Genomic DNA, 144,179 nt, shown 5'->3' with positions numbered 1-144,179 from the left:
GATAAGAAAAAACGAGTAATTTACTACTTGAGCAAGAAGTTCACTGATTATAAGTCAAAGTATTCACCATTAGAGAAGATGTGTTGTGCATTAACCTGGACAGCTCGAAGGCTTAGACAATACATGCTTTATCACACTACTTGGCTCATAGCAAAGCTGGATCCTATTAAGTATATCTTCGAAAAGCCCTTATTGACAGGAAGAATAGCACGGTGGCAAGTTATGCTTTCAAAATATGATATCATTTACGTGACTCAAAAAGCTATTAAAGGGAGTGCAATAGCTGAGTTTCTTGCTGATCGTACAGTTGAAGATTATGAGCCAATGAAATTAGATTTTTCTGATGAGAATGTGATAGCCATTGAAGAAAATGAACCTGTTGAAAAATCATGGAGGATGTATTTTGATGGAGCTGCTAATGCTTTGGGTCATGGTATTAGGGTAATTTTGATATCTCCTGATGGACATTATTACCCCATCACAGCCAGATTAAATTTTAATTGCACAAACAATGTGGCTGAATATGAGGCCTGTGTTATGGGTTTACAAGCAGCAATTGAAAAGAAGATCAAAGTGTTATATGTGTTTGGAGATTCAGCTTTAGTCATCTATTAGTTACGAGGTGAAAACAAGAGACTCTAAGTTGATTCGGTATCATAAATACATCTCTGAGTTGGTTAAGCAATTTAAAGAAGTTCAGTTTGAGCATCTACCTAGAGAAGAAAACCAAATTACTGATGCACTGGCTACTCTAGCTTAATGATCAAAATAGATGCAAGTACTGAAATCTAACCCATCAAGCTGAATATGAAAGATGTACCAGCATATTGCTCAAGTGTTAAAAAAGAAGTTGATGGGAAGCCATGGTATCATGATATCATGCAATACATTAAAAGCCAGCAATACCCAGAACATGCAACTGAAAATGATAAGAGGACTATCAGAAGATTAGCTATGAGTTTTTTCATTGATGGAGATATCCTTTACAAAAGAGGTCGAGATCAAGTGCTCTTAAGATGTGTAAATGCAACTAAAGTAAAGAAGATTATTAAAAAAGTGCATGATGGAGTTTGTGGGGCACATGCAAATGATCATATGATGGTTAGACAAATTATGAGGACTGACTATTATTGGTTGACAATGGAGAGTGACTGTATTGATTATGCTAGGAGATGTCATAAATGTCAGATTTATGCTGACAAGATTCATGCTCCACCATCAACATTACACGTTCTAGCTCCTCCCTGGCCATTCTCAATGTGGGGTATGGATGTCATTGGTCCCATTACTCCAAAAGCTTCGAATGGGCATAGATTCATTTTTGTGATGATTGATTACTTCACCAAATGGGTAGAAGCTGCATCATATGCTAGTGTGACCCGATCTGTGGTATGTAAGTTCATAAAAAGAGAGATAATATGTAGATATAGGCTTTCGGAGACAATTATTTTTGATAATGCCAAAAGCTTGAACAACAAAATGATGAATGAAGTATGCACTCAGTTCAAGATTCGCCATCATAATTCGGTGCCATATCGTCCAAAAATGAATGGGGCAGTAGAGACTGCAAATAAGAATATCAAGAGAATCCTAGAGAAAATGACTGAAACTTATAAAGATTGGCATGAGAAGTTACCTTTTGCCTTGCATGCTTATAGAACATCAGTCAGAACGTCTACTGGAGCCACACCGTTCTCTTTGGTATATGGTATGGAAGCTGTGCTACTAGTCGAAATGAAAATTCCCTCACTAAGAGTCCTGATGGAGGTAGAGTTAGAGGAAGCAGAATGGGTTCGAAATCGCTACGAGCAGTTAAACCTCATAGAAGAGAAAAGACTGTCAGCACTTTGTCATGGTCAATTATATCAAAAGAAGATGATGAGAGCACATGATAAGAAAACTCGTCCCCGTTGCTTTAGGGAAGGAGACTTAGTGTTAAAAAGATTCATTCCAAATCAACATGATAATCGGGAGAAATGGACACCAAATTGGGAAGGCCCGTATATGGTGAAAAAAGTTTTTTCTGATGGGGCATTGATTTTAGCAGAAATAGACAGAGGTGATTTACCTACCCCAATAAATTCAGATATTGTGAAGAAATATTTTGCTTAAAAAGAAAAGAGAGAAAAAAATGATGACTTATCTAAGTTGAAAACCTGAAAAGGCGGCTTAGATGTGAAGCAAAAGCATCATCAAGAAAAGATCCCATAATACAGGGGCAAGTGTAGTTTGATGAACTCTGAATAATCAAGGAAGTCATCTGATTTAGTTTTAGAGAAAAAATCTAAGAATATTTTGTTCATGATTATCTTGTGATCATTCTTTTGACACCTTTATTTCAACTCAAACACTTTGACATACACTTGTTATCAGCCATAGGAAATACATTATCCTTCATTTGAAAATAATGCCTATCCTTTCCTTTATCCTTATTTGATATTTTTTATCCATCAAAGAAATGTGATTGCATTTTATTTATCTTGAACTTAAAATGATGAAAAGAAAAACAAACATGAAAGATCTCAGCATTACTTTTAAAGTTGACAAAGGCAAATGAACAAGGATAAGAAAAGCATGACAAGTCATTGATGTTGTAGACTTTTGAAGAAAAAATATTATGGTCAGATGTTGAAGACAGATTGGTCATATAAGAATTCGAATAAAAGAAGCTGAAAGCGAGAGATTTCGAAATCCTTTTTACTACAATGAATGATTTTGATTGCATTACATGCATTGCATCATGAGCACTCAGTACATGCATCCATGAGAAGTTGTAACAAAGATAGAAATTTTCCTTTTCTTAATGAAAACACAAGATTTTGGTAAAGACAATGATCAAACAAAGGAATTCAAAAGAGAGAGATTTTTAAAAAAGAAAGAGAAGAGAGATTTTTAAAATTGTGGAGCCTCTACTGAGAGGAGCTTTTCCAAGATGAGAATTTTAAAGTTGTGGAGCCTCTGTTGAGAGGAGCTTTTTCAGATGAGATTTTAAAGTTGTTCAGCCTTTGTTGAGATGAGCTTTTCCAAGATGAGAATTTTAAAGTTGTGGAGCCTCTGTTGAGAGGAGTTTTTCCAGATGAGATTTTTAAAGTTGTGGAGCCTCTGCTGAGAGGAGCTTTTTCAAATAAGATTTTAAAGTTGTGGAGCCTCTGCTGAGAGGAGCTTTTTTTCAAGAGAGAATTTTTAAAGTTGTGGAGCCTCTGCTGAGAGGAGTTTTTTCAAGATGAGATTTTAAAGTTGTGGAGCCTTTGTTGAGAGAAGCTTTTCCAGATGAGATTTTAAAGTTGTTGAGCCTCTGTTGAGAGGAGCTTTTTCAAGAAAGAATTTTAAAGTTGTGGAGCCTCTGTTGAGAGGAGCTTTTTCCAGATGAGATTTTTAAAGTTGTGGAGCCTCTGTTGAGAGGAGCTTTTCCAAGATGAGAATTTTAAAGTTGTGGAGCCTCTATTGAGATGAGCTTTTTCAGGAAAGAATTTTAAAGTTGTGGAAACTTTGCTAAGATGAGCTTTTTAAGAGAGAATTTTTAAAGTTGTGGAGCCTCTGCTGAGATGAGCTTTTTTTCAAGAGATTTTTAAAATTGTGGAGCCTTTGTTAAGAGGAGCTTTTTTCATATGAGAATTTTAAAAGTTGTTGAGCCTCTGCTAAGAGGAGCCATTTTCTGTAAAACCAAAAAATAACACAATTTATTTTCGAACAAAATCGTTGTCTTTGTCTTTGCCCTATTCTTGATTCTCAGTAATGTGCAAAGAGTGGCAGCTGTAGACACCGATTTTGTCCGGGTCTACTATTTTATTTTTTTAATAATAATAATATTTAACAAAACAAACAAAAAAAATAAAACGAAAATAAGACAGAAGTCAAGGGGTTGGTACGGCGCCGAACTGCCCCGACCAATTACCCAACCAACTCTTCGACCAATTACCTTACCAACTACCCGACCAGCCACCCTATAACCACCAACTAACAACCCTACAGCCCTAGATCCCCCTAAGTCGAAACCCTTTAAAATCCCCAGCCATTTTCGAAAATCGAGGGATCTGAGCTCTTGAAAAAAAAAAAAACCATTCTTCCCCTTCAACACCCTCAGACAAACCCCATTTTCGAAGCAAAAAAAAACCAAAACAGAAAAAAAAAATAAAAAAATACACAGTCCTCGCCTACAGCGAGGAACCTCAGCGCCGAGCCATCTGCAAAAGCCAAGAAATCGTTAGTTTCGTCAAAAAAAAAGGGAAGAAAAATCGAAAACTTCAAAACTTGATCTACGCGAATCAAAGTCGTTTTTGGTGAAAGAAACCTCAGATCCGGACTCAGGAGATCGAGGGGAACATTTTGGTGTTTTCGGAGAATTTTTCGATCACTGTCAACGGCGACCGTCGACCGACGACCGGCGGCAGCAGCGACGGAGGATCGGTCGGCCACCTGTGTTGGTCGGAGAGAGAAAAAAGGAAACGGGAGAAAAAAAAAAGAGAGAAAGCTATTTTTTTCTGAAAGATTGAAAATATGATAAAAAAAAATATTTTTGACTTTTATATAAATTATCAATAGCCAAAACGACGTCGTTTCAATAAAACCCAAAACGACGTCGTTTTAACCAAAGAAGGATCCCCGCGTTGACCCGAACCCGATCCGAGATCCGCGCAACTCGACCCAACGACCCGTTCCAGCCAGCCTTGAATTGGTTCATACGAATCGCCAGTGGACCGGATTGAACCGGTCAGATCGCCCGGACCGCCGAACAGGTCAGATCACCCGAACCGTCGATCCAACCGTTGAATCGGTCAGACCACTAGGACCAGCGTTGACCGAACCGTTGACCGGTCCGGTTTAGGTAAAAAAAAATTTTTTTTTGAATTTTCTAATTTTTTTATTATTATTATTTTTTGTTATTTTAAATATATTTTTATATTTATGCATGATAAATTTATAAATTTGTTAGAATAAATGTTTATCGTTTTAATAATAATAAAATTAAGAACAAATAATAATAAAAAATATATTAAAATGCTTTAAAAATAATAATAATAATCTTCCCTGCCTAGATGTTGGAGAGAATAAAAATATTTTTCTAAAACAATAATTTTGCCTAGATGTTGGGGAATTATTGTTAATTATTTTTCATAAATAAACATAAGAAATTTTTAATTAATCTTCAAAAATTATTAAAATCGAACTTGCTTAAAAAATCCGCCTAGATGTTGGAGATTTTTAGAGATGTTCGTATTTTCTTAAAAAACGAAACCTTAAGCACTATTTCCTAATCCTAGGATTCTAAAACCCCTAAAAATCCAAGATCCATTAAATCCAAAACCCCCTGAAATCCAAAATCCTTGAAATCCAAAGTCCTAAAAAAAAATCCTAAGGACACGTGTGAAAATTCTATTTGAAGCAATTTGTTCCCGAATGCCGCCTAGATGATGGGGTATTTAGGAAATTTTACTTCGTGAAGTCTTTTCACACGATTTCTTAATTTGTATTAATAATAAGATTAATAAAATTGGGATCTTAAATATAAACAGTCGCACCTAAGCTCTGCCTAGATGTTGAAGAGTCGGGGTGATCTCATTATATTTAAGAATCCAACTCTTAAATTGCATTTCATTTTACATGACATTCATTAGCATGATATACGTTAGCATGTTGTCATCAATAATTGATTGCATTACTCTCTCTTTAATTTACTGATAAAATATTTTTTAATAAAAAAGAATAATACTAAAAAAAAAATCTTTTTGTGATATTATAAAATAAAAAAATAACATTCCGAGAGAAATAATTCTTGGTACTCTGCCTAGATGTTGGAGAGTCACTAACAATTATTTTCTATAAAGATTGTTATTTTATTTTAATGATTATTGTATTAAATCTTAGGCGAAAAGAGTTATTTTAAATTCTGCCTAGACGATGGAGAATTTTAAGATAATTCTTTAACTTAAAGATTTTCTCAATATTTCTAAATAAATATTTTAGCAATTTTTTTTTAGTGAAGGGAATTAGTGTTAAATTTCAAAGTAAAACCATTTTTATCCGACACCGAAAATAGCGCATAGTTGAATGGTACCAATTTATGGGCGTTATGGGGGTGCTAATCCTTCCCCACGCGCAACCGACTCCTAGACCCAATCTGATTTTTCGTAGATCTAAATATATCTTTTTTATAAATTTTAAACCCGTTTTTATAGTTTTATTAAAAAGATAAACTTTTTGGTGATCAATCACATTCTAATAAAGATTGGTGGCGACTCCTCATTTTTTAAAACAAAAACTCATTTTTACGTCTGACGGTCCCAAAACCGTTACGACAATTTACATTGGTACTCATTGGCTAACCATGTTTGATAAAAAGTAAGAAAATAATTCAAAGTTAGTAATGGATTAGGTTGAAAGATGTGGTGGGTTGAATTTGTATTTGGCTACCTTTAATATTGGGAGACCTAAGATTTATGTGGTAATTCGATTGAAACACTTTCATTGTCACATCTTGCATCAGCATTATCAAAGTCAAAGTCCAAGCGTCAGCGCACGGAGTTCAGACTCTCGCTTAAACACCAGGTCGCGAGAACGAATTACCTGATGCTAAGTTTGAGATTCATTCGAAAGAAGCTTTTGAAGGTCGCACGATTGCAAAGCTTAAAGTTGGAAGCACGTGACACTCACCAAGTTAAAAGGCGCAATTTATGGCTACAGTTTTGGATCTGAAAGCCTACACATCGGGAAGAATATTGAGATAATTGAGGGAGTGGTGAATTTCATTTTCAGCTAGAAATCCTATTTCGCTTCAACTTGAGTAAACAAAACGATCAGAGTCTTGATAAAGTCATTTAATTTGACAAAATTTTCTCAAGCACTTGTTTCTTCTTTTGACATGATGGATGAAAAGAAAATCTTCTAGTGCAATTTAAGTTTATTTGGGTTGGTAAACGTGACTCGATCTAAGGGAAATAATTAATGATTGATTTGGGAAAGTAGGATTTTATGAGTGAGCATATTTATTTATATAAATTCAATAGAAAAAAAAAAGTCCAAATTATGCACTTGGAAACATTTTTGTGGGTATAAAACGTTCAATATGACAAAGAAAAGTAAATGGAGAATGTTTTCATCTATACAGTTTTTTTTTTCTCCTATTCATTTCTGGTTGGCATTGAAAAATTGATGGTGTGAGGCTGAAGGCATATGCAAAACATGTGGTTTTAAATATGGCATAATGGATTTTAAAGCATGAAATTATTTCATTTCATTATCTTTAGTGGAATTTGATTCCTATGAATGCTACTGATGCCATGAATCTTGATGTCCTCAGTTTTTTTTTTTTTTTTTTTTTCATTTTATGAAAATAATGAACGAAAGAAAAATTAAAAAAAAATGAAATTAAAAAATAGACATTTTATTCATCTTTTTTAAACGTTAAAAGAATAGTATAATCAATCTAATGAAGTTCAAAAGAAAAATGCAATGTATATACTTATCCTTTTTTCAGATTTTCTTGCAATGGTTTACTTTTCTTTTCAAAATTAATTGATCATAGGCAACCAAGAAGCAATCATATCCACACAATCGAAGATCAATGACTGTTTTTTTCTTTTTCTGGTAAAGTGATCATTGACATATTAACAACTAGTTATTTTGACATTATGCAAAAAAATCAGATCTTTGTGAATAGAACCAGAGGAAGAAGTTAAGGAATCATATTGCTAACAATTTCACCAAACTTAGGTAATATGCAGATTTTTAAAAGAATTTATATATTATATATTGTCAATATATAAATATTATATATTGTAAATGAATTAAATAATGATATTTTATAAAAAAATTAATTTTAAAATTTTAAAAAACATATATGTTTAATTTTAAAATTATATTTAAAATAATTTTAAAATGATATCATTATATAGTTTAGTACTGTATATAACATGTATACAAACTTTTCTTGAAAAATTATATTTCTGCCTCTAAATTTAGTGGAAGTTAGCAAACCCACCCATCATTTAATTAGGAATTGCTGTTGTTGGCATAAACCCTGATTTGTCCAATGACCCATTGCTTGACGTGAGCCCAAAGGTTAAACACTGTACCTTCTAAATGCTCTCTAAGCCCAAAAATCAAAGCAAGAATCCATGAATTAGCAGCAATCGTTACCTAAGTTCAAGATTGATCCACGTGATCTCCGAAGGTGCTTTTAACATCATTAAACATTTGACAGTGGGTGAGCATATGTGAAAGAACAAAGAATCTTCCTTCCTGATTAGAAAGGCACTATAGCTATTCAAAGTACCCCGCATCAAAGCAGTAACAATTTCAAATTCTCCACTATAAATTCATGTCCATTCATCTCACTCAGTTGCAGGAAACAAAAGCCTAAAAGAAACAGAAAAAAACAAAGAGAAATGAAAGCTGCAAGCACTACAGCGACAACCAAGCTATGGAAATCTCCAATTCCTTTCCTTTTTGGCAGCTTGGCTATAGTTTTTTTGCTCATAGGTGTGTCATTGCTCATGCTGGTATGTTCATACAGGAAGCGCTCTGCCAATTCTCCTGAAGATACTGAAGAAAATCCAGCAAAACACATCATCTCTGCTCTTGATGCTGAGCCGAAGATTGTTGTGGTCATGGCTGGCAACGACAAGCCTACGCACCTAGCCACCCCGGTTACTTCTTCAATTTGTTAATGTGGGCAAGTCTAGAATATATATTTTTATTAATAATCTTTGAGAATAATCCATGTCAAAAACCTGGAAAATTTTGCTGATAGTTTGATTTGATAAAGATATGCTTGCTTACAATTTTCCCTACTTTGTAGTGAACTTGCCTTCAAAATAATAATAATAATAATAATAATAATAATAATAATCATAAAGTGCTTGAGGGAAACTTTAAATTGATAATGAGTAAAACTGATTGAAACTACTTGGTTGGCCTTGTTACCTGTAATTTTTGCATGGCAATCAGCTTAATTACCTGCAAATAATTATAAAAACACTTTTTTTTAAATGCTGTAATTTGAAAATAATAAAAAAAAAAGATTACATGAGCAATTAAGTTAAATTTCATATTCATAAAAAAACTCTTTTTACTTAATGTAATTATCATTCTTCAAAAAACCAAAAAAAAAGGAATTTTTTTTTTTTACAAATTGGAAAGAAGAAAAAAAGGGCTAACATCACAAAGGTAACAGAATATTTTAGTCATTCAATTTTTGGTGGCAAGCCATTTCTATATAATGACTTCCGAAAACCATTTTTTTTTCTTTTATCCCATATTTCCCATACTACATACAATTCCCACAAGTTTACTTAGATATTTTATCAGCATTTCAATGAGATTAGAAGATCAAATATTGCAACTTTTGAACTGAACATTGCATTAAACTTTTCTTTTCTTTTTTTTTTTTTTCTCTTTCAATGTTTTATGAAGGATTGTAATTATATTATCATCAGCTGTGATAATTTAAGGGAAATTCCAATTAGATTTAATTCTTTGTTATTTGGGCAAAAATGTCATATGAAACATTAAAGTCCACGGGGCAAATCTAAGGAAGGTCTTATCTCTGTACTACCCTTCGTACAACAACAAATTTTGTACTATCCTATCCTAGATAGTTGGGGCCTCATGTTCTTAAAAGTGTCTTCTAAAAACATCATAAATTTTCTTTATATATTTTTAAAATTTTTTCAAAATCTATATAATAAATATCAGTTTTAATCTTTAATAAATAGTATAAATACCTTTAATAATTAATATATCTCAAAATTATCTCATAAATTTTTTAAATTAAAATTTAAAGAATTATATTGTATTTAAAAAATTTATTTTTGGAAAATTAATATAATTCTAAAAATTAAATTATTGAAAACAAAATATAACTCTTGAAAAATTATTTTTAAAAATTTTTTAAATTCTCCAAAATAAATTTCCAAAAATCATTTGTATCCTCAAAAACAAACTTTTAAAAATATATAAATTTTTATTTAAATATATATTAATTATAAGCTCTTTTTTTTTTTCTCATGTATTTGGGATTTTGGAATGATCAATCGTAAACCAGTTTTCTTCGATTCTTAAATGCTCTGTTTTTCTTGGTACATAAGTTACAGTGTTTACCAATAGAAAATCTAATTTTCATATTTAGGAGTTTTTAAATTTTACAAATTTGTAGATATTAAAATATTATCATATATCTTATTAATTATTTTATGATTTTATTAATCTTTTAAATATATTTTAATAAAACATGTAACAATTTTTTTAATCTCATTTGGTTACTCTTTTAACTTTCCTGATAATATATAAGAAAATTTTCCTAAAAATAAAAGTTACAGAGTTTAAACATTTACATATACCTATATCCTCAATCATTTCTAGAATTAAAATGCACAAAAAATAGGATTGACAGCCTAGCTCACCCCTTACGGTTTCGATCCGATCTCAATTTGTAAGGTCAATTTTTTTTTAAATCAAATTTCAAATCATATCGAATCGAATAATATTAAAAAAGATTAGAGTCAAGTCGGGGTCGAGTTTTAGGTAATTTCGTTCCAATCCAACCCGATAAATATATAAAAAATTTATTGTTAATTAATTATTTAGTTTTTTATTTATATATATAATTTTTATTTATATTAAAAATAATATTTTATTAATTTAAAGTTAAATTCAATTTATATAATATTTGATCGGATCGAATTCGTATATGAAAAAATAAAAAAATTTCTTGAGACAAATCGACTTCAGATTTTATGAATATAAAATCGAATCGAATTTGAGACGAACAAAAACCTATCCCAACTTAACCACTGCCTTCCTTAGCAAAAATGCTCTAATTCCAAGTATTTGATAGCCATTCTACAATTCTACTTAATAAAACTAATTTTGAATATTTAATTTTAGGGGAGTAATAGTTTGAATTTTTTATTTTATTATAATACAGTTTTGAGATAACCAAAATTCATATTCAACCCTTTTTACTTGTAATAAAATGAATAAATCGTCAAGTCAAATATTACAGTTACCATATAAATGTTATTTGAAATTAAAACTTTCTTTCTATAAAAACTTGTGGCTAGTGAGTTAGCTACTTAGCTGGAGTTGGCATTTTTAAATATATATTGAAATTTGGAAGCATAATCAAAGATGACACGCCAATGAAAATTGTACAGTTCATATATACAACGTTTACAAGAATTTATATATATGACCTTCCCTAGATGGCACCCCTAGATTTCCATGGTTTGCAATTTTGATGAGCACATATAGGTAAGAATTTTCCTTTTAGATGTCTCAAATTACCACCAACCACACAAAAACGAACCAGAAGAACAACAAGTAGAAAAAAAAAATAAAGGTAAAACAAATTAAAAAGAAAGCACTTGAGATATCTTTGAAACTAAAGGGAACAATTTGGCATGAAGTAAATGTCAATCATCTATACCAAAGGTTGTGAAGATTGCATATATAAAATGCCTAAAGTGCTATGTCATAGAACAAATTAAAAATTATTAAAAATGATTGGCAATTGGCATCCCATTAAGGTTCCAAGAATCTTCCTTTCGGCTAAGGGCATTTTAGTGATTTAAAATGTTAAATTACAAATCCCTATTTCAATTCCTTTTCCAACTATAAATTCATCATGCTCCACCAGCCTCTTTTTTCATTACACCACCTTAAAATAATAATAATAAGAGAGAAAAGAAAGGGAAAAAAATAGAGAGATGGGGCTAGCAAATACAAAATCAAGCATCAAGCCATGTACTACATATCCATTACCTTATCTCTTTAGCAGCTTGTGTTTGGTGTTAATTTTGATAGCTGTGGCATTGGTTCTGCTGGCTTGCTCCTATATAAAACGGCCTTCAAATTCATCATCTAACGAAGTTCAGCTCAAGCAAGAAATGGCTAAGGCCAGAGTTATTGATTCGGAACCAAAAATTGTTGTGATCATGGCTGGAGATGACAAGCCTACCTTCTTGGCAAAGCCTGCAGCCTCTTCTTCAAGTTGCCGCTGTGGTCAAGTTTGAAAAGGCCAAAGAGCATATCATCGAAAGAAAACAATTTTGATCTAATTTTAAGGATTATAGATGAAAGACTCATGCCCTTTCTTCTTTTTTCCTCAGTTTTGATTTTATTTTCATTTAGTTATTTTCTTTTTTTTTGTCATGAACATGTAAATGCATGAGCATTAATGTTTGAGAGGTAATAAAAATTTTGGCCTAATACTATGAAACTTCTTTTTTCCTTTTTTTTTCCCTTAATTAATTTTGTATTAATTTTATTTTAACTTTTCTTTTAATAAATTGATGTTAAATTTATATATAAAAAAGAAATTAATGAATTAAACTAAGAACTAGTTAAGGTTCCATAGTTTAGTGTATGTGGCGCATGTCAATTCTTTATTGTGCTTATGAAAGGAGAATTGAGGAATATTATTGGAATAATTGAGAGCATTTCATGTACAATTCTCTTTACTACAATAATTTATTTTGTCAATTACAATAATAAATTATATAAATATCTACCACTAAAAAATGTACACTTTACATAATATTAAATTATAATTAATTGTATTATACTAATTATGGTCGATATGCACCTATAATAATCAATAATTTGATCGATGACTTACTGGTGGTATTTATGCTTTAGAATATAAAGTAAGAATAGTTTTTTTTTTTTTTTTTTCCTTTAAAAGGCTTCAAGTTCTATAAAAAGAGCAATGCTCTAGCAGATATTTGTTTACATTAACGAAGGAAACATATACTGATTGTAGGGTTTACGGAAACTAATTTCAAAGTGCCTAAAATCCTAACCAAGAGTGATTTCCTTATAACAAAATGGGTAATGGTATTTTATGGAGAATTTTTACCATGCAACTACTCAAATGACGCGGAATAATAAGTGGAGTAAACACTTTTGTAAGTATTAATCTTTTATGAGTAATCATATATACCATTCATCAAGATTAGGTCGTAGTACGACCAAAAAAAGGTTGTAATTGAATGGCTTTGTATAAATACGAGAGGGGTCGATTTTTCTTAAGGCTATTTTTTTGACTTTGATTACATTTCGCCACCTCTATTAAAACCTCAGCCGCAAGATCCTAAATCAATAGTCTTCTTTTTTTTTTCCTAGTCATCCATTGAACAAAAAGGCATCTAAGAATGTGACTAACACCTTTAATTGTTTAATGCGAAACTTTGATTAATTGCAATTATTTTTCCCACAAAATGCTCTTTTCTTTGTTTAGTGGACGCGGCCGCAAGGAAATGCTAAAGGCATAATGATGTTTCAGTTGAACGGGGGTTTGAAAAAAAAAAAAGAACAAAAAAAGAGAAAAGAGCTTTGCTTTTGTTTTTAGCACTCTGAATAATGGGAGAGAATTGGTGATATGATTTTATTGATGGTTGAATGGTTGCTGTTGAAAGTTTCTCTTTGGTGTGGATATATGCTTTGAGGATATTCTTTGGTTATCTCATCCCTTTTTCAAATGTTAATACAGTACTAAGCACAACCTAGGGTCCATAGGGCTTCCAAAATTGTTCATGATAATTGGAAATTTGGCTTGGAAAATGTTTTTTTGCAACAAGTTAGAATAATGAGTTGAGTGTAAAACATATTAAAAGCTATTTATATTTTTTATTTACATTTTCGATTGGACCATGACTGTATTATTATTCCATTAGTGACTTGATAGTTATGACCCAGTTAATGAAATTCTGACCTTTTTTTTTAATAGAAGGTTGTAGTTTTAAAATAAAAAAAAAAATTGTAAGTATTGAAATTTAAATTTTAAATTTATTAAAATTTTTTTTAAAAAACAATTATATAAATGAACTGAATTAAACTTCAAATTTCAGTAACCGATTCTTTTAATAGGAGAATACGTGGACCTACAATTAAATATTCAAATACAAACAAACAAAGTTTAAATGTTCGTTTGGCGCAAGAATTTTAAAACAACATGGAATTTAGATGGATTAATTCTAAAACACAAACTTTATATCAGAAAAGTAAATATAATAAGAAATGGAATTCTTGAAAATGAAATTATTCATAGAAAGTGTTATAAGTACTCAAAATTTTCACCAACTGAAATTCTCAAGCATTTCATAGCATGAAGCATACATATGAAACATAGACATATATAGTGGATATAAGAGCTTCTTTCATTAAAATATACTGTCGTATTTGTTAATTCTTTAGCATAATATAGTTTAGAAACGAATGATTTCTTGATTCTATCTGATTACAAAGGCAATTAGTTTGTCTTTGAAAGAAGCAATTGGAAAATTCTTTGAAATGATGTATGTGTCGTAAGAAAGTTGATATATGTCATCTTTATAGATTTATAATTTTGTTTCGGAAAACATATATATATATATTTATATATGTACACTCTCTAATGTCACATCCGTATTTTGCTATGGAATTTTCATATTTTTTAAATCATATTGTTTAAACAATTTTGTTTGGAATTAAGCATGTATAAAAAATACTATTTGTAATTTATAAATTTATATTATAAATATTATGTTCAAATAAGTATTATAGTAAGAAAAAATTAATGGAATTATGTAGTTCAACAGAAAATGTAATATAAATAGTATTCTCTTCAATAATTAAATTAAAGTTTGTTGTCAAAAGAAGAATACTCTTTTTAGTAATTTGATATCCAAATCCGCTATTGTAAAATAGATTATGGTTACACATATTCAATCTTCTATATTTGTAAAATAGCAATGCAAAGAAGAAAAAATTATATAAGAATTTATGTTCAAGAATAAAAGGTATATTACTCTTCATTCTAAGCTAGTCGATCATAAGTTCTTTCATCTCATGTGTACGTGTATGTCCATGGGTGGAGCTCTTTAGGGTCTATTAAGGGCTTGAGCCCCCTACCGAGGGCAAAAAAATATTTTAAATTATGTGTTTTAGATAAATCTCAAAGAATCTTTATTGGTTCAATTTTATTTGTTGCTGAAATTAGCATGGATGAGTGCATGCTCGGACTTAAAGCCGTATAAGCTTGGAGATTGAGTCTCGTCCTGTGACAATTGCATCTGCCTAACTTGGCAATAAAAATCAAGCCACCAAATGTCTACTGATGATTGTGAAAATTATCACAAACTTTTGAAAATCTAGGACTGTACCTACACTATTCACTTAACCTCAGCCTCAGATATCATACCTATACTATACACCAATAGTCCATTCCACCAAAACCAAAAACAACAAAAAATAAAAAGTCCACAAGCAAAAAATCATAGTCATTTTTGAATAAAGGAACCAGCAATAAAAAAAAAATTGAAATTAGAAATCTCGATCCAATAGACTTAGGATTGTTTTTAGGAAATCTGGGTTCAAAGAAGTGTTTAGAAGCTTCTAAAGATCATCTTAAGAATTTTTTAGAATTTTTTTGTTGTCAAAAACTGGGAAATATAAAATTTCAAGTGACCAACAGAAATTTTCAATTACCGAAATCTAAGAAACAAGATGGAATATGGGAAAATTTTGTATTTTTTGACATCGATTGAATTTTTTGGCAATTGCATGATGGGTGGCTTGCTAGAAACTGGGTAGTTGCAGTTATCGAGAAGAAGGAATTTAGGTTTAAAAAGAAAGGCTCTCGGATAGAAAGAAAGAGAGGAAAAAAGAAAAAAAAATATAAAATAGCCTTTTATAAGCTTTACAAAATGATGCCATTTTAGGAGTCCCTGACCCATGGACTGATCTGCTGACCCGCGTGCTGACCTGATTCGTTTGGTGAGATTTTCTTTTTCCATTTTCATTTTCATTTTATTTTTGATTTTATTTTGATTTTGTTATTTTGTCATATTTTTTAAAATATATATATATTTATTTAAATAATAACAATAATCAATAATTATAACGAGTGATAATTTTAATATGAAATTAAGTGTAAACAATAACTTTTAATCTAAAATAAATCTTAAAAAAATAACATTTATTAAGGAAAATGAAAAGAGTTCTATATCCCTTTGATTTTTACAAATGAAAAATATATAAAAAAAATGTTTCTTAAACTTCGCTAAAGTGTTAAGATGATTCAAGAAATTACTTTATTATAAAAAATATAAAATAAAAATAACAATTATTTATTTGACTAAATCTTTTAAAAATGCAATCTTTAAAGAAAATTAGAAGAGTTTATTTTTCTTTAATTAATGCAAGTAAAAAATATTTTTAGATTTTGTCAATAAGTCAGGATAATCTAATAATTATTTTTTTAATAAACTAAAATTTTATTTCAATAAAAAAATGAATAATCAAAGTAAATAAAAATAAAAGTGTTTGTTTAAATAAATCTCTTAATTATTACCAAAAAAAATATTTCTAAATTTCACCCAAAAGTTGAGATAAATAAAAAAAATTTTATTTTTACTAAGTAAAGATTTATTTAAATAATAAAAAAAGAAGATGAAAATAATAAATAGAAAATAATAACAGAAAACAAAAAAACGAATGCAATAAAAATTAATTTAATGTTTAAATAAATCTCTTAAGTAAGAATTTTAAGAAAAATTAGAATAATCTCATTTTTTTCTTAATTATCATCACTAAAAATTAATTCTTTTTTAAGATCTTGTCTGAAAGTTGGGATGGCCCTAAAATCTATTTAAAAGTTTTTAGGATTTTTTCGAAGAATTGAGATAATTCTAAAACAGTTAATAAAATTTTAGAATATTTTTGAAGAGTCAAGATAATTTTAAAATTAATTTTAATAAATAAATAAAATATACTATGACAAAATTTTGAGAATTTTGTGAATAGTCAATTTATTTGAAAATTTTCCTAAATTATGATTTTCTATAAATTTTGCCAAAGCATTGGAGAATTTATAGAATACAAAATAATAATAATACTAATTTCACAACAAAAAATATTTTTCATAACTAGATTTTAAGAAATTAAATTTAAATATAAAAAAATCGTATCTTCTAAATTAAAGGATAATACGTGTTTAATTGGTACTATTCTTCGAACAGGCTACATGAGGGTGCTAATATCTTCTTCACTTATAACTATACTCTTGGACCTAATCCTGATTTTTTAGACCTAAGTGTCTTTTAGTAAATCTTAATTAATTTTAAGATTTTTATTAAAAAATGATATTTTTGAGTGGCCAATCACTCCCTACAAAAAAAGATTGGTGACGACTCCGAATGTTTTCATCAAGTTTAGTGATCGAGTTCCCTTGGACGAAAATTTGTTATGATAGCTTAGTGATGCCACTGGGAACACTATAGAGTCAAGTTAAAAATTAAGCATGTGTTATCCAAACTTAGATTTTATGGTCTTTTCAATATTTAATTTTAATTCGTTATCGCATTTTGAGAATAAAAATAAGATTAAAAAAAGTAATAACAAAAACAAGTAAAAACTTGATGGTTTCTTTTAGTTTTGCTATGTTATTTTACTTTCTTTTATTGTTGCTAATTATATTGTTGATTTTATTTCGATTAATAATTGCTATGTTTCCTCACACACATGCACACTTGCATTCATGCACAAGCTCTATACCCGAGCTTTCAAATTTATCTTTTTTTATAAATGAGTAAAGTACCTACACTTTTATGAGGTTATAATGCCTACATTTGGACTAACAAAATACTCCCACTTAAATTAAAGCCTTTCCGTCAGTAGCCTATTATGGATGAGGATCGAGGGCCTTATTAGTCTAAAGTGGATGATAGTGAGGATTAATTGAGAACTTTTTTAATCTTTGTTAAACACCGAACCCTGTATATAGTGAACTTTAAGATGCTAACCTTAGATAGAGCCATATCATTTTTGTATATTATATCTTAAATTATGACACATGAGGGAATGTTTATGTTAATACAATTACTAACCTTAATTGTTTTTGCTCTTTTTTTGTTTCATGATCATGCATCATCGCAAACGTGTACATATAGGGCTTATCAATATACTAATATTAGTTAGAAGATTTTCGATCTTTTTTTGGAAATACTATCATAATTTTCTTAGCTTCGAAGCCCACCTTATATGAAGAGACTAATGAGATGATAACTTTATTATAAAAAACCCAAAGCGGAATGGGAAACTATTTGAAAAAATCTAAAGAGGAAACTTTACCTGAAGAAATCAAACTAAGGCTTTAGCAAAATGACATCTCTGAGTTGGTCAAGATCTTGTGCCATGTAACAACTAGAAAGATGGCTTTCGAGGAAGAATATAGTCATATTGCTTCACTTTTTAAGGTGCTAGATGAAAAGCAGTTGATAAGAGCTCTAGTTCAATTTTGAGACCCTACTTATAGATGTTTTATGCTCAATGAGATAGATATAACTTTGATGATTGAAGATTCTACTACATTGCTTTGGTTACATCTTTTTAATTCAGATAAAATCAATTGGTGAGGTCAAAAACTTAGATCTTGAAAGAAACTTACCTACATGATGGAGGTCCTCATTCAAAATGTGAATTTATATGTCCAAACAAAATGCAAAGTGATTATATCCTATGGGAAATCTTGCTTGATTACATCATCAAACACTTAAAAGATGAACGAGGCATGAGAATGATAGCTTTGGCAATTTATGGCTTGATCATCTTTTCAAAGGTCTTGGGGCACATTGAGTTATCAATAATTGACTTTTTCAAATAGGTGGACATTAAAATCAATCATGTTCCTTTTATACTATTAGAACCTTTTAGATCATTGAATCACTATCGAAGAAAAGGATAACGTTTCATAAGGTGTGCACACTTGCTCTATATTTGGGCAAAAAGTTATCTTCATCATCTTGTGGGTAAATTTCATCCTACTTATAGTAATAAAAGTAAGCCAATTAAAGAATTTTGTAATGTTGAGTGGCCAAAATCAAAGTTCAAGGAAGAATGGGTATCGATTTTGCAAAATTTCACCAGTGCTTAAGTTATATGGAAGGCTTCATGGATGCCACAAAAAATCATATTGTACAAGTGTGGTGACAAGTTGTGGGTTCCATTTTTAAAGCCATAAAGAGGTATAAGCTATACTTTAGTAATGATTCGTCAACAATTGGGGTTAGGGCAATTCATTCTGATGACTGATACTTTCAAGAATTGAAATACTCTTTCAAGAAACCAAAATTTCTTGGAACTGTGAAAGAGATTATTAAAGAATAGAAGCAAACCCAAATAGTAAATCGTGGGGGATATACAGACAAAGCCAGACTTGAATATCTAATATGGAGAAGGCAATGCTTTAAAATCAATTTTGCTTCCAAAAAATAAAGACCATGCCACCAAGAAAATGCCCATCATAAAAAAGTCCTTAAAAACATGAAAATTATGAAGCACAAATTTAATGGAAGCTTGAAAAGAAAAGACTTCAGCATGATATTAATAAATGGAAACATAAGACTAAGGAAAGTGAAGGAAAATTTTGAAAGCTTAAAAGAAAACAAGAAGAGATATCTGAAAGCTTGCATAAGTCCGTCATTTCAATAACCACTAAGCTTAAAGAATTCAAAAAAAATAGACAATAGTTTTAGTCTAATTTGTTAACTAAGGAAGAAAAGCTTAGCCAGTTTATGAAAAAAAAAAAAGATGCTTTAAGGTCTCATGGATTACTTGAAATAGAAAATACACTATCAACATAAAGCCATTCAAGTCTTAAGAGAAAAATGAGATCAATTTGAACTTAAAGCTAAAAAAACACATTACTAGAAGGAAAAATATCTGTTGAAGGAATCTCAAGCCATTTTCCTGGTAAAATGGATAAGAAAAGTCAACTTTAAAATAAGAGATATAGTCCAATAAGCTAAAAAAGTAAAGGAAAAAGTTTACCTAGGATAGCATAACCAACATTTGACTAATTTTTTATATAGTGTTTATGAATAGTACAAGCATGTAAGGTGCTTCTTTTGAAAACTATTGTAATATAAGGAGTCTTTAAAAAACTAGTATGACAAACTCAAGGTTGTAATACTATAATTTGAGTAATGTGACATTGTGATATGGCGATTCAAGTTTAAACTTAAAATCTTTTACAAATGCCAGATACATGTTTTCATTTAATTATAAATTTAAAAAATGCATCATGACTAAAAGAAATGGGCCTCAAAATAACAAATCTCAAAGAGTTTTCCTTAACTCGATCAAGTACAATGATAGGTAGGCCATTAGGAAACATAGACTAGACTACTTCTTATTGTTACAACACTTGCTCATAAGTCAAAATCATGGAAAACGAGCAAGCATCTAGAATGGAAAGGATGAGAAAACTCAGTTTGAGATACAGGAATAGATGATTACATGTCAACAAGATTTGATAAAAAAAATAACTAGGTCTCAAGAAGAGACTAAAAAAGAAATGGCTACAATAATGGACATAATAAGAAAAATGACTAAAAAAAAAGGGGTAGCTAAAGAAGTGACTATAAAAAAAAGCCCTAATCTAAAAAAAAAAAAATAGTGACAGGGAAGATCTAATGTATCTATTAGGGTCTACTCCACCTTATGCTCAAACCTCTCATCAAGTGCATCCATAAATGACATAGCCTAAAAGGTAGCCACATGCTTAGTTTAATTTACCTCTCTTCATGATTCAACACAGAGTCAAAGACATGTTAGTTTAAACATTGGGGCAAATCAGGTTGAGCCCATTATGGTACTAAATTTAGATAATCTAAGAGAATAAGAGAAACTAAAGAAAGACACATCCGAACTATCTAAGAATATAAAGGTGTAGTAAAAATTTGATCTCTTAGAAAAAAAACTGTGACCTGTTGAAGGTGTGAATATTTTTGACATAATTGATGCAAGTGAACTCAGTTTAGTTCCAAATTTGGTAATCCCACTAAAGCTTAAGGTACCAAAATTTGAAAAATATGATAGAACCAAATGCCCAATGGCATATATCACTATATTTTACAAAAAAATGATTAGAAATATAGACAATGACAAGTTGTCCATTATTTTCAAGATAACCTTATCGGATCAGCTTTCAGATAATATATTCAATTAAATAGAAGTTGGATTCATTCATGAAAAGATCTAGCCAAAGCATTTATTACTCATTACAAACATGTCATAGACTATCTTTACAAAACATAAAAAAGAAGATTAGCAAAAGCTTTAAAGAGTATGCCTAGAGATGGCAAGATGTTGCCACCCAAGTTTAGCTTTTTCTCATTAAAAAAGAAACAACTATTATATTCATCAATACCTTTTAAGCCTCGTACTATGACATGTTCATTGGTAATGTCATAAAAAAATTTTGCTAATATAATGATTACGAGTGAGATAATAGAAAATGCCATTAAGAATGGAAAAATTGAAAGGGTGATGTTTCGGGATAAAAAAAAAAAAAAAAGAGGACCACCCAAGAAAAAAGAAGCATAATTGCAAGTTGTCACCATTGAAAAACCAAAACCAAGCCCTTTTACTCCATACCACTCCAATCATACATACCAACCTTTCTAACCAATCATTTCCAACATTTTCTAAAATTCACACCAATACCAACCAGTGCACACCTAGATACCTACCTTCCAAACCAATTTTCATCCTCAAGCGCGTCTATCATGACATTTCCCTTAATCAAGCACCACATATTTTAATCGAAGGGAACCTTGAAATAATCCAGAGTAACTACGATTTGATCCAATTCCTATGACTTACACAGAGTTGTTCCTTCAATTATTTCAGAAACACTTGGTCACTTGACTACCTATAAAACCTTTAAAACCTCCATATCCGAAGTGGTATGACCCTGAAATCTACTGTGACTATCATTATGGGATTCAAGGTCATTCTTTAAAAAATTATACAGCTTGCAAACGTAAAGTGCAAAGCCTTATTAATAATGGGATTTTGAATTTCACAACAAAACCCAGACCAAGTGTTGAGGTTAATTTGTTATCCAATCATGGTGGGGGATTAGTAAATGCTTTAAGTAACGAGATAACTCGAAACATCAAAAGAAAAGTAAACGAGATCAAAACCTCTATGGATCAAATATTTGTTGCCTTAGTGAAAGCCAATATGATTTGCCTAATACTTGTAAACATAGAAAATGGGAATTTGACATATAATCATTATCAAACTTGTGAATTCCATATGGGGGCGATTGGTCATTTGCTTTAGGATTTGAAAAACTTTATACTAGAATTGTAGAGAATGATGGATTCTTTCTTAATCTAATTTTATTAGAAACATGTAAAGAATTCAGTTAATGTTGTGATTAGATATTCATCCAAAAGTAAGTTTTATCGAATAAATTTTAAATCTGTTACCATTTTTTATGAATAGAAGCTAAGCATTAAGCCAATTCGTATAAATTTTAAACTTGTCACTATCTTTTATGATAAGAAATCGAGTGTCAAAATCGATGAACCAATTTTTATGACTATGCCAAAGGTGACAATTGAGGTCTCTTTCCCACTTTTGTATAAAACTAATAAGGCAGTCCCTTAAAAATATGATTGTAATATCACATTATAAGGTTTGGATAATGGATCCCTTTAACATGACTCATGTGATACAAGTGCAGCAAACATAACTGGTATAGGGGGCATAACATGAAGTGAGCAGTACTATACCTTAAAAGTTCTTGAAAGAACATGAAAATGAAAAGCAAAATAATGGGAGACAAGCTTAAAAAAAGAAGATAGACCACGAAACAATTAAAAGACTTATCTAATCCTTACCTTAGACTGAAAACATAAGAATCCAATTACAAAAAAAGAAGCTTGTGAATTTTTAAAACTTATCAAACACATAAGTATAGTGTGGTGGACCAACTGAATCACTTACCAGCTTGAATTTTCATGTTCTCATTATTAATGAATTTTAAACCTCATAGAAATGTCTTGTTCAAAATACTCAATGAAGCTTATATAACATACAATATATTTGTAAAGAAACTTGACACATAGTAACAAATATCACAATGGAAAATTTCATATCATTTAGCGATGATGAAATTTCACTTGATGGTAAGGGCAATGTTAAGGCCTTACATATCTGTACAAGGTACGAGGATCATACATTGGCCAATAAGCTTATTGATCATGGATCTTCTTTGAATGGCATGCCTATGGCTACACTATCACGATTACCAATCGACATGTTTTACATGAATGAGTCATATGAAAGTAAAAGCTTTTGATAGGATTTACTGTGAAGTGATAGGCAATATCAAGCTACCAATTTAAATCGGCTCATGTATTTTTGATATAGTCTTTCAAGTCATGGATATCGCTTCTTCCTATAGTTATCTTTTAGGATGACCATAGATGTATATGGCAAGAGTTGTCCCTTCCATTCTACATTAGAAAATAAAATTTATAATTGATGAAAAAGCGATCATTCTTGTCGGTGAAAAAGATCTACTTGTGACTAAACCACCAATTGCATTATATGTTGAAACAGCTAAAAAAGCCTCAAAATGTTCTTTTAGATCCTCTGAATTCGTTAATGCAACTTACATAGGTGAAGGATCAAAGATGCTTACTCCATGTTTATCCAAAACTTCCAATATGGCCCTTAAAGAAGTGATAGGAAAAAGACAACAAATGTGGGCTGACTTATAAGGGATAAAATGACCATAGATGACACCTAAAAAAGATGATCAATTTGGTCTAGGGTACAAGCCCACTAGAAAAGAAAAGATAAAGTTTATGGAGGAGAAAAAAGAGTTGGCTCATTTTTTGAGGTAAAAGGTAGAAACTGAAGGCCTATCTTTTTTTTCCTTTTATGAGACTTTCACCTCAACTGGCTATATCTATGTAGATATAATAGAAAACATAGAGAAAGGGCTTATACCATCATTAGAGGATATTTTCACTAAATTTTCAATATAGATAATGGGTGAAGAGATGAACAAAGATCCAAGAAGTCTGTGGGTGTATCTTATTCCTTTGGGTGTAAAGCTAAAAAATTGGCATGTTGATGAGTTTCCTATTGATTTTAAGTTTTCTTCAAAGTAATGTGTTGAACCTAATCTAAATGTTTTTGTTGAAAGCATTAAGTCTTTTGTATCTGTTTTTATTTTTTTATTTTCATTTGAATAAATGACAAGCATAGCGTATTTGTCACATTCTTTTTGCCTCTTTCATTACAATTCCTTACATTACTATACATTTGGCTATATTTCATCTATTTCACTCATTTTCAAGTATTCAAATAATGAATATAAAGAGCATTGTGATAATATTAGGGGATTTAATTTTAAAAATGTTGTTTATATTGGTAAACTTGATAATGAAAAGAATGTGGAAGACCACACAATATCCTCAAAACTATTGGGATTAATGAAACAAAAAGAGAAAGAAATCATGCAACATCAAGATGTCATTGAAGTTATGAATTTAGGGGATAAAAAAATTAAAAAAAAAGGTTAAGATTGGTACTTCAATGCCATCACAACAAAGTAAGAGCCGATAAAGTTCCTATATGAATATATAGATGTATAAGCTTGGTCATACCAAGATATGTCAGGGTTAGATATTGAAATTGCAGTGTATAAGCCACCTTTAAAGCCATAGTGCAAATTAATTAAGAAAAAACTAAGAAGAATGAAACTTAAAATATTGTTAAAAATAAAAAAAATAAAAAAAGTAATTTGATATGAGATTCTTAGAAGTGGCCAAATATCTTAAATAGGTGACGAATATAGTTATGACATCCAAGAAATAAGGCAAAATGAGGATGTGTATTGATTATCAAGATTTGAATAGAGCAAGTCTAAAAGATAATTTTCCATTGCACCACGTTGACTATAAACACCCCAATTTGTCTGAGGGTCTACTAGGTTTAGATTTTGTTAATAAAAAATGAAAAAACAAAAAATTAGGAAATTTTTAGGGTGGTTTAATTTGTTTAGGTTTGTTTCTTTGTGATTATCAATTTAGGTTAAAATCAGAATTAAAGTTTGAATTTGAAAAGGATTCAAATTCCTTTCTAGTTTAAGGTTTTCAAATTTGAAACCCTATAAATACATGGTTATGGCAAGCAACAACAAACACAAAAATCAAAGACAAATTGCATAGAAAAGCAAAAAATGATCAACATTTTTTCTTAAAGATTTCTTAGGTTTTTTTTTATAAAAAAAAAGATTTTTTTGTGGGAATTTTCTGGAAAATTCTCTTATTCTAGTGTCGGTTGAATTTTTTAGTGAGTTTTCCAGCATCGGTTGAATTTTTTTTATAGGTTTTTCAAATTTTGGTTAAAGATTTCTACGAAGGTTAAATTTTTCAATGAACTTCTGATGAACCAACCTAGATTCCGAAGAGATTTTTCAGAATCTAGCGAAGATTTAACCAAAGTTCATCTAGTTCTAGAGAGAAAAAAAAAAAAGGAAAAAGAGATTTAAAGTAGAAAGCTGGAACTTAGCCTTTTATACTACCCTGAAACAACATCATTTTGGTGTTAAGCAACTTTCTAGGGTTCGCATGTTTCTATTCGGGTCAATCCGTCCAGAGCATTGACTCGTGTTTAACTCATGATCAACCTTTGTCTCAAGCCTAGTCAAGCAGTCGTCTCGAGCCGTTCCTGGTTTTCTTCCTCAAGTTGAGCCTAGCCTTTTCATTTTTTGGTATTTATTTATTTATTTATGTGTTTGATTATTTTATGGGTATTTTTGCATGATTAAGTTTAGAAAAAATAATAAAAGATAAAATATTTTTTTGGGAATAAATATTAATTATCCAATAATGGATTTTTTTTTAGAAATTTCAAATCGTAAATTTCTATAAAATTCTTAAGTAAGAAATTTCTCTAAATTTGTCCCAAATGATGGAATAATTTAGATAAAATTTCAATAAAAGTAATGGTATTCTTTTCCAAAAAAAAATTGAGTTGAAAATATTCGACAATTATCTAAGGATGAGAATCTTAGGAATTTCAAATGGATAAAAATCTTAGAAATTTCAAATGATAAATTCCTAAGAAATCTCTATGTGAGAAATTTCTTTAAATTTGTGTCCCAAATAGTGGAAGAATTTAAATGAAATTTTAAGAAAATAATTGTTATATTATTTTCTTTCCAAAGATTAAAAAAAAAGAAAAAAAAATTTATAAATTGACCCAAGTGGTGAAAAATTTAGAAATTAAGATAAAAAATTAAGAAAAATAAAATTTCTAAATATGTCCAAATAGTGAAGAATTTAAAAATTTTAAAAAAGAAGATATTTTTAATTTGACTCAAATGGTGGAATAATTAGATATATTTTCAATAAATAAAAATGATTAAACTTTTTTTTGACGATGAAATCTTTTTAAGGAAATAAATGAAATCCTTGAATACTCTTGAGGTGAGAAAATATTTTTAGAAATTCTACCAGATTGATGGAAAGTCTTAAGAATTGTCTCTAATATTTCAACATAAAATTTAAAACCATTAGAATCAAGACCTAAGGATAAATTTAAAAAAAAATGGTACCACCCTTTGGATGGGCATGTAGGAGTGCTATAACCTTTTTCATATGTAACTGAACTCTCGAACCTTGTTCTGGTTAGTAAACCCGATCCTATTCTTTTAGGGACCTTTAGTCAAGCTTAGGAGCCCCTTAAAATGGTAGATTTCTTAGGTGGCCAATTGTACATAGTTAAAAAAGATTGATGACGACTCTATTTATTAAGTCTAGCTATAAATTTTTTTATCTATATGTTATGATATTGACACCTTAATGGACAATATCACTAGCTATTTTCATTCATGGATGGATTTTCAGGCTATAATCAAATTATGATGGGACAAGAAGATATAGATAAGACTCATTTTATGACATTATGGGAAACCTTTTGTTCTAAAGTCATACCCTTCGGTTTGAAAAATGCTAAGGTAACTTATCAAATAGCTATAGTAACTCATTTTTATGACATGATGCACAAAGAAATAGAGATATATGTGGATGACATGATTGTCAAATCCCGTAAAGAAGAAAATCATGTGGTTAATCTTAGAAAGTTATTTAAGAGATTAAAAAAGTTTCAATTCAAGTTCAATCTATCTAAATGCACTTTTGGTGCAATGTTAAGAAAATTACTTAGATTTATCATCAGTAAAAGAGGAATTAAGGTGGATCCAGATAAGATACGTGCCATTCAAGAACCCATACATTTACACATAAAAAAAAAAGTTAAAGGATTTCTAGGGAGATTGAATTATATTACTCATTTCATTTCCTAACTTATGGCTAAATGTGACCCTGTATTCAAGATTCTTCAAAAACATGAGTTAGGGGAATGCGATAAAGATTATCAAATATCGTTTGAAAAAGTAAAAGAGTACTTATCAAAACCACCAGTATTAATATCATCTATCTCTAAAAGATTCATCGTTTTATATTTAACGATGCATGAAAAATCAATAGGATACGTTTTAAGGTAACATGATGAAACAAGAAGAAAAGAACAAGCCATTTACTACCTGAGCAAAAAGTTCACTGATTATGAGTGAAATATTCACCGTAGCTTGGACAACTTATTGATTCAGATAGTGCATATTGTACCATACTACTTGTCTCATTATGAAGATGGATCTAATCAAGTACATTTTTAAAAAGCCTTTATTATCGGGAAGAATAGTAATATGGCAAGTACTACTTTTTAAATATGACAATATATATGTGTCCTAGAAGATAATGAAAAGAAGTGCTATTATCCAATTTCTCATAGAATGTGCTCAGAAAGATTATGTGCCTATGACATTCAATTTTTCAAACAAAAACTTAATGTCTGTACTGCACATAGATGAAGAATAGCATAATAAAGATGCATGGAAAATGTATTTTGATAACGCATCAAACTTTTTGAGGCATGGTATAAAGGTAATTTTGATATCTCCAAAAGGAGATTACTACCTAATCACTGCAAACTAAGTTTTAATTGTAGCAATAATGGTAGAATATGATGCATGTGTCATGATTCTTCAAGTTGCTCTTGAAAGAAAAGCCCATACATTGAAAGTTTATGAAGACTCTACCTTGGTCATTTATCAATTGCAAAGAGAATGCGAAACTAGAGATTCAAAGTTGGTTTTATACTAAAAGTACATATCAACTAAAAATACATATCAAAGTTGATCAAAATTTTGAGAATATTTAGTTTCATCATTTACCTTGAAAAGAGAATTAGATGGCTAATGCTTTTGTTATATTGGCAGCAATGTTTAAACTAAATGAAAATGCTAAAGTCCAACCCATCAAGTTAAGCTTGCGAGAGAAACCGGTATATTATTTAGATGTTGAGGAAGAAGTTAATGAAAAACCATGGTATTTTGATATATTACAATATATCAAGAATCAGTAATACCCAGAGTACATATCAAAGAATAATAAAAGAACTTTGGGAAGATTGGCTTTATGTTTCTTTCTTGATGGGAAAGTTTTATATAAAAGAAGTTGAGACCAAACACTATTGAAATGTGTAAATACTACTAAAGCCAAAAAATTACTAGAAGAAATCCAAAGAGGTATTTGTGAAACTCATGCAAATGGCCACATGATGACTAAGCAAATCATGAGAATAGGATATTATTGGTTGACAATGGAAAAAAATTGCATCGACTATGCTAAAAAATGTCACAAATGTCGAATTTATATAGACAAAATGTAAGTTCCTCTAACATCCTTATATGTTATGTAGACACCTTGGCCTTTTTCTATATAGGGAATGGATGTGATAAAGCCCATTAAGCCGAAAGCTTCAAATGGACATCAATTCATTTTAGTGATAATTGACTACTTCATAAAGTGGGTAAAGGTAGCTTTATATGCTAATGTGATAAGAATGGTGGTTTGCACATTTATCAAGAAAGAGATCATATGTTAATATGGACTTTTAGAAAGGATGATTTCATATAATGCTCTTAATTTGAATAACAAAATGATGAATGAAGTTTATGATTAGATCAAAATCAAACACCACAAATCAGTGCCTTATCATTCGAAAATGAATGAGGTAGTCAAAGCAACCAATAAGAATATAAAGAGAATTATTGAAAAGTTGATAGATGTGTATAAAGATTGGCATGAAAAGCTATCATTTGCATTACATACTTGTTAAACTTTGATTTGTACATCTACAAGAACTACACTATTTTAACTATTTTGATTGGTTTATATGATGGAGGTAGTGTTACCCATTGAAGTTAAAATTATTTTCTTGTGTGTTTTTATAAAAATTGAATAGGAAAAAGCTGAGTGAGTTCGCACTCATTATAAACAATTGAATCTCATTGAAGAAAGGAGACTAACTACACTTTGTCAAGGTCAACTGTATCAAAAAAGAATGATATGAGCTCATGAAAAAAAAAGTTTATCCTTGACAATTTCGAGAAAGAGAATTAGTTTTAAAGAAGATTCTTCCTAACCAGCAAGATCTTTGGAAAAAATGAACTCCAAATTGGGAAGGTCCATATATGGTAAAAAAAATATTCTCTGATGGGGCACTAATCTTGCCAAAAATGGATTGGGATAATTTACCAAATCCAGTTAATGCTGATGCAGTAAAAAAATACTACGCTTAAAAAAATTTTAAAAAAAGATGAAAAGGCAATACAAATAAAAAAGATATCTTATTTGGAAACTTAAAAAGGGAGATTTAGGTAAAAAAACATTGAATGAAGTGGGCCAATTCTTAATATGTGTAAGAAGATCTCATTGATTTTGAGCTAGCTTGGTTTACTACATTTTTAAAAAAGTCAAAAGGCATCAATCAAGTGTTTTTAGAAAAAAAAAATCTATGATGAATTAGTTCATGATGATATGAATATTTGTTATGTGATTACTTGTTTTTCTTGTCATATTTTTTTTGGATAATGCTTGAAATGTTTCTCTTTTTAATGAAATAAAATACACCATTGTTTATTCTTTCTTTATCCTTCTCATAAAAAATAAAAAAGTGCAATGTGTTATAATTGTCATGAAATTCAAAAGATGATGAATGAGTAACTATGAACATGAAAGACAATCATACTATTTTAAAGAAAATTTAAAATGATAAGCAAAATAGTAAGGAACAAAAGTCAATGAGAAATTAGGCTTATAAGTCGTAAAAGTAGTAAACATTGAATATGGAAAATCATAGAGAAAACCCTTATTATCCGAACTTAATTAGCTACTGGAATGTGCAAGATTCAAAAAGAAAAAGGGAGACAGACAATGAAAAATTTTAAAGATTAAAAGAAAATGACATAAAATGGAAAAGAAAAAAAATGGTCTCTTCAGTTGCATCATGATTCTCATTCATTGCATGACATTTCAAAAGAATGAAAATGTCATTCATGCATGCATGTGACACAACAGATATATGGGTTTAGGATAATCCGAGACCAACAAAAGGAAAAGTCAAAATTAGAAAAGATGTAAACCCTCTATTTAGAAAAATCATTCAAATTTCATGTCCTATATTTAGAGAAATCATTCAAACTGCATGACTTTTATTTAGAGGAATCATTCATATACCATAGCCTTTATTTAAAGAAATCATTCAAGTTTCATGCCCTCTACTTAAAGGAATCTTTCAAATAACATTGCCCCTCAAATATTTAATTTAAAGTCATATAGCATCTGGTTAGATAAACTATTTAAATTTCATTACCTCCGGTTAGAGAAGCTTTCTTTAAAGTGTTATTGTCTTTGGTTAGATGAGCTTTTTTCAAAGTTTTATAACATTTAGTTAGAAGAGTTTTTAATTCTAGAAGCCTCTAGTTATAGGATTCTTTCAAAATTAGGCATGATATTTAAAACCAAAAGGCATAATCTATAAGATCTCTCAGATTTTTAATTTTAAGTTTCATTACCTCTAGTTAGAAGAACTATTTAAAGTTTCATTACCTCTAGTTAGATGAGCTTTCTTTAAAGTCTCATAGCCTCTGGTTGGGGGAGCTTTTAAATTTAAGAACCTCTGGTTAGAGGACTTTTTCAAAATTAGGCATGATTTGTAATATCAAAGGGCGTAATCTATAAGGCCTTTCAGATTTTTAATTTTAAGTTTCATTGCCTTTAGTTAGAGAAGCTATTTAAAGTTTTATTGTCTTTGGTTAGATGAGCCTTTTTTGAAAGTTATTGAGCTTTTGCTTAAATGAGCTTTTTAAATTTTTAAAATTTATTGAACCTCTACTTAAAAAAGCTTTTCAAAACTTTCAAAAGTTATCAAGCCTCTACTTAAAGGAGTCTTTCAAAATTTCAAAAGTTGTTGAACCTCTGTTTAGAGGAGCTTTTCATATTTTCGAAAGTTGTCGAGGCTTTATTTAAAAGAGCCTTTCAAATTAAAAAAAAAAACACAAAAAAAAGATAAGGGTGTTCATGTTTGTAACATTATGTTTAGCCGAACAAAATCATTATCTTTTCATCTTGTGCCTAGTCCTGATTCACAACAATATGCGAAAAAGGGTAACTGTAGACACCTATTTTGTCTAGAGAATTTGATGATGTATCAAAACAAGTATGAACTAATTTTTGATTTATTTGAATGTGTTCAAGTCCCTAATTGGATGCATATGATATCTTTGTATTGGATCGCTTTAAATTTTATTAAACTTTTAAATTTTATCTATTAATTTTTACCATCATTTTATTATTAATTAATTAATTAATTAATTAATCTTACAAAAAAAAGTAAAAAATTGTTTTAACTATAGTAGTTGAAATCAAGTTGCTAGAATGTTTTTTTTCTTCCCCAAAATCAATGCATTTAATGCACCAAAAGCTCATTGCATCTGTCTAACTTGATAGTAAAAATTAGGCCTACTGGTAACTATGAAAATTATTACAGACTTTTAAAAATCTGATAAAGCTCTATAAATATTACACATTTCCTGGAAGCAAAGGGGGAGAGCATTTTCTTTAAGAAATTTTCATAGAAAATTCTTTTTCATAAGGGTGATTCTACCAAATTGAAAATTAAAAAAAAGAAAAATCACTCTCGTCTTGCACCCAGCCTTTGCCCAAAAGCATTATTTTTACACCACCACTTACATAGCCCAACACCTAGCCCCAACCTCAAATGCTACATTTGTATTATACACCAGCCCTAACAATCCATTCCACTAAAACCAAAAACAACTAAAAAAAAAAAAAACCACAAACAAAAAATCATAGTCCTCTTTAAATAGAGGAACCAATAGTAAAAAAAATGAAACTGAAAATCTCAATCTAGTAGACCTAGGATTTTTTTTTTTTTTTTGGAAATCTGGGTTGAAAAAAGTGTTTAAGAGCTTTTAAGGATTGTTTTAAGAATTTTTTAAAATTTTTTTGAAATTTTTGGTTGCCAAAATCTGAAAAGTATGAATTTTTTAGTCACCAGAATAAGGGAAACAGGACTAAATCTAAGAAAATTTATGTTTTTTTGTGCCAGTTGAATATTCAACAAAGGCACTGCAATGGCCGGTCGAAAATTGGGTAGCTACAGCTGCTAAGGGGAGGAAATTTGGGTTTAGAAAAAGAAGCTTAAGGATAAATAAATATAAGAGAAAGGGAACAAAAAAAAACAAAAAAGAGCTTTTTATAGGCTTCACAAAACAACGTCATTTTGGGAGTTTTTGACCCATAGAGCATCACATAGACTTGTACACTAACCCGCATGCTGACCCAACTCATTTGGTAAGATTTTCTTTTTCTATTTTATTTTTATTTTTTGATTTCATTTTGATTTTATTTTATTTTTGTTATTTTTTGTTATATTTTTTAAAATATATATTTTTATTTAAACAAAAAATAACAATAATTAATAATTATCACAAGTGATAATTTTAATATAAAATTAAGTGTAAACAATAACTTTTAATCTAAAATAAATCCTAAAAAAATAACATCTATTAAGAAAAATGGAAAAAGTTCTATTTCCCTTTGATTTTTACAAATGCAAAATATATAAAAAAAAATTTTTCTTGCATTTCACTAAAGTAGCAGGATGATTTAAGAAATTATTTTTATTATAAAAAATATAAAATAAAATAACAATTATTTATTTGAATAAATCTTTCAAAAATGCAATCTTTAAAGAAAATTGAAAGAGTTTAATTTTCTTTAATTAATACAAGTAAAAAATATTTTTATATTTAGCCGATAAGTCAAAATAATCTAAAAATTATTTTTTTTACTAAAATAAACTTTTGTTTCAATAAAAAAACAATGAATAATAAAAATAAATAAAAATAAATGTGTTTGTTTAAATAAATCTTTTAATTATTACCAAAAAAACATATTTCTAGATTTTACCAAAGAATTAGGATAAATTAAAAAATTATTTTTACTAAATAAAGATTTTTTTAAATAATAAAACAAAGAAGATGAAAATAATAAATAAAAAGTAATAACAAAAAAAAAAACAAATGCAATAAAAATTAATTAAATCTCTTAAGTAAGAATTTTAAGAAAATTTGGGAGAATCTCATTTTTCTTAATTATCATCAATAAAAATGTTTTTTTTTTAGAGTCTCATCAAAAAGTTAGGATGATTCTAAAATTTGTTTAAAATTTTTTAGGATTTTATCAGAAAGTCAAAATAATTCTAAAATCAGTTAATAAAATTTTGGGATTTCATCAAAAAGTCAGAATAGTTCTAAAATCAGTTTTAATAAATAAATAAAATATCCTATAACGAAATTTCAAGAATTTTGTCAATGATCAATTTTTTTGAATTTTTCTAAATAAAAATTTTCTATAAATTATGCTAAAGTGTTGAAGAATTTATAGAATACAAAAATAAGAATAATACTAATTTTACAACAAAAAATGTTTTTCATAAATAGATTTTGAGAAATTAAATTTAAATATAAAGAACACTATATTGTCAAAATTAAAGAATAAAACGTGTTTAATTGGTACCGTTCTTCAAATGGGTAATGTGAGGGTACGAATATATTTCTCACTTATAACCATACTTATATACCCAACCCTGATTTTACAGAACTAAGCATCTTTTAGTCAATTTTAATTAATTTTAAGATTTTTATTAAAAGATAATATTTTTGGTTGGCTAATCACATCCTACAAAAAAAAAATTGATAGTGACTTCGAATATTTTCATCAAGTCTAGCAATCAAGTTCCTCCAAACAAAAATTGTTATGACAAAGGGAAATTATAAATTTTTAACAATTATAATTAGATATGAAAATTTTAATTTTAAATAATATTATTGTTGTTAATATTATTTTTTTATCATTTAACACATTTAAACTAAACCACCACTAAACAAAATCAAAGACTGAATTGATTAATTTGTGCAAAAAACAATTTGTTGATAAATTCAAAACTAGTTTTTCTAAAGAAGAAACTTAGAATTATCTTGAAACGTAGAGTAGTCTACCTATATATTACACACGCACACACACACACACATATATATATATAATAAATTATTACTATAATCAAACAAATATTAATATATATATATATATATATATTCATTCGATAAAAACTCAATAAATAAAATAAAATATATTCAAATATTTGGTTTGATAATTAATACATATATTAAAAATTTTAAAGTATTATACATAATTGACTTTTGATAGCATTTTTTTGCCGTATTTTCATTACAAATTGTCACAAACTTCCATGTTAATAAAATATTAGTTGCACTAGCTTGCTATCTGTCCAATGCACAAATTATTTTTATTTATTTAAATTTAAATAAAAATAAAAATTAATATTATTGAATTATTTACATATTCAAACTATATGTAACATATAAATAATATAATTAAAATATCAAATCATAATAAAAATAAAGTTTTCTTTTTAAATTTGGTTGAATGCTATAAGGAATCTTCTGTTCCATAATTGTAAAGTTACCATAGGATTCATATCTTTTTTTTCAAGAATCTTAGTGAAATTTTTTATGGTTCTAAGTTTTTTTTTTTTTAAGCTAAGATATAAATGGACTTGAAATTAATACTACTGATAAGACTATCCCTGAATTATTTTTTAATTTTATTTTTTATAAAAAATAATCTCCTGATTTGAAATTATATTACATATTTCACAATGAGAATATAAGTTGAGAAATTATTCACTCTTTGAATGTACAACTAGCACACAAGTTTTTATTTAGGGCACATAACTCTATTATATTAATTAATCAGAACATCATTTTTATTTTATAGGAATGAGGAATATTGAATAAGTAATCAATTAAAAGACAAAATATATTATCTAATGAATGAAGAATCCATGAAAAAATAAAAAGTCTACAGACAACACAGGTAAAAATATAAGAATATATATATGTTTTTGTAGTTTTGTTAAAAAAAATATTACAATTGATTTGAAAGAAAAATCCTACCTAATGGAGTTAATAGAATGTTTAGTGAAATAATACCTATAATCAAAAAAAGCATGTTAGTTCCTATAACAAGAATAGACTAATAAAAAGAGAGACTAAATTAATAGTAGCAAAAAATACCTTTAGTTCATTGAAAAAACTATCTAGCTAAGAACTACCAACAATGAGGGCTTTCCTGAAGTTGTTCTCGTATTTATATTTTTTTTTACATTTCTTTTGTGAAATATATTTAAAAGCCAAAAATAATGCAATGATTATTTATAAAAAAAAATATTAAAGATATTAAATAATATTTTTTAAAGTTGTGATAAATTTAAATACTCATGTTTACTGCAGATAAATTGAAAAAGATAAATTACTTTAAAATTGATTTTAAATTGAGATGAGAAGATGTATAAGAGAAACTTAATATACAAAAAAAACTTTTCTGAAATTGTTTTGGTATTTATATATATATTTTTTTCACATTTCTTTTGTGAAATATATTTAAAAGCTGAAGATACTGTAAAGATTATTTATAAAAAAATATTAAAGATATTAAATAATATTTTTAAAAGATATGATAAATTTAAATACTCATATTAACTGTAAATAAATTGAAAAAGATAAATTACTTTAAAATTGATTTTAAATTGAGATGAGGTAATATATAAGAAAAACTTTTCTGAAGATGTTTTGGTATTTATATATTTTTTTCACATTTCCTTTGTGAAATATATTTAAAAGTTAAAGATAATACAAGTATTATTTATCAAAAATATTAAAGATATTAAATAATATTTTTAAAAGTTGAGATAAATTTAAATACTCATATGAACTTTACATAAATTGAAAAAGATAAATTATTTTAAAATTAATTTTAAATTAAGATGAAATAATTTATGGGAGAAAAAATTTTCATTAAAATTTAAATTGATTTTTAATTAAAATTTAAAATTTTAGATAATTAAATAATTTTTAAAATATATATTTTTTATAAATAATTTAAAATTAATAAATATCTTATGTATTATCATAATGAAAAATTTTAAAAATTATCTTACATGTAAAAAAAAAAAAATTATTTATATAAGCATTTACATTAGCAATTGTTATCTAAAAACTACATATGTTGTAATAATATATATATATATATGTATATATATGATTTCCAGCATAAACATGGTTAAATTGAAAAATTAGCCGCGTCTATATTAAACGTTGCTATTACTTAATATATAAAAGTTTGGACCATCAGAGAAAAAAATAAAGCGTGTTTTCATATTTTGTAGCAGTATTTTTATTTACAAACGTCATTAATTTTCAATTATTTTAATGACGTCCATGTGTTTTTTTTTTGTGAAATATGACTTCTGTGTTTTAAAACGCTGTTATATTGAAAAATAAAATGTTGGTGTTTGAGATTGACTTCCTATTACAAATCCTTTTGCAAAGAGCACCTGGCAATGACTGGCGCATAAAGGATCCTTAGTTCTCTTAAATGAAAGGGCTCTAAGATTTTATCTTTCGTGGCCCAAACTGAATGTGATTAAAGAAAAACATCCCCCTTATGGGGCAAAATAGCAACTTGAACCCAATCCATTTACCCGCACCAATGCCTACACTGTTGTGGTTTATAAAATTGTAAGGTCTATAACAATTTTTTTAATTTTATAAATTAAAAAATTATCATATAAAAACTAAAATATTCATTTATCATTTAAAAAATTACAAGGAACACTAAGCTTATAATGCTTTTTTATTTTTAGTTTTTTAAAATGTTTTTATTTTTATTTTAATCTCTTTTAAGAAAAATAATTTTTAGTGAAAATAATGCAAAAATCAATAAATAATATGAAACGATAATAAATATTGAGACAAATAATTAAATTTTAAAATTTGGATACAAACCACTTAAGTTTGAGCTTTCATTATTTTTGGTTGGCAAATGATCTTCGAAAAAATTGAAAAGAATTTATAAATCTTTTAATGGCTTGATGGTTTGTCTTGATTTTAAAGATAAGGTAATCTCCTCTATTTTTAATTTTTTAAAATTTTAAAAAATAATTAATATGAAACAATTAAATTAAGTATGATTTTAAAATCATTTTGAAAATCATATTTAATTGATACGAGTCAATAAAAAATCCAACTGATAACAGGTTTTTTCATAAACCTGTGAATCAATCTTTGGTTTTGTCAAGCCAACCGTATAAAACGGTTCGAATATTAAACCGACTCGAGTCGGGAGGTGCGCCATCGGCTTAACTGAGGATTAATGGTTATAGAAACCCACGTATCCTCAACTTGTAGGATTCGAAAATTAAATTTAGCCCAATTTCAATTCTATTTAATTGGACATTGAACAAGATCCAATGTACGAAACTTTTGAATTTTTATAGCATTTTATCTATATCTATATTAAAAAGAACGAATTCCAAAAGTATAAATAATAAACATATAGCCTTAATAATTTATTAATTAACTATTTCATTCTTAACTAATGATATTTTTATTAAATTAAATTATTAATTAGTTTTTATTTATTTCCTTATTAACATTAACATTGAATTCCTTATTAAAGTAAATTTTCCTTAATTGATAATTTTCTTCTTAAATTGACTTGTTTTATCTATTTATTTCCAAATTTATTTAATAATTGAGAATCCCTCTAAGTCATTAGAATTTTTATTTTTGCTGCTTCTTCTTAAGGCCGACTTGTGATTAGTTTATTTAGATGTATTTACACGGTGCAATATGTATGCATTACAATGGTTTATATGTTTGTAATGAATGTTAGTTACTTACCATTATTTTGTCTAATTCTATGGACTTCGGATCTCGTATTGGATCAAACAATCCTAATCATGAATCATTTTCAATTTGAAATGAAAAAAAAAAGAAAAAATCTATCCCATCAAAATGCAGGAGTCAATTGAAAAGAAATAAAATAAATTGTATCTAGAAACAAAATTCTTGTGTTATAAGATGATCTACTTCCTTATTAGAAAATAATTTAAAACTATAATTAATTTCTATAAGTCCTCACTAATCCTGATTAATTTAAAATTCTAAATGAATTTATTTTTAAAAAATTTTAAATGAATTCATCTAAAATAAAAGAAAAATGACTCATCATTTCATCTTAATTTATATTTTCATTCAATAAATCAAGTCAATTTATGTTTCAAATAAAACATTTAAATGTTAATATTGATTCTACGAATCAAGTGAATGTATTTTTTCAATAATTTAAGCACGGACTTGGAACACCTGCAAAATATTTTCTCATGGAAAATATATTTCATATTCATCATCTTTCAAATGTTGCACTCAATTGCAGATATATTTCTTTTTGACCGATTTCGAAATACAAAATGTTCAGCATAGAATATGCAAGTCAAATCTTCACCGTCCAATGCTAATTTGTTCCCCACTTAAGTAGGATATGATTTTCATACGAGTTTATGAATAATTTAATTGGTCAGCTGATCTACAGCAAAGGCCACTATGCTTGTGATTCATGTCAAAATTACTTCCAGGCCACAACTTTTTTGAATAGAGATTACATGTGATTTTACAGTGAAGATTTGATTTGCATATTCTATATTAAACATTTTGTATTTCGGCCTCAGTCAAAAAGAACTGCCTCTGCGGTAGAGTGAAACATTTGGTAGATGAAAAATATGAAAGATTTTCTCAGTGAATTATAACATTTTGAGCGTTCGTACCTAAATTATTGAAAACATAGATTCACGTGATAAGCGGAATAAGAAAATATATAAAAAAAAAAAATAATTATAACAAACGATTATATTCTTTATCAAAAACATAAATCGACTTAATTTATTGAACAAAAATATAAAAATAATATGATAAGTCAATTCTTTTTGTTTTATTTTGGATATATTAGTTTGGAATTCTAAATTAATTATGATTAGCAAGGACTTATAGAAATTAATTATAGTTTTAAGTTATTTTTTAATAAGTAAACCATCTTGTAGACTTATAATACAAGAATTTGGCTTCTAGATACAAGTTATTTTCTTTTTGCAATTGAGTCCATTTTGATGGGATGGATTTTTTTTTTTTTTTCAAAATGGCAAATGATCCATGATTAGGGTTGTGTAATCCAATACAAGCATTAATCTTATTTATCCAAAACGGATCCTTTGATCTATGTCCAAATGTGAAAACAATTTTTTATTCTTTCACGGTAGGTTCCAAAATGCATAGGATCAGGTCGAATAATGGTAATTAACTAATATTCGTACCAAAAAAAAAAAAAAGTAAATTTTTGCAGTGAAATCTGGTGTTTCTTGTAGTTGAGATGATTCCTGCATATAGGAGACCAAACATTAGGTTATCCACAAATAGAACTCAGAAAACCTAAAAGAGTTTCTGGAGCAGGAAATTCAGATTGGCTAAAAATATAACCAAAACTCAAATATGAGGCCGCCATGTCATATTTTATTTCAATAGCAACAAGACACAGGCCAGCTTTCTTAGGAGACAAATAACAGCAAACAAAGACAGAACAAAAGCATAAAGATCTCAGGTAAACCTCACTTAAACTATACCCTGACACCAGGAAAGCTGAGTTATGATGATGAGAAGACTGAATAGAAGGCATGCAAGAAAAGAAAGATTACATGGAAGTGGGGAGGCTGTGGCCTAACATGCTCGAGAACATGGGCCTCATATTTCATCCAGTTCGAGGATTGAGGTTCATCTGCACCATTGTGACAGGACAGAGAAGTTTTTGTGTAAAGATACATTCTTTCATTTTTCTGAACTGAAATGGTTTTATCTGTAAAACTGTACTAAAAAAGCTGATGTTCTAACTAGGATGATTATGACAGAAGAGATCTTGTTTCGTCTAAGTTTTTGCCAAAATTTATATACATTTTTTATTTTGGCATATGCGATCATGGACAAGCTATATAATAAGAGGTAATTCTCTCTTATCTCATAAATCTCATCTTGTTCATCTCAGGATTTGAACCCGAGACCTCGAAACTGAACAAATTCAAAGGGACAAAACTTGAAGTTGCGATAAGCTGTCTCCTAGTCATCAACTATTATATGAGTCCAAGTTAAAGCTTGTATTAAACAAGAGTTTTATGAGATTTGAAAACTCTCTCAAAATAGAGATCATACTTTTTGCCTCAATAATCTCCCCAGCTTCATTCTTCCTCAATAACATCCTTCTTTTGGCATTGATTTCTTAACCTCTACATTCTCTTTTCGGTGGCCACCTTTAACCTCTTTTGATGGATCCCTTCAAACACTTTCTGAGCACAGAAGGATGCAGCAGCAGTGAATCAGGTTGGACAAGGTACTTAGCCTCTCCTATGCAAGATGATTCTGAATGCAGTGAAGACAATTATAGCAACAATCACAATATCAAAGACGATGTCGATGATGGTGAAGGAAATAGTGATGATTCAATGGTATCTGATGCCTCTTCTGCCCCAAGTCATCATCAGTACAAACACATGGATGGTCCAGGTAGTCATAGCAATACTCATGTAAAGCCTGACAAGAGTGATTATACTAGCAAGCATTATTCGTCACGCAAGGAGGTGAAGAAAGAAGTGAAAAAGAGTGGTGAAAACAGTGGAAAATCCAAAAAGAGACTCGATGGTCAAGCGAAGAATCGCAAGTAGCCAGGTTGAGAGCCTGAAAACATGGTAGAATTCAATGGAGCTTATAGACAATAAGCAAAACATATTTTCTTTCCAAGGTTTCTTCCAAGAATATATGATCACAATATGTTGCTTATTTCTTTCAGTACTTAGATGCAATCGTTTTGCAAAGTTTTTATGATTCAAACCACAAATGTTATATCTTTGATATCAATTCACAAAGAAGATTACAAAATTGTCTCCATTTAACATGTTTCGCTAATGAATTGATTCATTGCATTTTGACTTCAGTTATTAGATCATCGTCATGGGGTCAAAGCAGCGAGCTTAACTGAATCAGAAAAGAAAAAAAAAAAAAGAACAATTTTTAGCAGGGGAGAAATAAACTTCTTAACAATAGTGTGTTGATGTCTATTCAAGTGTTTGTATATGCAAAGCCATGAACAAAAAAGAGTATGATAAGCTGGAAAGAAGAAAGATCTAGTCAGACAGACAAATGACAACTATGAGGAGAAAAGAAGCCATTTTTAATGACAGAACATTGGCCATTTATATATAATTGATCCTATAAGATGAAATGCAAGTGCAATAGCTAGGAAACAAAGTCAAAAAGAAAAAGGAATAGCAAATATAAACATATTCCATTGTTACTGATTGAAAGCCATGCTCAGCAAAAGCTATATTCTGTTCTAATAAGACAAATACAAGATGAATGAGCAAGCACAATGGAAGACCACAACGAAAAGCAAATTGACACACATGGCAAGAGCTTTGTATTTCACCCCTAGATGCTGACAATGGAATTATAGATTCAGATTTGGTTTGTCGACAGCAAAGGTCAAAAGGAGCTATATCAGATAAGGACAAGAAAATATTTTATATATTTTCACTGTCTTCTAAGTTTGTGTGGAAATATCATGATATTGTTATATAATCTAAACTGTTAAATATTAATAGATTTGAATTTATGTGATGAGATTGTTAGGTAGATATAAAGTTTAAATTTTAAAATTTAAATTTTAGTCTATTTAAATCCTTGTAATTCTCATGTTAATCAAGAAGAAGTTATCTTCTTTTTCTCTTCTGTTCTGTTTTATTATGTTTAGATGGTATCAGAGTATTGATATTTTACTTGAAAACCGTGATGGTCAAAATAGCTATGATCGGAGAAAAAAGCACAGTACCCACAAGTGCTGCTAACGGTGGTGTTTTTGCTGTAAATATTATTGGATTTGAAAATCCATTTATCTAATTGACCATTCACAAACCAAATGGTAAAAATTATTTAGAATGGGTGCAATCAATTAAGCCTATGATTAATGATAAAGGAAAGCTCTACCACTTAACAAGTGAGGCAAAGAAACCAACTAGCAATGACCCAACATTGAAGACACGAAGATCTAAGAATTCTTCAGTGATTGCGTAGCTTTTAAATTCCATGGAGCTAGCAATTGGAAAAGCCTATTTGTTTTTACCAACTGTGAGAGAAATATGGGAAGTGGTTTAAAAGACATACTTTGATCTGGAAAACTCTTCTTAAAATTTTGAGTTGAAGACTAAACTATGGCATTCTAAACAAGGTGATCAAGAGGTGACAGAATATTGCAATGAGATGAAAGCATTGTGGTGAGAGCTGAACTTGTGTTATGAAGAAGATTGGGAGTTTGCAGTTGATAATGTAAGATACATGAAGATGATGGAAAAATGACAGTATATTTTTTTTAGCAAGGCTGAACAAGAACCTAGATAAGGTTAAAGGCCAAATTCTTGGCAAGAAACCATTGCCAACTCTTCGTGAAGTGTTTGCTGAAGTAAGAAGAGAAAAAGGCCGACGAAAAGTGATGTTGGGAAAGAATAACCAACTTGCTACCGAAGCTTTTGATCTCGCCACTAAAACCCAATCTTATAATCAATTTGGACAAACACAGTAGAATAAAAAAAAAGTGAGAAAGTGTGGTGTGATCATTACCACAAGCCTTGACACATAAGATATACATGTTAGGAATTACAAGGGAAATCACAGAATTGAAAGCCAAGATCATCCAACTGTGAATCAAGAGCATTTCAAATAGATATTAAGGAGTAAGCAGGAGCCAAATAAACATCTCCTTTCAGTAAGGAATAGGTAGACCAACTATATAAACTATTTCAATCCACACAATTCTTAAACAATATGTTTTTTTCTTGTTCTTTAGCCCAGAAAGGTAATCATCTTCACACTATTGCTTTTAACGTGTCCTCCATTACTAGTTGTCCATGGATCATCAATTCTGGTGTAACAGACCATATGACAAGTTGTTCTAAGTTGTTTTCTTCTTATAGCCTGTGTGCAGGAAATCAAAAAATTAAAATTACCAACGGTTCCCTTTCAGCAATTGCTGGAAAAGGATCAATAGTTATTTCAAAATCTCTTATTCTTCATAATGTCCTCTATGTTTCAAACCTCTTTTATAATTTGCTATCTATTAGCAAATTAACTTGTGATTTAAAATGATGTGTTAAATTATTCTCAATTCATTGTGAATTTCAGGGATTGGACTCGAAAAGAATGATTGGCAGTGCTAAAGAAAATGGTAGACTATTATTTTGAAGATGGAAGTACCATGTGTGGACAAGTTCAAATGACTCATCTTGGGTCAATCTCTATCCCTAATAACAATGACATAATGTTGTGGCATCTTAAGTTAGGCCATCCTAACTTTCATTATTTGAAGTCCTTGTTTCCATATTTATTTAAGAATAAAAATCCATATTTTTTTCAATGTGATATTTGTCAAATTGCTAAGTATCAATTCCTATTCAACCTTATAAGTCCTCTAAGCTATTTGCTCTTGCTCATAATGATGTGTGGAGTCCTTGTAGAACACCAACAATTTCTAGAAAAAGATGGTTTTCTAACATTAATTGATGATCATAAAAGGATTTGTTAGGTTTATCTACTCAAAGAAAAATCAGATGTTGATGTTTTCAAAAATTTTTATAATATGGTTGAAACGGAATTTCAAGAAAAAATTCAAGTGTTTCGAAGTGATAATGGTAAAGAATACTTTAATCAAATTCTTAGAACATATTTTTTGAAAAAAAAGGATTCTTCATCACAGATCTTGTATTGACACTTCAAAATAGAATGAAATAACAAAGAAGAAGAAAATAAACATCTCTTTGAAGTAGCTAGGTCTTTGATATTTACAACTAAAATATCTAAATACTTATAGGGGGAAGCTATTTTTACTGCTACTTACCTGGTTAATAGAATGCCATAAAGAGTATTGAACTTTCAAATACCATTAAATATGTTTAAAAAATACTTTTCAATGTCACGTTTAGTATTTGATTTATCTCTTAAAGTATTTAGATGTGTTGCTTTCATGCATGTGCATAACCATAACCATAGTAAACTTGACCCACAAGCTATAAAATGTGTTTTTTTTGGATACTCTTCAACACAAAAAGGGTATCGCTATTTTCATCCTTAAATAAAAAAGTTTTTATAACTATAGATGTTATTTTTTTTTTTAATTTCAAAGTCTTTTTTACACTCCTCTTTAGGGGGAATAGTTGTGAAGACTCATTGTTTGAATTTGAAGGTAAAAACACAAATTTTTTACTACAACCAAATATTTTAATGAGTTTAGATTTTGGAGTTTCAAATTTAGAAGTGGAGTAACCTACTTCATTGCTTATAAATGAAATAAAAACTAGAACAAAGAATAGCTCAAGAAATAAAGAGGAAGGTTCTAAGGTTATTGTCTACTCAAGGAAAAAAAGATTAAAAAAAAAGATGATATCACAACCTTACGAAGCCAAAAATCTAATAAGAGGCCAAATCCAAATAACACGATTTCTTTAAATTTAGGTACCTCTTACGAATCTGATCTTTTATAAATTAATATTTTTAAATTTATAGATATTTCGATTGCTCTTAGAAAGGGTATTAGAACATGTACAAAGTATCCAATTTCTAAATGTGTCATATAAAAATCTACACCCTATTTTTATGTTTTTAACTGACAATTGTCTAGTGTGGATATTTCTAAGAATATACAGGAGACTTTAATTATTCTTGACTGGAGAGATGAAAGCTTTAGAAAAGAATGGCACATAGGAAAAGGTTAGTTTGCCAGAAAGGAAGATGCTTATGGAATGTAAGAGGATGTTCACTATAAAATTTAAATCAGACGCGACTTTGGAGCGTTATAAGGCAAAGCTACCAATTAAAGGTTTTACACAGACATATGGGATTGACTACCAAGAGACATTTGCTTCAATTGCAAAATTAAATACAATGTGTGTACTTTTGTTTGTGGCTATAAACTTGAAATGGTCATTACATCAATTGGATGTTAAAAATGCATTTCTTAATAGCAACTCAGAAGAAAAGGTCTTTATGGATGCTCTACCAAGATTTCAAGACAATTTTGGGTCTAAAGCATGTAGGTTAAATAAGTCTTTATATGGTTTAAAACAATCTCTAAAGTTATAGTTCTAAGTGATTGACAAGGTCAATCAAGAATCAAAGCTTTAGTGAAGGACAAATAGATCGTACGATGTTCATGAAGCATACTAATGGTGGGAGGATTGCAATTTTGATTGTCTATGTAGATGACATAATCCTTACAGAAAGTGATGATGTTGAGATAACTAGATTAAAAAGATGCCTTGTAGCAGAATTTGAGATCAAAGATTTAGGACCATTACGGTATTTTTTAGGAAAGGAAGTTGCTAGATCAAAAAAGGGAATTGTTGTATCACAAAGGAAGTATATCTTAGACTTGCTAAAAGAGACCAGAATGAGTGGTTGTAGGCCAAGTAATACATCAACAAACCTAAACCAAGAGATTGAAAGAAAAACTCAAGGAGTGCAAATTAAAAAAAGAAGGCCTTGTAGTAATACTAATCTATTTTTCTCACACAAGGCTGAACATTGCAATTGCAGTTAGTGTTGTAAGCCAGCTTAAGCACTCACCATATGAATAACATATTAAGTCAGTGTACAGGATTTTGAGATATTTTAAGAATACACTTGGGAAAAGATTATTGTTTAAGAAAAATCATTTGAGAGGTGTGGAAGTTTTCACATATGTAGATTGGACAAGCCTAATCACTGATAAAATATCAACTTTTGGTTATTATGCATTTATTTGGGGTAATCTTGTTGCTTTAAGGAGTAAGAAGCAGAACTTAGTTGCATAAAGTAATGCAGAGGCAGAATTTCAAGTAATGGCTAATGGAGTATGTGACATGATGTGGCTGAAGAGAGTTCTTGAAGAACTGTAGCTAGAATCAAAACCTCATATGAAATTATTTTGTATAATAAAGTAGCAATTAGCATACTTAATAATCCAGCTCAGCATGATCGTACGAAACATATTGAGATTGATAGGTGTTTCATTAAAGAGAAGTTAGAAAATAGAGTAATCTGCATGCCATTTGTCACCTCAAAGCATCAAACAGCAGACATTCTAACCGAGAGTTTAGACCCGGTTTTGAAGCATTAGTCATCAAGTTGGGCATGATTAACATCTATGCACCAACTTGAAAGGGAATATAGAAATATCAGGATCTTGTTATAAAATTTAAATTGTTAAATATTAATAGATTTGGATTTATCGGTGATTAGGTTGTTAGATAAATATGAAGTTTAAATTTTAAATTTTAAATTGTAGTCTATTTAAATCCTTGTAATTCTCATATTAATCAAGAATAAGTTATCTTCTCTTTCTCCTCTGTTCTTTTCTGTTCTATTTACAGTTTGTATTATAAGCTTACCTGCACTTGCACAAACAAAAAACCTCAAGCCAAATGCAGTCCTGGGAGGATAATATGATAAAAGAACCTGTAAACCCAGAATGTGCATATTTCTATTCATCTTATATAAAGATGAGCCAGAATTCAGATGAGAAAAACACAATTATTGAACCCAAAAGGTTTAATTTTTATGTTCATCCTGAGTGACATTATCTGCAGCCAACAAAGAGTGAATAGTTTCTCAACAGGCTGTTTCCCTCTCTCTCTCTCTCTCTCTCTCTCTCTCTCTCTCCCCCCTCTTTCAATAAGATGGTATGGCATATTCTTTCCCTCCCTCACTTTGGATTGCATGGCATTCTTTCACATCTTTTAGAGGAAAGATCAATTTCAAGGTTTCTAACGACATTAAAAGACCATAATATTGATAGAACTATAGAAACTATATGGAAAATAAGAAGTAAGCAGACTGGCCAACATAGCAGTGTATAATCATGGTTTACCTGTATCATCGACTGTACTGAAATTCATTTTCAGTGCAGTTGACAACCAAAGCACATTATGCAGCATAGACAATTAAGAACGTATGAGGCCAGTGAACTTTACACTAGATTAGAGGAGGCAAAAGGCACATTTGACCATAATGATAATTTAATATGAAACCTTTGATTTTTATTTTTAAGTTTCTGAAGTAATTTGACAGTTCTAGAGTCCAAGAATGAAACAATGCAATTACACAATTTAATATCATGCAGAAGTAATGACCAGTTTGCCTTAACCTAAGAGTGATGTAGAACAAAGCATTCACACTGGTCCGAATATAGAATGAATTAACAAAATCAAAGCACAGATTTTGTACAAGAACTCTGAGGACCAATGACCCGTCTAAAAGATGTTGATATCTAACAGTGCAAGAAAACAACTTAATAAATAAAACAGAATAAAAGTTTATAAAGCAAAACCAAAAAAGAAAAAAAGTTAACTTTCTCTTATAACAGTGAACCACATTGGTAAATATCAAATTTAAATAAAAAATGGGCCACAGACTTGACTAGTACTCAAATCTAGAAACAACATAAAATGCAGCACCACATCCAACACATTGAGACGGTCTAAATTTGCAACTGGATTTGAAAAAGGAAGAGATAAATTTTAAAGAAATAACAATGGTGTAGCTCTGTCCAGCATAAAGTCCAGAGCAGATGTTGTTACACTTATTGGTAGCTCTGAACAGTAGTGCCTCAAGTAAACTTAATTCTTTAGCTGTTTGGCCATCTTGAACCATTCAGTGTGGAAAGATCCCTCCATATCAACCCTTTCATAAGTATGAGCACCAAAATAATCTCGTTGAGCTTGAACCAAATTAGCTGGTACTCGATCCCTCCTATACGTGTCAAAATAAGCAAGACTGGATGACATGCCAGGAGTGCTAATACCTGAGTTAATAGCAAGACAAACAACTCTTCTCCAAGCAGATTGCCTGTCAATGATTTCCTTTGCAAACTCTGGATCAACAAGAAGATTTGCAAGGTTAGGATTTCTATCATAAGCCTTCTTGATTCTGTCCAGAAAAATAGCTCGGATGATGCAGCCTCCCTTCCATATCCGAGCCAGTTCCCCTAACTTCAAGTCCCAACCCTTCTCGGTGCTTTTTGCACGAATGAGATTCATGCCCTGAGCATAACTACAAATCTTGGATGCATAAAGAGCTTGCCTCACATCATCAATTAATTTTGCCTTGTCCACAGTTTGGTCAGTCAAGACATCAGCAAATCCTCCTGATTTGAAGACTTTAGCAGCTTCAACTCTTTCCTGCTTCAACCCACTAAGGAACCTTGAATCCAAAGAAGCTGCAATTGTTGGAGCCGCAACAGACAAATCAGCAGCTTGTTGAACAGTCCATTTACCAGTACCCTTCATGCCCGTTTTATCCAAAACCTTATCAACTAAATAACCATCTCCCTTGTCATCCTTAATTCCAAATATATCAGCAGTGATTTCAATCAAGAAGCTCAAAAGCTCCCCCTTGTTCCATTCTGAGAAAGCACTTTGCAGTTCTTCATTTGATAATTTTCCAACAGATTTCAGCACATCATAAGCCTCTGCAATCAGCTGCATATCACCATATTCAATTCCATTATGAACCATCTTGACAAAATTACCAGATCCACCTTTGCCAATGTAAGTCACACAGGGGCCACTATCCGGAACTTGAGCTGCAACCTTAAGAAGAATGTCTTCAATATATTTGTAAGCTTCAAAGGACCCTCCAGGCATCAAAGAGGGACCGTGTCGTGCACCTTCTTCACCACCTGAAACTCCCATCCCAAGGTATAACAAACCCAGTCCAGACATTGCTTTCTCTCGTCTTTCAGTGTTTTCATACCACTCATTGCCACCATCAATAATACAATCACCTTTCTCCATGTACGCAGAAAGAGTCTGAATGGTTTGGTCAACAGGGGCCCCTGCCTTAACAAGCATGATTATCACTCGAGGTTTCTGGATTGACTGAACAAAAGATTCAGGATCATGGAAACCAAATACAGGCAGATCTCCTTCCTTTTTAGCTCTTTCAACAGTCTCATCGACTTTGGAGGTAGTTCTGTTATAAACAGAAATGGGAAAACCTTTCTCAGCAATGTTTAGCGCAAGATTTTGGCCCATAACAGCCAAACCAGCAAGTCCTATTCTTGTAGGTGCAGCCATATTTCTCCCTGCTAAATTTTGAAATCAATAGTTTGAGATGCCAAACAAAAAAAAAAAAGATTTGACAACAAAGAAAGAAAAATCTAAAATGAGAAAATATCTTTTAAGATTTTTCTTTTTTTGTATAAACCACCAATAACTAGTGATGATGATCTTGAAAACATAAAAAACAGATCATGTCTGCACAGAATCTTTAGAACTTCTAGATAAGGTTAAACGATTAAAGGTGAGCCTCACATTGTCAAAGGACCTTTTTTTATGTTTTTGGGCCCAATGGATAAGCTATATATCACAGGTAACCCTCCCATTCTCATAAACCACCATCCCTTCTGAAGGAAGAAATCAATTCCAGGTCCATGATCCAACCACCAAAGTCCCTAACCAATTAAGTTAACTGGCACCTTCTATGAACTCTACCATGCAAAATTTACCAATTTGGTTCACATTTTAAGATCTCTTAGATACAAAAATTCGACTATTCAATAAAAAATCAATTGAACAACAAAAAATTAAGTGTCGTGGTTACCTCTAAAGTTAACATACTAAAAAACTAATAATGATACATTGAAAGATAGGTGCCAGCAGTTTGTGAGAGTCAAATAATAAACCTAAAAGACTTCAACAAGAAAAAAAAATCTCTTATAACAGATCCAAAACATGAATGAATTAATCTCTATAACTTCTTTAAGACTACCAAATTATTTGCATTCAGATGCAGTCAAATAAAAAGAATCGAAGAAAATAGTTCATTCAGAATAAGATCTCCATGTTTTACAAACTCATCCACTAACCCAGTAAAGGATCAAAGAAATGAAACTGAGACTTCCCAGATCACACATAACATAAAATTTCGATTCATTAAAATCCCAAGCACAAACTAATAAAAACTACAACTAGCAATAAAAATGAAAATCAATTAAACATCACAAATCCACCAAAGTCAGATAAGCAATTCTCTAGTAAAAACCAGAAAAATAATTACTTCGCTTAATTAACAAAAAAAAAAAAAAGGAAAAACTTTGAAACTAACTACATGCTGGATCAAACTAACAGATAAAATTTTTCAAACTTTATTGAAATTCAACATAAGAAAAAGAACCCGAACCTCAAAAAGTCACTTCTTTTCTCTGTTTTTTAGGAAAAAGAACAAAATAGAACCCAGGAAATGGAAACAAAAATCTGGGTTTTTGGAGAAAATAGAGAAAATAGAGAAGGAAAAAGTCCCAAAATTCAGTGCATCTGTCTCCCCGCCGGTCAAATTTGGTCACTCTCTTGATGTTGTGGTAGGTGGAAGAGCCTGCATAGAGACAGTTTACCCTTCTGCATTTTACCGTGTCAGATGAACCACACTTTTTGCTTACGTGACAACATCAGATGGTGAGTCATTTTCTTTTAATGTGTTCAGGAATTCAGGATATTATGCTGATCATAATTGTATGAAAATTATTGTTTGGGTCTAATTTCCAATTTTTTAGTCAAAATGGATGAAATTTGTGCTTAACAAATTGGTAAGTCCGGGTTTTAAAATGCTACAACCAATTATACCCAATATTAAGTTTATTTTTAAAAAAATTAATGGTTGTATTAAAACTTAAAAATGAATTACATTTTTAAGATGATTGAGGATTTTTAAGAAAACTAAAAAAAAAATTACATAATCCAATCATTAATAATTAATAACTGAAAGTAATTAGTATATAATAACAATTTTTAGATTTAATGATTCTAGATATGATAAAAAAATACAAAAAATATGAAAACAATAAAATTTAAAGAAACATCATATATAAATTTCCTTAAAATTAAAAAAATATATTTATTATTTGACATATCAAAAAAATTGACACAATAATTTTATATTTTATATAAATTTAATATAAAATGGTAATAATACGGATATAATAATAATTATCTAACTTGTAACAGTTTTCAAGATCACTTAAAATAGTAATTTGAAGTATCAACTAACTTCTAACCCAATACCTCATTTTGTTAGGTAAGCAACCACCTTTTTACCCTCTCTCCTTTCATTCCCCTTTTTCCTTTTTCTTTTTGTAATTTTTGAGAATATTCCTTTTTATTTTGCTTACTTAATTTGGATCATTTATGGATATTCGTTTTTAGATTCGGTATATATATATATATATATATATATATATATATAGCTTTTGAAAGAAGTTGATGTGACCTCTTTCATCCCAAAACCTCAATGATTTTTTTTTATTATTTAAAATGATATTATTAATATATTCGAATATTTAACTTAAATGTGCATGTATACTTTATTTAAAAATTTGACAAATTTTTTATTATTAAAAATGTTAAGAACAGAAGAAAATTATTGCGAATTGTTACGCTATCTTTGTTTTTTTTTTTTTTTTTTTTTTGCATGCACCATGAAACCCATGGATGAAAGGAAATTTTAAATCTTGAATTTTATAATATTTTAAGAACGATATATTAACGATTTGGCTGTGGCTAGACTAAAATTCAAAAGGTTTCCTCACGTTATTACGGTTGTCGGTTTTAGTCTTTAATTTATCAAATTTTGAGTATGAATTTATATGTCTTTTTTTTTAATATAAATTTTAAATTTTGTTCTCCAAAAAAAAAAAATCAAACTTCAGTAATGAACTAAATAAGAAAAAAAAATCTCATTTGTAAATTTACTAAGAAAAAAAAATGACAATGAAAGGAATGGCAACAATAAATAGTAAATGGTTAAATTATTGACGGCACATATAATTGTGATTTTTCCGGCCACCGGTGGTGGTAGAGTACTTTTCACCGTTCACAGTCTCCAATTTCGTGTTTAGGTCTATTTAAAAAAAATTAGTAAAATACTAGGGGTAAAATGGGGTTAAAAAATATGTTTTGGTTTCTTGGCCTTACAGACCATTACAGGGGTTTGATCCCATAATTGATCATTTCATCCAAATCTGGGCTCTTTTCCGTTGTTGAACCAAACAAATGAAAAAATTGGGGAATTGCGAGTGCACCTGGAATGGAATCAGATTCAGCCAAATCAAATGAGTTGTAAAAAAGTCTTTGAATTATTTCACTTTGTTATAAAATTATTTACACTTTTATTTTATTTAAATAAATCTTTTATTTTTTTATTTATATCCAAATAAGTTATTATTTTAAATAAAAAATTGATTTGATATTAAATATTTATTTATATATAAATTAAAGATTAAAATTTTATTTAAATACAAATTAAAAGTTAAAAGATTATTTGGATATAAATTAAAATGTAAGGGTTCATTTGGATAAAATATTTAAGCAAAATAATAAAGTTTAAATTTTTTTATTATTTTAGCCATAGTAAATTGATTGTGTAATTCACAAAAAGAAAAAAGAGTAAGGGGAAAAGACTAATAGCATGTCCCGTTCGCGGAATAGAATAGAAGAGAAATTGGTAATTTGTGAGAATTAAAAATAGAAAGAATAAAATATAATATATATTATAAAATTTAGCTCATTGGAATGGAATAGAGTAAGAATTAATATTAATATGCTTGATTAGTTCCAAGAATATCAATAGAACAAGTTTAAAAGAGCATTTTTTTTTGTAATTTATTATCAAAATGATTAATTAATAAAATACTAATAATAATTTAACATATTCAGTATTAATTTAATATTATTAATATTAATTTAAGAATATTAACTACTATTTAATAATATTAAATATTATTGAACAATATTAAATATTAATTTAATCATAGTAAATATTCAATTTAATAATATTTTAGTATTCAATATTATATATTAATTTTAATAATATTTTAATATTAAATATTAATTTAATAGTATTTCATATAAAATATTATTTTAAAAAAATTTATATTAAATATTAATTTAAAAATTCCTTAATATTATTTAATTAATTTTATAATATTTTAATTTTATTTTCTTATTAAATATTAAATTATTAACTTTTAAAAATTTAATATGTTAGTCTTGAATTGATCTTTATTTTGAAATGACAAAATATTAAACTGAATAAGCTTGATCAAAATTTTTAAAAACGATTTATTTAGTACATATTTTTAAGTTTTTTCTTTACTAAATAAATAATATGTTTTTTATAGTGTAAATAAACCTTTCTTTGTTTTCATATTTCTTAAACCAAATTTATCTTTAAAGATTATTTATTTGAGCTTAAATGAAAGATCAATTGTTGTTTTTAAAGTGAACTTATTCATTTAAGACTTAATATAATTTTGATAATATTGGTTTTGAGAAATAAATTAATTTAAAAAGTTATTTTACAAGAATAAAGTTTTTTAACATTGAACTTATTTTATTTTTCTCTATTAATTCACAAAGTTTTAATATTTAAATTTTATATGGTTAGAAAGCTCTTCAAGTCTACTTTCTAATGGATCAAACAAAATCAAAATTCAAATTTTTTAAGAAAAGATTTTGAATTTTTACTTGATACTTTGTAATTATCTAAAAACTGCACAAGTAGTAGATTTAAAAATTCATAATAATTTGCATACAATGAATTAGATAATGAATTTTATATGAATAAAAAGCCTTTTAAGTCTAGTTTCTAAATTTTCAAATGATTTTTTATTTGGATCTGTATAACTCAATATATGATCAAATTAGTAAGTTGAGTACAAAACATGAAACAATCATCTAACTTTGATAAGATTGATCTTCTCAAGAAAGAGATCGATTGATTTTTCTTGTAAAAATAATTTTTGTGTTAAAAAGGCAAGAAATGATTGATCACCCCCTTGAACCAATCGAACCCTTCAAGCAAGGGATTGATCGGGTCTTATTTTTCAAGCGTGAAATGACTAACAAAATGTGAACCAATCGATCCTCTCGTGGAAGGAATTGATCGGATATGCCCTAAAACAACTGTAACAATTAGTTTCTCAAGCTTTCAACGACTATTTTCTTCTCCCAAGCATCCCTAACAACTAGCTATTTAATTTCTTTATATATTGACCATTCTAACATACTAAGGAAATTAAATGAAATAAGAGAGTAAAAGTCAACAAGTTATATTTTCATTCTCTCAAAGAATCAAGAGTTGTTAGAGCTTAAAATTCATATATTTAGTATTTATTGTATCCAAGTTATATTGTTGTTCATTCATCAAATTTTTTGTATTTTATTTGACAAATACTTAGCCTTTGAGATGTATTTTAAGTTTACATTTTTATTAAGTGATTTTGTAATTAAAGAGTGAGGTATCCTCTTAAATTTGTGAAATTGAGAAGTTACTACTTAACTTAGAAAGTAGAGAGTGTAAGGTTTCTATCTTAAGCCTTAGAAAGAAAAAGATAAAGTTGTATTTTAAATTCAAGATTAATGAATTAAAGTCATGGTGTGAACAATCAAAAGAGAAGACGTAGATATCTTGTGAAGAAGAATCGAACTTTTATAATTCTTTGTGTTTAATTTCTCTATTTCTATTTTTTTATTTTGATTATAGTTTATATTTACTTATAGTTTATCAATTTATTGTTATTTGCATCATATTTTGATATTAATTTAATTTTTATTCAATTATATTAAAATCAATTTTTGAAAAAGAATTTAAAAAAATCTAACTCACCTCTTATTGGATCACTATCTCATCTAAAAAGCTAACTTAATATTATTTAAATAATATTTTAATATAAAATATTATTCAATATTAATTTAATAATATTCACTATTAATTTAATATTATTAACTATTATTTAATAATATTAAATATTATTGAACAATATTAAATATTAATTTAATCATGATAAATATTAAATTTTATAATACTAAATATTAATAAAATAATATTAAATATGTTGTAATATTTTATACTAAATATTATTTTAATAATATTTTAATATATAATATTATTTACTAATATTTTAATATTAATTATTAAGCATTAAATTAATAAATATTTTAATAGTATTTAATTTATTTTAATAATATTTTAATAAAAATATTAACTTTTTTAATTTTTGAATTATTTGAAAATTATTTAATATAAAATATGATGTTCATAATTTTTTTAATAATTATTATTATTGTAATAATATTTTAATGTTATTTTATGCTAACGATTAATTTAGCAATATTTAATATTTAATATTATTGTATGATTATTTTAATATTTAATATTTTTTAATATTTTTTAATATTGCATATTATTTTAATAGTGTTTTATTATTTAATATTAATTTAATAATATTTAACATTATTTAACTAATGCTATAATATTTTATTATTATTTCAATATTTAAAATTAATTTAAAAATTTTAAAAATTTTAATATTACATTAATAATATTTGATTATTAAATATTATTTTAAATAAATTTATAATATTATAATATTAGTTTTATAATATTTAATATGAAATATTAATTTAATAATATTTTAATGTTTGAATAATTAATTAATTAATTATTATAATTATATTTAATTTAATTAATATTAATTAATTATCTAATTAAATATGCAAGGAGAAAATTCAAATTAATTAAATATATAAAGATAAAATCATTCATAAATATTATTCCCTTGTGGATAAAGAATTGCAATTCGTAAGAGAATAAAGAATTGATATTCCTCGTTTTTAAGAAATTAATACTCTATGGAATAGCTATTATTTGTTAAAAAAACAAAAAACCAAACAATGGAATCAAAAGACTGCAAGGAAAATGGGGAGAACGGAATTGCAATTTCCCCCAACCACAAATGCTATAAGATCAAGGATATTAACGTAATTGCTTTTATAATTTTTTTATGCTATGTTTATATAGACATTAGTAAAGGAAAAAAAAATAAAGTAAATGAAAGAATAAAGGGTATAAAAAGCCCCTGAAATATAGTTAAAAAAAAAATTTAAATCCTTTTTTTTTTGTTGCAATCAATCAATCTCTTCAATATTTATTTGCATCTAATTTAATAATTATTTAAATAAAAAGTTAACATAATTAATTTTTTTTAACTAAGATAAAATCTCATGTTATATTAATAAAATAGATAAAAGTTTACAACATGAGGTAATTAATATATGTGAAAATTAAATAAAATAAATTTTTATTTTATTTTTATTCTTTTTCTTTCTTTTCTCTATTTTCTTTCCCCATTTCTAAGATCTTTCTAAGGGTTCAAATGACTATAGTTGGGAAATTAATTGATCCAATGTTAGCACGTAACTAAATTTTGTTTAATTAAGAGTTCAATTGAGTTGAAATAAAAAATTAAGAGCTAGATTGATTGCAATTAAATGTTAAGAGCTTAAATAATTTTTTAATTATAATTTAAGAAATTTTTTACCTCCTAACCCAAATGAAAAGTAGGTTTTCTAGAGAAAACTAAAAATTACATATACTTTTTATTTGAATAGCTAAAATTAATAAAAAAAAATATGATATTGAATCCTGCATGTTTGATTAAAAAGTGAAAAAAATTCATTATAATATACTTTTTAATTATAACTTTTTTTTTTTTATAAAATAACATGTAATATCAAAATAAGACCGAAATTATTCATAAAAAAATATAATAAACTATTAATAATAAGTCATTTAATATTAAGATTAGCGCATAAAAATATTTTATTTAGAATAATATTTGCTTCTAAAAACTAACCAAAAATAATAAATTGATAAATTATATGTGTTATTTGAAAAGTAAAGATGACACGTAAAATGAAAAGTCAAATTTATCTTGAGGTTAGAGAATGACAGAAGAGAGAAACAAATTGTGCAGTAAAAAAAGTTTATACGGCTGGTTTGTCTCTAACAAGTCTAACTATGTTGTATACAAATATAGGGATGATATAATTTGATAAAAGTAAATATTTTTTAGTTTCCCTTTGTTTTCCTTCAAATTAGAGTGTTGAAAAAATTGAGATTTTAAAAGAAAGCAAGGGCTGTTGGGGTACCTTTCCTCACTCAACTAAAAATTTAACCAGAGAAAAGAAAGATTTTTCTCTTTTTCCTTTCATTTCCTTTCCTTTTCTTCGCTTTGTTACAGGCTTATTCTAGAAGTCGTTATTACTATAGGTGGCATTGTTTAATTTCTTTTATTTATTATCATAGACCGATGTGTTTTTTTTTTTTTTTTTTAGACTTATGTTATTGTATTGGTTGAGGCCCAGGTCTTGGTCCGTGGCCTAGGAGTAGCTGTTGCTATTGTGAGCAGCTAGTTTGTTATAGAATGGTTCAAAAACAATGCGAAATGCATGAAAAAGATTATACACAAAGTCTATTGATTCCTAGATTCTATTCTTTCTTTCTCTTCTCTCACTCCGTATCTTCTTCTTCAATTCTCAGCTAGTGTATTAGTTAACGCCATACTAGTTTCTGGATCAGTTTGTTTTTTTCCATTTAACAATCATCAGTGGTATCAGAGCTTTATTCCTTGCAAGTCGTCATTCATGGGTGACGGTGTTACGACTAGATGGCAAAAGGACCTCAACCAAACGCAACAAATTGTTGCTGAAATCCATAATAATTTGCAGCAGCTGGAGAAAGTAATGAAAGAAGGGTTTGAAGGTGTCCACCTAGAAGTGAGGACTAAAGTCGAAAAAGCTCTCTTTGAATTCTTGAATGAACGTGAGGTTAAAAAACCTGGAGCGGAGACACCTCACATTCAAGAATACACGCCTTCCATGTCTGGGAATACCAGCAATCAATCGCAAGGACAACAACTAGAGTCTGCAAGAATTAAAGCTGAACGAGCATCCAACTTTGATTTTTCAAGATCATTTAAGCTGAAATGCCCCAAATTTAACGGAGAGGATTTTAAAGGGTGGTATATGAAGTTAGAGCAATATTTTGAAGCTAAAAAAGTGCCTTCAGAGTTAAAGCTGAGAATGACCATGCTGAGCTTGGAAGGCAGGGCGTTGCAATGGCATCAATATTATTCAAAGTCATAAGGGGGTACTGACAGACCGAATTGGGAGGCTTACTTGATGAATATGAAGGAAAGATTTACTTCTGAGGAATTTATTGATCCCATGTCAGAATTGGTTGAGCTAAAACGATCAGGCACCTTTGATCAATACTATGAAGATTTTACAGATATACTCAATCTTCTGCAGCTATCAGATGATTATGCGTTGAGTATTTTTATAAGCAATATGAAACAGGATATATCCAGATCTGTTAAGCTTTTTTTACCCTCTTGTATGAAGCAAGCATTACATTTAGCCAGTCAGATTGAATCAATCTTATATCCTTTAAAGAAACATGCTCCTTACAATAAGTCTATTCCACCAACCTCAAACCCTACCACAAACACTTTCTATAACAGAACTCAAACACTTCCTCCATTATTACCAACCCCCAAAGCACCTCCTAATCTAAACCTTCTTACCAATAACAACACTAAACCTCATTTCTATAATCATTCCACCAACTCTAGCTTAACTTCTCAAAACTGTCAACCCAAAATCACTTCAAAGAAACCTACCCCTACTGAAATGGAAGAAAGGAGAAAGAAAGGACTCTGTTATTGGTGTGGTGTTAAATATAGCCCTGGACATAAATGTATAAAGTCTCAATTATATCAGCTTCTAACTAAGAATGTGGAGGATGAAACTGAAGATGAAGTATTTTCTGATTGCTTGGACAGTCTTAAGATGTTAGTTACTGATACTGTAGCAAATGATGTTTCGGTGATCACTTTACATGCAATTTGTGGTACCTCTGGTTATCAAACTATGAGGATACTTGGAAACATTAATGGCCACGAATTGATTATGTTGATAGATTCTGGAAGCACCCATAATTTTATAGACAGTTCCATGGTGAAAATTCTGGGATTGCCTGTAAGACCCTTTGGTAGAAGCAAGTTGACAGTGGCCAATGGTGAGAGCCGATATATTCAAGGACTCTGTAAGGATGTTAATTGGTCAGTGCAAGAAAATGTATTTAGGACCAATCTGACGATGTTACCTCTCAAGGGGTGTGATGTAGTCTTAGGAGTTCAATGATTGGTGACACTTGGATAGATTTTTTGGGACTTCAATCTCTTAACCATATAGTTCTAGTATGAAGGCCAATGGAAAACTTTACTAAGAATTCGACTTGGGAAAGTGCACATAGTGAGTGAGAAGCAACCCTAAAACTACTATAGTCTTTTTTTGTACGTAATAGCTACAATCCTTGTGCCTTGCTGGTTTAGAAGAAAACAGAAATACAGTTGAACAAGATGACACAACATGTTCAAAGACCAATCAAGTTCAGTTTGGAGTTGTCACAGCTTTTGTAGGTCTATAGAGACTTGTTTGAGTTGCCTAACGGATTATCTCCTAACAGACCTTAGAACCACAAGATTCCTTTAAAGGATGAGAACATGACTGTAAGGATCCGACCTTATAGGTACCTTTCGATTTAGAGTGATGAAATAGAAAAGATGACAAAGGAGATGTTGGAAATTGGAGTGATCAGAAACAACTATAGTTTTTAGCCTCTCTTATAGTCATGGTGAAAAAGAAAGACGGCTCTTGGAGATTATGTGTTGATTATAGGCAACTGAATCGGCTAACAATCAAAGATAAGTTCCTTATTCCTTTGATTGAAGAATTATTAGATAAGTTGACTGGTGTATGTGTTTTTTCAAAGCTGGATCTTAGATCAGGTTACCACCAGATCAGAATGCACAAGGTAGACGTGCATAAGACAGCTTTTAGGACCCATGAAGGTTACTATGAATTCTTGGTTATGCCATTTGGGCTAACTAATGATCTTTCAACCTTTCAAAGCTTAATGAACAATATTTTTAAGCTTCACTTGAGAAGATTTATGCTTGTCTTTTTTTATGATATTTTAATATACTCAGTGGATTGGGAATCCCATTTGAAATACTTGAGAATGGTTTTTGATATTCTCAGAAGCAATCAACTCCTTTTAAAGAATGAGTAAGTGTGATTTTGGGGCTCATGAGATAGAATGCTTGGGACATGTTATCTATGGTAATGGGGTCTGTATAGATAAGGAAAAAATACAGTGTGTACTGGAATGGCCTTCACCTAAGTCTATCAAGGAGCTTCGGGGATTTCTTGGGTTAACTAGATACTAACGAAGGTTCATTAGGAGCTATGAGACAATTGCTAAACCCATGACCGATCTGTTAAAGAAGGATGCGTTCAGGTGGAATGAACAAGCTCAGGCAGCCTTTGACCAACCCAAAACAGCTATCACTTCAGCAACAGTATTGGCTCTTCCAAACTTTTCACAAGATTTTATCATTGAGGCTGATGCTTCGGGGACACGAGTAGGAGCCGTGTTAATCCAAGGGGGTCGACCACTAGCATACTTCAGTAAAGCTCTATCTCCCAAGCATCAAGAAATGTTTGTTTACGATAAAGAAATGCTAGTTGTTCTCATGGCTGTTAAAAAATGGAGCGCATACTTGGTAGGCAGACATTTTAAAATAAGGACAGATCACCAGAGCTTTAGATTTCTATTGGATCAACAGGCCTCCACTCTAGCACAACAAGTTTGGGTAGCCAAGATGATGGGCTACGACTTTGAAGTGTGCTACAAAAAAAGGGTTGCAAATAAAGTAGCTAATGTACTCTTTAGAAAGCCAAGAGCTTCAGATTTGAGTTCAATGGCTATCTCCACTATTATAAGTACAAATTTAATGGAGAGAGTTAGAGAATCTTAGAAGCAAGACAACCAGTTACAGAAGCGAGTTTTAGAACTTCAAAATTCTTCCAATAGCAACTCAAAGTATACTTTTGTTGCTAACCAGCTGAGGAGAAAGGGTAAGTTGGTGGTAGGCGACATGCCTGGTTTGAGGAAGGAGTTTATTCAATACTTCCATAATAGTCCCACAGATGGACATTAAGGAGTGCAGGCTATAATGAGTAGAATCTCTAGTATTTTATATTGGAAGGGCCAAAAAAGGAAGTAAGGAGACATGTGAGGGAATGGTCAATCTGCCAGCAACATAAATATGATAATTCTGCCAGTCCAGGGTTGCTCCAGCCCTTGCCTATTCCTGACAGAGCTTGGATTGACATTTCTATGGACTTTGTAAAGGGATTTTGAAGATCCCATGGTAAGGATGTGATAATGGTAGTTGTGGACATATTGAGTAAGCGTGCTCATTTTATTTCCTTAGCACATTCTTTCACTGCCTTAACAGTAGCTCAAGCCTTCATGGACCAAGTTTACAAGTTTCATGGGATGCCAAATAGTATCGTGTCGAATAGGGATAAAATCTTTTTGAGCAGGTTTTGGCAGGAGCTGCTTAAAAGGCATGGCACAGCACTTAATCTTTTGACAGCTTACCATCCACAATCAGATGGCCAAACTGAAGTGGTCAATCGATGTCTGAAAACTTACCTGCGATGCATGACCAGTGAGAAGCCCAAAGAATGGAACCAACGGCTTGACCTGGCTGAATGGCGGTACAACACAACTATCATTCTGCCATTCACACCACCCTTCGTGAGGTTGTATATGGCCAACCTGCACCAATGAACTTACCCTATTTAGTTGGAGACTCGTTGATTCTGTGGATAAAGGCCTTCGAGCAAGAGAAGCAGCCAAAATGCTTAAGTTTTATTTGCAGAGAGCACAAGTCAGAATGAATAATATGGCCAATAAAAAAAAGGAGTGATAGGGAGTTTAATGTTGGAGATTGGGTGTATGTCAAGTTGCAGCCATATAGGCAAAAATCTGTTGTTAAACGAAGCTGTTTAAAGCTGTTCGCTAAGTATTTTGGTCCTTTCCAGTTGATTGAAAAGGTGGGAAAGGTAGCTTACAAGCTTTAACTACCAGCATGATCCAAAATACACCCCACTTTCCATGTTTCCCAGCTTAAGAAACATATTGGGAATATTCCTGCATAGTCACAATTACCACTGCTTGCTGATGATGGCAATTCAAGTATAAAACCATAGCAAATCATTGAAAGAAGGCTTGGAAAAAGGGGGAACAGAGTTGTAACTGAGGTTTTGGTTGAATGGACAAACATATTTCCTGTAGACTCAACTTGGGAAGTCCTCTTTGATGTCCAAAAGAAATATCCAACTTTAATCCTTGAGGACAAGATTTTTTGCAACAAAGGAATATTTGTTATAGGCTTATTCTAGAAGCAGTTATTAGTTTGGTGGCATTATTTAATTTCTTTTATTTGTTATAATGGACTGCATTTTTTTTTTTTGGACTTATGTTATTGTGTTGGTTGAGAGCCCATGAGTAGTTGTTGCTTTACAGAATGCTGCAAAAACAATGAGGAATGCATGAAAGAGATTATACACAAATTCTGTGGATTCCTGAATTCTTCTCTCTCTCTCTCTCTCTCCCTATCTTCGTCTTCAATTCTCTCTGGATCACTCTGTTTTTTTTTTTCATTTAACAATCATCACTCTTCGATCCAAACTCCACAATCCAAGCATAATGGGAGGTACTCTCTCTCTCTCTCTCTCTATATATATATATATATATATATTCCCATGTGAATGTGTTTGGCTTTATTTACGTGTACATCGAAAATTATCTTGAAGTTGAATAGCAACGAAAGAAACACCAAACAAACATTATAACTTTTCTTTGCGCCCTAATTTCTACCATTTTTGTTTTTACAACAATATGCTCCAACCCTGTATTTATATTAGGATTTTTACATGCATTAACCTTCTTGCAATAAATTAGAAATTTTGCCCCCGCCTTGCTGCCAAATAAAAAAATCTTATTTAAATGCATTTTAATTTTTAAGAATATATATTACATATTTTAATTGAATTAAACCTCTCCATAATTAAAAAAGTGACACTGGGTGTTTGAATTGGCAAGAATTATAATAAATGTATGTTTGAATTGGCAATAACCAGATTCAAATGGTGAATTTTGTGGTCACCAAATCTGTTAATGGACAATCAAAAGATTCATTTCCGTGTGTACATAAACAATCGGGTTCAGTACAATTCGTGCTCCCCATATTGAAGAAACAAAACAGCAAAATTGAGAATCAACAAATAGCAATTCTACAAGGTTAAAAAAAATAATAAAAAAAAAAAACAAAACAAAACTGATATTAAACAATGGGGCAATGTCACAATTAGTTCTTGAATTATAATAAAATATTCAATTTGATATCTAGACTTTAAAAATCTCTAATATGATATTTGAAATATTATTTGTTTATCACGCATATCGTTTGGAGCATCTTATGTTAGAGGAGTAAATATCATATTAATTAATATATCCACAGTTCAATATCACATTAGAGATTTTTAAGGTTCAAATACTACATTAAACATTTCACTATAATTCAAAAACCATTCGTAACATTAATCAATCAATCTTTGCTCAGACAGTTAAACTAAAGAATAATGTAACCCAAAACATTGGTGGAATATAGCAAGCCGCTAGGAACAATCACTAAAACTTATATTCTTTTTACCTGAATTCTGAGAGAGCAGCACCAGCACTTGCCTAGACTCCAAAATTGCACATCTAAAATAACTCCATATCATTATCCACATATTTAGTCCATAGATTCTTGGATTGGTTCATTGCCATGTCTAGCCAAAGTTTCATGTTTCCATTATAATTAATGACTGCAGCATTATTGATCTCATCCATGCTAATGCTTGGATTGTATCCAAGCCCGACCACATGCCAGGATTTGTCCAGTGATTTTGTCAATGAGTAGAAAGTGATCAGGCCAGGTGGAAGAGTTCCCGATTTCCACAGAGTCCGGTCCACATTCTGATCAAATGAAAGTTAATTACACATCCATTTTTAAACTTCAACCCATAATTCTCACCATTAGTATAACTGAGGTGTTGCATTTGAAATTTGAAGTTGGTTAATCAGTTTTGCTCCTAAAGTTTTATTTATTTGATCATCGTCTCTTTCATTTCTAATTTTCAATCCAAAAACCACCCTAATACATGGGACTAAGTAATCATTTTGATTTCTGGAGTGTTGTTAAATTTTACAGGTAAAAGCATTATTATCTTTTTCTCCATCAAAATTAAGAAATGATTTCTAGGAATATTACCCCTATTAGTATCAAACTCACTAAGTTCACTTAAAAGCAAATAATACACTTACCAAGTTCTGCCAGTTGTGATACGTATCTGTGCATTTCTCGTGCCACCAAGCGTCAAGATCAAAAATATTCATCCCATAAGCCCAAGCGCAAGCCTTAGGATTAAACCACTCCTTATTGAGAGGATGTGAAAAGTTCAAATACTGAAAGAAATGGTGAAACGACCCAAAGCAGGTCTTAACAGCCCCATTCACCTTTCCAGCCAAATCTATCTTCCAGAACCCTGTCAATTCCTTCTGGACCACAACATCATCATCCAATAACAAAATCTTATGCAATTTGGGGTACATTTCAGGTAAATAAAACCTAAGGTGATTCAACATTGATATATCCTCAGGGTTCCTAAACTTCATATCATTTCCATCTTTGGTTGCATTCTCCATCTTATTCTCAAAGTAGACCCTCTGCATCTTAGCAGACTCAATCTGCCTCAACACTGGCACATAGGAGGAATTCAAGAAATTATAATCTTCCACTGCCTTCACCTCCACATGAGAAACCCCTTCCACAGGTTTCATTCTGAACCAAACTTTCATTGCAGCCACATTCATTCTATCAGTCACCACATGGAACACACCTCGGTGTTCTTCACCACAGACCTCACCACCACAGAAACCGCAATAACATTATTGGGAAATATAGCATAATGACACAAACTAGGATCCTCAAACTCAGCCTTAGGCAACTCTTCCTTGTACTTTTCCGTATGTGAAATTCTCTCCTCCACAAGCCCCATTGCTAAGCAACGCAAACTCTTAGGAATGAATTTAGCAACAATTGAGCTTGCAAAAGCTCCATTCTTTTTTGCTTTACCTAACAATTCATTAACAGCAAAAATAGTATCTTTCAACTTCTGAAATTTCAGCTGATTATCATAATTCTCTTTAGAATCAGCTATCAACAACCTAGCAAATTTCACTCTATATTTCACTTCTTTCTCAAACTGCCTTAAAACATCCTCATCTAAATTCCCATCAGTTTCAAACAAAGAGGATTTATGACTCGGTTTTGAGGTAAGGTCAGAGAAATTCTTACCCAAATCATCAAACATTTTCAATTGCCTTGAAATTTCCAGCTTTCGCTTCCTTGCATAAGCTGCATATGTTGTCACTAATGTGATGTGATTATTGGCTTGCTTGTATATCAAATCTAACCTTGTTTCGTAAGGGTCTGAGTTCAAAGCCAGAAATGTTCTATGCATGTAAGCGTTTCCGCCACTTGGAAGCCCCTACTAAAAAAATGAAACAGTTAGAATATCTGAAAGAGTATTGAAAGCTCTGCTCCAAGGCTATGGGAAAAAAACCATAAAAAAGATTAGATTTTGAAGCATTGAAAGCTCAGATCAAAAAAGAAAAACCCAATTAGAAAACGCCAAAAGGTATCTAAAAAAGACAGAAAGATTTGGATTTTGAAGCATTGAAAGTGCAGAATTCAATTAGACAAACAAAAGGAATTTTACTGAGTCCACAAAGTAGGGGGAAAACCCAAGCTAGAAAATCGAAAAGGGTATCTGAAAAAGCCAAAACGATATTGGATTTTGAAGAAATGAAAGATAAAGAAATTGAATTAAGAGCAATGAAGAAAGTATATTTACAGAGTGATGATGAGTTGTAGAAGGATGAGTAAGTGAGGAGAACGGTGACAGTGGCAATGAAGAGAAACGAAAACATGGCAGAGACAAAGATCCTGTAAGAGAACAAGCCACGGAAACCAGCTCCAACACCGCCTGATACGCCACCTCGAGTTCCCCTTACAGCCACAACCATTGAATTGGGCTATCTCCACTGCTCTGTTTCTGTCAGTCTCTTGAATGATTAGTGAAACTGAAATGAGTTTTAAGTGGAAGTAAAACAAATACTAATGAGATCTGAGATTTGACAATGAAAGGGTTTGAAGATCTGATTTTTGTGTCGGTGTTATTGATTTATTGAGTTTTTTTTTTTTTTTTAATTGAGCGAGTGAACTGAAGAAAGGAATAAAGAATTCGAGGAAAGTTTATAGTGGTGTGGTCTACAGGTATTGGGGATGATTTGTTGAGATGGTTAGATCTTGTTCAGGCTCAGTGTCCGTGAACAAGAAAAAACCACGACGGCAGATGTCCACTTTACCCTTTTAGTGCCACAGATTTGTTAGAAATGAATTTTTATCCCTTTAAGGAGTAAAAAAGTTTTTAAAAAATAAAAATTAATTAAAAATTTTGTTGTTTGATTGATTCAAATTGTTTATTTAATTTAAATTAAATTCAAATATTAAATATATCTGAAAGTAAAAGGTAAAAAAAATATAATCTAATTGAATTATATATTTTTATTAATTTTTATATTTATTTTAAATTTTTATAAAATAAAATAATTATTTTATACCTAAATCTATTTCAATAAATTAAAAATTATATTAAAATAATACATAAAAACAAAAATAATTAAATTTAAAAAACTAATAGACTAAATTGAATCGGTAGAATTTGATGATTGATAACATTGTATGAAAGTTTGGTTTAGATTCGTATCATACTTTTAAAATTCATAATTTTGTAGATTATCCGAAAAAATGAGATCAAATCTAATCTCATCCAAACCGTTATTACTCTTAATCATTTTCATAAAACAATTTTTATCTATATCAAAATTGTTAATATACTATCGGATGACGTTTTAGTTTTTTTTAAAAATATGGTATATGCCAACACTAATTGTTTTAGTATATTATTTTAGATATTTCAAATTTATACAAATATATTTATAAATATACGTAAACTTATATATTATAATACTATTAATAACCTACAAAATAAACATGTAATATTTTCAAAAATCAAATAAAAGATTAAAAGTATAATTAAAAATATCATAAAATTTTCATAATATTTTTAAACACTTAATCTGATCATATGATATTTAAATAAATATTTTTTATATAAATATTAAAATAAAAACAAAGAGATGAAAAAAATTAACATTAACTTCATGATTGTTAAACTTTAAAAAAGGAATAATATTGTTGTCTTGAAAGAGATTGAAATACTTATAAATTTTGATTTGAAAAAATAAAGTATAAAAAAATAAATTACAAAAAAAAGAGAAACTTAACTTTTAAAGCTATTTTGTTAATTAATTTTATTTTTATTAGATTAAAAATAGTTAAATAACAAAAAATAAGTTAAAAATTACAAAACATATTTCACATATACATATCAACCAAAATAAATTAATTCACTGAAATCAATAAAAATAATTGATATTACCTAGTACCAAATTTGATGTGAAAAATTCTCATTAGGTATATTATTTTTTTGATATAATTGAAGCGTACGATTGATCTAATTGATACTAAATGAATTAACAACTATGATCTACATATTACGTTTGATAAAATAAAATAAATAAAATAAATAAAAAAGTAAACTTTGTTTTTTTGTTCTTAGTAGGAAAAATAAAGAATAAAAAAGTAGGTAAAATTATAAATAAAAATGATTAGCATAAGTAGAAGTGTTTTTTTTTAAACAAAAGTCATAATCTTGAAAATAGAAAAAGAAATTGTAAGTTTTAAAAGTTGAACTTAAATTTAAATGTCTCTCTTAAAAATAATTGATAAATTAATCACATTAAACTTTAGATTCGAAGTGTTTTCCATTCTATTTAAGAAGATTAAACTTTGAAAGAAAGAAAAAAAAATGCAAATACAACAAATTCCTCCATTCTCATTTTTTTTTAATTTTTTTCTTTCCAAAGAAAAAAATACTATTTTCTTTGGTTCCCTTCTTTACATCTTCCATCTATACTACCAAAACATAAGGTAAATATCATAGATTTTAAGATTGAATTACTTATATGATACTTTTGTTATCATGAAGAAGTTGCTTTTTATTAATATCTTTTATTTTTATATATATGAAGGAGTCCATAGATTGAGAATAAAAAAAAGTGTTACAAGTACTAAAATTTAAATTTTAAATTTACTAGTTATCACCTTTAAAGTGGTTATATAAACCAATTGAATTAAAATTCAAATTCTAATCAATATCTTATATAACCTTTAAATTTCTTTTTATCGAAGCAATATGCATTGAATTAAAAGTTTGAATAAAAAATAATTTTACTATTTGTTTTTGTATTCAAATTTGCACTTCCATCTATAGCATTGTTGTTGAAAGTAGTTTTTACATTCAAAAGTTGTTTTTAATCTAAATGTAATGTTAAACAACAAAATTTTAGCTTTTTAGTTTAAAAGCTTGATTTTTCAACCTAAATCAAAAAGTACCTTAAGAAGTATTTTTATAGTAAAAAAAAATGTATTTGGGATAAAAAATTACTATTATCCCTACATTTTTAATATTTTAATATTTTTTATTTTATGAATTTTTTTTAGACATTTCAAGTACTTACGACAATATCAAATACTTATAATTTTTAAGCACACTTTTCAAATGCATATTTTTTAACCTAAACTTTTTTCAACCACAAAAGCAATAGCAAACTAGCCTTAGACTTGGTCAAGAGTTAGGTTACTAACACTTTAAGGCCCTCCTAAGTTTTGAAAAAATTTGAATAAAAAATTAAGGTGAACAAAATTTTTATACCCGTTTAAATTATAGGTTAGGCTTTGACACAAGAACTAAATCCGAATAATATATATATAATTAAATTATTATAAGTATATAAATATATATGTAAAATTTTATTTTAAAAAAATATTTTAATTTTTTTATTATATAAATTAAGTTTAATTAATGAGCTTAGGTTTTATTTATTTTATATGAACGAGCTTGTAAAAATTTAAAATCTAAAAATATGATTGGATCAAATAAAAATAAAAATAAAAATTATTAATATTAAATATGAACTTGATGAAACTCAATCTATAAACATCTTTAACTAACCCTAAGTTTTGTTTTTTAATAATAAATATTGTATTTCTTTCATTTTAAGTCTTTTACTTTTTGATTTGACTTTCTATTTAAAATGACATGCATACACGATACTATATATACGATGCTTCTAAAGAAAATAATAGAAGTTCGAAACTTCAAATTACATGCACTTCTCTTAAAATGACAATATTGATTTTTGTTAAATGTAACAACAAAAACTAAATTATCTTCAAAAGTTTTGAGCAAATAGCAACTGGATCCTTAAACTTTGAAACACATATTATTTTGGTCCTCATATTTTTAGAAGTTACTTATTAATCTCAATACTTCTAAAATCATAATATTTTAGTCATAATATATTAAGCTCCATATTTGTTTTTTTTTTTTTTCGATTCTTGGTTTTTTTCGGAGTGGTTATTTTCTTGATTTCTTTTTAGCCATTATTTTGGATTTTTTTATAAATAAAAGGGAATTTTTGTTGATGACAGTAATTTTTAGATAGTATTGTGGTGGATACAATGGCAAACTTTTGATGAGTTGGTGGTGGTTCTTGGGTGAATGAGTTCCTTAGCTTAGAAAGTTAGCCTTCTGACTTTGTTTGGAATAAGGAAATTCAATTTCTTTCCAATTCTCTTCTCCCAAATCTAGCTTTATAAGGATTATTGTGTTGGATTGATCAGTCAATAATCTCTTTATGACTTTAGAAAGAGGAAAAAAAGGTATTTCCAAATGAGTTGATTCTCCTACAAATTCAACTAAAATGCCTTTTTAACTTATAGTAAATTAAATTAAAGCTCGTGATTTACTTTGTCTGTATTTTTATTTTTTTTTTTTAGATTTGGTAGTGTCCTTTCTCACGAATTTCGCCGAGAAGGGAACAGACCTCTACTGCAATTTTATTAATCCAAGACCAACAATTATTGCCTTATCAGGTAACCTTATTTTATTTTTTTTATGCCTTGTTTTGGGGGGGCGATTTCGATTTTTTTTTTCAATACTATTACACTTCCATAAAGCTTTAATGGAGAGCTCCATAAGAAAACAGTGTTCAAGTTTAGGCATTAAAGTTTATCATGAATCATTGAATTTACCGCAATAAAGGTCACGCCTTTTTTTACTGGTTCTTTTTTTTTATTATTATTTTTTAATTCTTTTGAATGGAAATAAGCAATAGGTTTTTCATGGATAATAAATTTGATTATTAGATTTTAAGATGCTAAAGTTTAAATGACTGTGGTGACTGGTCTGATGTATACTTCGTTGTTAGCCTAATATCTATTGATCCTTTGATTGATAAATATAAAAGAAATTTTCAATCATGTAGCTGGAATTACTGTTAAATGAATCGTTTTTATTGTCGAATATAGTAGGAGAAATGATTTTAGCGATGGCACGAAAGTTGGTCAACAAATAGTAAACAACAAAGCAAAATAAACTACCAACATTTCTAATGGTAATATATTTTGAAGTAGCACTCCTGTCATGTGTTGTCAATGAAGGCAGACCAAGAAGCTTAAGATACTGACAGCAAAACTTCCACATTTAAGAATTTAATTTTAGCCAATTTGTATTGGAGTTCTTGTCTCTTGAATTCTTCCAACAAGGCACAACTGTAGAATTTTTAGTTCTTATACTTATAAAAGAAGACTGTGCTTACTATGGTAATGGTCATTTCTCTACAGAAATGCATTTAGAAACTAGCCATTATAACCTCATGTGGTCATTCTATTCATAGTAGGCGTATCTAACTTATTTTATTGGCAGGCCATGAGGTGGTCGATTCCTCTTATTTTAGATCTCTTGGTCAACAACACTTGAGTTGTTTGTTATGCTGGGATTGCTTTGCCCTAGGATAACCAAATACACCATACAGAGAGGGTAAAGAGAAGGAGGGAGGAGAGGGGTTGTACTGGGAAGAAGTTAATTCATCTTTATAGTCGATTTTGATTAGAAAAAGAAAAGAATTCAGGAATTTGATGCCAAAGACCAAAAATAAGATGTCTCATATGAGTTGGCTTTGGAAATTTACATGAGAGGGTAGTGTGGTGGTTGGACTGATACCTGACATTGAAATATTGGAGCACTGCCAGTGGATGATTTTCAGAAAGTTTTCAGATTGAACTAGTGAGGTTGTTTAGCAGTATCATGAATATGCCAGAGAACTTACAGAAGAATGATATTGTTAACTAGGAATAGTTATTCTGGCTCGAGTTTTTTTTCGGATATTTAGCCCTAGTCTCCTAAGTAGAAGTATTTTCTGGACAGAGTAGTTTAAGAGTATATGTACTTGTATGTGAAAAAATCTATTGACATTGGAGCATTTTTTACAATTTGTCATCCAAAGATTTGAGATTAATGTGTATGTTCAAAGTATTGCAATGAAGTTGGAGTAAAGCATGAGTTTCAACTACATTAATGGCGGCTCAACTTCTCATTTGAAAGAGGCTGTTTTGGTGTTCATTCTCCTTCCGAAGGTGGCAATTCTGCCTAAATTTACTGTCACAGGTATCTAAAACTTGGCAACAGAATGGCTGGGAATCGTAGATGCTCTTTTTTGGTTTGGAATCACCATTCCCGAGAGTCATTCCAAGAAGCTCATTCAGTTTATCACTGGCGTTCCTTGGAAAACTGCCAAAATAACCCATACCACTCCTTTTTTTTTAGTCATTCTTATGGTCAAAAACTCAAATTCAAAATCTGATGAGAATTTGGCTGGAATCTGTCGGCTTCAAAGATAATCCAACAGCTTCACTATTTGGGAATTTGGCTGCTTGAACCAAATATTAGACAATACTCTTGAAAATATGGTAAGAAAGTAGATCTTTATGATGTTATATGAACAAAGGAGATTTGAACTTGCTTGTCTCCATGTCATCTTTTGTTGCATTTCGAAGCCCCAAATGGTTACGGATAATATTGTTTTCCTTTCTGAATGTCTTGAGGTTAGTAAGCCTGCTGTGACTTCTTTCTGCTAATGTATTTGGAAGGAATTAAACAGAAAAATATTTATGGGACTGGATACTTTTGTGCATTAATTGAAAACTATTCTTACTGACTTTTAAATCCTTGGCTTTTGAGATTGGAATATTCTGCTAGAGCTTCTTCCTTTTGTTCTGGTTTCCAGGGAGGAAAATTTATATGTTGGTCCTTTCAGCTGTTAATTTTTGTCTTCTACAATTTTTTTGGTCTGATAAATGGAATTCGAACATAACAATAACAAATAAGAAAAAACAGAATGCAGAGCAAACAAAAACAAAGAGAAAAAAGACAAATATATAGTGACTAAATGAACTTTGCGTATGTTTCTTTCATGCAATAGGATTTGAAATCACATTTCCTAATCAATGTGAATTAACCTTGACTAGAACTGTGGCTGCACAAACTTGGAGTGTATTGGTAGCTAAAATGTGGTAATATTTCTTTTATAAAATTTGAATTATGAGTTATGACTCGAAATCTTAAAGTGAACTCTTGTTTTTGCAATTGCTTGAATCTTGACGGATATTGAATACAATTTTATCCAGACATCATCAGGTGCTTGAATTGGAAGTGAAACTTGATGCATGAAGATATTGTACGCATATGTAAGACGTCCAAAACAAAGACTTGAAAGAATCTTAGATAAGGTTGAAAAAAATCAGGGAGACAAAAAAGATGTCTTGTTATTTTTGCAATTGCATGAATCTTTGGTGGGTATCCAATACAATTGTATCTTGGAATGAACATGTTGAATAGGAGCTGAAAGTTGATGCATGAAGATGTTATACTAATGTCTGGTAAGGGAAGATATGCAGTTTGTGAAATATGACCAAAATTACAGGGTGTGCTACAACCTATGAAAACTAGAGGTGAGGAATTAAAGCTAGCTCTTGAAAAGCTAGGAATAGTGCATGGTATTAAGTGGAAATCTTTTATAGTTTTTCTTTTTCTGGAAGCCTCTGTATTATGAACCAACCCCCACCCTTCCACCTTTTCTGTGTCACGTCCTACTCTACCCCCACCTGATGCCACTTACGGTTATTTTTGTAGTACACCTGACGTATTTAGTTGTTATATAGCACATATAGTGCATAAAATTTTGCTTCCCCTGAATATATTTATCAAGCCTTTTTTCTGGTCCAGGTTTAGAATGATGTATGGAAAAATATCATAATATGACTGTCTAGGATAATTTCAACAGTTTAGAGAATAACATTTTCTCATTTCATTTTTTTTTGGGTATAATATATACGAGCCATTTTATTTTTTATGCATTGCAGCAAATGAGACTTGTGGGATACAGGAATCTAATTTGAAGTGGAGAAGAGATTAAGAACAACAGGAAAGGGGGAGGGGGAAGCTAGAGAGAAAGAGAATAGTCTAGAGGAGATTTAAATGAAATACTCAAAACAAATTATTCTCATTTCCTTAATCTCATACATCTTAAAGCTAGGCACAGACTGGTTGAATTCCAGCTAACAGAAGAACCAAAAGTGGAAAATGGAAAAATTGGACCATTGCCTCTGTCTTAGCCTATCAGATAGATAAAATTTGTGATGAACAGGTTTAGGACTTAGTTGTCAGATAAACCATGTTCCAGGGAGACATCTTCCAGGTCTCTTAAAGTTGAGTAAGGGCTACTCAGTTGCATGTCAGAGAGCATCTGTCGAAGTTCAGAGGCTTCCTCTTTGAGCTGAGCATTTTCTTGAACAACCTTGTCATGGCTTTCTGAAACATGGTTCAGCTTATCTATAAGCTGGTGGTTCTCATTCCTGAGCCAAACTACCTGTGACCAGAGCTCATCCAGATGCCTTTGTTTGCGCATACGTGATCTACGTGCAGACTCTCTATTAGATATCATTCTCCTTTGCTTTCTCTCATTGATGAGGCTTAGTTGTTGCTCATCTGCTTCATCAGAAGTTGAGTTGCTGTTAAGGCATGGTGAATGGGGACTGATTTCGTGAAGTTGAGGGATATAGAAATTATACAGGGGATTTGAGAATCTGTTTAACTCAATAGCAGGTGTGTTGCTCTGATTCATGGTAAAATGTGCTGAATATGGGGATGGATTGGAAGGAACTAGATATTGGAGTCCTGAAACCTCACTAGGATGCATGGCTCAGACCTGGGTGAAAAGGGACTAATTCTTGGAGGAAGAAATGAAGTATCTAAGCTCTTCTTGGAAGGGGAAAGGAAGCATGCGGAGAGGAGGTTCTTATAGAGTGAGAAAGGGTTGAGATGGCCCCACTCTTGGCAAATATAACAGCAACAGTGTGAAAATTACTTAAGGGTTAGACCATGTCATGCGGATCATGTATATATTTTTGCACTTATGAGTGCATAACATACTCAAATACATAAATTTGTGCACTTATGGATGTGGTACTTAGATCATGTTTACCTACATGCATGATCAGAGGCGGATCCATGTGAATTAGAAAGTTGCCTATGGACAACCCTAAAGATTAGAAAATTAATTAGAAAATTTGAAGAAAGAAATTTCTTTGAACACCCTTAAAATTTTTCTCTTAACACTTTTTCTATCGACAAAATTGATAAACTCAACGACAGTTTTTCAATGTATAAATTTGGATGCCCCTGGAAAATATCCTTGGTCCATCACCGAGCATGATTGCATGCGCACATACATAAACAGGGAATGCAATTTGTGTTGTGGATAATCATTTTCAGGTCGAATTATGCATACATCAGAAAGAGAGATAGAGTTTGTATGGTGGGAGCACAATTATCTTATTGGGGGAAAAGTTTTGGCTAAATAAAGCAAAAGGAGAACAAATGGACATGCAAGAAAGTCAATATTTGAAAGTGCGGATGTGTTATTTCCGAGCAAAGTTCATTTAGAATTGGGGTTATTACTCAAACGCAATTCAGCCAATAGAGCCTTCTGACGTAGGTAATGGAGGGGGAGGTTTGGCAAGAGAAGAGATGCCTTTTCTCCATGTCTCTAACTAGTAAAGGTTGTTTAAGGAGTTGATGACTCAACAGCCACTTCAGTTAGACACTTCACCAGAATAATTCTACATAAACAGTTCCTGACCCTAATCAGTGTCTGGTTTTCAGTAGCAAGGCTTCTGCTTCAGGTGCATTTGGAAGGAGTTAAAAAAGGGCACTGAACCCATATATTTCAACATCGTGCAGTCATCATGGGAAGTTTCTGCTAAATATTTGCTCTACAAAAGGAGAAGCAGAGCAATTCCCATTTTGGGAAAATAGCAGATGAATATACAATCTGGCTTTGAAATAGCTCCCATCTTCTTAAGTGAACTTGAATGAATTGTGGTGTTCATTTTGTTTCTTTGGCATTTCTCTGCAGAAGAAAAGAAAAAAAAAAAAAAAGATGGGTCAAAATTTAGTTCTGATGTAGACAATGAAAAGTTTCATGAAAATCAAGTGGACAAGGAGATAGATTATCAAATTTTATTATACCACTTGTCCAAGATGGAATGGATTCATTTCAAGTGCCAACATCCATGGGATTTCTATTGACAACCATAATCTGCTATTTCTCCTTTTTGAGCCTAGATTAGATATAAAAACATTGCACAAAATATGTGGGCAGACTAACATAGTGACTTCTTGAGGTCCAAGGTGTTCCATGCACTTATTTAAAGAGGCCAATAGTTTCTTAATTGCAAACTTTTCTCTTTATAATTTATAACTCATTTTGTATGGCATATGCTGAATTTAACGAAAAATCCAAAAGCAAGTTGAGATCTGCAGGACTGTAAGACACATTTTTGAACAAGATGAAAGGAGAGAGCAATTATTTCTTCTTTTCTTTAGCGATCACCCCCTTTTGCCTTTAGTTTTACTTTATATACAGACATTATGTTTTATGGGGAATTTCCTGATTGCTTATAATCTAATTGAACTTAGTCTCAACTTGTTTGTGAGATTGTCCTACATAAGGCCACTTGATTTGAGCACGTAGATGTCTCTTGTTTTGAATAATTGAGTGAATTCCTACTATCTTTATTTTGGAAGTGTAATGCTATTTTCAGACAGATAGTCCAAGTAGTTTTTAGACATTTATTTTTTACAAGTAATCGAACAGTCAAGTTGTCAAAACACTTTTAGCTTTTTCTTTTATCATTATTGGCCTTAATAAGTAACAACAAAATATGCAAAAGTTTCGTGGTGGGCAATTCTTGTAATATTATTGGGGTGGAGATGGGGAATGGGATGGCGATGGAATGTAAAATTTAGTTTAAGAATAAAAAAAACATTGTAAATGTTGAAATTTGAATATTAGATTTATTGATGTTATCATAAATGAACTGAATTAAACGTTTTGTTTCATGTAAAATGTACTTTAAGATGGCATTATTCGACTTTATAAAAAAGCTTTTTCTAATGCATCCACAACCAATATCCCACGGCAATTGCCTTCTCCCCTGCACTTTATTATGGTCAGGTTGAGTGGACTATATGGTAAACAAAATCATTAGACAAGGATAGACCCCTCTTTCTTTTCTTGTCTCGTGCATGTTTATCCCCTGTTTAATTCTTTCTATTAATTTCAGTTTTATTTCATTTTCATAATTTCTTAGTGGGGATTAACAGTATGAAGTTGCGATAAGCAGTTGAAGACCTAGATAACTATGTCTTTTTGTCTATTGTACTTGTTTTTTTGTACACTATGCAGGTAGATATTGAATTCAACTTGTCAATGTTGCCACCAAGTGAACATCCTAAGCTGAATTTGACTATACATGGCCATTTGATTTTCATTTCATGCTTTCTTCATTTCCTTGTTTGGTCTTAGAGAAAATAAAAAGAGAAATCATGAAGGTTTTGTTTGGTTTTACAAAACATTTTCTACTTCATTATACGTGATAAAATGAAATAAGACCAAGAACTAAAGCTAGGAAAAAAATACAAAACAGAAAAACAATTTTAATAGTTGCTAATTTTTCTAGAAAATTGATATCTAAGAGATTTCATATCTATATTATTACTTTATTTCTTTCATATTCTAACTAAAAACCTATTATCTAACACTATGTATCATTTTTTTATTTTTATTTTACAAAGAAGACTACAACTTAGAGATAAAAAAAGAAATTACAGATATTAATATTTAAATTTTAAATTTATTAAATATTATTTTTTTTAAATAATTATATAAATAATTTAAATTAAATTATTAATTTTATATTTTTTTATTTGAACTACTATAAAATTTGATAAAAAAACTTTTAAGGTGCCCGCATATAATAAGTAATCATACCCATTATCTCAAAATCAAATTTCATTGATATCAAGGAGACAAAGGTTTTTGTTAATTCTCTCATCTGATCTTTGGATGTAAGTTTCACAAATCTTGAATTATTAGAAGTTTTTTTTAAGAAGTCTTCTTTCTTATGATTTACAAGGACATTTTTCTCGTGTCTCTTATGTGAAAGGTTCAATGATTTAAGTTCATCATCCCCTCACCAAGTTTACATATCTTATCTCTCTCTCAAAATCAATCCCCATATCTCTTTGTCATTGCCATGATGCCTTCACATTTTGGGAAGAAGAACATCACAACAAAGAAACATTTCCCTACAAAAACGATGTGGGTTATGCACGAATGGGTACTCGATTTAACTCGTGCAACAACACCCCAAAAAGATTATTCAATAATTATTTTTCAAAAGGGTAGGCAGAAAAAGGCCAAAAAAAAGGGCCACATGTAGGCGCATGATAGTATCAATTGTGGGCCCTTTGCTAACCGACGCGCATCGTTGCCTAGTGCACCTCCCTACCACCCTATTGCTCAGCCTGTCAACTCACGCAAAAGCAGACCCTATTCGGTTTTTTTTTTTTTTTTTTTGAATTCCCCCCTTTTCTACGAGCTTTATTTTATTTTACTTTTCTTTTTCCCTTCTCTTTTTTAGAGGCTTTTTCAGGTTCATCGGCACATCAAATTCGGGAAGGCTTGCAATGTCAATTTTACACTACCATTTATGCACCCCACTAAGGCAACCTAAGACACATTTTGTTGAATGGTGTGATGTAGTGATATTTGAGGGCATCAAGTTTCTCTATCCACAATACCCATATTATGACAAGTGAAAATCACTGGAAATTAACTAAAATGATAGATTGATAAATTATTAAATTTTCAATTCCAATGATTATATTTAATCTCGAATAATTTTAAATATAAAAATAGAGTTATTGAAAATTATATATATATATTTATGTATATTTATCCACATTATTTTGGCTTAGAAGGAAAATAATAATTCATCTGATACTATAATGATCGATGCAATGATAATTTTAACAAAAGCATAATTTGATATAGATATTTATATTTTCATTTTTCACGGAATTTTTTGGTATTATAAAGAAATTTGAAGGAGACCAAAAAAATTAAAACCTTACATTTCAATTCTTGTAAAAAGGAATAATAATTAAAACCTTTTATTTTCTTAAAATTCAAAGTAGAAACATATATGATTTTTTTGCTAGTAGAATTTTGAGCGGAAAAGCATAGACATTCAAGCAAAGCCGCTTGACCTTGCAATTATTTTTCTAAGATGACATTGGTGGACGAAATACAAGATTTGTAAAGTAAGAATTTTAATATAAAAAAAATTTTGGTGTGCAATGACAGTATTAATATGATTAGATATGAAAAAAATATAAGAAAAAATTGTAAGATTTTACTATTAAAAAATTGTAGAATTTTACAAGATGAATACATTATAAAATTAGAGAAAATTGAAAAAATTTATATAAATATATATGTTTAAATATTTAATGTGTTAATTAATGTCTATTTGCGTGAATGCTGAATTGATAAGGGCCCATAGCCTAGCAGGGAGGACATGAAATTTCTAGAGATTGGTTGATAAAGGATAATCAGCAGACACTTTCATCATTTCTCCTTTTTGCGCAACATTGTCTTTCCCTTGTTATAACTCGTTAGCTAATTAGATAGTGATTACTTGAATAACATTTTAAAGATTTTATTAACACAAATTTGCCAATTGTCATCTTTATCAAATTGCCTAATTAAATGGAGGGTGATGCAAATTTGAGTAAGACTGACTAGCACACATATAGCCTTTTTTTTTTTTTTAAAGTTAAAAGAAAATTTTATTCATGGTGGAATTTCGGGATTACAAGCAAGCCACTAGCACGCATATTTATGTGTTTAAGTACTTTGTTTAAGCTCTTTGTCCACTTACAATTGTGAAAAATAAAGGTGCTTAGGTTATTTTAAGAAAATTATTAATTTTTTTTATATAAAAGAATTTGTAAGTAAAAGTTAAAAAAATTATAAATGATGAGATTTGAATTTTAAATTTATTAGATATTATCTTAAAACGTCATATAAATTGGTTAAACAAAATCTTGAATTCAAAATGATTAATTTTGCTTTCTTTCATTTTAGCAAAATTTTTATTTTCAACGTTTTCTTCTTTATGTTGTCCTTAATTATTATTATTGGTAGTCTCCATATTTTTCAACAATCCCAAACACTATTTAATTTTTTTTTCATTTGCTTAGCTCTCGACCCATAATGAGGCACAAAATTAAGAGATAGTAATGGTATTAACTTGTAAATTAATACATATATATGCTTGGCATAATGCTAAGTGCTTTAGAATTATTTGAAATAATTAAGAATGTTTGTACCTATTTAAAGAATTTTTAAAACTTGTCTATCAAGTATATTTAAAATATTAACATTCGTTCATTTAGCATATTATTTAAAAATGATCTATAAAAATAATTTTTATTTGATGCATTGTAATTGTATAGATATTATATATTATTAATGAACCAAATAATGACATCTCAATAAAAATTAATTTTAAATATATTTTTAAGATTAAATATATTTACTTTTTAAAATTTAAAATTAATTTTTATTGAAATATCGTTATTTGATTAATTGACAGTATATATCATTTGTAAAGTAGTAATATATCAAATATAAATCATTTAAAAATATTAAAATAAAGACAAACTATTTAATTAGTAATTTTGAGGAAAGAAATGAAAAAATCTTCAATTTAGCAATAAATTTAGCTAAGGTTTTTAACCAACTTTTACGGCAGTAACACGGAATGGATTCAACTGTGTTTGTCCCTAGCTTCCTTGTATTGTTTGTGTCGCAATCTTTTTCTATAGATCACTATAATCCTCTCTCGCAAGTGGCCTAAGTGCTATTTTTGAGTTCATACTCTCTTCCCACCCTCTAGACTACGTTTGACAGCAACTACTTAATAAGATAAGGTTTCCCTCCTTCACTCTATATATCTAACAAGCTAGGTCTCATTGATGGACAAATCGAAAAAATCGACTGCGAAACTAAATTTTGTTCCAAATAAACAAATATATATATATATATATATAAATGATAAGATGCATTAAAAATAGATCAAAACAGGGAAAAAATAAAAATTACAGATTGAATCACTCAATTCAATTATTAAGTAATAATGTTTTGTGTTTGTTGTATAAATTTTTTTTATTTTCAGCTAGGAAGATCAGGAAGTTGTTCAATAACATTATTATTATTATTATTATTATTATTATTATTATTATTATTACATTTTTCAATCTATATCATTCAGTACGTAGTACTTTTATGCATAAACTATCATGCATTATATATATTTTACCACATATATAACTTCTTATTATGATTCGAGTTCAAAATCACAAAAGTGCATCATTAAATGAATCAAATAAAACTAAATATTTTCTTAACTCATTCAAACTGTTCAAGTTCAAATAATTATTTCAAATTTATTACATATTATAAATATATAAATTTATTTGTTAAAATAGAAAAAAATTATCACTGATATAATTAAAGACAATATCTTAAACAATATCTCAAAAATATGGTTCATATAAGGCGACGCCGATTATATGTGTTTTCATCATTGAACTTATGAAACTTCACCAAATTATTATCGAGTGCGATGATGTAAATTCCTTATTTATCATCATTGGTGAGCGGTATGGCATGCTCTCTTTATACATATATTTTAAGCACAATTTTAGATTTCACTGCCCAATGTGTTCCTAGCTAGCTAGCTAATAATTTTGTTTTGATTCAATCATTCATGTGATTCTCTAGTATAATTTTTTTGATTTCTTCTTGCCACCAAATGGCAATGTCATCCACAATCCAATGTTTGTTGAACAAAGTTTCTTTTCATGGTATAAATGAAATACTTTGCATTTGATTTATGACCAAATGATGATAGATTGTAAATATATAATTACTCAAAGAGTTTTAGGAAACAAATTAAGGATCAACACTTTGCATTTGATTAAAAAAATACACTTGGAAAAGTAAGTAAAGTGACTAAATTATTTACTTACCCTTCTAATTAATTAATATTTTATTGAAGCCGCTTTATATGCCTTTTGACCTACGTGCTTTGATCCAATTCTTTATTTTTTTTAACTAAATTATATAATTCTTCAATTTATGATAATCTCAAATATACATAAAAAATTTATTATTTAGGTAAAAAATTTGTTGCCAAAAACAAAGCAACGACTAAAATGAATGTAATTGAACAAAAAATTCAAGGGGTGCATTTAATAGTTAAGTCTGGAGTCCGGACAACATTTTGATCTCCAAGATTCATCCCTCTAAACAAGAATTTTATGCACTAGGTACCTGCCCTTTTGGCCTTTAGGTATTTTTTTTCTTTTGCTTTTCCTATTACCTTTTGCAATGATTTGGGAGAAAAGGAAAGCTGAAGTTGGAATGGAATCTTTTTTTCGATGAAAAATATGACAACCAATTGATAGTAATGTCTCGATTGTTTCTTTGTGATACTTTGCGAGACGGAAATGTTGAACTTGGAATCTCCTTTTTTTCAATCAGAAATAGTACAACCAATTAAGTATCATCTTGATCATACACGGAAGTTAGCTTTTAGAAATTGCATTCCTAGTAGTATCATTTATGCACACTATTACTAAATCAATGATACAATTAAAGCGATCGAATGAGTTTTAAGGAGTTTTAGTGAAAAATTGAGTCAATCTTGAATAAACTTTAAAAAAGTATTAATTAAATTTGACGTCATCTGATTTATGAATAAATCAATTACATTTTATTTTGTTTTAAATATTTAATTATTCCTTTCAAATTCAGTTGAATTGATATATGATTTTTCGTCAATATTTCTTTTTCCTGTCAATTTCTTTTCAATAATTTGATTTCCATAGCTTAAATCTCAAGAACAATGGATTGGTAGCTAGAATCTTAATAGTCTAAATCCCATAATTCTTTGGGGCAGATAAAAACAAAACTAAAAAGGCTTTGCAACCCACACCTAGCCATATTGAGGCAACAGCCTACACAAAAGTTGCCCTAGTTTTTGGGCAGGCAAAATTGGGTGGCTAGCCAGGGCAAGTTGAAACAAAAAAGAAACAAAGAAAAGAATGCTAGACATATCTACAAATGAAGAGTCATGGAAACAAAACCAAAGCACACCAGCACCAGCACCAGCACTAAGTGCCAACATTGTCCTACAATCATTTTTTTTTTTCAAAGCTAAAATGATTGAAGAAATAATTCCGCAATCCCCACCTTCTTAAAAGAAAATACATATCCTCCTAAAGCAGGGAGGGGACTTCATACAAATCTTGAACCAATACCACTTCCCAACGGCCACAGCCATTTGCAAGGGTTCTAGAGGAAAATAATTTCTTTTGATTGCCCTCCAAGGACGCTATGAGACCCTATGGGAGAGACTTAATTCCATTACTGATAATGACTTTTTTGTTCCTTAGCTCGTTTTGCTTTTTGTTGTGTTTTGGTAGTGATGTAACTCTAATTCATATTTTTCATAGTAATAACTAATTAATTAACAACTTAAAGCTAATGGAGAAAAAAAATGAGAATATTAAAGAAGTATGACATGCTTTGACTATGATTATTAAAAAACTCAATTAAAGCAAATCTAATAGGCTATAGATTTTTCTTTCACTAATTTCATCAATAATTGAATCTGTAATGGATAAATAGTGCAAAGCTTAATCTTCCGGATTCGCCTCTCCTCCATTACTTTCAATATATCCATCACCATCATTTACAAGTGTGGAATCCAATCGTGAATTTCGAAACCTATACATTCATGAAACTAGCATGAAGAAGTAACTGACAGAAGCCAAACGCCAAATATTCTAGCATTTATTGTTTTTTCAATTTCTTTTCTAATTATAAAGAATATTAATTTGTTACCCATTTTTACCACCCTTGCAAGCAATGTAGTCTTTACAAATGGAGTGCAGCAGAATTTGAAAGAAGAATTGTAAACAATTATTAGATTATAGCAAGCTCTTTAAAAAAGATGACAATTTCGTAAACACAGTTGTTAAAGTTCAGTGGGAGTTCCTTTCAGGAAAGCAGAAATTGTTGTCCAACTTTGAGGGGCGTTAAAAAATTGCAGCAAGGGATTTGAAGATCAGTCCACAAAAACAACAAAACTTTGCTATAATGCAGACAGTCAAAAAAGTAGTCACCGTGTAAAGACAAATGATTTTTGTCAGTGCTGCTTGAAACAAATCAATTGCTAACCTCAGCAACTGTACCGTGAAAAAAAAAAAAAAAACTGATTTATCTACAACTTTGCGTTGTCTTTGAATATGTTGTCATAATGTAAACCAATTGGGATTATTTTGCTCAAAATCTTCAATGTTTTGGGTAAAAGTTTGCTTGATTTCAATGCTTAATTGAGTCCGCCCAGGAAAGCAAATACTGCGATCTAAATATATGGGTCTAATGTCGTTTAGAGGACAATGTGCTCTTAGAGTACTGCTTGCTTCTCTTCCCGGCGTTAAGTAATCTACAAAGGAGGGAAAATTAATTAAATATTTTTTTGGATGAGAAAGCAAATAAGATAGGGAAATCTGATGCTTTCCATTTTAAACAAGAATGCCTATTGGGTGAAAACTTGACTAATTGAAATAAATCGATCAACCCGACAGTGTACCAACCAATGTTAGTGGCTGTTACTGAACAATGAATATAATATAAATATATGGTTTTACAAACTGATAAGCAGAAGAAATAATTAATGTCCATCTTCGTGTCAGCATGATTTCATTTTCATTTTCAACATCTTGGGTGGATCAAAATTTTTCTATAAAAAAATCATAACATGTGAACAAAATATATATATGTTAAGAAAAATCTCATATTAATTGGATATCAATTTTTAAATGTGATTCAATAAATTATTTAAATTAAATTATGATTTAAATGAATCAAATTTTAAAAATGAATTAACAAGCAAAAAAAATTTTCTCCAAGACGATCGAATCCTATGCCTTGTTAAGAGCAGGTAATCTGGACTAACTACAAATCGATTTGTTTAACTGGATTGTTCCATTCCTTGATTACTTGTTTCACAAAGAGAAGAATTATCAACCTAAAAGTTGATTTACCATACGCATTTAGTGAGTGGGAGGGGAAAAAGGTTGCTAATTACATTAAAATAATCAATAAATAAATAATATTAAAGGTTCGGAATCCGTTTGGGTTGGAAGAAAATGTGAAACATCAATAAAATAACAAATATTAAGATTACAGGAGAGAACAATTTAATTTCTGATGGATGAGATGGAAATCTCCAATGAATTTTACCCACTCTTACTTTAACCAATAATACCCCCTCTTAGTTGATTGTTATTAAAGTAATGTTAGAGGAGATTCACCGCAGAAAAGGAAATAAAAAATAATTTCTTCTTCTTCTGTCGGATAAGAAGCTTGTAAAGTAAATCTGACAACGTGATTTTCCAGAGAATTTAGAAATGGAGTTTAAAAGAAAAACATTCCATTTGGTCCGACTTGGCATATTATCAACCACTAATTTTGTTCAATCATAAATGTAAAAATCTAAAATTATTGGAAATAAGCAAATTAATCAAACTTTACCTAGATTTCATTGAATTCAACTGCTCTAATCAAGTTAAACAGTACTAGCACACTGTAGCTCTTTGTTTTTCTTGAAAATGTTTACGGGCTGAGTTATTCGTCTGGTCCAATTGAATTTCAAATTGCATTTTGGATAAAATTGTAAAGTTCGAACACAGATCAAAGTATTTAAATGAATAAAAGTATTTTAAATTTAAAATTATTTAAAAGCATTAAAACATTAAAATGGTATTTTTTTTATATATTTTAAAATTTAGTTTCAAGCTTAGTAGGCTGGAGGCGCTAGGTTGGTCTTAGCAAAGGATTTTCAAATGAGCTTAATCTGATTTGACCTATAAACATCATTAGTTTTTCTTAGCTGTTTTTAATTCATATTGAACATTTGAAAATTAACATTGTTACAAACTTACAAGGTGATGGCCTCGTAATTATAAAGCGAAACTCATGGAAAATTAAATATCTTTCCGAGTCTTCAACTCTCTAATAAACTTCAAAATACAGAATCAATTCCAAAAGATTAAACCTTCAGTCAATCTTCTTTCTGTTAATTACATTTGAGAGCTAAACAAAAGAAAAAGCTAGTGATTTTTGAATTGCAGTCCTAATTCGGCCTGTGAATCACTGAGTTGGACCAACTTTAGTGGTTGAGGTGGAATGGAGTGGAGCCTAGCAAGGGAAACAATTGGTAATTTGTTTTCCTTGGGCCTATACGACAAGAGGATCATGAGAATGCAACAAAGGTAAGGCTCCCTATGATCTCACAACAACAAGCATTCACTTCTAAAGCCAGTTGGCCCACTTGCCAAGAACGTAAGGCAGATTTCACCAAAATCTAAATCTTTTTAAAACTGTTTTGACACAACATGTTTTATATATGTTCGTCACCATATAAATATAATATAGATACAAAAATTATTATATCTATATCTATGTAATATGAGAGAAAAAATTTAAGACTATGTAGAAGTTACAACTCCTGTGATCTGAGAGTTAGAAAACATAATATTGGTGTACGGCTTTAAGCATCCTTTCATATTTCCTCGTCTTAAATTCTCAAATTTGTTTCTATTCGAATTCCGTAATGGCTAGGTGTTGTAAATAAGGTAGTCAAGTCGACTTCCGTAAGATAATTGGTCTGGATTATTGTGAATTACTCGAACTCAATTTTGTTTTTATTCAAATTGAGTTGAAACGGTAATTAGTAAATTTTTATGTATATATATCCAAAAAGTTTATATTTAATGTAATATTAATGTATAAATTTTATAAATTATTAATTAATTGAGTAAATATAAATTTTTACAAACTCTTAAAATACATGCACAAAATTAGATATTTTTTAAAAATGTTCTTATTAATAAAGTAATATTATATAATTTATTAATAATTTATAAATTTATAGTGTATCAAATATAAACTTATAAAAAAATTATATTTAAGTAAATTTATATTTGATTCATTATCAATATATAAATATTGTACATAGTTAATGAATCACATGATAACATCTTATAAAAAATTATTTTTAAAATTTTAAAATCCTAAAAATATAAATATACATATATTTAAAATTAATTTTTTTATGAAGCGTGATTTATTGACAGTACATAATATTTATTGATAATATATAATATTTATACATTAACAATACATCAAATATATATTTTTTCTTTTTGTAGTTTATCAAGGGAAAAGAACAATGTAAAAGGAAAAGAAAAGTAAAGCAAACTTTTGTGGGCTGGCAAAAGAGAAAAGCAAAATAGGGAAAACGTTTCAAAAGGTTTTTTGTTTATACGGCTGGTATCTTCTGATCAGTTTACACCAGATTAGCCATTGCTGGTAGTTGGTTTGTGTGCAGTTCTACCCCACCATTTCCACCCAACTTCTAAACTTAGTACCAACATTTAATCAAGGTGAACTCCCTCATTTAATTTGAGCAACTATTTATGTCAATATTAAAATTACAGGTCTAAAACCCTCCATGCTAAATTATTTGGAGACGACATGAATTAACCTATGAAAATACATGCCCTTATTCCTTTTAAAAAATGATTATTGATATGTCAATCAATTTTGAACATGCATTACGCATTTAAGGAAAAAAATCTCCCATGAATGGTAGATTCAAATGACAAGGATAATGTATTTTTTTTTTATTGTCCGGATTTAAATTTATTGGAAGATTATGAAAATGTAAATTTTTATAAATTTATTAAGTCAACGTTAATAAACATATTTAAATCAACCCACTAATTGAACCAACTTAAAAAAATATACAAAACAAAACTTAAAAAAACTGTACCACTTTGAAAAAAAGAAGGCTTCCACGAAAGAGTATTTTCTTCACTTTTAGGATTGGACTAAAAGAGGTGTGTTTTTGCCCTGCCGCTATTGCTTGTTCAAAAGACTTCAAAGAGCAAAAATTAAACTTCAACAATTTCTTTCAAGTGACAAAATGTAAAAAACAAGAAGTTTTCCACAGTAACAAATTCACATGAATGCACTATTTTTTTTCTTTAAATTAAAAGAAAAGGATTCAAATTTAATTAAATCGAAATTAGGCACCTACAGTTGAGTCATTTTGTTTTCACGGAATTAAAAGTTAGCCTATAAATGTTATCCAACAAAACAAACTAAAATCTCAAATCACAACACTTTGGAATCTTTCTTAATATTGTTATATGCTGTTATACTCATTTTTTCCATCATTTTCATATTTTACACGTATTTGATATGATACAAATATAATATATATATATATATATATGTAGACATCAAATTTACCTGAATTTTAAGTAAGGATCCTCGGATTTTAAGGTCGAGGCCCAAGTTCAATCCAGTTGAGGCTTAGTTTCAATTCGATTGGGCTTTAAGCCCAAATTTGATCAAGCCCAAAGCCCATTTTATTATTTAGGCTTAGCTTACCTTTTTTTAAATTTCTTTATTTTATTTTTTTTAATTAATCAAAATACACCAAAAAAAAGGAAAAAAATGAAAATAAAAAAAAATAGAAGAATACAAAAAAAAAGAAAAAAATAAATGAAAGGGGACTAGTGCCTGGTGTTGTGCACAGCACCATTGGCACCAGTCCGCCTATGCTTGGCCTGTGCCACCTGCTCAGGCACATGGTTAATACTGGACAGCACATAATGATAAGGGGGCAGAAAGGGGGGGCTGATGTTTGGAGTACTGTACACGACACCCCCTCTGCCAAACCCGTTGTCAAGCCAGGCACGAGGCATGGCCGGAGCTCTATAAATAGAGCTCCATGCCAGACTAAAAAAAGGAGGATACACTGTTAAAAAATAAAAGAAAAGCTTTCTGCTAGAAAAACAACAAAAAATATACAAAAAAATCAACTCAATCCCTTAGAATGAGGAACACAGTGTCGAGATCACCTAAAAAAAAGGAAGCAAAGTCAGTAAAAAAAAAGGGGTCAGAATACAAAAAAAAATAAAAATTTTGGTCGAATCTTTCAGGCAAGATCTATGCGATTTGGAGCCCTTTTTCATAGAACTGAGTTTAGATTTGCACTTAGGAGGCCATAAGGAGTTTTTTAGGGATCTAAAAATTTTTCAACATCAGCGATGGTGGTTGGAGTTTGCTGGCGACGAGGAACACGATGATTGTCATGGTGGACAATCACTTGCCCCTAACCGATCTGAAAAAAAAAAAAAAAGGAAGAGAGAAATTTTTTTTTGAGGGGAGAGGAAGAAATGAGTTGAAAAAAAATTTTCAGGCTTTTATAGAAACTACTAAAGGCCAAAACGACACCGTTTCAATAAATGCTAAAATGACGTCATTTTAAGCACCCGGATTTACGTGTTAATCTGTCGACCCAACTAAGGGTTCGTGAAACTGACCCAATAACCCGACTTAACCTTTGACCCTGATTGGTCTAGATAAATTGGACCAAACCGAACCAGACCATGCTGAACCATCGAATCACCCAGACCAAACTAGGCTGCGCTGAACCGTTGAATCACCCAGGCCGAACTAAGCCGATGGACCGGATAGGACCTTGCGTTGATCGGACCATCTTCAGGTAAAAAATTTTTTTTTTTGAATTTTTTTATATATTATTTTATTAATATTTATGCATATTAAAATATTTATATTTATTATATTAAATGATGAAATATGTAGTTAAAATTTTTTTATAATGTTTTTCTATTTTTAAAATAAACTTTAAAAATAAAAAATAAACTTAATAATAATACAAAATTAATAAAAATTGTAAGAAAAGAAAATTTTTACCCAATGATGAGATTCAAAGGTACTCCAAGTAATGATACCTACAAAATTCTAAGTGAAAAGATTTTTTTTAAATACTACCAATGTATTTGAGTATTTATAAAAAGTTTTCAATACAATAAAAATTTTCTTGTCTTTAATAAAAAAATAAAATTAATTAATAAATTAAGAATAGGCAATAAAAATAAGAAAAAAGGAAATTTTATCTTATGATGAGATTATAAAAGTATTTCAAGCAGAGATGCTTTAAAATCTCTAGGTGAGAGGGTTTTTTTAAATATTACCAGTGTTATTGGAATATTTATAGAAAATTTTCAATATAATAAAAATTTTTTTTATTTTTTTAAATGAAAATAATAATAAATATTAATAAAAATTAATAAAATTTTCAAATAAAAAATAAAATGTGTGCATTAACGTATTATCATTTGCATTGCATGTGCGGCATAAAATTTTTTATGAAAAATAAATTTAAACCTCTAAAGATTAGATTTTAAGGTATTCTGAAAAGTAATGCCTAAGAAATATCTAGGTGAGAAAGAGTTCTTTTAATGTTACAAACGTATTGGAACATTTTAAGAATTATTTTAATAAAAAGGTTCTAATTTATTTTTCTCGAATAAAATTTGAATAATAGACTTTTTTTTAAAAAAATTAAAAAAAACCAATTTCTAATAAATAAAAAAACAAGAAAATTATTTTTCAAACACAAAAAATAAGACTGTTTTTATTAAAATAATAGGATAACACAGTTAAGTGGTATCATTTTTAAACGAAAGCTGTGGGAGTGCTAATCCTTCTCCATAAGTAATCAACTCTCGAATCCAAACTGTTTTGTAGACCTTAAAATTATCTTTTTAATAAATTTTAATTAATTTTAAAATCTTATTAAAAGGATAAGTTTTAATAGGTGGCCAATTGCACCCAACAAAAAAAGATTGATGGCAATTCTGTTTTTTTTTTTTTTTTATTTTCGTTTTCAAATTCGTCGAATGGTTCCAAAACCATTACGACAATATATATATACACACAAATTATTTGTCAATGATATTCTAGCAATATTCTCAATGATATTTTAGTAATATTCTGGTGATATTCTAGATTAATGATATTATTCTAGTAATATTTTAGTAATGTTTTAGATTGATTTAATATTGATTTAGAGAATATTATGTATTGATTTAGCTAATTATAGGAATTGATTTAGTCATTATTTCTATTTGTTGTATTTTTTATTTTGTAACATTTTACCTTTGAATAAATAGACTTTAAGCTTCATTGTAATACACAAGTCATTACAATAAAGTTTTCATCATTTTCTTCTTTTTCATGGTATCAGAGCAACTTCATGATTCATTTGGAAGGTGAATCACCTTGAAATAATTAATATTTGTTTATTCTTATTATTGGTTTATTCTCATTTCTAACTTCATTGTTGCTTTTGTACTTCAATTTTTTTTTGGGTTTTTCTTCCCATCTTCAAGATTAAATTTTTATGTCAATACTCATAGCTTCCCAAACCTCCATTTTTTTTTTTTAAAGTTTGATGACAAGTATTTAAAGAGAAAATGTACAACCAATTTTAATTATCATTGACAAAAATAACTACAATAAGTGGGCTATGACTATATGTAGTTATGGCTTATTGTTATAAGAGAACGCAAAGCACCAGAAAGAAAAAAAGAAGAATTTGGTGATAAATTTACAGATCGGCTAGAGGAATGGGAAAGTAAGAATCATTGAATTCTAACATAGTTCACTAAAACCATTGTTTCTTCTATCAATGTATATTTTGAGCAATTTAAACTTGCTAAAGATGCTTGAGATTTTCTTACCATACGATATTGCTTTACTACCTTTACTCATTAATATCATAGTTTGATAACTTTATCTCACCTTCATCAAGAAATAAGTCAGTCGATTGATGATTTTCATTCTAAAATATAATATTTATGGGACATACTTGAAAATTATGAATCAAAATTCAAAGATAAAAATGATGCTAGTAATTTTATTACTTATCAAAATCAAATTTATCTTATTCAATTTCTAATGGCACTTCGATATGAATTTGAGAATGTTAGGTATTCACTTTTATATCGACATCCCTTACCAACTATGGATAATATTCTTATGAAATTGATATCTAAGAAAACTTGATTGGGTATGAGTTAGACTCATAATGTTGATATTATTATTACTGTTGCTCCTAAGAAAAGTACCAGTTCTGTGTTTCACAAGTCTTGTTATGATATGGGAGGACTAATCATCCCATTTAGAAATATAGAGCTAAATATGATTATAATGGTAGTCTAATTCATGATCCTTACACTAACAAGATTGCTGCGGCACAACCACTAAACCAAACATTTATGAGTATTTTTTTTAGACTATTACAATCTCAACTACCGATCTTCAAACTTTATTCAATCAAGTGCTATCTTGATCTTATATTTCTACCATGTTTATTGCTACATCAGGTAATATTTGGTTGTTTGACACTACTTGTGGAAACATATGACTATTAACCCTTCTTTGTTCAAAAGTAAGATACCTGTACCTAATGATCCATTCACTAAAACACTAAATGGATTTATCTTAAAAGCTAGTCACATTGGTGATATTGAAACCTCAAAATTATGTATATTTGACACTTACCTTGTTCTTAATCTTGCCTTAAATTTACTTTTTGTTGGCTAACTTTGTGACCTTGTCTTGATTTAAATATTTCACAATGATATAGTTGTATTGTGCAGGATTTTCAAATAGGTCAGAAAGTTAAGACAAGGCGTAAGGTTAGAACACTGTTTGAGCTTGAACTTTGAAAATTTCACAACATTTGCTTGTTGTTACTACATCTCAAACAACCAATTTTTTAGTTTTTTTAGATTTTTGACATTCTAGGCTAGGACATGCATTTATTTCTCGAATAAAGTCACTTGTTTCCACTGGTATCTTAGGTAATGTTTCTCATGATATTTTGATTGTTTGTCTTATCAGCTTGGAAAGCAAAGTGTTTTACCTTTTAATAAAAATGATTCTATCTTATATGTTCCTTTTGATTTAGTCATTTCTGATATTTGGGGTCTAGTTCCCACATTAATTTTAGGAGTTTTACGTTACTTTGTTATATTTATTGATGATTTTTTTCATTATACTTAGATATATTTATTCAAACAAAAAATTAAACTTTTATCCATTTTTGGTGAATTTAATAACACGATACAAACTCAATTTTTTAGAAAAATAAAAATATTTAGGTTTGACAATGCTACTGAATATATAGAAATTGAGTTTTATAACTTGTTAAAAGATGATGAGACTCTTCCTCATAGGTTTTGCTCATATACTTCATAACAAAATGATCGAGCTGAGAGAAAATATCGTCATATTCTTGACACAATTCATGCCTTTCTCATTTCTTTTTCCCTTCCTAAACATTTTTAAGGTGAAGTTGCTTTCATTGCTGTTTACATTATTAATTGTGTTCCCACACCAATATTAAGCACAGGTCTCTCTATGATTACTATTCTCTCAACATTTTTAAATGTGCTTACTTTGTTCTACTTTCTACTCATAAAAGGACTAAACTTGAACATAGAGTTAGATTATGTTGTTTTTTGAGTTATGGTATAGAACACAGGGATATAGGTGTTATAATCCAATGTTTAAACGTTTTCGCATCTTAAGACATGTAGTTTTTTAAGAACATAAAAAGTTCACTAATGTGCCTTCATTACATTCACCATGTTCTTCTTCATGTATTTTTACAAATTTATCTATTCATTTTTCTTTAAATGAAAAGACTATTATAGGTACTTTTGACTCAAACAGTGATATATCTTTTTTCACTCCTACTATGTCTGATCTGACTAAGGCTTTTATTGATATTGTTGTTTTTTCACCATACATACCACCTTTACTTTATCATTCCACCCGGGTAAGGGAGCCGAACACTTAACTTTGTGATTTTCACTGTTATTATACTTTAGCCATGTTACATGAACCTTACAATTTTTGTAAAGCGATTTCTAATCCTATGTGGCAACAAGCAATAGCAGAAGAGCTTCGTGTTCTTGAGAAAACTCATACTTGGGATATTGTTAAATGACCTTTTGATAAGTTAGTAATTGATTGTAAGTGGGTTTACAAAATCAAGTAGATCGGATGGGTCAGTGGAACATTACAAAGCTTGTCTTGTTACTCAAGGATTTACACAATAATATGTCATTGACTATAAAGAGACTTTTACCCTAGTTGCATGTCTCACATTTATTTGTTCACTATTAGCTATTACTATAGAAAAAAGTGGCCAACCTTTCAAATGGATGTTAAAAATGCCTTCTTGAATGGTGATCTCATCGAGGAAGTCTATCTGAAGCCACCTTGGTATGTCATCTTTGACGTGCTTTATATGGTCTTAAGCAAGCCCTTAAAGCTTAGTTCTTAAAGTTTAGTACCATTATTTTACAATTTAGTTTTACATTTAGTAATCATGATTTTGCTTTTTTTACTCGAATTATTAAAAATGGTACTACTTTTCTCTTATTTTATGGAGATGACATGATCATTACAGGTAATGACACAAATTGTATTTAAGATCTAAAGAATTTTTTTCATTTTAAGTTTGAGATGAAAGATCTTGGTTCTTTAAGTTATTTTTTGGGCTTTGAAGTTACTAATGATTTTACTGGTTTGTATTTGTCTTAAACAAAGTATGCTTCTGATCTTATTACTTGAGCAGATTTAACTGATAGTAAAATTGCATCATCACCACTTGAATAGAATTTAAAGCTTTCTTTTTCTGATGGTACACCACTTCCAGACCTTTTTTGCATCGAACTTTGGGGGTAGTTTGGTATAGTTGACAATTGCTCATTCAGATATTGCCTATGCTATACATCTTGTTAGTCAATTTCTATTTGCTTCTTGATTTACTTATTTTGTTATTGTCCTCTGGATCCTATGATATGTCAAGGGTACTATGTTCCATGGTTTGCATTTTTCCTATAGTTGCTTTTTGGACTTGCATTGTTATTGTGATGCCGATTGGGCAGGAGATCCTACTGATCATCATTCTACCACAGGCTATTGTTTCTTTTTTGGTTCTTCTTTTATTTCTTGGCGAAGTAATATAGAAACTATGGTGTCCTACTCTAGCATTGAAGCTGAGTATTGAGCTCTTGCAGATGTCACATCAGAACTTCTATGGTTACGATGGCTACTGCAGCATATGGGTGTTTCTCATTACTCTACTATTCCTATATTTTTTTAATAATCAAAATGCTACTCAGAATGCTCATAATGATGTTTTTCATAAGCGTACTAAACATATTGAAATTGACTGTCAATTCATTCATCACCATCTACTTGCTCAAACTCTTTGACTTGTTTTTGTTACTAGTGCTGATCAAAATGCAAATGTATGATGTTTTTCATGAGTGTACTAAACATATTGAAATTAATTGTAAATTTATTTGTCACCATTTGCTTGCTCAAACTCTTCAACTTGTTCCTGTTACCAGTGCTGATCAAAATGTAGTTATCTTCACCAAATCACATCCACCTAGTCATTTTCTTGTTCAAGTTTCCAAATTCAAGTTGGCTTCTACATTACTATCTTGAGTTTGCCGAGGGGTTGTCAAAGATATTCTAATAATATTCTGATGATATTTTAATAATATTCTAGATTGATGATATTATTCTAATAATATTTTAGTAATATTTTAGATCAATTTTATATTGGTTTAGAGAATATTAGAGATTGATTTAGCTTATTATAAGAATTGATTTAGTCATTATTTTTATTTTGTAATATTTTAACTCTGTATAAATATACTTTAAGTCTCATTGTAATATGTAAGTCATTACAATAAGGTTTTCATCATTTTCTTCTTTTTCATTATCAAGTCCAAAATCAAATAACCTTTGTTTTTTTAATCAACCAGTTCAATGAGTAACAACATTTGCTTAAGGATAAACTCCCTAATTTGATTTAAAAAGTTATTTATTTCACGATTACAATTGCAGATCTAAAACCCTCCATGCTTAATTATTTGGAGATGACATGAATTAATCTACGAAAATACATGTCCTAATTCCTTGTAAAAAATTATTATTGATATGTAAATCTACTTTTAAAAAATGCATCATTCATTCAGGGAAAAAGAAGAAATTTCCATTAAGGAGCCTTTTCTTCATACTACTAAAGGAGGTTCGCCTTTTTCCCCCGGCCACTTAACAATTTCTTTCAAGCGACAAAAAGTAGAAAACAAGAAGGCTTCCACTATAGCAAATTCACGTGTATGAAAGACGTTCATTTTTTTCTTCAAATTTGGAAAAAAAGGGATTTAAATTTAAATTATTTAATAAAAAAATATATGCATTTATTGTCAGTAGCAGATCCAATTTTTTTTTTCAAAAATTTTTACTTATAATATATATACATATATATATAAATTATTAATGGATTTACCAATTTTGTTTATGGAAAGAGAGTAAAAAAAAAGTTGTTGATATCCACGAAAAATTTTTCTTCCAATTTTTTTTGTTTTTCAATTTTTGGTTGACTCAATTTTTTTAATGGGATGAAGTATTAGCCTATAAATATGATTCAACAAAACAGACTAAAACCTCACATTACAGTACTTTGGAATCTTTCAAATTATGGCTACTCGTAGCTTTCATGCTCATCATTTCCTTCATTTCGAGTTTTACTTGTTCTTATTTTATATTGTTCCTTCACTACATGCAATACAATTCAGCTTCCAGGGTTTCTCACCTAATAACCTGGCCACAAATGGCAATGCTTACATCATGGATGGTGAACTATCGCTCACTGAAAACCGAGTTGATACTACTCTTAAATATAGCGTTGGTCGTGCTATATTTCCCAAGGAAATGCTTCTCTCAGACCCTGTCACGGGTGTGGCAACAGATTTTATTACACATTTCTCCTTCAACATATCAACGCTCAACAAGCAAGATGGAGGGGATGGCTTTGCATTCTTCATTGCTCCTAATGGCATAAACATTCCAGCTGAAGCTCGGGGAGGATGCATGGGGCTAATTAGCAACTGTTCTAATTTCAATGCATCCCAACTTGTTGCTGTTGAGTTTGACACTTTCAAGAATGAGTGGGATCCAAGTGACATTCATTTGGGTATAAATATAAACTCCATCAGATCAGTAGCCACCGTGAAATGGGATCAAAGCATGAAAAATGGATCCTTAGGAAATGTATGGATCACTTATGATTCTCGAACGAGTAATTTAAGTGTCTTTCTAACATTCCTGGGAAATCCCATTTTTATTAAGGGGAAGAATTCTAGTCTTTCACATCCAGTCAATCTGTCAGAAGTTTTAACAGAGAGGGTCAATGTTGGATTCTCATCTGCTACTGGCAATTTCTCTGAGATGCACTATATTCTTTCGTGGGAGTTTAATTCAACAAAAAATCAAGGAGGAGCACATGTTGGACCGATAGTAGCAGCTGGTGGTGGATCTGTTATTGTAGTTGTGACAATTTTAATATTGGTGTTTTACAAGTGGAAGAGAAGTCAAAGCAAGAAAAAAGAGGATTCCGAACAAGAAGATTTCATGGACCAGGAATTTGAATATGGAAGTGGACCAAGAAGGTTTTCTTATGATGAATTGGTTCAAGCTACAAATAACTTCAACCAAGAAAGAAAACTTGGTGAAGGAGGCTTTGGGGGAGTTTATAGAGGCTTTCTCCCTGTTTTGAATTTAAACATTGCGGTGAAAAGGGTCTCTAAAATGTCAAAACAAGGAAGAAAGGAGTATATGGCAGAGGTCATGATTATTAGTAAATTGAGACATAAGAATCTGGTGGAACTTATTGGTTGGTGTCACGAGAAGGGTGAGTTCCTTCTAATTTATGAGCTCATGCCCCATGGCAGCCTGGATTCTCATCTTTTTGGAGATCAAAATCACCTATCATGGGAACTTAGGTACAAGATAGCCCTTGGTTTAGCCTCTGCAATACTCTATCTTCAGGAAGAATCGGAACAATGCGTGGTACATAGAGATATCAAATCAAGCAATATAATGTTGGATTCAAATTTCAATCCCAAGCTCGGGGATTTTGGTTTGGCAAGGTTAATGAGCCAAGAATCAGGACTCGAGATGACAGTCTTGGCTGGAACATTTGGTTACATGGCACCAGAATACGCTAGTAAAGGACAGGTCAGTAAAGCATCAGATGTCTTTGGCTTTGGGGTGGTGGCCTTAGAAATTGCAACTGGGAGGAGAACAATGGAGCACAAAAATGAAGAGGATCCTGTCTCATTGGTTGCTTTGGTATGGAACTCGTATGAAAATGGAATGCTTCTTGAAGTTGCTGACGAGAAATTGTGTATGGAATTTGATATGGAACAGATGGAGTGCTTGATGATTGTCGGATTATGGTGTGCTCACCCTGATCACAATCTTAGACCATCTATAAGGCAAGCTTTACAGGTTCTAAATTTTGAGGCACCATTACCAAATCTTTCCAAAAAGATCTCTGTTCCCAACTTTGATGTACCTATGTCTCCGTCGAGTTCATCCAAGCTCGAAATCACCAATTCTGTTGTTATAACGGGTCGGTAGGCGATACTCATGCTATATAGGATCTTCAGGTTTTTCTTCCTAATTTCTTTAGTATGATATATAGGAAAATGCCAAGGTTAAACATAATTTGGTTTCACTTCTGTCTATGACTCAGCAGATTTGATTTGGGTGCTTTTGTTATATCCTACTTGCTTTCTTTGCAATATTTTTATTGCAGCTTGCTATTGTAATAATTTTATAGTAGGCATGTCTTGCTTACTTATAGATATATAAAATTTACACTTCATTAGAATAATAAAAAAAAAAAAAAACAAAAAAGGGGTTCAACTTATAATTTCTACTCTATCTCCCACATGCAATAATGCACGAGTTACTGCTACTTAATTCTTTGGCTAAATTATATAAAATTATGCATATATAATTGAAACATTTTTAACTTGACATGGTTCAACAGATATGACATAACATAATTTTAGCAATATATTACTTTTTTCTGGCAAATTTGAAGGCAGTCACTTAAATCCAGTACAAGTGATCAGTGTGGGATATACAGAGTTTCAATAAAGATTTTATTCGGTTCAAATCATGCGATTTTGTTTTTGTGCCAAAAAAGAAAAAGGGAAATTAAAAGCTTCTTTCCTTCTTCACACTTGACAGCCCAACCATGTAAATTCGATGCAAGGAAGGCCATGTTAGCCACTTCGACGGAAAATTGAAGTCAATCACGGAACCTTGCTGGAGACGCATTATATGGAGTTGTGGGGCTTAGTTGACACTTTCTGTTTCTTCCAAGCAGTTGACACCTTTAACAACTTATCCAACCCCCTGTTCGCCCATTAAAATTTATTCAGACCTATAATAATAATAATAATAATAATTATTATTATTATTATAGGTTTAAATTTTAAAATTAAATAAAAATGTTTTTTTATTATTAATAAAAATTTTTTTTAAGATATTTTATTATTATTAAAATATCTTGTCCAATGCTCAACTTAAGTGTAATTTAGCCCGTAAACCTAGCAGGCTGTCTGATCAGTAGACACGTCTAATTGAATTCATCAAGGAAATAGAAGAAATTTGTTCAGCTGTCTTTCTAGTTCTTAGCGGACGCATATAAGAAATAGAACCCCAAAATTTTCACGGAATGCAGCAGCTTGAAAATCGTTGTTGAAGTAGAATCCTAGTGAATTACTCAAACCCTCTTTTTTGGTAAACAAAGCAACCTAAATTAAAAAAGGAAAAAGCCTTCTTTAACCTTTTTCTGATCTATCGTTGTCTTGAGAAATTCCAAAGATTCAACTGAGGAAACAGGAAGTCTTCTCCACTTCTTATCTTTGGAAAAAATTAAAGTAAAGCTAACTATAATTGAGAGGAAATTATAGAGTGATAAATTTAAAGCAACTTTTCTCTTGCAGCGGATGACAACAAGCAAACACGACAATATATGGTGAGCCTTCGGTCCATGGACAGTAACACATGCTAGTCTTTCCTTTAATCGAAAATCAGAGGAGGATACCATGTTTGAGGCAAAATTGTTCATAGACATTCCAAAAATTAGAAAATAAAAAAAAAATTAAAAGAAAAAATTTCCTAAATACTCTAAAATTTTTTCTTTGAACATTTTTTTATCAATATAATTAGTAAATTCATTGACAGTTATGTCTTTAACAAAGAGTGATTTATGGAATAAAATTTTGAATCTTGGTTGAGTACTGTTTATTTTACATATTCTATTAAAAAAAAGATGCATTTGATAGTATTAATAATTATATAATTATATTTTTTTTTTCATATATATATATTATGAGAATTGAGGATAATTGTAATAATATAGTAATATATTATTGTTAATATTCAATTCACTTATACTTGAAAATATGAAAAAAAGCATTCAACAAATATTTCGTAAACAAATTCAATTTTTTATTTATATTTATTTATTAAATTTAAAAAATAATTATAAACAATATTTCAAAATTTATTAATTAAAAATAGATCACAAATATAACAAAATTTATTTATTTACAATTCTTTTATCCTGCTTGCCGAGTTACTCTTTTAATGAGATTATCAATAAAAATTGTGTGTAATTTTGACGCCCAAACCTAACGACTGGCAACCTTGTATTGATTATTCCCTGAAGTGATACTTGCACCCACCTTAGATGATCCAAGTTACTTGACTGTACGTCTGCTGTAGCTTATGTTCCTAACTGTAAGTTATAAACACCAATTTTTGTTTGGATAAATCTCATTTTTATTCAGAATTTCGACTTGCACAATTGAGACCTGTTTAAACATTTTAATTAGGTTCATTAGACTTAGTTCTATTGTGATCATATTTTCAAGTCCAATATCAAAGTCTAAACCCCATTTATGAAGCCCAAATTTGTAAATTATCTTTAAAAAAAAAAGAAGAAAAACATCTAAAAATGAAATTAAAGTATTAAAAAAAAAGAAAAAAAAATAAACAAAGGTAGGTGCCATGCATGGCACTGCCTAGCCCTCTCTACTCTACTCAACCACCCACATAACCACTTCTATAGCTAAATTTCAGTTGTCAGCAACCTTGCCTCTCCCATTTTCCCCAGTCCTCTTGTCTTTTGGGTCTTTCTATGAATCTCAAATCCTTTGCAAGATAACAAATAGATAAACAAAAAGAAAGAGGCTAATTTGAACACGGGAAAACTCTAAAAAAAATTTCTCCACCCACACCAACTAAAGCAAAAAAAAAAAAATGCACACGCCTATTGCAACCACCACCACACCTTGTGCCACCGTGACTATCCATTGTGGAAAAAGAGAAAACACGAAAAAAACCAACAAAAAACCATTCGAGAAAAAAAAAAAAACAAAGACTTAACCACTAAAAAATCCACAACTCTCCAAAAAAAAAAAAGAAAAAGACAATCACATCCTCTGAGGAGAAGAACAACAATGCCAAAGCCAAAGCAAAAAAAAAAAAAAAAATCAAAATAGAAAAAAAAAAGAGGTATTTTCGACCTAAGGAGTTTCAGGTGGATTGCCATTTTTGGAGGGCAGGTAGATTTTGGCTTAAGGAATAACATAGTTAAAACTCAAGGTGTCTAGTGTGGCAGATTGAGATGTCCAATCTGACAAAGATCAATAGCTTTTGGCCTAGATCTAGTGCTTTTGTGGCTGTTTTAGGCTCAATTAAGGTCAAAAATAGGTAAAGGACATCAAGGGAAAATTTTTGGGTGTTTTTGGGAGCTAACTATTGTCGGTGATCAGAGGCAGACGATGCAGCAGACTGGCATTGAAATCTGAAAAGTGAAGTTATTAGCCATTTGATTCTTTTTTTGAAAGATTTGAAGGTTTTTTTTTTTTTTTTTTTTGCTAGAAAGCTTTAAAATGAAGTAAAAAGACTTAGTTTTTATTAAAAAAATAGTGTGTAGACCCAACACGTGCATGCTTGATTGACCTGGTGCCACCCTCTTCAACAACCTTCAACCGATCTAATTGAATCGGTTTGAACTATTACTGAACCAATTGTTGAATCGTAGAAGAAACAAAAGGAAAAGCTCCCCAACCACTAGCCGAACTAGGAAAAATCGATCTAGCAACAAACTGGCCAACGAAACACTGAAACCAGCATATTGACAAACTTTGATTGGTTTTTTAGGGTTTTTTTAATTAATTAATTAATTTTATTTTTTAATATATCTTTTGTTAAGTTATCTATTTGCTTATATATGTATATTTAATTTTTAAAAATAAAAAATGAATATATGTTAAAAAGTGCTAAAAAATGCATTAAAAAGAAAAAATTAAAATTAAAAATTTTCAATGATGAGACATTAAAGAATTTTGAGTAGTGATTTTTTAAAAATCTCTAGGTGATAATATTTTTCTAAAATGCTACCAAAGTACTAGAATATTTAGAAATATATTCAATATAAAAAAGTTTTCATTAATTGTTTTTCTTAAATAAAAAATAGAAACATAATAAGAAATAAAAAATGAGTTTTTTTTTAATAGTGTATGATTATTATTTGCATAAATTTACTTTTGAAAAATAAACACGAGTCTCCGAGTATAGGATTCTTAAAATGTCCGAGTAATAAGTTTTAAAAAATCTTGATGTGAGAAATTTTCTTAAAATATTACCAACGTATTGAAATATTTTTTGGAACTTTCTAATAATAAGGTTCTAGTTTATTTTTCTCAAAGAAAATAATAAAAAATGAGCTAAATTTGTGATGAATAAAATAAATCAAGGAAATTATTGATAAATACCAAACTTAAGACCATTTTTGTTAAAATTTAAAAGATAATATATAATTAATTGTTGCTATTTTAAACGGGTGTCATGGGAGTGCTAATATTTTCCTACACATAATCGACTCTTGAATCCAAACTATTTCATAAACCAAAAACTTATCTTTTGAATAAAGTTTTAATTAATTTAAAAATTTTATTAAGAATGTAACTTTTAATAGGTGGCCAATCACACCTAGTCAAAAAAGATTGATAATAATTCCTTTCGTTTTTAAATTTGTCTAGTGACCTAAAATCGTTACAACAACTTGGCAATTCCATTGGGGAATAAATATTTTTTTAGAGTTAGGCCAAAAAATGAATTATGTGTTATTCTTAATTTTGATTTAATGGTCTTTATTGGTATTTAATTTTAATTTTCTTGATTTGGTTTTTGTTTCCTTAAAATAATAATAATAATAATGAAAAGAAAAAATCACTTGCATTTTATTTGTTCATTATTTATTTTACTTTTCTATATATATTATTTTAATAAATTGTGGGGTATTTAGGATAAAGATTGTAATGTTATTTTCTTTCACACACGCGATGACACATTACATTTCATATATAAGCTCTATATTCGGGCTCTGTCCATTGTAAGTGGAAGGAAAATATTTATACTCTCTTAAAGTGTTAACTTTTGCAATGACAAGTGAAATATTTTCACTCAAATTGAACCTTTTCCATTCATAGCTTGTGATGGGTGAGGATTAAGGTGTCTTACTAATCTGACAAGAAGAAAAATAAGGAACAATTTGGGAACTTCTTGATATATGTCAATTCAAACCAAGTATATAATAAACCCTAAGAGTTCAACCTTAGATAGAGTTGTGTCAATCTTTGTATATGAAATCATCCAAATTATAATGTTTGAAGAAACATATTTCTTTTTGACAAATAATAAAATGACTATATATTACTGCCAAAATTTAAACAAAAATTTCACCAAAAAAAGCCTTTTATTTATTTATTTTTATTTATTTTAAATTATTGTATATTTTTCTAAATTTTTGTTCTTCAATGGTTTTTTTTTTTTAATTTTGCATTAAAAAATTGTAAAAAAATGGTTTTTTTCTTTTATTTCCTAAAAAAAACAAAAGGATAAACTTTTCTTTTTCTAAAAAAGAATTTTTTTTTTATATTTCCTTTAAATTAAGAGAAAAAGTGTTACTGTCCAAAAAAATGGGTAGAATTATTTTTGTCATTTGTTTGTCCAAAATAGAAAATAAAAAAAGAGATTTTTTTAAAAAAATTCTTGAAAATGAAGGGTGGTTCATTGAAAAAGGAAATATGAGGATTTTAAATTATGAAGATTTTTTATTATTTTTTATCATGTATATATGAAAATTCATTGTTTCTAGATTTTAGTTTTAGGATCATGCATTTATGAAAAATTATCTTGCTTCACCTTACACTTTCATGCATCAATTGTAAATTTGTAAATATAATTTTTCTTTAAAGTTTACACATTAAAAGTATTTTATAAAAAAGAAAAAGGTTTTAAGTTCTCCCTTTTTTTCTTTTGGGTCATGAAAAATAAAAAACTTTTTTTTATCATGGCACAAGTAAATAAAAGGAACAAGGGCCTAATTTTGAAATTGTGAGAATAAAAGGTTCAGGGATAGCTTAATCGTCCAAGGTTTCAAATCAACTTGTTTACCATTTGTGCAATACTCAAGCTAGGATTATAAATGAAGAGTGAGCCAATAAGATAGATGAGATTGAGAAAGTACAAGAGGAAATGAAGGAATAGTTCAATATGATGATGAAAATGGTGAGAAAAATGAGTAAAGGGAAAAAAATAGTGAGGGAAGAAGCCACCTAAAATGGAAACTGACGACTAAATGATGATGACCCCCTATGTTTACCAGGTTTCACCTCACATCAAACCTAAACTTCTCAAATGTTACAGCTGCGATCTATGCCCTTCATTAGAGAATGCCCATCCATTTATATTGCCATGTTAATAACACAAGGACTTACTCAATTTTCAAGGCATGCTGCAATACCCACAAGGATGAGTCATCAGCTTTGATTAATATCTTTGGTTTAGGTTATCCAAGGGAACAAGAAAAGCTCAAAACAAGTGTGACAAAAGCAAAAAAGGACTTGGAGTCTCAACACAAGAGAAAATTTATAAAAGAAAGGGTAAGGGCCATTAAGAGGATGGATATTTATGGTTCGATGGATGCAATTGAATTATTCTTGGTGCTAGATGTGATAATTCCACTAAAGTTCAAAGTTCCTGAATTCAAAAAGTATGATGGGACTAAATGCGTGATGAGTTATGTCATCATATATTACTGAAAGATGGTTGTTCATGCCAACAATGATAAACTGTTGGTCCATGTATTCCAAGAAAATGTCACAAAATCTACCACAATATGGTATGTTTAATTGGATAAAAGTCGCATCTGCTTATGGAAGAGTTAGTTACGGCATTTATCACACAATACAAACATATCATAGATTTGACCCCAAATCATCTGTCATTGCAAAATATGAAGAAAAAAGTTACTAAAAGCTTTAAAGAATATGCTCAAAGGTAGAGAGATGTAGCCATCCAAGTTTCACCATTGCTCATAGAGAAAGAGAGCATCATCTTGCTCATTAACACTCTTTGAGCACCTTATTATGACAAGATGATTGTGAATACCATAAAGAATTTTGTGCATATGGTGATTTTAGGAGAGATAATAGATAATGTAATCAAAAGTGAAAGGCATGAGGAAAAGGCTATAAAAAAAAAGCCATTCGAGAAGAATGGAAAAGATGTGCAAGCCATGACTTATGAGGGGCAACAAGATAGAAGCTTTGCTTTATATTATACTCACTCAGTTTACCACACTTATTACCTCGCCATAAACAATGTCTCGTCAAATTCCTATGCATGCCAATAAGAGTTTTAAGCAAACCTCCAACTTTAAATAATTGCTTATGATCTAACCCCTATATTTGGATCTATTACCCAACCAAGAAAAAGCCAAGGAAGACCAAAAAATACTCAAGAGAAACTCTTTATCCCCATTTATGATGTTTTACCTTTGTTAGTAGAAAATTGATACCTCACTTCTATGCCTTTGAAAATAAACTTAAATTCATTGGTAAAGAGATATGATCCAAATAGCAAATATAATTTTCACATGCGAGTGATTGGTCATTCAACTGAAAAATATAGGCAATTGAAAGAAAAGATTAAAGATCTTATTAATGGCGGCATTTTAACTTTAGATCTTATAGAGCAATGGAAATTTACTTTATCTTGAGTCAAATTACAAATTTTGATTAGTTAAGATATGAAAAGGAATTTCAGTTCTTAGATGATTAAGAATGAGTAGTTTTTAAGCTTTTGAAATTTTATTTGGTATATATATGCATAGCATGCACATAATGTTGCTAGGTTGTATCTGTTGCATGGAATCAATATTGTTGGATTTTTGAATTAGTATTTTATAGTTTATATTTTTGTTTTAATTAATTAATTAATTTTTTTTCAAGCAATTGTTCTAAAATAAAACCCACATAGCATACTTACCAAATCAAGGAAAAATGAGAAGTGAAGAATACAAAAAATGGTTTTCAAATTTATCATGATGGGTTTTGAAGAATTGCTGATACTATTTGGAGTAAACCTACCCTAAAAATTATCTGTAGACACCCAATTTGGTCCAGGCCCAGATCAATTGGGCTTGGTCCAAATAGGTAGGTTCAATTTTATCTTTGTCATTTTTATTTTTATTTTATTTTATTTTATATTTTATGTATATCCTATGTATTTTATTATTTATGTATTATTAGTAATATATATATATTTTTATTATTTTTTATCTTTTATTTTATTTATTTTTGTATTTTTATTTATCTAATTATATATCTGATATTTTTTTTTTATTATTTATCCTATAATAATTTTTGATTTATCTTTTCTAATTATCTAGTTTCTTTATTTTGATTTTTAGAGGGCTGAGATTGAAGTTGAAGAATCCCACTGGGAATGGGAATTCAATCAGAAGAGTCCAGTTGGATTCAAAGATTGAATTCCCGTCCAAGGAGGAATTGGGATTGATCAGGAACTCCTAATCAATCCCTATAAAAGGGACCCTTTGGAACAGATGAAGAACACAGAAAATAGTAAGCAAAGCTACTGATTTGAGAGAAAATGAGGCATATAGAAAGCTAAGAAAAGTTTAGGAGTGTTCTGGGAGTGAGAAAAATTTTTTAGAAATTTTTGGCGAAAAATTTTTCTGGAAATTTCTGGAAAATTTTCAGATTCCGGCGAAAATTCCGACGAGCGTTGAATTTTCTGGCCAAATTTCTGGCAAATTTGAAGTTTCCGGTGAGCTGCCCAGTTTCCGGCAAGGAATCCAGAAACCGACCAACTTTTCGGCCAACTTCCGACGAACATCCGACGAAATTTTTAGATTCCGGTGACATTTTCCAGAATCCGGCACCGGTGTTCTTCAGCTTTTAGAGAGAAGGCAGAGAAAAAGGAAAGAAGAAAGAGAGAGGGGAGGAGCATTCTACCGAAAAACGAAGGGGATTACCTTTTATACCCTCCCAAAACGACGTCGTTTTGGCCTTAAGTAACCAGAGGATCCGTGCGTTTTACCGAACCCGACCCGACCCGAGCGTCGACCCGCTTTCCTGACCAGCGCGCTGCCCCTCCTCCAAGCCGAGCCGAGCCGAGCTTCCAAGCCGCTCCCCCGAGCCGATTCCCTGCCTTGAGCCGAGCCGAGCCGAGCTGCGATCCGAGCCGCTTCAGGTTTTTTTTTTTTTTCTTTGAATTTTTTTATTTGTTTTTTTATTTTATTTATTTATTATATTAGGTTTATTTAATATTCTTTTTATTTTAGTTTTATTTTTATTTTTGTTTTACTTTTCTTTATTTTTTATTATTCTATTTTCTTCAAATAAAAATCAAATTTTCCAAAAAAAAATATTTTTAGGGAAAAGTTGAAAGTATCAATTTTCCTTAAGAATAAAGTTTCGAAAAAAAAATATTTTTGAGGAAAAGTTGAAAGTATCAATTTTCCTTGAAAACCAAAATTTTTGAAAAAATATTGTTAGGGAAAAGTTGAAAGTATCAATTTTCCTTAAAAATAAATTTTCAAAAAAAAAGATTTTTGAGGAAAAGTTGAAAGTATCAATTTTCCTTAATAAATTTTCAAAAAAAATAAATTTTTGAGGAAAAGTTGAAATTATCAATTTTCTTCGAAATTAGAGTTTCAAAAAAAAATTTTTCAGGGAAAAGTTAAAAGTATCAATTTTCCCTACACAAGAACAATCATTCTTTCCTTTCTTTCTATTTTCATTTTGATTTTGATTCTTCTTTAAATAATCCGACGACGGAGCCTCTGCAAGTGAAACAGTAGTTTTTCTTGCATACTCTTGAGGTGAGGGAATTTTCTCAATTTTCTGCTAAAAGTATTAGAGTCAATTGAGAAAATTTTCCAATAATTAATTACTTGGTAAAATTTTAAGGCTTTTGGATAACACGAATTTCAGCGGGTACCATCTTTTGATGGGCGTTGTGAGGGTGCTATAACCTTCCTCACACGTAACCGAACTCTCGAACTCTGTTCTGGTTAGTAGACCTGAACCTATTCTTTTAGGGACCCTTAAACTTAGGTGTTCCCTGAAAGGACAGATTTCTTAGGTGGTCAATCGCACCTAGATAAAAAAGATTGGTGGCGACTCCCAAACGTCAATGTCTAGCGATAGATCCCTGGATCTAGACGTTATGACAATATCTTTTGCCAATGTTTTCATGAAAACCACTCAAGAACTTGATGTTTCAAAAGGGCACAAGTTTCAATCTCATCTTCACTTAATCATACCATGACATATAAAAGGGGATAATTTTCTTAGGCAATGATCAATGAAACAGTTACTTTGAAAAAAAAATTTTGGATTTTTTTAAAATTTGGCGAACATGATGCTTTTTTTTTTTAGATTTGATGTTGGTAATTTGATATGTGCCAAGATTATGCTTGCTTTTCAACAATAAAGCCACTTGCCCAAATCTTATCAATTAGCCATAAACACATAATGTTTCAATTTCTTTTCTAAAGTGATCAGTGTTTAATGTCTTAGGGAACATTGATCGAAAGACCAAGACCACCCATTGCCTTGAAGATAACCTAGCTTATACCATAACTATATTTTCTAGTGGGATGATATGAACAATTTGAAAACCTTTTCAACATGATTCCTATCATATAGACCTTTTTCAAATGGCATATCAGACTAGAGCACCTTTTGATGAATTTTATGGGCATGAAGAATATGATAAAAAGAATAAAAAAAAAAGGAAGAACAAATATGATTGTAATATCATGCACTCAAGAAGTTTGAATAAATCCAAACAAAAACTTCAAAAGTCCAAAAAAAAAAGCTCAAATTTTTAAAAAAACTAAGAAAAAAACCAGAGAACTCAAAGTTAAGGAAACCAAAAATAATTCCAAAAAATTTTTTTGAAGAAAAAGGAACCTTTCTTTAAACTTTTTCTTAAAAAGAATTGCTTTGCAATTTAAGTGGTTGTGCTTGAGGTGACAAATGACCATTTTTCATTATCATTTCACAAATAAGAAAATATTCGCTTATTACCCCTTTGAGCCTAATGAATTCATTCTAAATGAACCTTGACCAAGGACAGTCATTTATATTGAGAAGTAAAAGTGGGGTACGTTCAAGGGTTAAGTATGATGAAGTTCGTAAAAAAATTCTCCATGTTGAGGGCAAATGTTTGATAAGAAATTCTCTAAAAGTTTGAAATCCATTCAAAGAAAAAAGAAAAAAAATGAAAGTGAAATTAGAAAAGAAAAATAAAGAGGAAGAATAGAAAAAAATAAGGAAAAGAAAAGGAAGAAGAAAAAAAATGATGAAGTGGCAAAATTGAAAAAATAAAAAGACAAGTGTCTTGAAATGATCCTTGGTTTGATGACCTTTAAAAACTTATTTTAGGTCTATCTATCCTTTTCTTTAAAAACCTTGAACCTTGGCCTACATTATGTGCTTTAAAAAGTTTATTTTGATCAAGTATGAATGCTTAAATTGAAAAGTTTTTCATTGTGGGATCATTATACAACTTGTAAGTCCTTTGTTTTCTTTCACAATCAACCACTTGAACTATTAACCTATCTTGGATAAAATTTAAAATATTAAGTGCATGATGAAACAATTGAAAAAAAAGAGAAAATGATGTGGCTCTAGGGTGAAAATCTTAAAAAAAGATAATCTAGAGCAAATTTGAAGATTTTGAAGCCAATCTTGGTGTTTAGCGAAATACAAGAAGCTAGTATAAAGTAACCTATTATCATAACATATAGACCGAAAATTTATAGTTAGACTTAATAAGAGGAGTTGCCACCAATCTTTTTTTTAACTAGGTGTGATTGACTATCTAATGAATCTATCCTTTTAAGGAGCTCTTAATATGTTCCAACCTTCTAAACAAAACCAGGTTCAGGGGTTCAATAATGTGTAAGGAAGGTTATAGCACCCCCACAACGTCCATCCTATGATAGTACCATTTAATTTTAAACTATCCTAAGGTAATATTGAATATAATTCTTAAGATTTCTCTATCATTCTGATAGAATTCTTAAAAATACTTACTCACCTCAAGAGTATTTAAGAATCGCATTTGTTTTCTTGAATAGGATCCATTATTGGAAAAAGATTAATCACTTTTTTATTAAAAGTATATCTAATTCATTCACCATTTGAGTCAAAATTAGAAATATCTTTTCACCTAGAATTTTCTTAGATAATAAACCATTTGCGATTACTAAGAATTTCATCATTGGGATTTATTTTTATGTTTTTCATTTCTAAATTTTTCACCATTTGGGCCAATTGAAATTTTTTTTATTTCTAAATTTTCAGCCATTTGGGTCTATTTAGAATTTTTTTTTATTTTTGAAAAGAAAATAACATGACAATTATTTCTTGAAGTTTCATTTAAATTCTTCCACCATTTGGGATAAATTTAAAAAAATTTTTTACCTAAAGACTTCTTAGAGAATTTGCCATTTGAAATTTCTAAGATTCTCTTCATTGGATAATTGTCAATTATTTTTCAACCAAAAAAATTTTTTATTTAGAAAAAATATAATTACTTTTATTGAAATTTCATCTAAATCATTCCACATTTTGGGACAAATTCAGAGAAAATTTTCACCCAGAGATTTCTTAAAAAATTTACCATTTGAAAATTTTAAGATCTCATCATTGGATAATTAGTATTTAATTCTAAAATTTTTCTTAAATTTTTTAATTTGTTTTTAAATTGAAAATAATATTAATTATTATTATTAAAATTTTATCTAAATTATTTCACCATTTGGGATAAATTTTAAAAAAATTTCTCATCTAGAAATTTTATAAAAATTATTAAAATTTCATCGTTAGATAATTATTATTTATTTTTAAAATTCTGTTAAAGCTTTATTTTAATAATTTTTTTTAGTTTTCTTAAAGTTTAATCATGCATAATATAAAGAAATAAAATAATAATATGAAACCAAAATAAATAAGCAAAACCAAAATAAATTTAAAAAAAAAAAACCAAAATAAAGAAACAACTTTGTTGGAGGTACTGTGTGCGACTTAACTCGGTTGCAAGAAAGAAACCCAGTTGGGATAACTTGGCTACTGGCTTAGCTCAGCTAGAACCAAGGTATTAGGAGCGAGTCACTTGCTGGGTTCATGGGTTGTAGTGCTCGAATCTGCTCAATCCGAATGAAAACATGCAGATCTTTGAACCTTTTTAATCTTTAAAACGACTCTATTTTAATTGGCTATAAAAGCCAAAATTTAGCCTTTTTTGGTTTAGATTTCGCCTCTGCTCTCTCTTTTCTTTCCTTTTCTTCTATTTCTTTCACTAGAAATAGATGAACTTTAATCGAATATGCATCAGATTCTGGAAAATGCCATTGAAAATTAGGAAATCTTGCTAAAAAGTCATCAAAATTTGGGTATTGTCGTCAAAAAATTTAACAAATTGTGAACATTTCTAAAATTTTCTAGAGACTAAAAAAAACTCCTCAAAAATCACCACTTAGACCAGATTCTTCTAAGCAAACAAATCAAACTCCTTTAAAACTAAAACAAAATTTTTACTAGAAATTTTCTTAAAAAATTTAGACTTGATTGCTTTCTTTTTTTGTCGCTGATTTTTCATGTGTTTTCCTCATTGTATATGTGTATTTATAGGAAATAATTAGAAAAGTTTCTGTTTGATGGTGATTCACTCTTTTGACAAGATTGTGTATTATCACTAAACTAGAATTTATCTTTTACAAATTAAATCCAATTATAACTTTAGTAACACCCATCTTTCTCTGTTAATTCACGGTAAAACTGCCTTTCTTCTATTATTATTTTCAATGCTTAATCTAATAATGTATAAAGACTAAGATTAAAAATAATAATAAACGAACAATGCACAAAAAGGTAAAACCAAAAAATAAATATAAAATAAAAATAAAAATAAAAATTGATAATTGGGCTTGGTAATATAGACCCTATTAAACAAGACCCAATTGGTTCGGACTCGAACCAAATAGGATATCTACAATTATCTCTCTTTACGCATTTTTTGTGCAACAAGAATTGCGCAAAAACATAAACAACCTATCATGTCTAGGTCCAAATTATTCACCATTCTCACCTTTTTTTTTTAGCATACTCAGATTTATTGAATACCATAAAAACTCCTTTAAATAAAGGCTCACAACTTTTGAAAAATATATAGGGCTCCTCTAAACAGAAGCTCAAAGACTTTTGATAAATAAATAAAGTTTCTCTAAATAGAGGTTTAACGACTTCTAAAAATTAAATAAAGCTCCTCTAAATAAAGGCTCAATGACTTTTGAAAAATAAATAAGGTTTTTTTAAACAGAGGCTCAACAACTTTTGCTAAATAAATAAAGCTCCTTTAAATAGAGGCTCAATGACTTTTGAAAAATAAATAAGGTTTCTTTAAACAGAGGCTCAACAACTTCTATAAAATAAATAAAACTCTTTTAAATAGATGTTCAATGACTTCTGGAAAATAAATAAAGCTCTTCTAAACAGAGGCCTTATGGATTTTCAGAAGAAATCATAGGAGATTATGCTCAAAGATCTTACAAATCATTCCTAAAACTGAAGAATGCTCTTTTGAGCAAAGGTTTCACAACTTTTATAACTATTTTTCTTGAAACATTCTTTTTCAATGATCAGAATCTTGCCTTAGAGGTTTTCTTTTTTTAAATAAGAATTTGAAAATCTTTCATTAGAAAGTTTTAACATCTATCTTCTCTATGTGGAATCTTGAAATATCCTTACTTTCTAAATTCATACACTAGACATTCTTAAATGCAATGCATACTATGCACTAAACATTCAGAAATGCAATGCATGTTAGGCAAATGTTAAGCTTTTCTCTAAAAGTTCAAAATCTCTTGTCATGAAAATTCTCAATCTTTCATCAAAATCAAAACTTTGTAAAGAATATCATGATAATGATGCAGATGCTTTCTTACAAAATGTCATATTCTAAATCATGATTCAAAATAGTCAAACCAAATTACATACATGTATTGTTCAAACTACAATGCAAACCTAATACATGTAATGTGGATGTCAATATCATGAAAAGATGAATTGTCATACAGATGCATATGTTGACGTTGAAACATATCAATGCTTAGTGGGTTTCTAGGAAAATGTAGTTGATGTTTGACGTAATGAAATTTAAGGATTGAGTGCATATATGTGATGGTTTACGTTTAATGAAATTTGGACTGTCAAAGATGAAACAAAGAAAAAAATTACAAACAAATAAAATAGAAAAATATAAATTTATAATTAATTATTACAAATTTTCGTTTCAAATTATTATTAGATTTTTTTACTTTAACCAAGCTTTAAAAAAATTAACTTTGACATATTTAATATTTAATTTTTATTTTTTAAAATTTTATATTTTATGGTTTTTAATATCAAAAAATTAAAATGTCATGAAAAATAATTTTAAAATACATAAAAAAAAGTTTTAAGATTTTTTTTAAAGATAACATAATTTTGAAACATTAAAAAAAAAAATTAGATTAAGGGAGTAAAAATACATAAAAGATTAAAATGGATTTTGTTCCTCAATTACGTTTTTCTTTAATTAGAAAAAGTTTACTAATTAATGTTTATTAAATAAAACCGTTGGTTTTGCCCGTGGTCCTCATAAAGCCAATAGCCAAACGATGGGTATACATATATAATAATGGAGGTTGCCGCTTGAATCTCTCTTACTTCACTCAAATGGCAGAATGAAAATGAAAATTAGACCTTCGCTCGCATACCATTATTTTGTTTCTGGCTTTGATATTATGTGGTTGCTCTTAGATCCTCTGTTTTTTTTGTATGTGAAAGCCCATTGAACTTTTTTATTTTTGAAGAAGAAAGTCCATTGAACTTAATCTTTACTTGAAAAAAATTAACCCCCTCCCAAGATTTTTAAATGAAATTCCAAAATCTAAGTTTCAGATATCTTTTGAGAACTATTTATACAGCTGTTTTATCTCTTAATGAATTATATACACTTCAGTCCTAATCTTAGTTTTCATAAAAAATACAGCAAACAATTCCTTAATTAGAACAAATGACTATTGATATACTATTATGCATCCAACTAATCTGAAACATGGTTTTTGTAAAGAAAAAAAAAAAGAAATTTAAGGATAATTACTTTGCATTTGATTAAAAATAAAGTTGCCCTTCGTCAATCTATAGTGTACATCTAAAATGACTAAATTATTTACTTACCCTCCTAATTAATATTTTAATGAACCACTTTATATACCTTTCGACCTACGTGCTTTGATCCAATTCTATTTGCTTTTTGTTTTTTCTAACTAAATTATATAATTCTTCAATTTATGATAATCTTAAACATGCAAAAAAAAAAATTTATTATTTGGGTAAAAAATTTTTGGCCAAAACAATTCAACGACTAAAATGAATGTCATCGAACAAAAAATTCAAGGATTAAATTTAATATTTAACTTTGGAGCCCGGACAACATTTTGATCTCCAAGATTCATCCCTCGAAACAAGAATTTATGCCCTAGGTACCAGCCCTTTTGGCCTTTAGGTATCTTTTTTTTTTTTTTTTCTTTTGCTTTTCCTATTACATTTTACAATGATTTGGGAGAAAAGGAAAGATAAAGTTAGAATGGAATCTCCTTTTTCGATGAAAAATATGACAATCAATCGATAGTAATGTCTCGATTATTTCTTTTGTGATACTTTGAGAAACGGAAATGTTGAACTTGGAATCTCCTTTTTTTTTTTTTTTTATTAAAAATATAACAACCAATTAAGTATCGTCTTGATCATATTTGGAAGTTAGCTTTTAGAAATTGCATTCCTACTAGTATCATTTATGCACATTATTACTAAGTCAATGATACAATTAAAGCGATTGAATGAGTTTTAAGAGTTTTGGTGAAGAATTGAGTCAACTTTAAACAAACTTTTAAAGGTATCAATCAGATTTGGTATTATCCGATTTATGGATAAATTTAGTTACATTTTATTGTGTTTTGACAATTTAATTATTCTTTCTAATTCAGTTGGATTGATATATGATTTATTTCTTGTCTATATTTCGTAAATCTCAAGATCAAAAGATTGGTAGCTAGAATCTTAATAATCAAAATCCTCTAATTCTTTAGGGCAGATAAAAGCAAAACTAGAAAAGCTTTTCAACCCACACCTAGCCATATTGAGGCAACAGCCACGCACAAAAGTTGCCCTAGTTTTTGGGCAGGACGAGCCGGAACAATTTGAAACCAAAAAGAAACAAAGAAAAGAATGCTAGACATATCTACAAACGGAAAGTCATAGAAACAAAACCAAAAGGATAGTACACCCACCACCAGCACAAGCACCAAGTGCCAAGATTGTCCTTCAATCATTTTCTTTTTCAAAGCTAAAATGATTGAGAAATAATTCCCCAATCGCCCACCTTCTTAAAAAAAATACATATCATCCTAAATCAGAGAGGGGACTTCATACAAATCTTGAACCAAAACCACTCCCCAACGGCCACAGCCATTTGCGAGGTTTCTAGTAGAAAATAATTTCTCTTGATCGCCTCTGAGGACGCTATGGGAGAGACTCAAGTCTATTACTGATAAAGACTTTTTCGTTCCTTAGCTCGTTTTGCTTTTTGTTGTGTTTTGCTAATGATGTAACTCCAATTCATATTTTTCACAGTAACAACTAATTAAGTAATAACTTAAAGCTAATGGAGAAAAAGTGAGAAGATTAAAGATGTATGACATACTTGGACTATGATTATTCAAAAACTCAATTAAAGCAAATCTAATAGGCTATAGATATTTTCTTTCACTAATTTCATCAATAATTGAATCTGTAATGGATAAACAGTGCAAGCCTCAATCTCCCGGATTCGCCTCTTCTCCGTTACTTTCAATATATCCATCACCATCATTTACGTGTGTAGAATCCAATCGTGAATTTCGAAACCTATACATTCATGTAACTAGTATGAAGAAGTAATTGACAGAAGCCAAACGCCACATATTCTAGCATTTATTGTTTTTTCAATTTCTTTTCTAGTTGTAAGGAACATTAATTTGTTACCCATTTTTACCACCCTTGCAAGCAATGTAGTCCTTACAAATGGAGTGTAGCAGAATTTGAAAGAAGAATTGTAAACAATTATTAGATTATAGCAAGCTCTTTAAAAAAGATGACAATTTCGTAAACACAGTTGTTAAAGTTCAGTGGGAGTTCCTTTAGGGAAAGCAGAAATTGTTGTCCAACTTTCAGAGGCGTAAAAAAAATTGCAGCAGGGGATTTGAAGATCAGTCCACAAAAGCAACAAAACTTTGATATAATGCAGACAGTCAAAAAAGAAGTCACCGTGTAAAGACAAATGATTTTTGTCAGTGCTGCTTGAAATAAATCAATTGCTAACCTCAGCAACTGTACTGTGAAAAAAAAAAAAAAACAAAACAAAACTGATTTATCTACAACCTTGCATTGTCTTTGAATATGTTGTCATAATGTAAACCAATTGGGATTATTTTGCTCAAAATCTTCAATGTTTTGGGTAAAAGTTTGCTTGATTTCAATGCTTAATTGAGTCCGTCCAGGAGAGCAAATAGTGCGATCTAAATATATGGGTCTAATGTCGTTTAGAGGACAATGTGCTCTTAGAGCACTGCTTGCCTCTCTTCCCGCTGTTAAGTAATCTACAAAGTAGGGAAAATTAATTAAATATTTTTTGGATGAGAAAGCAAATAAGATAGGGAAATTTAATGCTTTCCATTTTAAACAAGAATGCGTGTTGGGTGGAAACTTGACTAATTGAAATAAATCGATCAACTGGACAGTGTATAAACCAATTTTAGTGGCTGTTACTGAAAAATGAATATAATATAAATATATGGTTTTACAAACTGATAAGCAGAAGAAATGATTAGTGTCCATCTTCGTGTCAGGATGATTTCATTTTCATTTTCAAAATCTTGGGTGGATCAGAATTTTTCTATAAAAAAAAATCATAACATGTGAACAAAAAATAATATATGCTAAGAAAAAATTTCATATTAATTGGATATTACTTTTTAACTGTGATTCAATAAATTATTTAAATTAAATTATGATTTAAATGAATCAAATTTTAAAAATGAATAAACAGGCAAAAAAACTTTTCGCCAAGACGATCGAATCCTATGCCTTGTTAGGTGCAGGTAATCTGGACTAGCTACAAATCGATTTCTTTAACTAGATTGTTCCATTCCTTGATTACTTGTTTCACAAAGAGAAGGATTATCAACCTAAAAGTTGATTTACCATGCGCATTTAGTGGGTGGGAGGGGGAAAAGGTTGCTAATTACATTATAATAATAAATAAATAAATAATATTAAAGCTTTGGAATCCGTTTGGGTTGGAAAAAATGTGAAACACCAATAAAATAACAAATATTAAGAGTATAGGAGAGAACAATTTAATTTCTGATGAATAAGATGGAAATCTCCAATGAATTTTGCCCACTCCTAGTTAATTGTTATTAAAGTAATGTTAGAGAAGATTCACCGCAGAAAAGGAAATAAAAAATTTCTTCTTCTCCTGTCGGATAAGAAGCTTGTAAAGTAAATCTGACATCGTGATTTTCCCGAGAATTTGGAAATGGAGTTTTAAAAAAAAAAATTCCATTTGGTCTGGCTTGGCATGTTATTAACCACTAATTTTGTTTAATCATAAATGTCAAAGTCTAAAAATATTGGAAATAAGCTAATTAATCAACTTTACCTAGATTTCAGTGACTTTAACGGCTCTAATCAAGTTAAACAGTACTAGCTCAGATGTAGCTCTTTGTTTTTTTTGAAAATGTTCACGGGCTGAGTAATTCGTCTGGTCCAATTGAATTTCAAATTAAATTTTGGATAAAATTGTAAGTTTGAATACAGATCAAAATATTTAAATGAATAAAAGTATTTTAATTCTAAAATTATTTAAAAGCATTAAAATATTAAAATGGTATTTTTTATATATTTTTAAAATAAGTTTCAAGCTTATTAGGCTGGAGGGGCTAGGTTGGGCTTAGCAAAGGATTTTCAAATGAGCTTAATCTGATTCGACCTGCAAACATCATTAATTTTTTTTATCTGTTTTTAATACATATTGAACATTTGAAAATTAACATTGTTACAAACTTACAGTGATGGCCTTGTAATTATAAAGCAAAACTCATGAAAAATTAAATTTCTTTCCGAGTCTTCGACTCTCTAATAAACTTCAAAATACAGAATCAATTCCATAAGATTAAACCTTCAGGTACTCTTCTTTCTGTCAATTACGTTTGAGAGCTAAACGAAAGAAAAAGCTAGTGATTTTTGAATTGCAGTCCTAATTCGGCCTGTGAATCACTGAATTGGACCAACTTTGTGGTTGAGGTGGAATGGAGTGGAGCCGAGAAAGGGAAACAATTCGTAATTTGTTTTCCTTGGGCCTATAAGACAACAGGATCCTGAGAATGCAACAAAGATAAGGCTCCCTATGATCTCACAACAACAAGCATTCACTTCTAAAGCCAGTCGGCCCACTTGCCAAGAACGTAAGGTAGATTTCATCAAAATCTAAATCTTTTTAAAAGACGCAACATGTTTTATACATGTTCGTCACCATATAAATATAATATAGATACAAAAATTATTATATCTATATCTATGTAATATGAGAGAAAAATTTTAAGACTATGTAGAAGTTACAACTCCTGTGATCTGAGAGTTCGAAAACATAATATTGGGGTACGGCTTTAAGCACCCTTTCATATTTCCTCGTCTTAAATTCTCAATTTTGTTTCCATTCGAATTCCGTAATGGCTAGGTGTTGTAAATAAGGTAGTTAAGTCGACTTTCGTAAGATAATTGGGCTGGATTATTGTGAATTACTCGAACTCAATTTTGTTTTTATTAAAATTGAGTTCAAACACTAATTAGTAAATCTTTGTGTATATCCAAAAAGTTTATATTTAATGTAGTATAAGTGTATAAATTTTATAAATTATTAATTAATTGAATAAATATAAATTTTTACAAAGTCTTAAAATATGTGCACAAAATTAGATTTTTTAAAAAATTTTGTCATTAATAAAATAATATTATATAGTTTATTAATAATTTATAGATTTATAGTATATCGAATATAAATTTATAAAAAAATTATATTTAAGTAAATTTATATTTGATTCATTATCATTATATAAAATATTGTATACAATTAATGAATCACATGATAATACTTTACAAAAACTTAATTTTAAAATTTTAAAATCATAAAAATATAAATATGCATATATTTAAAATTAATATTTTTATGAAGCATGATTTATTGATATTATATAATATTTATTGACAATATATAATATTTATATACTAATAATGCATCAAATATATATTTTTTCTTTTTATAGTTTGTCAAGGGAAAAGAACAATCTAAAAGGAAAAGAAAAGTATAGCAAACTTTTGTGATGTTTGTGAGCTGGCAGAAGAGAAAAGCAAAATAGGTAAAATGTTTCAAAAGGATTTTTGTTTATACAGCTGGTATCTTTTGATCAGTTGTTGACATCAATTTTATCCCAAAAAAAATAAAAATAATAATACAAAATACAAAAAAAAATACAAAACAAAAAGAAGAATAATAATAATAAAAAATATCGAGGATGGCAATGGTGCCATCCCTGGCACCATTGCCACCAGGCCCACCACCCATCCCATACCCTATTCACCTCATACCCTGCTCATCCTACCATACTACCAGAAAATACAGAAGAAATAATGAGGCATGGGGCTCGTGCTTACACCTCATGCCGAGCCCTATCCCTTTCCCCCCAAATATGCACAGTTGGAGCTCTATAAATAGAGCTCCTAGCCAAAACAAAAAAAATGGAGATAGAAAGGGAGTAACGTTGTAAAAATAAATTGCCAAAACACAAAAAAAAAAAAAACAGAAACCACAGTCCTCGTCTAATCGACGAAGAACCCAGCGCCAAGAAGGTACCTGCAACAAAAAAAAAGGTTATTAGTTTGAGTATTTTTTATAAAAAAAAATAGAGAAGAAGAACAAAAAACTTAGAACCCCGATCTACATCGATCGAGGTCATTTTCGACGAAGAGGAGACCAGATCTGGAAAGATCTCATCGAAAGGAACCTCCTGGTCACTTTTGAAGTTTTCGACTACCGGTGACGGTGGACCAGGCGACGGTCGGCACGGTGTTCCGGCAACCGGACGGTGAGGGCGCCGGACCTCTGCCTAGAGCCCTTCTCTCTTTTTTTTTTTCTCAAAAACAGAAAAATGAACTGAAACAAAAAAATGGCTGCTTTTATAAAGAAAGCATAAAAGTAAAATGACGTCGTTTTGAGCATAGGGCCAAAACGACGCCGTTTCAAGCATTAGAGGATCCGCGTGTGGATTTTACCCAACTCAAGATCTGCGCAAACCGACCCGCCAACCTTTTTCAGCCACCCTTCAACCGGCTCGGACGAACCGCCAGTGAATCGGTCTGAACCTCTGGATCTTTTGAATCGCCCATTGAACCGAACTGGTCAAACCGGTCCACACCAGCGTTGACCGGACTGTTGACCGATCCGGTTCAGGTAAAAAAATTTTTTTTTTTTGAATTTTCTAAATTTTTTTATATATTATTATTTTTGTTATTTTAGGTATTTTTACATATTTATGCATGATAAGTTCTTAAATTTGTTATGATAGATTTTTAATTGTTTTAATAATAATAAATTGAAAACAAGTAATAATTAAAAATACATATTAAAAATGCTAAAAAAATTTATTATTAATTTTCCTACTTAGATGTTGGATGGAATAAAAAATATTTTTTTAAAGAAATAATTCTGCCTAAATGTTGGGGAATTATTATTAATAAATTTTCATAAAAAAATAAATATAAAAAATTCTTAAATTAATTTTTAAAAAATCATTAAAATCGAACTTGTTTCGAAAATCTGCCTAGATGTTAGAGATTTTTAAAGATGTTCGTATTTTCTTAAAAACGAAACCTTAAACACTAATTTTTAATTTTCAAAATTTTAGGTTTCTAAAACCCTTAAAATCCAAAATCTGCTAAAATCCAAACCCCTAAAAATCTAAAATCTCTTAAATCCGAACCCTTAAAATTCGAAACCCCTAAAATCCAAACCCCAAAATCCAAAATCCCTAAAATCCAAACCATTAAATCAAAACCCCAAACCACAAAACCCAAATCCTAAAATCTCCAAACTCTAAAATCAAAACCCTAAACCTTCCATATCCTAAAATTCAAGCCTTACAACCCTCTAAACCTTAAAACTAAATCTTTAAAACCTCTACTCAAGCCCTTACTCAAAATCTCCTAAAAATCCTAAGGACACGTGTAAAAATTTCATTTGAAACAATTTGTTCCCGAATGCCACCTAGATGATGGGGTATTTAGAAAATTTTACTTCGTTAAGTCTTTTGACACGATTTTTTAATTCGCATTAATAATAAGATTATTAAATAAAAAGTATAATAGTAAATTGGGATCTTAAATACAAACATTCGCACCTAAGCTTTGCCTAGATATTGAAGAGTTGGGGTGGTCTCATTATACTTAAGAATCCAACTTTAAAATTGCATCTCATTCCACATAACATTCATTGGCATACATCTGTCAGCGTGTTACCATTTGTAATTATTTGCATTATTCTGTCTTTAATTTTCATTTACTATTTGATGATAAAATATTTTATAATAAAAAAAGAATAATACTTTTAAAAAAAATTTGTGATATTATAAAATAAAATAAAAATAACATTCTGAAAGAAATAATTTTTGGTAGTCTGCCTAGATGTTGGAGAGTCACTAACAATTATTTTCTATAAAGATTGTTATTTCTTTTTAAGGATTATTGTGTTAAATCTTAAGCGAAAAGAGTTATTTTAAATTCTGCCTAGATGTTGGAGAATTTTAAGATAATTTTTTAACTTAAAGATTTTCTCAATATTTCTAAATAAAAATTTTTAGCAAAATTTTATTTTTCCAAATGAAAGGAATTAGTGTTAAATTTCAAATTGAAACCATTTTTATCCAACACCAAAAATAGCGCGTAATTAAATGGTACCAATTTTTGGGTGTTGTGGGAGTGCTAATCCTTCCCCATACGTAACAGACTCCCGAACCCAACCTGTTTTTTTCGCAGATCAAAATTTATCTTTTTGATAAACTTTAAACTCATTTTTATAGTTTTATTAAGAAGATAAATTTTTGGGTGGCCAATCACACCCTAATAAAGATTGGTGGTGACTCTCCCTATTTATTTCGATTTTAAAACACGTCATCATTTTACGTTTGGCGGTCCCAAAACTGTTACGACAGCTTGGTGACTCCGCTGGGGACTTTTGAGAGTCAGGCCAAATTTTAGTTATGCGCTATTAATAGCTGTTGGATTTAATTAGTTTTATTTGATATTTTATCTAATTCTCTTTATTTTAATTTTTCAAAATATACATACAAGTTAATAAATAAAATAAATTGCTTGTTAGCTATTACTTTATTTTGATTTTGTGTTTATGATTTATTCATGTTTTTTTTATTAATACATTATTTTGCATACACTTTGCATATTTATTCACATACATGAGCTCTAGACCCGGGCTCTTTCCATTTTAGGAAAAAGTGAAGTAGCTACGCTCTCGTGAGGTGATAACCTCCGTATTTGCTAGTGAAACACTTTCACTCAGATTGAACCCTTTCCGTTAGAAACCTGTAATGGGTGAGGATTGGGGAACCTTACTAGTCTATACGGACAACGATGTGAGGAATAGTCTGGGAATCGTTAGACGCATAAACCTTAACCCAGCATATCGTAATCCATATGAATCTTACCGATCTTTTTATAAAAATAACCAAAAATGGATGATAAAAGAAAAGCATGTTCTTAAAAAATATATATAAATTTTCTCTTTACATGTAGTTCATTCATTTGGTAATTGTTCAAATTTTACAATTTCATAAAATATTTTAGAATAAAGTGATTTTTTTTTTAAAGATTATCCAACAAGCCAACAAAAAAAAAACAAAAAAAAGGGTTTTCAAAAAAATTAAAGATTTTTCTTAAATTCTTTGTTTATTGGCCCAATAAAAAAAATTAATTTTCATGTCCTAGTTATTTTGTTTTTCCCTTTAAATTTTTTTTTTATTTTGTTTCATCTTTTGCATTTCATACATCATAAAAAATAATACATGTATCCCATTCCACATGCATCATAAAAGGTAGTGTCAGTTTCACTAAGTTGGCATAATACAAGCATTGTATTCCATGTAAAAATATAACATGCACTTGATAGGTTCATGCATTCCATACAAGTATGCTGTATTAGTCATAGGAATACATTTCATCATTAATGTAAACATGTCATTGCATTTCATGCATATAAATTCATGAATGGTGGGGTCGTATGGAACAAACGTTGCATTTCATATCCCACTATCCCTGCAATATAATATTCCTTACATACACAGTCATGGTTGATAAAAATTTTCATTTGGGTCATTTGTACATAAAAAAATTCATTGTCATAGGCATATACGCATTTCATGACATTCTTTAGCCATCATATTCATGTATTCATACTTCGTGTGTCATTATTTTTGTGATATTCATTCAATAAGGGTAGTAATCTAGAATTTTTTGTCTAAGTCCTGGAATAAGTTGTCTGTCTTAGTGGGAATCGAGTCACAAAAATGGGAGATCAATTGGAAGCAAGGATTAGTGTTTTGGAGTTGAATCAAGAGGAATTATGGCTTGAGTTTTGAGAGATGAGATGACAAATGGCTCACTTGATAGAAATAGTTAAAAGTAGTGGTATGGTTGAGTTAGTTGCTCCTCAAAGACCGTTGTCACTTCCGTCAAGTTAAGGTCAATTGGCTCTCGTTAGTTCCAGCACTCTGCCAGAGCATGCTAAAGCATTGGGTGATTTGAACAATGACCAAGGTTTGGGCGAACTTAAAAGAGGAATGGGTGAACTGGCCATGCAAACGACTGAGCTCAAAAGTTTGATTTCCAAAAATAAGCCAGCTGGCTTCAAACAACCTCCACAAACTATCCCGAGTCCAAACTCGCACCGAAATCCTTCTTATGATCATTTTCAACCTCATTTCCAAGTACCTAAGATTAGGCCTCTAATTTTCATACAACCACCAAGAATTTCACACCTGAACCCATGTCCACCATCTCATATTTCACAATCGCCTGTTCAGCATGATATACCATCATTACCTTTTGAACCCAATCTTCGACCCAAAGTTTCTCAATTCACCTCAAGACTTTTTCAGCAAAGCAAACCAACCATAGGACAAAAAAACTTTAGTAACACCAAAGAAAAAATTTCTATTGATTTGATACCCATGTCTTACATAAAGTTGTACCCATTACTTCTAAAAAATTATCTCATTGCCCCTATCCCTGCTGAACTTCGCAAACCACCTTTTTCTAAATGGTATAACCCTAATGCTCAATGTGAATACCATTTTGGTGTTGTGGGCCATTCTCTGGAAGACCGCACAGCTTTGAAACATAGGGTGTAGGGATTGATGAAAGTCCGATATCTGAGTTTTGATGCCAAAATAAAGTCAGTTATTCATAAGAACCCTTCTTTGATCCATGCCGAAATGGTAGGCAGTGCTGCAGGCAACAGTAGGGTTAGTCAGGATGATGAATAAAAAGCTTTTTAAGCAAAGAGTTATCCTCCTTAGTAATCATAGTCAATTATTTTTTAGGAGAGACAAAGGGAAGTGGGAGTAGGTTTGGCACTTTTTAGCCTCAGCCCTAGAATAGTTCATGATGTGTAAACTTGATGCTTTTGAAAATTAATGGAAACTTCTTTTAACCTAGATTTTCTATGAATTAATGCATTTGTTTATTTTATTGGCATGCCTAAAAGAGTATAAGAAAGAATGATAGTTGCAAGTATGTTTTCACCAAACTTTTGAGACAGAAAGGATATATCTAGATGACCCATTTTGAATATAGGATGGAATTCGAGTTTCCCCTCACCAAAATAACAAAATTTGACTTGCATATCATGCATCATTTGCTTGAATTCATTACTTTTCATGCCAGCTAAGGACAAAGAATGATAATTATAAATATACTTTCGTCAAACCTTCGAAGTAATTTTTTTATATACAATAGAATTCATGCCATGCATTTCTGACTTCTGATGATTAATAAAAGGTTCAAGGATAGCTATCCTAGGAAACGAGGTCAGTTGAGTCTGCACACTTATAGCACTTGAGTCAGTACTAGAATCATGAAAAATAAAGATGTCAGTCGAATAGACAGAGTAAAAAAAACCAAAAGAAAGATCAATGAAACAGTTATGGGAATGCAACAAAACATGAATAGACAACTGGCAGAATTAAAACAGATGATAGTGGAATTGAGAAAAGGAAAAGAAGTTGTTGAGACGCACAAGACAAGGAAGGAAACAACTGTCGAGACACCATTGTATCCATCTGGGTTCACATATATTCAAGATCCTCATGTGTCACAAGCACCTCAAACAATTGATCAACCTTATATTGGCCATTTTGCCAAGTTACCATTAGTTCAGACAAATGTCAATCCTGGGCATACTCCTTACGACTTCACTACTGTGCCTAATATGGATGATCATAAAGAACTAAAGAAATTGAAAAAGGTGCCAGATCCATCAGAAGATATAGTGATGAAAGATAAGTATGATTTGGTAGAAGGGAGATTAAAAGTAATTGAAAGCCATGATATGTACAAGAATGTTGGCATAAGTGAACTTAGTCTAGTACCTGATCTTATTATTCCATCAAAATTCAAAGCCCCAGGTTTCGAAAGGTACAATAAAATGAAATACCCTTTAACACACATTACCATGTACTATCGAAAGATGACAGGCTACACTCATGATGATAAATTATTGATCCATTACTTTAAAGATAGTCTCACTGGACCTGTAGCAAGATGGTATGCTCAGTTAAACCGAAGTAAGATTTACTCTTGGAATGAATTGGCTAGGGCTTTTCTAGCACAATACAAGTATGTTGAAGATATGGTGCCAGATAGGTTGTCCTTGCAGAACATGAAGAAAAGATCAACTGAAACATTCAAAGAATATGCACATAGATGGAGAGACATAGCAGCTCAAGTACAACCACCCTTGTCAGAGAAAAAAATTACTGTTCTATTTGTCAATTTTTTGGAAACTTTCTATTATGAAAAAATGATTGAGAATATCTCCAAAAACTTTTCGGACATGGTAATTTCTGGTGAAATTACAAAAAATACAATAAAAAATGGCAATATTAAGTTAAAAGATACGACAGATGTTGAAGAGGAAAGTACATCAAAACAAAATAAAAAAAAAGGTGCAAGCAATCACAATAGAGGGGCATATACCTAATAGCTTTATCTCGTACAATCCTTATCTTGCTTATCAACCCCATCACCCTGCCATAAGTCATATCTCTTAAAACTCATATCTTTGCCAACCAAGCCAGCATTTGAGCTTTCCAGCAAACTCTTATCCTTAAGTGGTCATTCATGATCTTATTCCTATATTTGAATCCACCACCTAACCAATAAAGAATCGAAAGAGACCAAAGAATAATTAAAAGAAATTACCCATCCCTATTTTTTACTTTTTGCCTTTGCTAATAAAAGGTCGATATCTCACTCCTGTGCCTCTGAAAACAACACCAAATCCATCAGCAAGGAGTTACAATCCTAATGACAAGTGTGATTATCATATGGGGGTAATTGATCACTCAACTGAAAAATGCAGGCAGTTGAAAGAAAAAGTTGAAGATCTTATCAAGAATGGTATTCTGACTCCGGAGGTAATAGAACAATAAAAGTTGTTGACTCCATTCAATTATCAAATATGAAAAGTTGAGATGAAGAAGAAGGTGTCAAGTTTTAAAAATCAGGATAGGATGATTTTTTTTTTACTATGTATGTAAGACATGTGCATTGTGTCTCTATGAGTTATTTAACTTATTTTGGAAAAATTGAATACTTTGGATCTTTTTCATGAAATTTTCTCTTTATGCATTTGTTTGGATAAAAGTCCCACATAAGTAACTTTAAAAAAAAAAAAAAAGAGAAAAAGAAGTTTTATTTTGTAATGAAGATGGAAGGATTCTTAAAGGAAATGGTGATTATTGTTAGGAAAAAGCTCATCAAATACCTCCACACCTTTTCAAATACTTTCATGTCCTTAATCACTTAAATGATTGGACTCATCAACCATAACCTTTCAGGGAATGTGAGTTTGAGTTCAGACTTTAAAGGGCCGATAATCTTTTCCTGGGCAAAGAACAAAATAGATTAATTTTGAAAGTTTGTTTTGAATTTCAAAAATCAGATATTCTTTCAAATTTTTCAATTGATAGTCTAATGTGTGTCAAAATTTTGCTATGACCATAGATACAAAAACACTTGAGCCTTTTTCTTAAATAACCTTTGTTCCATGTCTTAAGGCATATTGAGAAAAAGAAAAAAGAATCCCTTTCTGCCTAAGACAATTTATTTCATACCTTTATACCTTTTCTCTTCCTTTCACCAAGAAAATGTCAAAAAAATTTTAGAGCCCAAAGAGCCTTTTTAACTATGCGATCGATCCTACGTGACTTGGTCGTCGTTGTAACCTTGAGTAAAAAAGATGGGGCATAAAAAAATAAAAAACAAAAAAAAACAAAACAAGCAAAAAAAAAAAAAACAAAAGGGACATATTCAATGATTTGCTCTTCTAGTCAAGTGATCATGTTTGAAATGATGAATAGCCATCTTTCTCTATCCTTTTCGTACATAAAAATTATCCATTTGCTACCCATTTGAGCTTATTAAATTTTTTATTCTAAAATAAACCCTAGCCGAGGATCATTTTCTACATTAGGGGGCAAAATTGGGATACATTCAAGATTAACTTCAAGAAAAGTATCCGATATTGAAAGTGTCTAACATGCCCTTCGGAGGTGAAAGTCTAGGATAAAAAGTGAACAAGACTTCAATTGAAATTTCAAGATTCAAGAAAGTGAACAGCCAAAGATGAAGTTAAGTATTTCTAAGGCAAAACAAAGAAACCTTAGAGATAAGAATCTGAAGCTTCACTTAGAATTCGAAAAAAATCAAATAAATAAAAAAAAAAGAAAAAAAGAAAATATGTACCTTGAAAATGAGAATTCAAGGAAAAAAAAAGGGGTGAGTAAAGTTGATCAAATTAGAGCCAAATGTTTAAAAAAAAAGGCAAAAAAAGAAAGTCAGAGAGTGCTCATCAGGATCCTTGGCCTAATCACCCTGAATAACATATTTTGAGCCTATTTATCCATTCTTTCCGAACCGTTAACCTCGGCCTACATTACACACCCTGAAAAGCCCATTTTGATCAAATGTGGATACTTGGATTGAAGAGCAATATCCTCGAATTTGTATATACTTGTTGAATTCTTCATTGATAAAAAATATATATATAGCTTTAAGGTGAAAACCCCAAAAGGGCAGTTTAGAGCTAAAGTCATTTTTGAGGCCTCATAATGAATTTCATAGTTCTAAGGTTCTATCCGAAATAAAAGGTCTCGATGCAAAGCCTTTTGAAGGACCAATACCTATTAAAGACCTTCCCTAAAATAAAAAAAATAAAAAAAACTAGCCTTATCTTCTTCTCAAATCATGTTTGAAAAGTAATGGCTAGTTTTCACTCACATTGGAGTATCACGTTTTCAATAAAAAAAATGTTATTGTGAGCCCAAAATGAAATCCTTGCAACCCTTGACGAGCCTTTTCATGAGATATGCCCACTAGTAAAAGGAGTTGAATTGTTAATAACCCTCCCATCCATAAGCTTTCCAAATAGTGATCATCGACTTCCAAGAGATTTGAAAGTCTTGAGTTCTAAATTTTTCATTAATTACGAAAATACTTTATGTGGGATAATTTTGATCACTTTCAAAAATTTTCAAGATTATTGAAGCATTTTGTACATCATACTGAGATCATTTTTTGGGTAAAAATGAAACAATGAAAATTTAAACAGATATTTTTCAAAAAAAAAAGAAAAGAGGTAAGAAAAGTCTTTGCATTTGCATCGCTTGCATCTGCATCACAAGAAAGACATTTGTATTTGCATCACTTGCATTGGCATTTGTATAAGACATTTGCATTCACACCATAAGAAGAATTTGCATTTGCATCATGGCATCTGCATCCTAAGAAAAGGTATTTATAGGGGCATCTACATGAAAAGGACATTGTCATTTGCATTATGAAAAAGTCAAATGTATCAAGCATTTGTATTTTTACGTTGGCACTGACATTTGCATCGACATTTCTATTAGCATCATTTGATGAGAATAGACATTTGTATCATGTTTACATTTATCAACTTTGTAAGTATTAAAAAAAAAAAGAAAAAAAGAAGGGGCATGTTTTTAAAGTTTTAAAGTCTCTGTTTAAGAAGAACCGTTTTCAATCAAGATTTCAAAGCCTCTGTTTAAAAGGAATCAATTTCAATCAAGATTTCAAAGCTTCTGTTTAGAAGGAACCTTCCTCAAAAAAAGACCTTTAGAGTATCAAAAATCTCTGATCAGGCAAGAACCATGTTTAAAAAGATTTTTAAGTTTTTAAAGTTTCATTGCCTCTGATTATGAGGAGCATTCAAAGATTTTGAGATTTATAAGAACTCCGGACATAATTTCTAAAAGCCTATGTGCATGACTTTCATGATTAAATGATTTTAAAATTTTAAAGTTTCATTGCCTCTGATTATGAGGAGCATTCAAAGATTTTGAGATTTGTAAGACCTCCGGGCATAATCTCTATTACCTCCGAGCATAATTTCGATTCATGGTATTGTCCCGATCGATTCTTTATTTTTGACTTACGGTGTTATCTCAGTCAATTCTTTAAGACCTCCGGACATGATTTCTAAGATCTCCAGGCATGATTCTATAAAACCTCCGGGCATGATTTCTAAGATTTTTAGGCAATTCTGTAAGACCTCCGAACATGATTCTATAAGACCTTCGGGCATGATTTTTAAGACCTCCGGGCATAAATTCGATTCACGGTGTTATCTTGATCGCTTTTTTATTTTTTGACTTTTGGTGTTATCCCAGTCGATTCTGTAAGACCTCCGGGCATGATTTCGAAGACTTCCGAGCATAAATTTGATTCACGGTGTTATCCCGATCGATTCTTTATCTTTTGACTTGTGGTGTTATCCCAATCGATTCTAAAAGCTCCGGGCATGATTCTGTAAGACCTTCGGGCATGATTTCTAAGACCTCCGGGTATAATTTCGATTCGTGGTGTTGTCTCGATCGATTCTTTATTTCTGACTTACGATGTTATCCCAGTCAATTTTGTAAGACCTCCGGGCATGATTCTAAGACCTCCGAGCAATTCTGTAAGACCTTCGGGCACGATTCTATAAGACCTCCGGGCATAATTTTGATTCACGGTGTTATCCCGATCAATTTCTTACCTTTTGACTTGTGATGTTATCCCAATCGATTCTGTAAGACCTCCGGGCATGATTCTTAATACCTATGGGCATGATTTCTAAGACCTTTGGGCATAAATTCGATTCGCACTAGTATCTCGATCGATTCATTATTTTTCAACTTACGGTGTCATCCCAAACGTTTTGTTTTTAAAAAAAAAATTCACGATTTGTTTTCGGACAAAATCATTGTCTTTGTCTTTGCCCTATTCCTGATTCTCAGTAATGTGCAAAGAGGGATAGCTGTTGACATCCATTTTATCCCAAAAAAATAAAAATAATAATACAAAATACAAAACAAAAAAACGAAAAATAATAATAAAATACAAAAAAATACCAAAAAATACAAAAAAAATACAAAAAAATACAGAAAAAATAAAGAGGCATGGGGCTTGTGCTTACACCCCATGCCGAGCCCCATCCCTTTCCCCCCAAATATGCACGGTTGGAGCTCTATAAATAGAGCTCCTAGCCAAAACAAAAAAATAGAGATAAAAGGGGAGTAACGTTGTAAAAATAAACTGCCAAAACACACCAAAAAAAAAATAAAATAGAAACCACAGTCCTCGCCGAATCGACGAAGAACCCAGTGCCAAGAAGGTACCTGCAACAAAAAAAGAAAGGTTATTAGTTTGAGTATTTTTTATAAAAAAAAAAAGAGAAGAAGAACATAAAACTTAGAATCTCGATCTACGTCGATCGAGGTCGTTTCCGATGAAGAAGAGATCAGATCTGAAAAGATCGCATCGAAAGGAACCTCCTGGTCACTTTTAAAGTTTCCGACTACCGATGACGATGGACCAGGCGACGGCCGACGAGGTGCTCTGGCGACCGGACGGCGAGGGCACTGAACCTCTGCCCAGAGCCCTTCTCTCTTTTTTTTTTTTTCAGAAACAGAAAAATGAACTAAAACAAAAAAAGGGGCTGCTTTATAAAGAAAGTGTAAAACTAAAACGACGTCGTTTTGAGCATCGGGCCAAAACGACGTCTTTTCAAGCATTAGAGGATCCGCGCATGGATCGAACCCGACCCGAGATCCGCGTAAACCGACCCGCCAACCCGTCTCAGCCACCCTTCAACTGGTTCGAACGAACCGTCAGTGAACCGGTTCGAACCTCTGGATCTCCCGAACCGTCCATTGAACCGAACCGATCAGATCGGTCCAAACCAGCGTTGACTGGACCGTTGATCGATCCGATTCAGGTAAAAAAAATTTTTTTTTTGAATTTTCTAAATTTTTTTTATATATTATTATTTTTTTTATTTTAGGTATTTTTACATATTTATGCATGATAAGTTCTTAAATTTGTTATGATAGATTTTTAATTGTTTTAATAATAATAAAATTGAAAACAAGTAATAATTAAAAATACATATTAAAAATGCTAAAAAAATTTTTATTATTTTCCCTGCCTAGATGTTGGAGGGAATAAAAAATATTTTTCTAAAGAAATAATTCTGCCTAGATGTTGGAGAATTATTATTAATAAATTTTCATAAAAAAATAAATATAAGAAATTTTTAAATTAATTTTTAAAAAATCATTAAAATCGAACTTGCTTCGAAAATCCGCCTAGATGTTGGAGATTTTTAAAGATGTTCGTATTTTCTTAAAAATGAAACCTTAAACACTAATTTTTAATTTTTAAAATCTTAGGTTTCTAAAACCCCTAAAATCCAAAACCTACTAAAATCCAAACCCCTAAAAATCTAAAATCTCTGAAACCCAAACCCTTAAAATTCGAAACCCCTAAAATTCAAAGCTCAAAATCTAAAATCCCTAAAATCCAAACCCTTAAATCAAAACCCCAAACCATAAAACCCAAATCCTAAAATCTCCAAACTCTAAAATCAAAACCCTAAACCTTCCATATCCTAAAATTCAAGCCTTACAACCCTCTAAACCTTAAAACTAAATCTTCAAAACCTTTACTCAAGCCCTTATTCAAAACCTCCTAAAAATCCTAAGGACACATGTGAAAATTTCATTTGAAACAATTTGTTCCCGAATGCCGCCTAGATGATGGGGTATTTAGGAAATTTTACTTCGTTAAGTCTTTTCACACGATTTGTTAATTCGCATTAATAATAAGATTATTAAATAAAAAGTATAATAGTAAATTGGGATCTTAAATATAAACAGTCACACCTAAGCTCTGCCTAGATGTTGGAGAGTTGGGGTGGTCTCATTATACTTAAGAACCCAACTTTAAAATTGCATCTCATTCCACATAACATTCATTGGCATACATCTGTCAGCATGTTACCATTTGCAATTATTTGCATTATTCTATCTTTAATTTTCATTTACTATTTGATGATAAAATATTTTATAATAAAAAAAGAATAATACTTTTAAAAAAAATTGTGATATTATAAAATAAAATAAAAATAACATTTCGAAAGAAATAATTCTTAGTACTCTGCCTAGATGTTGGAGAGTCACTAACAATTATTTTCTATAAAGATTGTTATTTCTTTTTAAGGATTATTGTGTTAAATCTTAAGCGAAAAGAGTTATTTTAAATTCTGCCTAGTTGTTAGAGAATTTTAAGATAATTCTTTAACTTAAAGATTTTCTCAATATTTTTAAATAAAAATTTTTAGCAAAATTTTATTTTTCCAAATGAAAGGAATTAGTGTTATATTTCAAATTGAAACCATTTTTATCCAACACCGAAAATAGCGCGTAATTAAATGGTACCAATTTTTGGGCGTTGTGGGGATGCTAATCCTTCCCCATACGTAACCGACTCCCGAACCCAACCTATTTTTTTCGCAGACCGAAATTTATCTTTTTGATAAACTTTAAACTCATTTTTATAGTTTTATTAAGAAGATAAACTTTTGGGTGGCCAATCACACCCTAACAAAGATTGGTGGCGACTCCCCCTATTTATTTCGATTTTAAAACACGTCATCATTTTACGTCTGGCGGTCCCAAAACCGTTACGACATCAGTTAACACCAGATCAGCCACAGCTGGTAGTTGGTTTGTGTGCAATTCTACCCCACCATTTACACCCAACTTTTAAACTTAGTACCAACATTTAGTCAAGGTGAACTCCCCCATTTAATTTGAGCAACTATTTATGTCAATATTAAAATTACAGGTCTAAAACCCTCCATGCTAAATTATTTGGAGACGACATGAATTAACCTATGAAAATAAATGCCCTTCTTCCTTTTCAAAAAAGATTATTGATATGTCAATCAATTTTGAAACATGCATAACCCATTTAAGGAAAAAAAATCTTCCATGAATGGTAGATTCAAATGACAAGGATAATGTATTTTTTTTTTATTGTCCATATTTAAATTTATTGGAAGACTATGAAAATATAAATTTTTATAAATTTATTAAGTCAACGTAAATAAACATATTTAAATCAACCCACTAATTGAACCAACTTAAAAAAATATACAAAACAAAACTTAAAAAAACTTTACCACTTTGAAAAAAAGAAGGCTTCCAGGAAAGAGTATTTTCTTCACTTTTAGGATTGGACTAAAACAGGTGTGTTTTTCCCCAGCCGCTATTGCTTGTTGAAAAGACTTCAACGAACAAAAATTAAACTTCAACAAATTCTTTCAAGTGACAAAAAGTAAAAAACAAGAAGTTTTCCACAATAACAAATTCACATGTATGCACTACTTTTTTTTTTTAATTAAAAGAAAAGGATTTAAATGTAATTAAATCGAAAATAGGCACTTCCAGTTGAGTCATTTTGTTTTCACGGAATTAAGAATTAGCCTATAAATGTTATCCAACAAAACAAAATAAAACCTCAAATCAGAACACTTTGGAATCTTTCTTAATATGGCTATCTATAGCTTTTATACTCATTTTTTTCATCATTTTCATATTTTATACATGCTTAATATGATACAAATATAATATGCATATATATACACACAAATTATTTGTCAGTGATATTCTAATAATATTCTGGTAATATTCTAGATTGATGATGTTATTCTAATAATATTCTAGATTGATTTAATATTGATTTAGAAAATATTATATATTGATTTAGCTAATTATAAGAATTCATTTAGTCATTATTTCTATTTATTTTATTTTTTATTTTATAACATTTTTCCTTTGCACAAATATACTTTAAGCTTCATTGTAATACACAAGTCATTACAATAAAATTTTCATCATTTTTTTCTTTTTCATGATATTAGAGCGATTTCATGGTTCATTCTGAAGGTGAATCAGCTTGGAATAACTAATGTTTGCTTATTTTTATCTTTGGTTTATTCTCATTTCAAACTTCATTTTTGCTTTCGCACTTCAATTTTTTTGGGTTTCTCTTCCCATCTTCAAGATTAATCTTTTATATCAATACTCATAACTTCCCAAATCTTCATTTCATTTTTTTTAAAAGCTTAATGGTAGGCATTTAATGAAAAAATGTACAACCAATTTTAATTATCATTGATGGAAATAACTACAATAGGTGGGCTACGGTTATGCATAGTTATAGCTTGTTGTTACCAGAGAACGCAAAACACCAGAAAGAAAAAAATAAAAATTTGATGATAAATTTACAGATCGACTAGAAGAATGAGAAAGTAAGAATCATCGAATTTTAACATGGTTCACTAACACCACTGTTTCTTCTATCAATGTACATTTTAGGCAGTTTGAACTTGCTAAAGATGCTTGAGATTTTCTTATCACACAGTACAGCTCTACTACCCTTGACAACTTTTTTTCACTTTCGTAAAAAACCAGATCAATCGATTGATAATTTTCATTTTAAAATACAACATTTATGGGACATGCTTGAAAATTTTGAATCGAAATTCAAATATGAAAGTGATGCTAGTAATTTTACTAATCAAAATCAAATTCATCTTATCCAATTTTTAATTGCACTTTAAGATGAATTTGAGAATGCCAAGTCTTCACTTTTGTGCCGATATCCCTTACCAACTATGGATAATGCTCTTATGGAATTGATATCTATGGAAACTCAGTTGGGTATGAGTTGGCTCATAATGTTGATACTATTATTGTTGTTACTCCTCAGAAAAGTACCAGTTCTATTTTCCACAAATCTTGTTTATTATGTAGGAGGATCAATCATCCCGTTTAGAAATGTGGAGTTAAATATCATTATAATAGTAGTCTATTTAATGATCCTCGCATTAATAAGATTGCTACGACAATAATCATTGAACTAAACATTTATGAGTCTTTTTCTGAGACCACTACAATCTCTACCATTGATTTTCAAACTTTATTCAATCAAGTATTATCTCAATCTCATGTTCCTACCATATTTGCTGCCTCATTAGGTAATGTTTGGTTGTTTGCTAATGCCTGTGGAAATCATATGACTACTGACCCTTATTTGTTCAAAAGTAAGATACTTGTACCTAATGGTCCAATCACTGAAACAACAAATGGATCTGTATTAAAACCTAGCCACATTGGTGATATCAAAACCTCAAAATTATGTATATTTGACATTTACCCTATTCCTAATCTTGCCTTAAATTTGCTTTTTGTTGGTTAACTTTGTGACCTTGGTCTTACTTTGCATAATTCACAATGATATAGTTGTATTAGGCAAGATCTTCAAACAAGTTAGAAAGTTGGGATAGGACGTAAGGTTGGAATACTGTTTGAGCTTAAAACTTTAAAAATTTCATAACATTTGCTTACTATTGCTACATCTCAAACAACTAATTTTTTAATTTCTTTATATTTATGGCATTTTAGGCTAGGACATGTACTTATTTCTTGAATAAAGTCACTTACTTTCATTGGTTTCTTAGGTAATGTTTCTCATAATATATTTGATTGTTTGTCTTGTCAACTTGGAAAGCAAAGTGTTTTAGCTTTTAATAAAAATAATTCTATCTTATATGTTCCTTTTGATTTAGTCATTTTTTATATTTGGGGTCCAACTCCCACATTAATATTAGGAGTTTTACGTTACTTTGTTATATTTATTGATGATTTTTCTCATTATATTTAGATATATTTATTCAAACAAAGAATTAAACTATTATCTATTTTTGGTGAATTCAATAACATAATACAAACTCAATTTTTTAGAAAAATAAAAATCTTCAGGTCTGATAATGCTGTTGAATATGTAGAAATTAAGTTTTGTAACTTGTTAAAGGATGATGGGACTCTTCCTCATAGGTCTTGCTCATATACTTCACAATAAAATGGTCGAGCTAAGAGAAAACATCATCATATTCTTGACATAGTTCATGCCCTTCTCATTTCTTCTTCCCTTCATAAATATTTTTAGGGTAAAACTGCTCTTATTGCTGTTTACACTATTAATCGTGTTCCCACACTAATATTAGGCACACAGTCTCCATGTGATTACCATTCTTTCAAACTTTTTATATGTGTTTTTTTTTTTTTGTTTACTTCCTATTCATAAAAGGACTAAACTTGAACCTAGAGTTAGATTGTGTTGTTTTTTGGGTTATGGTATAGAACACAAGAGATATAGGTGTTATAATCTAATGTCTAAACATTTTTGTATTTCAGGACATGTAGTCTTTAAGGAACATAAAAAGTTCACTAGTGTGTCCTCATTACATTCACCATGTTCTTTTTTATGTATTTTTACAAATTCATTTGTTGATTTTTCTTCAAATGAAGAGACTATTTTAAATACTTTTGACTCAAATAGTGATCTATCATTTTTCACTCTTACTATATCTGATCTAATTGAGGCTTCTATTGATATAATTGTCCTTTCACCATACATATCGCCTCCATTTCATCATTTCACCTGGGTAAATGAACCTCATACTCAACTTTGTGATTTTCACTATTATTACGTTTTAGCCACATTACATGAACTTTCAATTTTTGTAAAGCTATCTTTAATCCTATGTGGCAATAAGAAATGGTAAAAGAGCTTCGGGCTCTTGAGAAAACTCATACTTGGGATATTATTAAATGATATTCTGATAAGTCAATGACTGATTGTAAGTGGGTTTATAAGATTAAGACTAAATCTGATAGGTTAATGAAACGTTACAGAGCTCATCTTGTTGCTTGAAGATTTAAACAAGAATAAGTCATTGACTATGAAGAGACTTTTACCCCAATTGCACATGTCATAGTTGTTTGTTCACTACTGGTTATTACTACAGCTAGAAAGTGGTCAACCTTTCAAATGGATGTTAAGAATGCCTTCTTGAATGGTGATCTCATTGAGAAAGTCTATATGAAGCCACCTCTTAGTTCATCTATACCTTTCAACACGGTCTATCATCTTTGACGTGCTTTAGATGGTCTTAAGTAAGCACTTAGAGCTTGGTTCTCAAAGTTTAGTACCACTGTTGCATAATTTATTTTTACATTTAGTAATCACGATTTTTCCTTTCTTACTCAACTGCTAAAAATGCTACTACTTTTCTCTTACTTTATGTAGATGACATTATCATTACGGGTAATCACACAAATTGTATTCAAGATCTAAAGACTTTTCCTCATTCTAAGTTTGAGATGAAAGATCTTGGTCCTTTGAGTTATTTTTTAGGCTTTGAAGTCATTAGTGATTCTACTAGTTTATAATTGTCTCAAACAAAATATGCTTATGATCTTATTGCTCGAGCAGGTTTAATTGATAGTAAGATTGTATCATCACCACTTGAATAGAATTTGAAGCTTTCTCTTTCTAATGGTACACCATTTTCATACCCTTATTTGTATCAAACTTTGGTGGGTACTCTAGTCTACTTGACAGTTACTCATTTAGACATTGCTTATGTTGTTCATTTAGTTAGTCAATTTTTGTCTGCTCTTCGATCTACTCATTTTACTATTGTCTTTTATATCCTATGACATGTCAAGGGTACTATGTTCTATGGTTTGCATTTTTCCACTAGTTCCTCTTTGGACTTACATTGTTATTGTGATGCTGATTAGGTAGATGTCATAATATATAGATTTGAAAATCTATAGCTAGACTTAATAAAAGGAGTCATCATCAATCGTTTTTAATTAGGTGTGATTAGCCACCTAAGAAATCTATCCCTTTAAAGAGCTCTTAAGCTTGACTAAAGGTCTCTAAAAGAATAGGTTTGGGTCTATAAACCAGAATAAGGTTCGAGTGTTCGGTTACATGTGGAGAAGGTTATAGCACCCCCAAATGCCTATCCATAGGATGGTACCATTTTATTTTAAATTTATCATGGGTTTTGATTCTAATGGTTTCAAATTTTTATGTTAAATATTGAAAATAATTCTTAAGACTCTCTATCAATCTGATAGAATTCTTAAAAATATTTATTCCCTTCAATAGTATTCAAAAACCCCATTTGTTTCATTGAAAGGGCTCCATCATCCAAAAAAAATTTAATTATTTAATTATTTATTATTATTTTTTTGGAAAATACATCTAATTATTCAATCATTTGGGCCAAATTAAAAATATTTTCTCTTTTGAATTTCTAAATTTTTCATAATTTGGCCTTATTTGGAAACACTTTTTATTTTATTTATTTTTTTTAGAGAAAATAATATGATAATTATTTTTCTTAAAATTTTATTTAAATTCTTCTACCATTTTGGTATAAATTTAAAGAAAATTTCTCACCTAGAGATTTCTAAGAAATTTACCATTTAAAATTTTTAAGAATCACATCCTTGGATAATTATCAAATATTTTCAAACCAAATTTGAAAAAAGAATACAATTACTTTTATTAAAATTTTGCCTAAATTATTTCACAATTTGGGACAAATTTAGAGAAAATTTCTCACCTACAGATTTCTTAAAAATTTACCATTTGAAATTTCTAAGAATCTCATCCATAGGTAATTTGTATTTAATTCCAAAATTTTTTATTTTTTAATTTTTTTGTTTGAAAATAAATATTAATTATTGTTATTGAAACTTTATCTAAATTATTCCACCATTTAGGACAAATATAGATAAAATTTCTTACCTAAGAATTTTATAAAAATTTACTATTTGAAATTTCTATAAATTCCATCATTGGATAATTAATATATATTCTCCAAATATTTTATTTTTTTATTTTATTATTTTTCCCTAAATTTAATCATGAAAAAATACTAAAAAAAATCAAATACATGAATAAAAATAAATTAAAAAACCAAAAAAAAATGAAACGGCTCGGTTGGAGGGTTTGGTGTAGCTCGGCTCTAAGCACAAAAACGGCTCAAAGGCGTGGCTTGAGGGTGCAGCTCAGCTCGACTCAATAGCTAAGTTTGGCTGGGATATGGGTCAATGGACCAGGTTACGATCGAGTCAGATCATTCACTAGCAAAACATGTGGATCCTGAATTTTTTTAAATGCCAAAATGACGTCATTTTGGGGTGATATAAAAAGCAAAAGTTTTCATTTTTCCTTTCAGATTTGCCCTCCCCTTCCTTCTTCTCTTTCTTTTTCTCTCTCCCTTTCTCTACCAACCTAAAAATCTAATTGAATATTTCACTAGAAATTGGGAAATAACACCAAAAATTGGGAAATATCATTGGAAAAGATGAATCTCGTCGAAATAATTCGTCGAAATCTAAAAATTTCTAGAAAATTTCCAAAAAAAAAGACTACCAAAAATTTTGAAAAATTCCTAAAAATTCTAGGATTGCTTTTACTATTTTAAACACCTTTCTTTTTTTACTTCTATTTTTTGTGTCGTTTTAATTTGTTCCTCTGTATGGGTATTTATAGGCTATGATCAGAAGAGTTTCTAATCAATTCTGGTTCCCTTTTTGATTGAGATTCAGTACTATTTGAAAAGATGGGATTTATCTTGTTAAAGATTAAATCCTTCTACAACTGCACCAACCCCTAAATTCACGCAAAATTAATTTTTTTATGCATTATTATTATCTTAACCAACATCATTATCACTTAACAAAAAAATGAATAATGCAAATAGATAAATGATCAAACTAGACAAATAAAATAAATACATAAATAATAGAAAAATAAATAACATAAATAACATAAATAATAAATAAATTAACTAATGATTATTGGGCTTAACAATTTGACCCCATTGGACCAGGCTCAATTAATTTGGCCCTAAACCAAATTAAGTGTCTACAGCTGCCCCTCTTTGACACCCCACATATGATCATCTCAACAGATTCATCTTTTTTCATTTTTTTGTATTTTTTGTATTTTTTTAAAGTCAGACACTCAAATTTGTTGAAAGTCACAAAACTCCTTTAAACAGAGGCTCACAATTTTGAAAAAAATAAAAGGCTCATTTTAGCATAGGCTCAATGACTTTGAAAATAAAAAATGCTCATCTAAATAGAGGCTCAATGATTTTTTGAAAAATAAAGAAAGCTCTTCTAAACAAAGTCTCAACGACTTTGAAAAATAAATAAAGCTCCTTTAAATAGAGGCACCACAACTTTAAAAAATAAAAAGCTCTTTTAAACATAGGCATCATAACTTTGAAAAAATAAATGCTCCTCTAAACAGAGACATCACAACTTTGAAAAAATAAAAGCCCCTCAACAATCATGTCTAGAGAAGTCATAGATTATGTCTAAAAGAAATTCAAGAAATTATGCCTGAAGGTCTTACAAATCGCTTATAATACTGAGAAATATCCTTTTTCAAGGATTAGAATCTTACCTTATAAGTTTTTTCTCAAACGAGAATTTGAATTTCTTTCATCGAAAAGTTTTCACATATGTTTTCTTCATATGGGATCTTGGAATATCCCTGCTTCCTAAATTCATGCACTAGACCTTCTCATATGTAGTGTATGCTATGCGCTGGACATTGAGAAATGCAATGCATGCTATGCAAATGTTGGTTAATTATGGTACTCAAGTTTTTCAAACTCTTTTCTTGAGCCCTAAACCTCTCAATCTTCAGGTATTAAGACCAAATCAATGTAATTCTCAATCATTACTCTTATTTAATTCTCATATTCTTTTTATAAAAAAATCTTTTTTCCAAATTCAATGTCTTTATCAAGAATTGAACATTTCATATTTGCCTTTATCACTTTCAACCTTTTCAATGTAGAAATCTTTCATGCTATTATTCATTTATCACTCATTATTTCAATTTCAAAAAGTAAGAATGCATTCACACATTTCTTCCATTGCAAGGTAGTAAAGAGAAAAGAGTAAGAATGGTTAGGAAATAATCAACAAAAAAACATAAAAAATGAAGTGGAATATCTTTTATTAGCAAACTTTGGCTAGTGGCAAAAAAAAATTACAATGATGGGTATAGGGAGATAATGCCTAAAATAAACAATCAGACAATCATGACAACATATCTTGAAGTCTCTCTTGAAAAACTCAACCACCCTATACACTTAACAACTTAGAGCTCCTCAAAACATACTAGCCCCCATACTGGTGAATTTTCAAATTTGATGCTGTATTTTCCTAATCTAAGTTGCCTTTTCAGGTTTTCAACTTAGATAAACCCCCTTTGACTCAATTTACCCTATTGGAGTTTTCGACTTGAGTTCTCCTTTTTCATTTTTCATTTTATTTTTTTATTTTTTCTCTTTTTTTTGTTTTTTTAAAGCATAATACTTTTTCACAGTATCAGAATTTATAGGATGAGGTAAATCATTTCCATCAATTTAAGCTAATATTAATGCTCCACCTAAGAAAGTTCATTTTACAACATATGGCCTTTGCTAATTCAGAGTCCTCTTTTCTCTATTATCATGCTAATTTGGGAGAATTCTTTTCAAGACCAACTCCTTTTATCGAAAACAACGAGGTCGAACATTTTTATCATGAGCCTTCATCATTCTTTTTTGATATAGTTAACCATGGCACAGCATTGTCAATTTCTTTTCTTCGATAAAATTCAATTGTTCATAGTGCTCTTGAATCCATTCAGCCTCTTTCAATTCAATTTCCTTTAAAACCCTCCAAGATGGGATTTTTACTTTTACTGGCAGTACAACTTCCATCTCATAAACTAAAAAAAAAGGTTGCCTTAGTAGAAGTATGCACTGACATCCGATAAGTATGCAATGCAAATGGTAACTTTTCATGCCAATCTTTATACGTTTCAGTCATCTTTTAAGAATTCTTTTTATATTCTTATTTATTGCCTCAACTACCCCATTCATTTTAGAATTGTATGGTGCTGAATTATGATGCTTAATCTTATACTAAGCATATATTTCTTGCATTATCTTGCTAGTCAGGTTTTTGGCATTGTCTGAAATGACTCTCTCTGAAAGTCTATATCTACAAATGATTTCTCTCTTTATGAACTTGTAGACTATAGATTGTGTCACACTTTCAAATAAAGCTGCTTCCTTCCATTTCGTGAAATAATCTACATCACGAAAATGAACCTGTGCCCATTAGAAGCCTTTAGGGTAATAAGAACAATGACATCCATGCCCCACATAGAAAATGGCCAGGGTGGTGCTAAAACATGTAAAGCAGATGGTAGAGCATGAATATTGTCAGCATAGATCTAGCATTTGTGACATTTTCAATCATAGTTAATGCAGATGCTTTCTCTTGTTAACTAGTAGTACCCTACTTTCATTATCTGTCTTGCCATCATATGTCTATTGGCATGTGCCCTACATATTTCATCATGCACTTCTTCAACAATTTTCTTAGCCTTGGTCTTATTTATGCATCTCAACAATACTTGATCATGGTTTTTTTTATACAAAACATCTCCATCTGAGAAGAAGCTTATGGTTAGTCTCCAGATGACTCTTTTATCATTTTTAGTTGCCTAGACAGGATATTATTGATTCTTAATGTATTACAAAATATCATAATACTAGGGCTTCCCATCCTCTTCCTTTTTTATATTAGAGTAGTGAGCTAACATATCCTTGATATTTAGCTTGATGGGCTGAATGTCAGTGTTATCATTGATTCGAATCATTATGGCCATGGTAGCCAAGGCATCAACAATTCTTCTCTCAAGGTAAATGATCAAATTAAATATCTTCAATTACTTGATCAATTCTATGATATATTTATGATATAGAATGAGTTTTGAATCTCTCATATTTTATTCTCCTTTCAATTAATATATAACTAAAGCTGAGTCTCTAAACACTTTTAATGTTTAACTTTTTTGTCTATAGTAGCTTGTAATCTCATGACACATGCCTTATATTCAACAATGTTATTTGTGCAATTGAAATTCAACCTTGTTGTTATATGATAGTATTGTTCTTTTGGAGAAATCAAGATTGCTCCAATTCAATGTCTTAAGGCATTGGTAGCTCCATCAAAATATATTTTTCAATACTTTTTTTCATGCCCTTCCTTTTTTAATTGGAAAATAGTCATTAAATCTTCATAAAAAAATTTCAATCTCATTAGCTCATAATTTTTAATAGCACGATCTACGAGAAAATCAGTTATAGCACTCTCTTTTATTACCTTCTGGCTTACATATATGATATCTTACTTCGAAAGTATTACTTGCCATCTAGCAATTCTTTTAGACAAAGAAGGCTTCTCAAAGATGTATTTCATTGGATCTAGTTTTACTATAAGCTAGGTGGTATGATAGAGCATCTATTGTCTGAGTCTTTTGGCAGTCCAAGCTAATACACAACATATTTTATCCAAAGAAAAATACCTGAACTTGTATTCTATGAACTTTTTACTCAGGTAGTAAATAGCTTTCTCTTTCCAGCCAGACTTATCTTATTGCCCTAGCACATATCCCATTGAATTCTCGCACACCGTCAGATACACAATTAAAGGTCTTCTTGGAACAAACAATACTAGTACTGGAAGATTTGATAAGTATTGCTTAATTTTATTAAAAGCCATTTGACATTCCTCATTCCATTATCCAAGGTTATTCTTGTA

General features: G+C 29.8%; 2 protein-coding genes and 2 pseudogenes across 4 annotated transcripts; 1 reads left to right on the top strand and 3 right to left on the bottom strand.

The window, feature by feature from the left end:
- Positions 1–47,597: 47,597 nt before the first annotated feature.
- LOC111314620 (6-phosphogluconate dehydrogenase, decarboxylating 1-like) lies at positions 47,598–50,848 on the bottom strand. 2 transcript variants are annotated; one of them, XM_022916165.2, is made up of 2 exons: positions 50,444–50,848; positions 47,598–49,346 (listed from the first exon to the last, which is right to left on the bottom strand). In XM_022916165.2, the coding sequence occupies exon 2, from the start codon at positions 49,336–49,338 to the stop codon at positions 47,881–47,883; it is 1,458 nt and encodes a 485-aa protein (XP_022771900.1). In that variant the 5' UTR covers positions 49,339–49,346; positions 50,444–50,848; the 3' UTR covers positions 47,598–47,880. The 2 variants fall into 2 exon arrangements, with proteins under 2 accessions (XP_022771900.1, XP_089608727.1); XM_089752601.1 differs by having other exon boundaries at positions 47,598–49,349; positions 50,444–50,741.
- A 12,489-nt stretch (positions 50,849–63,337) lies between these two features.
- Positions 63,338–66,431, bottom strand: LOC111313576 (putative galacturonosyltransferase 9; annotated as a pseudogene). The gene is made up of 3 exons (XR_016332714.1): positions 65,977–66,431; positions 64,385–65,610; positions 63,338–64,036 (listed from the first exon to the last, which is right to left on the bottom strand). The product of XR_016332714.1 is annotated as a putative galacturonosyltransferase 9 (transcript).
- A 7,047-nt stretch (positions 66,432–73,478) lies between these two features.
- Positions 73,479–74,425, bottom strand: LOC111313575 (basic leucine zipper 43-like). Its single transcript, XM_022914250.2, has one exon. The coding sequence runs from the start codon at positions 74,345–74,347 to the stop codon at positions 73,805–73,807; it is 543 nt and encodes a 180-aa protein (XP_022769985.1). The 5' UTR covers positions 74,348–74,425; the 3' UTR covers positions 73,479–73,804.
- A 21,700-nt stretch (positions 74,426–96,125) lies between these two features.
- Positions 96,126–98,564, top strand: LOC111313176 (L-type lectin-domain containing receptor kinase IX.1 pseudogene; annotated as a pseudogene).
- Positions 98,565–144,179: the final 45,615 nt, after the last annotated feature.

This window comes from Durio zibethinus, chromosome 23, assembly GCF_047325235.1.
Source record: "Durio zibethinus cultivar Kanyao isolate XHJ-2024 chromosome 23, ASM4732523v1, whole genome shotgun sequence".
Lineage (NCBI taxonomy): Eukaryota > Viridiplantae > Streptophyta > Magnoliopsida > Malvales > Malvaceae > Durio > Durio zibethinus.
Note: the sequence above shows the minus strand (reverse complement) of the source record. Positions and strands in the feature narration are given on the sequence as shown.

Bases quoted from the DNA above. Each gene is read 5' to 3' on its own strand.
- LOC111314620 (XM_022916165.2), bottom strand. From the start codon at position 49,338: ATGGCTGCACCTACAAGAATAGGACTTGCTGGTTTGGCTGTTATGGGC.
- LOC111313575 (XM_022914250.2), bottom strand. From the start codon at position 74,347: ATGCATCCTAGTGAGGTTTCAGGACTCCAATATCTAGTTCCTTCCAAT.